The sequence below is a fragment of the Populus euphratica genome, unplaced genomic scaffold, assembly GCF_000495115.2.
Source record: "Populus euphratica unplaced genomic scaffold, PopEup_1.0 scaffold8.1, whole genome shotgun sequence".
Taxonomy (NCBI): Eukaryota; Viridiplantae; Streptophyta; class Magnoliopsida; order Malpighiales; family Salicaceae; genus Populus; species Populus euphratica.
Window position 1 is genome coordinate 2,186,137 of NW_011499855.1, and position 104,057 is coordinate 2,290,193.

Consider the following 104,057-nt stretch of genomic DNA (forward strand, 5'->3'; position numbering starts at 1 on the left):
TAATCATAATATTAAAATAACCTCATAAAAAAAACCTGAATAAAACCATAAAATTTAATTATAAAACAATCTAATAATTTTTTAATTTTTCTTTTTTGACACTGCTGATTTTCAATTTATTTTGTATTCAGCTGATTTTTTTTAATTAAAATGTATACCCGACAAAGCGCATTTCAATTAGCTAGTTCGAAATTCTATAGGATATCCGAAAAAGAACAGCATTTTCAATTACTAAAAACAGGAAATAGAATTCTCGTTATTTACTTTGCTAGACTTCTTAGAGGATCAGGAGGGTTTGAATCGAGTCCACAAAAGAGGGCTTGCACGTGGCCCAATCTTATTTTATGGAATGGGCTCGTTTCAATTAGCCTGAATGAATTTTTAAGTGGTCACTTGTACAATACCTCCCTCTTTTTAAACTAATAAAAAACTGTAGAAAAATTATAAATCGAATGGATTGATTTAATAGTTAAATTGGTACATTAATTTTTAATATATTTTTTCGCATTTTAAGATCAGCATATAATATCTTTTATTAAATTATTCCAAGATGTTATATAGTCCCGACTTTCGATACCTATTTCAAAAGGTTATAAAACATTTGAATTGAATTAAATAAATTGTCAATTTTCAAATTAAAAAGTCTCACAAATTGCTTAAACCAGTTATCCGAAATTTACAATTATCTTTTAGCATGCTTTAAACTAGTTAGATTAATCTATTATAATAGGCTTACCTCATTTATATATTGATTTTGAATTTATTATTACTGGAACAAAAAAAAAACCCAACAACATAAAATTGCTGTAAAAAAACAAAACAATAATATTGCTTAACACTTTTCTGTGTCGACAATTTCACCGGATTTTTTTCCGATCGCCTTTTTCTTTGAACTGCCCAGCAAAAATCATTTACACTTACAAACACACACCTAATTGAGCCGAGATGAAATTCTAGGGTTTGTTTTTGTGGCATAAACGTACTTTAAAAAAATCGAGTTCATCTTTCATTTCTCACTCCTTGCCTCAAATTTCAACCCCCCTGGTGCTTCAATGATTTCCTATTCTTGCAAAATTAATCATCCACTCAATACATTAACTCAATATCAATATTAATATAATTATTTAATACATCAATGACTACATAGAAACATATTAAAACAAATTATTAATAAAAAATCCTAATCAACATGACATAAAAGAATGAGATAGAAATAAAAAAATTATAATAAAAATTATTTTTTACTCAAAAATATATTAAAATAATATTTTTTTAAAATAAATTTATTTTTAACATTAAAAAAAACCAAAAGAACTCGATTTGAAAGCAACTTTTTTAAAAAACAACAAAAGGGATAACTTGTGTATTTGTTTTTTAAATTTTGATTTTAAATTTCATCTCAACAATAAAATGAAATTATTTTATATGAAATTGAACACCATTAATCAAAAAACATTTTTCCCGATATCACATAACCATAAAAAAAAAAATATTCAAACTAAATTATCATCTCTCAAAACCCCGACAAACATGTAATGGAATGACTAAAATTGAAAAGAAAAAAATCAATAGCAAAAGATAGAAAAAATAAAAAAAATCAGTGTTTCCCCGCACCCTTTAAATTTTGCTTAATTAATAATTAATTAATCCTAAAGAGTGATTAGACGTGCATTTATAACTACACTTGAATACTTGTATTAGAAGCGCACACTTCGTCCAATGGTAAACAGAGGCTTCGCCATTTCAAACAACAAGATCTTATGCTATCTCATTGGGTCCCAAGCTTCCAATATGGTGGATGTAGCCATAAATGCTAAAAAAGAGAGCGTTTTGAGCTAAGGGCAGAACCATGAAGATATGCTAGCACATTTTTAGACACTCTAATCGCCATTTCATTGGCCGACCACCAGCAGCTAACCCAGCCGAAAGGAATCGAAAGAAAGCATATAAAACCACATTAAAACAAAAAAGGAGCACCGAATAAAATAAAGCAAGCTTCATGTCTCGTGGATTCCCTGTATCCCAGTTTATTTTTATACGCAATATAGTATAATCGCCATTTCATTGGCTAATCACAGTGCTTAGTTCCTAAGCAAACAAATTAATTCATGCACGTTAAATGAGAAAACATCCAAACAACTTCCTCACCGAGAAAATGACTTGGTGCCGGTAAGTACATATATTTTCCGGCAGCAATATCACTAGTTAATTAATGTTAGCTTACACATTCGGACTCAAAAGACTCCATAATTTCTCGAAAAACCGGTTTCTCGAAAAAGAAAAAGAAATTATAATTTGTTTATAATTATAATAATAACAAAAAGAAAAAATCCAAATTTCTCGAAAAACAAAAAGAAATTATAATAATAATAATAAAAAAAAAAATTTGGAACTTACACATTCGGACTCAAAAGACTCCATAAACGAGAATTTAACAATCCTAACACATCCGGCAACACCTTCCTTGCCAAACCCTTGTGGCGGCTACACACCGCCACCCCATGAGCAGCCGCTTCCACTTCTGTCTCCGCTGCCACCACTTCCTCTGACACTTCATCATAAAGCTTGACAGCCTCCTCCATTTCTTCCCTCTCGGTTATCTTCTCAGGTGACAAGCCATTATCCGGACAACCAACATTAACATCAGCAACATCAGCAACCGAACCAGTAGGGGGAGATTCATGGGCAGAAGTATTACTGGTCTCCAGAACTGTTAGTATCTCGGGTTGACCGGGAACATCAAGAACCGGTTTTTCACCAGCCCGATGACCCGTTTTGTCTCTCCTTTTACCTCTATTACTTTTCCTTGACATTTCACCGCTGGTCAAGTGTTCTTCAAAGGCTTCGATAACTTGATGAATGAGTTCACGGTTAGGAGAAGAATCCCACCTGAACCAGTAGCTTCTATAGCAGTCAAAGCAATCACAATCAAAGATTGGAGCTCTATGGTTACTAGTCTGGCTATTATTATTGTTTTGTGGTTTCTTGGAGGATTTTTTTTTAGAATCTTGATGGAAAGAAGACGGGTTGTTTGTGGTAGTGGTTTTTAAGGACCTCGTAATCATGTAAGCAAGAACTTCACGGTCTTCAAGTGAAAGAACAGAAGCTAAAGCTAGAATAGCAGCAGGTAGAAGCTTTAACACATAGAGAACATCACCATCTCTCTTAGCACCAACAGAAGAAGAAGATGGAGATGGAGATGGAGATGGAGATGGAGATGGATATACTTTACCTTTGTTCTTTATCTTCATTTTCCCTTTCTTGGCCTTTTTTGGAATTTGGTTCGATTTTTTTCTCTCGATGGAGCGACTGATGGGCACAGAAAAGAATTGATGGGGTGGTTTTTTTTGGTTTTTATTGTGATATTTGTTGAGGTGAGAGAGAGGGGAAGGGGGAGAGAAATTAGGGTTTGTGTTGTTTGACCTGAGAACCACCAAAGAGAGAGGTGCTGCCTATGAATTATTAAAGTTGAAGTTTACGGTAATAACAGACGAAGTTCCTATTTACGGATACTGTATGAATTATTAAAGTATGAATCTTGTGATGGGATAGCCTCTATGGAAAGTGGGAGTACAAAACGAGAAAATGGAGGGGAGAGGTTTTCACTTTTTTTTTTGGCTTGCGATTTATGTTTTGTATATGAATGGGGTAATTTATTTTTAATGTTTGTTCCAGTGTAAAATATTTTTTTATTAAAATATATTAAAATTATATTTTTTATTTTTCAACATTAACATGGAGGAATAAATTTAAAACTAGAGAGTAGAAATTTGTCAATAATAAAGATTTTGTTTATAATAATGTATTTACCGAATATAAGAGTTTTAGAAATAATAAATTGATATCAGTTTATTTTTGTATTTTAAAAAAATTAAATTTTTTATTAATTTTTTAATATTTTTAAATAATTTAAATATATTAATTTTAAAAAAATAAATATTAACATGTATTTTAATATAAAAATAATTAAAAATAATTATAATTACACAATAAAACAAGCTTTAATTGTTTTATCTTGAAGTAATAGCCCGGTTAATTGCTATTGTGAAATTACATTAAAGTGTTTGTTAGCTTTTTTTATTATTATTATTTTATTTTTTTGTTAAATTTTTTAGCAAAGTGGATCAGATTTGTATTATTTATTTATTTATTTACATAAACTCTAGAGGATACTAGAGTGAGTGCAGTGGAGTTTTTTTATTTTATTTTTTTAGATTGATCGAGTGAAAACAAATGATCCGTAACCCGGCTTCCTGGCGGGTGGAACCCTGACTGGATTTTAAAAAAGGGCGTCCCTGGCGCGTGGTTTTGGCACCGCCACTACGTAACAGACAAGGGACCACTGTCTTGTGATACGAGTGGGCGAAGCAATTTGCTTGCCCATCTCCTCTCAGCCACGGATCGTACAAACATTTCTAGCACGAAGGCGAAGACACAGAGGCCTGGTACGGTTTCTTTACGTGGCTGGATTTTATTATCTTCTGGGTCGGAATTCGGATAAGGACAACCGTCCACGAGCACAGAGAACGGTGTAAGAAATCCAGTCATGATATTCAATATGTTTATTAGATAGGACTGACTGGTGCGGTGTTGCACATGTAAGACGAGCATTGGTCAAATAATCAAAATATATTTTCACTCTCTCTGCTTTTGACTGGAAACAGACGGCTTTCCATTGAAAACGCAAAAGCAACCCCCTCGGTTACTGTCCATTCTGCAGAAGCTGCGGTCTTAAGTCACAGCTTCGAAAAGTGTACGCTATGGGCTGGACCTTGCAATTGTAATTGCTCAGCTCGTGATGTTTTAAAAAGAATTTCTCACTCCTAATGCAGTTTCTGTAATCGAACTATGCCAGGCAGAGTTCTTCTTTGAAAAATTATAATTTTTTTATATTTATATATGATTTTGGTATATTAATACTAAAAATAAAAATTATTATTTTAATATATTTTTTAATAAAAATAATTTAAAAAATAATCACTATTATAATTTCAAATAAATTTTTAAAAATATTAATTTAAAAAAACTGAAATAAAATTTGAGGATAATTAATTTGAAAGAGAAACCTGATAAAATTTTAGGATAAACTGAACTCCTCGTACAGACATCGCGCAGTTTCGCAATTTGATAGACGGAGTTGGCAAATGGCAAAGGCTCTTCCTTTATGTGACTGGGGAAAACATGCAAGACCACGCAGCTTTGACATTGAAAAACCACAGCACACGTTTCTTCCTGGGAAAATGCAAGACGGAATGGGTCAATTAAGCATGTTGGCTGAGTCAACGGAAATTTATTGAACAATCTACCTCAGATCTGCTTACCTCCCAAATCCTTGTAAACTGATATTTACGTGGTGAGATGACTTTAGAGTAGAGGCCGGCGAGGTGGCTGCCTTGTTCTATCATTTTCTCTGTTTCTCCTGGCGCAATGCTCTTACAGCCTTGCCTATCTCATCATCATAATATGCTTAATTAATAATTAGTATCCGAATAACAATATCATATGAACGAAAACATGGCAAATTTTCTTTAAATTTTTTTTTTTTTTGTGAATTACCTTTGCCACCGGTACTTTCACTTATTGTTTTGTGACTAACACCATGTTTGTTTTTTAAAAAATAATTTTTAAAAAATTATTTTCTAATTTTTTTTGTGTTTGTTTATCATTATAAAAATTAGTCAATAGAAAATATTTTCTGGTCAATAAAAAATATTTTTCAATCAACAAAAAACATTTTCCGGTCAACGAAAAATACTTTCTGGTCAACGAAAATATTTTTTAGTAAAAAAAAAATTGACTTAGTTTTCAGGAGAGTGTTTTTCTTTTTAGTTGTGTTTGTTTTCCGGAAGTGGTTTCCGGAAAAAACATTTTCCAAACTTTCTTGTGTTTGTTTGCTGTTAGAAAAGTTGGTAAACGGAAAACACTTTCCAGTCAAAGAAAAATTTGACTTGATTTTCAGGAAAGTGTTTTTCTGAAAAATTTAGGAGGAAAACATTTTCCGGAAGTTGTGAAAAATTTAGAAATATCATTATTTGCTGATTATATCAAATTTGATCCTCAAACTTTTGATTGTTATATATATTTTGTTTTGAATATTTATTTTTCAATTTTCATAACACTATTAAACATCAGAAAATATTTCAGGAATTCATTTTTTCTAAAATTTACTTTTTTCATAATTCATTTTTCCTGAAATTTATTTTTTAAGAAAAAACAGAATCTAAATTAGTCAATATTTTTAAATTAACCTGGAAACCGTCCCCAAATAATAGTTTTGTTATTTTATTTTGTCATTTACTTTTTGCTGTTAAAATTTTCCATCATTTAACATCTTTACCCATCGGGAACCGTCATCTCCACCGCATCTCTCCCTTTCTTCTTTTTGTCTGCACAGTAACTTTTCTCCTTCACGTCGTAGAAACCCACCCACTTTGTCACCTTCATCCCTAAATACCCAGCAACTAGAAACTCATGGCTCATTTTGAATATTTTCACGTACTGATTTGAGGATGTGAACCTAGTCGAATTGCTAGGAATCTACCTGCTGCCTTGCTGAACTAAAGTTACGATTTTGGAATTGGTCAAATCCGAGGGTGATAGATTTGAAAGCATGCGAGAAATTTGTTGCATTTTTCATAGCCTTGGGTTTTTAATTTTTAAAATTCTGATTTGGGTTCTATCTGGGCATGGGCTTGGTCGTGGGCATGGTTTTGAGGGAATCTTGCATTTTTCATAGCCTTAATGAACTTGATTTGTTTGTCATTGGTTTAGGGTTGAGTAAGATTCGCCAAATATCCGACTTCTGTAAGTAAACCAATGCATAAGAAAAACTATTAACTGTGTGTATTAACGTAAAATCAAGAAAGAGTGCGAAAAAAACCATTACTTGCAAAAGGTGTCGATTGCTTGAAGGAAATGGTTGGGTAAATGATGGGAATTGAAAAGACGAGGGCGACTATGGCAGTCAGTGTGTTTATGCTGTGAAATGATTCAGTTGAAGCCCCTGTTCAGGAGTGTTGTTAAAACATATGTTGGTAAAAATTTAATTTTTTCATTTAAAATTATATTTTTTTATATTTTTAAATCGTTTTGATATATAATAATATAAAAAAATTTAAAAAATATTAAAAAATATATTTTAAATTAATAATACTTTAAAAAATAATTATTACTACACTTTAAACAATTAAAATCTAAATCTTACCATTTCAATAAAAAAAAGAAGAGGCTAGGACTTTAAGTGATTTTTGGTGAAATTACAGGTGGAGACTTGTGACGGCTATGAAGATCGAAGGTTTTGTGGGTGTTAGCTCAGTCTATCATTATGAGAGAGAACGACTGTTGTTATGAGTTATGGATTTAAAGAAGTAGACTATGATTCTTGACGGGGAGTATGACATAATTCTTGACGGGGAGTATGACATAGAAGAGAAAGAATAATTTGTGTGGTAATGTTACATTTCATGTTTTAATTTATATGGATGTATTATTGTTATTTCATTGATTTTCAAAATCTACTTTAATCCAAAGTTGCAAAATATAATATTTAAAAACTTAATTGTAAAGTTAAAAACAATTATAGAATTCTTTGAATAATTTTCCTTAAATGATATAATAATATGTAAAATGCCCTTGGATGGCAACTATTAAAACATGTTTAGTATTGTAGTAATTGTTGTTTTTATTTGGAAATATATTAATTTTTTATATATATAAATACATTAAAATAATTTAAAAGCATAAAAATAATTAATTTTAAATAAAAAGTTTCCAAGCACGAAGACATGGCCTTGCTGCTAGGCTAATTTATCAGTGGGCCCAGAGACATTTTCCTAACAGTTGAATCCATATTGCAGATTCAGCGGCAGGGCAGCCGTGAAAGGTGAAATGTGTTTGAGTGTTCTTAGTGGGATCTATTAAAAAAAGTAAAAAAAATAAATACGTATTTTAGCTTTTAATAAGATATAATTTGTGTTTTAAAGAAATTGTACGTTTAGTAAAAAAATAAATAAAAAACTCAGTCTCACCCCACCGCATCTCATTACAAGACATACACAATTGCATACAATACCAATTTTTGACGTCCCCTCGGTAATTGCATTGCTTTGCTGGAGATAAAACATGTCTAAACATGCCACCGCTTAAGAATGGCCTTTGTTTACCTGGGGAGCGTAAGCAGCCTAGACATTCGCCTCAACAAACTCGACTGATGCTTCCCACTCCTGCCACAAACTCTGCAGTCGTCAAAAATCAACGAAATCCCAATGCCTAGCGTCTCTTGACCTCTCGGCAATCAAAACAATCATGGAATGTTTTTGAGATTTGCATTAGGGAAAACTGGATCGTATATTTGAGCTGTAATGCAGTCGGGTCAAATTTATTTTTATGTCCAAGTATTGTTGTTGTGTTTTTTAATAAAAAATTAATTATAAATTAAAAATATCATCATATTGAATGAATGATATATTGGGTAACATTTTTTAATATAAATATTAAAATGATGGTATATTAAATTAATTCAGATTAATATGTTAAATATATAACTCAGGTTATGAAATCATGATGATTTTATTAAAAAAATTATGAAACTTAATTTCTAATAAATCTAATATTAAAGGATGAAATTAAAGGAAAAAAAACAACTAAAACGAGAATGAAAAAAAAAACAACTCAAGTTAACATGGACTAACTTGATAAACCCTCTACTTGAATCATAAGATAAAAATAACTTTATAAAAAATAAATAAATAAAATTATAAAATTCTATTTCCAACAGATCCAATGTTAAAAATTAAAATTGAGAAAAAATAAATAAATCTAATGAAACTAGGGTAATTTCACATAAAATAAATTGAAAAAAAATTATAAAACTTAATATACAAATAATCTAATATTGAGAGATCAAATTAAAAAATATATATATAAAAAAAAAGATTGAGGTGTTAGAAGGTGGAATTGAAAAAATATATATTCAATTAAAAAATAAAAAAATAAACAAAATTAACCCAAGTTAGCCCGTCAAACCCGCGACTTAGCTCAACTCGATCAAAATAACCTCATGGAATGCAAATAAATTTTTTTTACAAAGCCTAATTGAAAAACATTCAATTAAAAATGATAAAAAAAAAATAGGGTCAACTTATGCTTTGATCATAAGATTTAGATAAGCACAAAGAAAGCAAATCAAACAATTTACAAAACTTAATTCTCAACCAATCCAATATTGAATTATAAAATAAATAAAAAATCAATTAAAAAAATAATTATTCGAGTCCACCAGGGTTAATTTGTTAAATTTCTAATATAAATAATGAGATCAACATTAATTCATAAAAGCAAATAGAAAAATATCGTGAAACCTCATTTCCAACAAATCTAATATTGGAGGTTAAAATCAAGAAAAAAACTAAATCTGTAAAATCAGTATATAACCCAACTAAAAAAATAAAAAAATAAAAAATCACAATTTCTTAAACAATATAATATTAAAGAATAAAATTAAAAAAAAAACTAAATAAAAAAATTGAGCTGTTGAAGGGCTAAATTAAACTAAAAACAAAATACTATTTATGAGTTTGGTAGTGGTTATTTTTTAAAATATTTTTATTTAAAAATATATTAAAATAATATTTTTTATTTATTAAAAAATCTTAATTTGACATATGTATGTAAAAATATTTAGAAAACAAAAATAAATAAATAAATAAATTTATTCAAAAACACAACAGCCCCATTGTGAAACATACTCTTAACTATTCTGTTTAATGTTTTGTTAATTAATAGAAATAATTAATGCCCAGAAACGAAAAGAAAGTTTCATTTCCATCATCACAAGGCTATAGCAATCGGCTCTTCTCAAGTGTTTGGTGAGACCAAACCATCTTAGACTGCCACTATGGTGGTGCAGTTTTTCAGTTGCTGCAAGCCCATCAAAATTTTACATAGGTATTGGTGGTATAAGATAAGATACCGTCTAGAAATTTTATTGAAATCGTTTTTTTCTACTGTAAAGTTTAAGAAGGGCGTAATAAACGATATGAAAAACCAATTTGTACACGCCCATGACTTAATTCGGTTTTCTTCTTCGTTTGAGAAAAAAAAGTGCTGAACTTTTTTAAGTGGTTACAGTTCTTGAAACAGCCGCTGCCACTCAATGTAACAAACGTGAAGTCGTCGGCCACCTCTTATAGCAGAGTGATTAAGAGGAATATACATACCTTTAGAGATGAAGCTGAGAAAGTATTCTCATCCAAAAAGAGGCGATAGGAAGTGGATTGCTAGAGAGAGCTTAAGGACATTTCGTTTGTCAAATTTTAATAATTTTTAGGGTAATCCCAGTGATTTCACCTCATCAGCTTGTTATATTGTTTTCTTCATTGATATCAGAATCTGTAGGGTTGTTTTTATGCTGATTCGGATGAGCTTTGCCATGAATAATCATTCAAGGGTTCATAGAATATTTTTATGGCAGAACTCATCCAAATTAGCATGAAAACTAGCTTCTATGTCAATGAAGAAAGAAAAAGAGTAAAACCCGAAACCTTAATTGGATTTGAATTGGACTGAATTATAAGCCGATGAAATGAAATCACTAAGATTATCCTAAAAATAACCAAATTTCACAAACTGAATGTCCCTTACCTCTCTCCAACAATTCACTTCCTATCTTTTTATGAAAGTGATTTCTCGACAATATCTCTAAATATACAGACCTCTTGATCATTCTGCTATATATATATATATATATATATATAGCAGAATGATCGGGAGCGATCGGACACTTCATGCTCGTCGCATAAAGGGTTGCAGCCATTTCATGCAACAAGCGTTGACACTTCATATGTTGGAAACCAGTTAGTAGGCTATACTCTTCAAGGAACGAGTAAAGTATACCAAATGCTCTCTTTCCAAAGGAATCGCATTGGCCTGGTTTATGATTTAAATTTGGTACATGTAACATGCTTAATCTGGGATTCCTGTTGCTTATTCTAGAGTATACATATCGGTGGTGTAGAAATAGCTTGTACCGCTTCAAGTCTACGAGGCTATATAAAAAGTAAAAGTTCAGAAGTTGCTGATCAGAAACATGTCCTTTTATAACCAAAAAAAAAAATCCTTGCACAAGTAGAAGAACTGCTCCAAATGTGATGATAAATAAACAGAAGTGAACCAAGCAGCTTTCTTATCTGCTGATTTGGTTTTGTTTGCAGCGGCAAAACGCTTGTCCTCTGCCATCTTTGATTCATTTTCATCCATATCCCTGAAATACTTCTCAAAAGCCCGTGGAAGGAATTTCGGGATCAAAAAAAGAAGAAGATTGATTGAGAAATATGCTAGATTGGCAGCTGCTAGACTCCTCCCAAACGAATACCACGCAATGTCCTGAATCAACCACATGAAATATGTTAAGCTAATTAGCTCTCGTTTAAGTTAAATCTAAATCATGGAAAAGAAATTAAGGACCACTTACCTTAACTTGAGCAGTTGCTGGTAGAGTTTTGGTGAGCCACACATCGCTTATCCAATCAATGTTAACAAAGCTCCTCCTGACTGTATAAAGCAAGGGTACTAATGCCCTCACTGGCGGTGAAAACAACGACAGACCACTTATTATGTTCTCAGTAAGGATCTGAAACGAGAGCAAGAACAAATGAGCTGTTACTGACCCGTCTGCTTGATCATGACCCCTTGCAAACCCACCCAACACGTAGGCTAGGGGCAAGAACAGTCCTATGGTTGTTCCCAAAATGACGTAGAATCTAAAAAATCTGCTTCCTTGGAAAATCTCTGATGAGGTTCTGCCATATGAAGGGAAAGCGAAGGGCGAGAGGGCTAGAAGATAAGCAGAGGTGAAGGCTGGGAAGACTAGATCAAGTAGCGGGACAAGGCCACTAACTGAGAAAACCATAATGAAGGCTACTAGTTGAAGTTCTATAACACGCAATGATCCCATTAAACCTCCTACCATCGAATTCTGCTTTTCCTGTCGCTGAAGCGGAGCCTTTGTTGCTGAAACAGTGGTTCTATTAGGTTCATATGGTGGATTCACAGCGAGAGAAACACCCGACATTTCGACACTTCTCCTTTAATTTGGTATAAATTTCTCTGTATTAAAAGTTTGGATGGTTCAGAATAAGAACAGGGCATGCAAAAAATGGTAGCAATTAATATGTCTTGAACAGAATTAGCGTGAAATGTCAAAGAAAAATCAGATAATGAATGAATATCTAAACAGTAAGTCATCAAAACTAAAGACTAAAGAGACTGGCCATTGGGATTTATTTAAAAATGAAAAAGAACAGAAAACGAAAGACGGGACTGTACAACTACTATATGACCAGCATCGGAAAATTACTCAACCTAAGAGGTTAAGATAACTAGAACAGTCTAAAAAAACATTAATATTACTGATATGCAAAGCAATAAAGGTGATCAAAAGCTAATATTCATCTGATAAAGGCTGGCTGAATGTTTCGTACTCCAAAGAAAACAGAAGAGGCAAAATTAAACCACGACAATGATACAATACCACCAGAAGATTAAGAAAGAACCTGAAACAAGGGGATTGGTGGTTCAAGAAGAAGAAGAAGAGAGATCTTACTGATAAATGCAAACGAATGAACCATTCAAAAGAACGATCACCGAATATTAACTAGCGGTGACTGTGCTGCAAATGTAACAGGCACAACGTGCCTGGTGGCTGCTCTTGAATGGGGGATGCTGTCAGCCTTGCGCGTGCCAAACCACGATTTTTAGAATGGATTCGAATTGCTATTGCCAAACCACTCTTTTTTATTTTCTTTTGACTTTCTTTTGACTCTGTTCAAGGCTGAAGAATAACTAAGTTTCACTAGAATAGTTCCATCATCGTTGGCAATATTATAAGAGTATTATAAAATATAAGATGATATATAAACCATGATCCATAATATTTAAATGAACTCACTTAAATTTAAACTCAATGGTAATGTCAAATTTTGGAATTATAAAGTTTTAACAAAAAGATTGTCTCCTTAGGAACAATTCAATTTTATTTAAATTGGCATTAAGCCATGTGATTTACTGTTTAAAATGTATTGAGATAAATATTTAATCATGTGATTAACCTCTCTTCTTCTTCTTTTTATCTCTCTAGTTTTATCCAATTTATCATATTAAATCTAGGCGTGGAGGGGAGACAATCTAGAGATTACAATCACGTCCTGTTTTATTGTTGTAATAATATTTTTAAATGGAAATGAATAATTGAATTTTTAAAACAAGGAAAGAGTTAGTGTACGGCCTAAAATCTCACATCATGAAAAAAAAAAAAAAAAAACCCTCACACGTGGGGTGGCTTTGGACATAAATCAGATCATCTAGCAACCGAGTCAACGGATCCGCGCCAAAACCTTACACAGTATCCAGAATATTCTGAGAAACGAAGACAAAAGCCACAAAACCATTACAGCTTCCATTCGAGCAACGTGGGAACTTCTTGTTTTTGCGCGTGGAGCAAAAGACATAACGTAAACAAAAATGCGTTCAATTTTCTGGCTGGCGTCGAGACTCCGAGATTTTAACATCATATAAAAAAATCAGTTTGTATTGACTGGTTCAATTTAAAAAAAAACACATTAAATTGATTTTTTTTCATGTTTTTTATGATTTTTATTTGTTGATGCAAAATAAAAATATAAAAAAATTATTTAATATATTTTCAAATGAAAAACTATTTTTAAAAAATACTATATAACACTATTTCATATATACATTAAGTAATTTTTTAAAAGACATGAGAAAAATACTATTTCCCATGCTATTGTTCACCAGAAACAAATCACTGCAAATTACCATATTAATTTGTTTTTCTCTAGCCTTTTTTTAATTGCACCCTTGTAGCCACAAATAATGGCCTATTAAAACACATTTATTAAGGAAAGTCAAGATTTAAAGATACAAGATTAAAATGAAAAATATAGCAAATAGAAACGTTCTTGTTACAATTAGATGATGACCAAGAAAAGATACCTGCATCGACTCGTGATGTTGCTTCTTCATATGTTATTCCACAATGTAGAGGCAATGTTTTTTAATAGCAGAATCAATTCTTTTACAAGTACGAACCACATTGAAAGAACGACTTTTCAATATAAGTTTGTTTTGATTTGAGATGATTTATGTTTAATAATTTATGAACAACTAATATTTCATTAATTTTATTAATTTTCAACTTCATAAATATTGAGGCTGCCCGAATAATAACATTGGCCTTTAAATCATCAATGAAAATTCTATTGTTCCAGTAGGAGTCGAGTTTCCAGACATCTTGATTAGAAACCTTATATCGATGCATGATTTGTAAGATTTGAGGTTAGTATTAACTTAAAATTTTAACTATATTTTATGTTATATTGAAATTATTAATTTATTTTTTATAAAAATTTTACACACGGAACAAATTTGAGTGGGATAACGCAATTGATAATGCTACGAAAAGAGTTTAGAAGAATCACGCTTTAACTAGGTAGCATAAAAAAATACTGTATATATATTTTTAAATTATATATTAAAATCTCATTTGTCATTAACTCATATAAAATATATTTGTATCGTGTAGGTTGCGTGATTTTTGGTATGAGGCGTAAAACCAAAACTAAAAAATATGATGATGCTCTACCAGTCTAGAATGACATAACAATTTTGAAGGATTTTAAACCGCCATACATCCTAAAGGATATATGGGTGAATATCAACATGTGATGTCTTAGCAATTCGCATGACGCTCATAGTTAGGTGTCGAGAAAAAACCCAATAAATTCACAGTTCGGCTACCACACACATTGATAGCTCCGTTCATTGCTCATGCAAAGCGCATGATAATATTAATTTTCATGACATCTATCTTTAATTAATTTATTATTATTTATAAATATATTTAACTTACAATATTTTTTTATAGGTTATGACTCTTAGTCGCGAGCCAAGTTTAATGAAGCTTTTGTAAGGATACACGTGTGGAGTGAAGATTACCAAAAACGGGCACAACAGAAAACTATGCTTAACACTTTGTGGTATGTTCATTCAACCATTTTCTTTTTGTAAGTTATTATTATTTTTTAATTGAATTTGATGAGTTTAGTTTTTCTTTCTAGGAGACATATAACAGCCTGTTGAGAAAGAGATATGAGGACATTCCTTCAACCCACCCAGATTTTGATCCGGATTTGTGGATGGAGGCATAATTGTTTGGTGGACTATATAAAAATAGAATATACAAACTCTCCAACATTACGATTGAGAACTTATAGGCGGCCTATAGTGTCGCAATCGTTGGGAGCTCTCAGTCAGTATTGAGCATCTAATTTCAAAAGTTTAAGACCTTACAACAATACACGATTCATCTCACCAGAAAAATACAAGCATCTCTTGACGGATTATAAATAACTCTCAATGTATATCAACGCATTTATTAAGGAAAGTCAAAATTCAAAGATAAGAGACTAAAATGAAATACATGACAAATAGAGATTATTTTGTTAAAATCAAGGCTTAATATATAGTTCAATCCTTAAAATTTCCAGATTAAAAAGAGAAAGTCTAAATTATTTCATCGATAGTGAAGTGTGCGGAAAAATACAAGTTTAAGGTGTGTTTGAGATTGTAGTAACGGTTGTAATTCAAAATATTTTTTCACTTAAAAATATATTGGAATAATATTTTTTTATTTTTTAAAATTATTTTGATATAAATATATAAAATCAATTTAAAAATATAAAAAAATAATTTTTAATAGAGCTTCACAATCATTAACCAATATGATTTTTTATGGTGACTTTCTTCGTACATGGTTTGATATTTCAGACGTAAAAAAACCACACCAATCCATTCTGAGCTTAATGATTAAATTTTACTGCAGTAAAGATACTATAAAGAAGATCCTTCAGAAAAATAGCTCGACATAATATGATAAAAAGCTTAACATCTCTCATTTTGACGTTCACAGGCATGCAAGCTTCCGGCTGCTTGTTCCCGTGCGGTGCACCAAGAAAAACAACCGGGTACGTGTGTAATGACCTTGCTTTCAATAATTTTCCAATTTGGTTTGGATAAAAGAGGCGTTGAGGATTTCAATGCTCACTTTTGACCGTAGCTTTGAATGCAACGCCTTTCACAAGTAACGCCTCCCCGAAGCCGCACAGTCTCGCACACACGTGCTTCCACGGACACAAAACCTCCTTGGCAAACAGGTCCCACTTGTGATGACTTGGCAAGGCCCCATTTGCTCTTCCTAGACACATCAGCATTTACATACCCCCATCCCACCAACTTCGTTTTTAAGTTTTTAATGTTGAAAATTAAACAATTTTATCATGACACAAATATAATTAATTATTTCTTGATGAGTTTTTAAGAACTCTGGAAACTGAAAGGAAGCCAATACTCAATAGTCAATATAATATTTCTGGTTTCAACAAAAAAAATATTTCTGGCTCAGATTTGCCCCTGATGGTCCACCGGCTTACGGTAGCGTCTCTCACTAACCACGAGCCATAAATTCTGAAACCACAATGATTCTTCCACGTGTGATTAAAACTCCCGCGTCTTAATCTATCCGTTAAACCTTAACGTTAACTCTCTCTCCTCTCTCTCTCTCTCTCTCTCTGCAACTCACCTCCCCGTTGAAGAAGGAAAAGAAAAAAGAAAAGAAAAGAATAAGATTCAAGAATTTTATTTTTCCTGTTATTGATTTAAAGAAAAATAAAAAAATGGGAAAGTTGTTGTGCGATTCAACAGCAGCCGTTGCCGAAACGACATTTCAAACGCCACCTTCACCGGCTGTTCATTGGAGGGACGATCCAAAAGCCACTGTAGATCTTTCAGAACAGACTCTGGCCATCGCCGCACAACCTACGTGGGAGGACGTGATTGGGTTGGAAGACCAGCAAAGACGCCACTTACAAAGGCTCCAAACCAAAGGAGTGCTGTGGAAGCATCCCAAGAACGACGATTCGTATCCGGCGGTGGTATTCAGGCTGTCGCACGGGGGAGACGTTTCGGCGGACGGGAACTGCCTGTTCACGGCCTCGCAGAGGGCGATGGCGGCGCGTGAGCTGGACGCGCGGAAGCTGAGGAGTAGGACGGTGAGGAGGTTTGTAGAGGACTTTGGATCTGTTAGCGGGGAAGAGAGGGAAGTGATAAATGGTGCTATAAAGCATATGTATTCGCCGGATCTGAAGAACGGGTGGGGGGTACATGTCGTTCAAGAGGTTAAGCTCTTAGCCAACAAAGAAGATCGCGTTGCGCTAGATTCTGCTATCGAGGAGCTTGTTCTCTTAGGGATGCAAAGGTGATTGTTTCACTGTTTCTTTCTCTTATCTTTTTTTTTTATGTTATTTGTTTTTTGGATCTGTTGTGGTACTTTCTTTAAGTTCAAGAAATAAAGAAGATTTTTTGTTTTTTATTCTTTTTTTTTCCTGTCTTTAATTAAAAAATTATGTATGTAATTTTGAAATGATATGTTATACTGGGATTTTATAGCAGTAGATGGTTTTTGCCGCATTATTTTTTTTTATATTTTTGTGTGTCTAAGAAGGGGATCGAAAGTTATGGTTTTTGGCCGATTTACAACGAAGTGTTGAGGGTTTTGTCACTGCGTTTCCTTGCATCTGTTGGTTCTAAATGGAAAAGTGAATCGTCACTGTGTTTAGGCTCTAGAAATGACAACTGAAAAAAAGATTATTTTTTCTTTCTTTCTGGGTTGATTTTGGAAAAGGGAAGTGTGTTGTTGAAATGAGGGTTTTTATTGCAGATTATTGTTGTTGCTTCTGCTTCTTCTTTTTTATTAGAACTTATTTTTGTGATTTGAAGAGAAATGGCGGCAGAGTCAATATACAAGGAGAGGTGTATAGCGGTGAATGATGGCCCGAGTTGGGCAAAATACATGTTGATCTCTGGTTCACCTGATGATGAGGATGATATCATCACTTTGCAGTATACCGAGGAAGGTTTATTATCTGTAGATGAGAATAGAGAAGGTCGTGCTGCTGCTTTTGGTGATGATATTGCAATTGAGTGTCTTGCAACAGAGTTCAAGCGTGAAATCTATGTGGTATGGACTAGATTTAGCATGCACATTCCCATTATGTTGAATTTTAGGTATTAGAGATACTGTAAAAGCTAGCATTTCTGGTACGGAGATATGGTAAAAGCTAACTGTATTACGAACGCTCAAATTTCCTTGTAAATCTGACTTGTGGGAGTTGCCATTGTTTCACTTCAACATTATGTAGTTTTTAATGCATAAAAAGGAATATTAGGAAAGACAATACTTTATCATTACCGTGCAACTATGTATTGCTGTTGTTTCCTGATTGAGTTTAGTTTATCAAGTCTTTCCAACATGTATAATTGTTAGAGAGTTCCACTTGTAATGATTTGGTTCTCATGTTCTGGTCAAACATTTTACAGGTGCAAGCACATGGATCTGATGCAATGATTGACGAAGAAAATTGTGTCTTCTTTCTCCCACATCGTCCCAGGACTGAAATTTGTGAACCCCCCTTCTTTCTCTTTATGAAAGGAACAGGTAATGAAATTGTCATAATCTATTTGAATGTTCATGGTGAAAATTAAGTTCATTTTTCGTCATGGATTTTCCATGTATATATATATTGTACACAAAGACAACTCACCACACAAGATTAACTATTTGATTGAATTTTAGGTACTTTAGTTGTTGGTTAAAGAATTAATTTTTTATTTGTAATACAGGCTGGTGTGGTGCTGGAGCTGATCACTACGAGCCTTTAATTGCTCAGCCATCTTCACTTGTTTCCCAGGAGAAGGTTGCTTTTGTACTTTGAGGGAATTAGTCCCTGCAGTTTTGTGACCTAGAGAGAGGTTGAATAGAAGTAGCCGCCAAATTTGTTTTTCTCCACAGAGTTTGACTTGCAATGTTCACCTGATATTTTTTTTCCCAAATAATCAGGAGGATATGATTGCATGACACCATTTTTTGTTAAGATCATTTAGCATCGATCATCATTCGACTCGCAGGTTCCTGCACTTGTAGTATTTGTAGTGAGTTTTATCGGCATTTGTTATTGTTGCTGGGTTTTCATAGGGTGCTTGTATGATCTTGAATTTCTCGCCAAAGATGGAACAGCGCTTGTATGTTCAAAGTTTAATTTGACTGATTAATTTCATCTATGCACCACAATTGTGGAACCATGATGACAGCTTATTTTCGGAGAACTCTGGTCATGGAAATTGCGAGGCACTGAATGAAGGCAAGCTGAACTGTGTCTGAATATTAATTACTCAGCTTGGCTAAAATGGTTTATTTCCATAGTTCTATACAAAGAGATGCAAAAAAAAATGAGGCGATCTCTACTTATTTATTTCATTAGAGATCTCTACTGGCCCTTGCGTGGTTCTTCGGTGTTTTTTAGCAGAATGCAATCAAAGCTCAGACAGTTCTCACGATTTTACTAGATTCTGTAATGAATAAATGGTTGAGCATTGTAAGAAAAGCAATATGATTATAATTTCTCCATGGTTTGTAGAAATTCTCTAATAGTCAGCTTCATGAGGAGGTCCCGATTATTTTTCTAATCAATGTAAGGAGCATCTCTTCAAACAGCATTAGTTGCCTTATCATGGGTTAGAATAGTTAGATATGCAATCTCCTTATAAATAGATAAATTAGAATAGTTAGATAAATTAACTAGTACTTGTTTAATTAAATAGATAAATTAGAATAGTTAGATATGCAATCTCCTTGTAAATATAAAGGCTAATGCATTCAGAATTTAAGTATGTTGATAAAAAATGTTGATATAAATATGTTGATAAAAGAAAATATGTGTTAAGAGTTGAATATCACGATCACAGAAGCAGATCATAAGGTTTTTTCAACTCCCAAGTGCAAGTAACAGCTTCAATGTTAGGCAGCAAGCAGTAGACATCACGTTGCAGCAGTAGCAAAAAGTTTTGGCCGTCCAGCAGTTCTGTAGCAGTAGCCTTTCCCAGCAAAAAAAATAATAATAATAATTCCAATAGACAGCAGCTTGCAGCAATTATCAGATCCTACCTCGCACAGCGTTCAGCAGCATGGGCGCGATAACACTTCTTTGCGCCAACAGTAGCAGCAGCAGGCCTAGGTAGAAGCACCTCCTTCACAGTCGGAAAAAAATATAAAAAAATCCAAGAGCAAAATCGAACCAATAGAGTTTTTAGGCCATTCAATTAAAAGGATGGGTTCTAATATAAAATACATGGATAGTTAAGTGCTGACAAAAACACCATTGAACATTGAAAAAATCAAATGCAATCTTTATTTGAGTATGATGCCTGGGACGTTGTCAAGAACAAAGTTCGAAAGAAAAATGAATGTGTAAGACACAAATCCAGCCAAGGAAAAAAAAAAAACATTAAAAAGCCTGATATCACTTCTTGCAAGAGGTGGAATTATTTGTTTTGGAGAAGATCATGCATGTTGAAAGTGCAAGGGAAACTTATTGGATATTTTTGACAAATCTTACAGGGATTTAGACAAGATAAAGAAGGTAAAGTTGTAGACTTTACAGGCATAGTTTGAGCTTCTCTGAATGAAAGACAATGAGAATATTGAAGAACATTTCTCACACAAACAAAAATTGGTTAATCAAAAGAAAGCTAATGGAGAAAAGATGATAGATCATCTAGTTATGGAAAAAATTAAACGAAGCCTAACATCTTGTTTTGAGTATGTGATAGCAGTTATTAAAAAATCAAAAAAATTGAATGAGATATCTATTAATGAATTAGAAGGCTCGTTAGCAGCTCATCAGCATCGATGAATTATAAGGCTCGCTAGTCGCAAGACTTATTATATATCTTTTTTTTGTGTGCATGTGACAGTGCTCTTCCCCTTCTCAATATTGGAGTCATTGCTTACTTATTTTCTCACCCTAAATGAGCTAGCTCTAATATCTGCTCATGGTTACCATAAAAATCTATGCCCTGCTTATTTCCTACCATTTATAAAGAAAGGCAAAAAATGAAGAAACCAAATCTAATCAATAGAGAAACTAGAGGAACCATCTACATAGTATTCTCCAAAGTCTTTCATTATTACAACACAAGCTTTCATAAAAGGCAATAAAAAAAGTATTGTAATTCCTGTGGCTGTTTGTAAAGTTTAATGTTAATAAAATATAAATTAATTCAATTAAAAATTAAAAAATAATTGCATGTACTTAGTAGTATCATTACCTAAACCAATTTAACTATAATTTTATTCAAATACCTTATACATATTTTTTGTTGTTCATAAATTTTAATTACAATTTTTACCAAACAAGTATCTAACTAACTATAACTAACCTCACTTTTTTTAAACTTGTTTTTTTTCCAACTATAACCATAAAAGATATCACAATATCAAACACACTCTAAGTTAATGAACTCACGACACCTTTAAATAAAGGTAATTAGTAATCATCTAGTAGTAGGTGGCTCAGTGATAAGAGTTTGAGACAAAGAGGTTTGCTTCTCCTGTATCTCAAGTTCAAGCCTTATAGTTATTAATATGATGACTACTGAAGGATTATATGGTTATTAACTTTAAAATCTGTGAGATTGACCCAAACACCTATGTTAATTAAAAAAAAGGTAATTAGTAACACTTACAAGTGTTATTTAACTGGTTAAATTTTAAGTTTATTTTTTAAATATTACTAGTTTGAGTCTTATAAATTTTAGGATCATTAAAAATTTATATAATCGTTAATTTCAGAATTCTTAAAATTAGTCAAGGTGCTTATAAGTTTATCTGGATACTCAGATTAATAATAATAATAAAAATAAAAATAACTATCATTTATATCTTTAAGAAGAAAGGTCATATCTAGATAAGGTTCTTATTGGTGGTAACTGAACATAACCACTAAAGATTACATCAATAAAAATCATAACAGTAAAAATATTTTCATTATCAATATTTAATTTATAGTAAAAATAATAGAAGTAATCTCTGATGACAGTAGATGGAAAATACATGGAAAAAATAATAATCATATAGTAATAAAAATAATATATTTTAAAAGTGTTAGCGCCAAGACAGGACTTTCCTTGGTTTTCTTTACAAAAATGACGAATTCTCTATATTAAATGATATTATGAAAAAAGAAAATGAAAATAAAAAAAAAACTTAGAATGAAAAATTATAAAACTAATTAAGCAAGTGGGTTTATATTTATCTTACTTATTAGTTAGGATTTAATTTTAGATAATAACAGAAGCTTAAAAAAAACCACTAATGAGTAACATAAATATAAAATAACGTAATTAATTAATTAATTAATTAATTTTATTTTACTTTTTGTTGACTTTTCATCTTGATAAAGAACCAAAAATACTAAAAAAGTCATAAAATAACTGTTATTTGGATAAATGCCACGTCAATTAATTCATTGATAATATTTAAAAAATTCAACTAGCTTAGAAATAAAGCTCCTGAGTTGGATAATTATTTAATCAATTAATCTTAATAATCGCATTCATTCTCTTTATTCAAAATAGTTGATAGTTTATACTTGGTATTTGATAAGCTAAAATGACTTGTGGTCAGTAACCGTAAAAAATCTTTTTTTATAGAGGTGAAGAATCTTTACTGTTTAAATAATTATTTAAAAAAATAAATAAAAAATATTTAAAAAAAAGATATTTTAAAAATATATATGAAGCAGAGAATGAAGGTTGTAAACTTTTATTTTAAAAATATCATGATGTATTTGTAGATCCTACTCAGGGCATGTTCATTCCTTTACACATAAAAAAGAAAAGAAAAAGGATTATAAGTAAATTTTTTAGAGCCATTAAAAATAAAATATAAACTAATGAAAGTATTGATCAAAATTCATAGTATAAATATTCTAATAGAAATTAAAAAAAAATAGTAAGGACAAGCATTTATTTAGAAATGATCATAACGTACAAGTACTTCATATATCATTTATCTTTGTCAAATTTTGACATGTGAACTCATTTGATAAAGGGATAAATGTGGCATCGGTATATTGTAACAAAAACTGAGATTTTTTATTAATCCAATTTTATGAGTACAAGTATCTAGATAGAAAAAAAAATTAGTTCATATACTCAAATAGGAAAAAAAAAAAGTACAAGTACTTCAAATGATTTTATCTTTGCACCATTTATGAAAAAGAATCATTCTTGTTCTTTGTTTTTTATTTTCCACCTTCTTCATGAAAAAATGAAAATTAAACATATAAAATGAAACTATATACATTCGATCTAGAAAATTTTGTATGGGGGCGAGTCTCTTTCACATGACTTGTACTGTAACAATTCAAATGTTAAGTGGCCATAATAAAGTAGCTTTCCATCTATAAAATCAAGCATGGCCATGTATTTAATTGTTAGTTTAGATACTAAGATTGTGGAGGTGATCATGGCAGGCTGTACATATAGGAATCTTGCTTTGCCTAGCAAAAAAGTTACCAACCTAATTTTCTAAGTATTTTGACAATGACCTTGATACCAGTGTTCATGGGCGCTGCACCTCCTTTACAAGCTCCTTTATTGTCCCCATTCAACAAACGTGCTGCCATCTGCTTCAACTATAGACGAAAAGGCGCAAAACCATGTTCAAAAAGCATAGAAATGAAATGCCCATTTTCACCACAGTTCTCTTCTGTTCAAAAGCTTAAGCAAGAAGAATATTAAACCTGTATTTCTTTCTAGTAACCTTTTTTCTTTCTTTCTTATTTTCCTGCTGAATAACATAGATTGAAACAATGTATTAATGCACATGCATACTTAATCCTGTCCTAGTTCATGTTTATGTTATGCCTACGGGTCTGGTTTTACAGACTGGATTGTTGAATCCAGAAACTAGGGGTCTTCACTGGTTGCTGACGCTAACACATATTTATTAAGTAAAATTCCAGATGGAGAATTCAAAACCATTAACAGAAATAGTGGAAAGCGATGGAGGCTTATAACATATTCTCAACCCGCCTTGCCTTTTTAAATAAGCAATTTCCTCTACACCTAAACAACAATAAAGTAGGATTTCTTGAATCCCCACCAAAATATCCTCCATCATTTCCCTTTTCCCTCCCTTTATAAATCCTTGTCTCCATTCCACCATTGTCTGTCAGATGTGTGTCCTCACTTAGCCTTTTCTAACTAAGTTCTCCTTAGCTTTCCCCATTAAAATCATAATCTCTAAACTCACTAAGAAACCCCACTAAACTTCTTGTTATACCTCTTTCAACAATGGATACTGCAAGCAAGGCTAAAAAGCTCCAAGCTATGCGCAGTTTGAAGACTCAGTTTTATTACAATCTCATGTTTCTTTCTTTCGTTGCCTTGACGTGTAGTTTGCTTTTTTCCTGTCTTCTTTGGTTTCCATACCTATGTTCAACCATGAAGCTATTTCTATCTCTATCCATCCCAAATAAGTTTTCCTCCTTCTTTAGCCCCAAGTGCTTGTTTATACTGGTAAATGTCATTGTTGTCTTTCTTGTTGGAGAATCAAGGTTTGTTGGGTCTCACTCATCTCCAGAGGGCGAAATTTATGATGAATATGTAGAGAGGAGCTGGAGTCTTAGAGGTGTGTCAGCTCATCAAGACAAGGCAGAGGAGAGTAAACTGGAGGTGAACTTGGTTGACCAAGAGACTAATGTTCAAGATAAAGAAGTAGTACTGAAGGAAGAAGTTTCTGAATTAACCAACAAAGGAGATAAAGAAGTAGCGGTGAAGGAAGAAGAGGATGGAGAAGCTAATAAATTAACCAGCAAAGGAAAGAAGGATGCTCATGAAGAGGTTAAAGTAAAAGAAGATAGGCACGAGGAGAAGGAAATAAGTGTAGAAGAAGAAGAGAGTGGATTGCCTCCTGAGGAACTAAACAGAAGAGTCGAAGAGTTCATTGCAAGGGTTTATAAGCAAAGGTGGCTTCAAGCTCAGTTATTAGTCTGTTGTGAGGCATCATTACTAGGATCCAGACACTGTAGTGCCATCAGAAAGTTGGAGTAAATACTGTATTCCTTGCCGCTATGGTCATTATTTTCGGCACAATAAATCTGCGTACTTGGAACTTAGGAGAAGGGCTTTGTAATTAATCTGTACTTATAAATATTTATCTCTATTGACAAACAGTTTATAAATAAAGAGAATTCTTCATTTTTAATTTTTTTTACCTTTTAATTGAAAAGGAACGGCGAGAGGAGGGGAAACAAAAATGCTCTGGTGCTTTAAACAGAAGTGCTGACAATAAATATGGTATTGTAAAGGAAAATTTGGTGTTCTTAATTATTTTAGCCCCTTTGCAACTCCCAGCCTGATCCACGCAATTTTTTTTTTAATTAAGCGAGGCACCTCAATATACATAAATTACATAATTTAATGAATCATTAGAGGACTTCCAGATGACATGATTAAGTAAATTATTCTTATTCCTTGTTTTTAATCTCACAAGTTTAATTTTCATTCTCATTCATATACTCTTCATTTTCATTTTAAAACTTCTTTTGCACCCCAATCATTCCATTTTTTATTACCAAATAACATCATCATGGCTGTGGAATTCCAAGACACTTGAAATCATGATCCATTCCCTTATTAAGTAATTTGCGAAGTCATTGGGCATGAGTTATCCAGAATAAAACAATACACAATATAAAGAGGATAATTTAAAGAGATGGACAAAATTAGCTACCTGTGTAACCTCGCTATAATCAATGACAGGAAAGAAAAATTATTGGTTGTCTACATAAAACACGCGCTAACAAACAAGATTTCTAAGCAAAACCCAGTTATCACAAGCTTGCAGTGTAATGTTGGGTCGTGAGACATGGAAGACATCCAGTTGTTGCTGTTGACTCCTTAGGTGGGGAGCGGTGGGTTTGAAATGCCAAGGGGAATATTGCTTTATTAGGAGGCAAGACAACGCTGTTTCAAATGGAACTCCTTGGAATCTGGGAGTATTTTCTGGGCCAGCCGGCATCCATTGTGACTTTGACCCCTGCTTGGCTCATATTCCTTCCTTAGCACATAAGAGTGCAGTATGTGGGCGGTGGGAGTACCAAAATACAATATGTCAAGGGGAATAATTGATCAATTTTGTTAATTTAAGTAATTTAATTTATTTTTTTAGATAAAATATATGATAATTTGATATAGAAAGCTTTGATAAATAATAATAAATGATTAATAACTATAATAATAATAGGTAATGTCTGATAAATTAAATGACTGATAACTAATATATATATATATATATATATATATATATATATATTGGATTCTTTGATTATAAAATCAGTAATTTTATAATAAGAAAAAATATAATAATATTTTAAAAAGATAAATTTTAAAAATATATAAAATTAAAACATTAAAAATAAAAAAATTATAAGCATTTAACTAAATGATTCATGGTATATTTATAGTATATGAATGTTATTATTTTATAAAAAAATAACTAAAATATAATTTTATTATTATAATATTTTGAATTATATTTAATTTAAAATAATATGCATTCAATCACCCCGCACAAGCACAAACGTGTGCGGTCAACTTCAAGTTATTCCTACATGGAAACTTTGTTTCATAAATACTTTAAGAAAAGTAATGCGTAAAATTTCATATTTTGGATTTACATGCAAGATTACGGTTTAGATACATTGAAGTAAATCATTTTTAAGTTCCAGCACAAAGGCCAGCGGTTGTTTGGTGTCGGTTTCGTTTTATAGTTTCTCCTTCTATTTTCGAAAAAACGAGGAACAGGATATGAAAGCTTATTTATTTTTGGACACGTGTCCATAAATTGTCCTGTAAAAGACGGGTGGGTTTGGTTGTTTTGTTTTTTTTTATATATATAATTATAGTTGTTCCGGTTAGCTTATATGTATTCTTATTAATTTTTTAACATTTTAAAATTAATAATTAAATAAAATTTAATTAATTCTCATATTTATAATACTTTAGCTAGTAATTTTTGAAAAGTAAATCCATAACGAGTTATACCCCATTAAATTGAGAAGATAGTAGATGGCAGCGTCCATCTAATTTTATCTGTTCTTTAGAGAGCGAGCTCGTAAACACTCTTACATTATTGTACCCAATAAGAATGTAGGCCCAAGATCATTGGGGCCTCAAAGTTATACAAGCCTCCTCAGTTGGACTTTTACTATCTTGGAACTCTACTCAGCCCCAGGTCCCAGAGATGAACAATCCTCGACTTGGTCCTGAAGGTGTCGTCGGCCCATCTAAGCAACCAGCGAGCCAGACGACACATATCTAATGGAGACAACTTTACCGGTGGCTCATTCTCGAGCGATAGGTTTTAATGTGAAATTGCATGCAGCTCACGGTATGGCTCTGTAATTTACTCAAGAATAATATTCTTTGCTTTAGCCAATTAAGAGTGGACAGAGTGTTAGTTAAATAATAATAATATTTTCTTAAGGCATGCTGGGACAGGTAAGATTGTTAGGCCCTTGTGCTCTTTCGAATGCGGTGGGGGCATCGGGCCATAATATCACTATTTCACTGCCGTAATTAAATGTGTCATACTATTGGTTTTATATTTTAACTTGTAATATACTTTTATATTTTTTAATTAAATATTTTTTCTAAAAATATTTTCCTTCATGTACCTTGCTGATAAGTTTTTTTTTTAAAAAAATATTATAAACAATAAATAAGAGAAGTTTATATTTTTATAAGAATAAAAAACCAAACGTCCTCTAAAGAAAACATATTTTTTTTAAAAATAACTAATAAAAAACAACCAAGTATTCACACAGCATCGTAAAATCTCTGGATCTTGTCTTGTTCAGCTGTCTTTTCTTTTAGCAGCCCCCAATGATACAGTTTACTCACATGATTTTGACCACCCGAGAACCCAGTTATGACCGCACACCAGACCAGATGGGTTTCTTGGTTTTGACAGTCATGAATAATGCTGGCTTTACTATTATTTTTTTCCTGAGTTTTTAGGTTCTTTTCCATGTAAAATGATATCGTATCGTTAATTAAATTTAAATAAAATTGAACAGTATCATTACAGAGTATTACACCCATATAGCACATTGAAGAATAAAGAAATACAATAAAATATTAAATAAATACATAAAGCTAATTTTATTCAAATTTACTATATATTAAATAAACCACGAATTGTTAAATGATCCAAATTAATTATCTACTTTTCTCTTTAGTTTGAAATCGGTAATATTAAAAATAAATTGTTAAATGTCTCTTGAATCCTGAATTAACCCGCTGAATCAGCCGAGGTTTTACACTGATGGAAAAACCTCCGGTTTAATTAGAGAGGAATCAAATTAAAAAATAATTTCTTGATGCCATCTGTCTTCTATTTGTCTCTCTAAAGGAGTAGAAGAAGTAATTAATTAATTTATTCTCCTTCTCTCTCTTACAAAAGAAAAAAAAAATACAGGTGTTGCTTGCAAAGACAAAAGAGCAGCCTTTCGGAGATCTCAAGGGCCTTGCGGTTGCGCTCACCCCTCGACGTTTCCGAGGTTATTCTGAGGCCTCAGTCACCACCATTGCCAACTCCCTCAAAACCCATCTCTTTGATTCCTCCAAAACACACACACACACACGAGCACGCACACACTCACGCACTCACACTTTTAAAAGAGAAAGCAGAGATTGTTATCAATATACAAAGATAAACAAAAGAAGAATGGCTGCACTTTATTCGACGACATGTCGTTCACATTCATACTCTCTATTACCTTCTTCTTCTTCGTCATCATCATTCCATGGGCAGAATCATCAACGATTAAACTTCTCTTCTTATATTGCGAAAAGGGTTTTACCAGCTAAGGTTTCTTTTCACTCTCGAAGAAATTATCATTTAAATGTGGTTCTCATGCAAGATGGTTAGTCCTTTTAGTTTTATTGTTCTCGTCTTCTTTTTTTTCCTTTTTTTTTCTAAAAACGATTGTTTTTTTAGTCGTATGAATTGTTTAGCAGATTTATTTGTATATTTTTTGACATGTTTGGTTAAATTGCCTACTTGTACCGTTGGGTGTCTTTTTGATTGCCGAATGCTTGATTTGCCTTTTGTTTTATTGCTATAAAATCCAAGGACGCCCTTTAATCTATATATATGGCTTCGGTTGTGATCAGGGTTTATATATATATAGAAACTTAAAAACTGTATACAAGTCAGAGAATTTTTCTGCTTTTGATATTTTCACTCGTCATTTTTTGAGATATTACTTGATCACTCTCTTTGTGAATAATGAATATCTATGCTCTCTTGTTTGTTCTTATTTGAATGGGAACTGATTGCAGGTGCAGTGGCCACTCCAGCGACCTTGGTTGAAAATGAGACTCCTTTTAAGAAATTGAAAGGTGGGTTGTTGTCTTCAGTGCCATTAATTCAGGAATTCAAGGAAGCAGCTAGTTTTGATGTGAATAAAGATGAGCCAACTGTCAGTATCACTGTGGTTGGTGCATCTGGGGACCTTGCGAAGAAAAAGATATTTCCTGCACTTTTTGCTCTTTATTACGAGGGTTGTCTCCCGAAGGTTCAAATTTGATTTTTTCTGTCGTCTGTCTACACTTGAAAGTTTGATTTCAATTTTCGATTGTTTATAAAGTTTTCTTTTTGAGCTAATGATAATATATTAAGTTGTGAAGTTATTTGGTGGCAGCATTTTACAATCTTTGGCTATGCTCGGAGCAAGATGACTGATGCTGAACTTAGAAACATGGTTAGCAAGACACTTACTTGCAGGATTGATAAAAGGTGACTTTGGATCATTTTTTGGCCTTGACGTGAAGTTTACATGTTATAAATATCCATGATTTATTTGGAGGTTGGGACATGATATGTACTGCTGCTTCTGAATTTTCAGGGAGAACTGTGGTGAAAAGATTGACCAGTTTCTTAAGAGATGTTTCTACCATTCTGGTCAATATGATTCACTAGAAAACTTTGCTGAGTTAGACAAGAAGTTGAAAGAACATGAGGTAATGGGGGTCTAGGTCAGCACTCTAACAGAATGGATTATCTCTTTTAGTAGTGAATGACTTAATGGTGATTGGCATGTAAATTGAACAATTAGGAAAATTCTCTTTTCCGTCTGTGGTTATGTGGATTGGAGGGTTTCCTGATAAGTATATCACTTTTGACTAATGGAGTCAATTGGAAACTGCATTATTGTTATCTGTAGACATTCTTAGTAAGGTGCAAAAAATTGGCTGATTGGGTGTTAGGGAAGTTTTAGAGTTCAGTTATTTTCTTGCAATGCCTAGATTTTATGCACCTTAGCTTTTGCACCTCTTTATTGATGCACATCCTTTAATTGTATTGGAAACTTGCAATGTTATATCATATAGAATATTCTTGCACCTCTATATTGGCGGTACCACTTACCATTTCCAAGCTGATTGAAAGAGTTTCGATGTAATTATGGGTATAATTGTTGGGTAAGTGCATTTAGGGATGAAAAGCAGCATTGCAGTAACGTATTTGGTCATATAATTTTCACAACTGGTCATTGTGACCATGGGCATGGCAATTGAGCTTGCAAAGTGGTGGCATTTTATATTGCTGGATGCACCTTTAAAATTTTATCACCATCCTTCATTATCATTTTCATGATTTCGCCTTAAAGCTATAATTCTCATTGTTCTTTATTATTCTGGTTTTATGTCTGGTGAACTATGCTGCAACTGAGATGCAATTAGTATTTTATCTGTTGTTTAGAATATTGTAGAATGTCTTTTTTTTTTTCAAGGTTAAGATGTAATGGGGTTCTTTACAAATTTTCTATAAATAGTTCTACAACATGAGCATTTATATTATCGGATTCTGCTTGATAATGAAAGTTGCATGTGCAGGGTGGGAGAGTTTCTAATCGCCTCTTTTATCTTTCAATTCCTCCAAATATATTTATAGATGCGGTGAAATGTACAAGCTCATCAGCTTCATCTAGTATTGGCTGGACCAGGGTCATTGTTGAGAAACCCTTTGGCCGAGATTCGGATTCCTCAGCTGCTTTGACAAAAGCCCTCAAGCAATACTTAGAAGAAGATCAGATATTCAGGTAGAAGATTTCTAAACTTAATCAGCTTTTATGAAGGGATTTGGAGCACAATCTGATCAGATGGATATTCCTTTGTTCAGGATAGACCACTATCTGGGAAAGGAACTTGTGGAAAACCTGTCTGTTCTTCGCTTCTCTAATCTCATTTTTGAACCCTTATGGTCAAGGCGGTATATCAGAAACGTACAGCTGATATTCTCTGAAGATTTTGGCACCGAAGGACGTGGAGGGTACTTTGCATTATAAAATGAGAGCATACTTTGCAATTCTGCATTCTATTTAAGAGCTTACAGTTAAAACTTTTGAATTGGTTGCAACTAGGTATTTTGACAATTACGGAATAATAAGAGACATAATGCAGAACCATCTGCTTCAAATACTAGCCCTCTTTGCAATGGAAACACCTGTCAGTTTGGATGCAGAAGACATCAGAAACGAAAAGGTTATTGTTACTTGCTTGAAAGTGAGCCATTTTAGCATAATCTTTTTCCCTAGTTTAAATATCATTTCTTGTTGGATTGCAGGTCAAAGTTTTACGATCAATGAGGCCTTTACAACTTGAAGATGTTGTTGTTGGGCAGTACAGCAGCCACACAAAAGGGGGGGTCAATTACCCAGCATACATCGATGACAGCACTGTGCCAAAAGGCAGCTTAACTCCAACATTTGCTGCAGCTGCTCTCTTCATTGATAATGCAAGATGGGATGGAGTGCCTTTTCTAATGAAAGCTGGCAAAGCATTACATAAGAAGAGGTGAGCATTACTACATTGATGGCAAAATGTACCAGGTGTTTGCTTCAAGAAATAACCTTTTCTCTTGCGACCAAGTAACATGTTTATAAGACATGTAATTTTCTTGTTTTTCCCAGGGCCGAGATAAGGGTGCAGTTCCGGCATGTGCCTGGCAACTTGTACAATCAGGATTTTGGGAATGATCTTGATCTGGCTACTAATGAGCTTGTTATTCGAGTGCAGCCAGATGAAGCTATTGATTTGAAGATCAATAACAAGGTCCCTGGATTGGGAATGAGATTGGACCGCAGCAATCTGAATCTTCTCTATGCAGCAAGGTAATGTTTAAGATCACTTGAATGTTATACATGAAAAGCCTTCTTTATATGCAGCAAGGTCCATCCAACAATATCTTGATTGCAAATCAACTTGGTATGCCATTTGTAGATATTCAAAGGAGATTCCAGATGCATATGAGAGGCTTCTGCTGGATGCAATTGAAGGCGAAAGGAGATTGTTTATCAGGAGTGATGAACTGGATGCAGCTTGGGCACTCTTCACTCCCGTTCTCAAGGAGCTTGAAGAGAAAAACGTTATCCCCGAGTATTATCCTTATGGTAGTCGAGGCCCTGTTGGGGCTCACTATCTAGCTGCAAGATACAACGTCAGATGGGGCGACCTTAGTATAGAGCAATAACTCGGGGGGATTTTGACACTTAATAGTGTAGCGGGATAAGACGAGCAGATCGCTTTGTTATTTTTCTGTCATTTGTTAGGGTTACTTAATTTTCTTTATCCTTGTGGGATGCTCTTTTATATGAACTCGTTGGACACTAGGAGCATGCCAGTTACTGGTGCAAGCGAGCAAGATTTATCATTGAAGATAAGGAATATTTTTCCTTTTGTGTTTTAAATAATCCTTTTGTTTTTGGCTTTGCCATTTATTGTTGGTTCTTCGAGGTGAAAATTAGAAGAAATACAAGTTGAGTGTAATTTTTTTTAACACGTTGCATTTTAGTTTTGTCCTTTCCCTTTTATTCTCTGTTTGGAGGTTTACCGAGGCCGTCGTAATTTAATTTTTTATGCTGATTATAAAATATTTATTTTAAATCCCCAAAAAAATATAAATTCAACGTAATTAGTTCAATTCTCAATCATTTTTTATTTTTTCCACTTTTTTTTTATATAATTTTGTTTTAAAATAAAAATATAAAAAATCAAATATTTTTGTGAAAATATGTCCACAAAGCAATTCAGCCAATTCCCAACCATTTCACTATTCTCGACTTTATGATGTGTTTTCATCAAAACTTGATTTTGGCCCTTGCTCATCATGGAATTGCTTCAAATATCCGAAGATATTGCTACTCTAACTATAAATTTTAAATAGATATATTGTTTTTATAAACATGTATCGATGAAGTATAAGAGATGACAAAAGTAATAAAATAATTGATAACGACTCAACAAAATAGATCTTAGTATGCATGAACAAAAAGAAGAGGAAGAAATTCATCTGCTCCTTTAACAATCAAAATATCAATGTATTAATCGGGCAAGCCTAATGATGATAGGTCTCTTGTAACAAAATATTTATTTACCTATGATGATGATTATGATATTAATAGTAAAAATAAAATATTATTATTTATTAAAGAAGATGGTTTGAGTTTAGATAAAGATTATGGTAATGTTAGTGTTAAAAAGAATAGGTTATGATGTTGAAGCTGATGTTAGTATTAAAATGGATGTTTATGTCAAAAATTATAGTGTTGATTTTTAAGTAAGTACTGAAATGAGTGTTAACGTGGGTAGTTTAGATATTGATATGAAAAATGATTGGATTGGATTTAGTAAAATAAGTGATACTAAATATAAAAAAGATTACAAGAATGACAAAACTAATACAGATATTAAGGATTATATTTTTTCAAATGAGAAATTATTTGAATTTTTGAATACAAGCAAAGATGAGTGGATTGATAGCTTATAATAAAAAATTTATTTTGGGATGCATCATAGTTGGAGAATAAATGAAAGTTAAATATTGATTTGGATGACATTGATGTTGAAGATAGTGAGGATGTTGAAGATAGTGAAAACTCTGACAATAATAATGGAGATAATGAGAATAAAAGCAACAATGATGAATAGAAATAGAAAAAAAAAATTATTGATCTTATAATTGGTTTTAGAAGTAATACATTTAAAAGCTTGTTTGACTTTGAGGGGTGATTGTTTTTTTTAAGGTACAACACTTTTTAAGTATAAACCACACCTTTAAAAGTTAAAAAACATATTTTTTACAAAAAAAATAGAAACTAAAGTTGCGTCCCATCTAAACATACACTTAAAATAAGTGTTAATAGATAAATTAAGTTTGCAGAATGTCATATTTTCATTAATGTCACTTACTTTATAGATATTCTAAAAAAATATGAAGTGAAATATATATATTATTTTTAAAAAATACAATAATCAAAAAGAAAAATTTAGAGTTACATGTATGGATAATGGTTGTAAGTGAAAAATATATAGTTATTTAGTTTCTGATAATAAGATATTCATGATGAAATCTTTATTAAATTAATTTTAATGGGGTAACAAAAAAGTTGCTTTTAATAATTTATGTTGACACAAACATTTTTAATAACACCTTTAATAAAATTTTGAATGAAAAATTTGGAATTAAGCCACACCCAATACAACAATAAAAATCTAAAGCTAAGAAAGTTTTTTTTTTTTTATGAAAAGAAGTCATAAAAAATCTTATAAGAGACCCTGAGATATATCCAACTTTTAAAACAATATATCCTAAGTTTTGATGTGTTAATAGGAATTCATCTTAACTGCAACTCTAAATTACTTTCACCAAGAAAATTTCCAAGAATATATACATGTTTGAATACAATGAAGTAATGATTTGTTAAAAGAAGTAGAACCTTAATTAGGATTGATGAATACCATCTCAAGAGGTCTTATGGGAGAAGTATTGTTATCAACAGCTGGTTTGAAAGGTAATAATAAATTTTTCGCTTTGCATATGTTGCTGTGGAGTGTGAAAACAATGACAAATATAGATAATTTTATATGCACTTTATGGATTAGTCAAGCATGGAATAAATGAGAGATCTTTTTGCATCATGTCTGACAGACAAAAGGTGTGTATCCCACTTGCAGCTAATGGTTTTTTATGTGACTTTTGCAACCCATTTGATGTTTTCATCTTATTTGATGCATGTTTTGTTCATAGAGTACCAAAAGCTGTAGCATAGACCTTCCCAAAGACAACACTATTACAGACACTACTTATGGTAATAGAAAAAAGAAAAGATTCCATGGTTTGGAACTAAAGATGTGATTTTAGGTTGCCTCAAAAGCTCTAGAATACAATAACCATACGAAGGATATTGAGGTTGTAAATAATGGACCTTTAAATTGGTTAAAAAAACCCTAAAGGGCATTTTTTTTTAAAGTATAGATCATACTTAACCACATTAAAGAATCATATTAACATGAAAACAACACTCTTGTTTTCAGATTTCCAGAATGAAATTCGAAGCAGCACATCACTCTCCAAACTCATTAAATTGGACTTAGTATTGACAAGATTTATGATTACACAGAGATGAACAGCCTCTCTCTCACGCATCCACAGTGCATAAGCAATCAAGCTGGCTAATGAGGAAGATGAAACCGTCTGCATAGCCCATGTTTCATGATTGGTCCCAAAAGCTAAGGAACTGGAGGGTCCACTGCATTTGCATGATCCAAAAACTTGAACTAAATGTAACTCCTGGATTCAAGGCACTCATTGTCTGCTATGAAAACTCGGCCATGACAGTATCATTGATCCCATGTCCACAGGACATGTAAATTGTTATCTTCACTCCTTTCTTCTTCTCTACTAGAATAGGAAAACTCACTGCTTTCACACATTCACGGTTGCACGCGGCCCATAAGTCTACTAACCGACAATCACGTGCTAGTGCTAACTATTGCGGTCACTCAAAAACCCGAGTCACCCTAATTACAACCTCTAGTTTAATTTCTTTAACTTTTTCATCAGAAATAAGCTCATCTTTTCAGTCTCGTAAGAAAAAAGGCATGTGTACCGAAATTAATGAATTTATGAGCATTAACTTCTCGGAAAAGCTTGAACTCCTAATCCTAGTGGATAAAGAAAGAACACTCTTGAATCTTAACCATCAAGCCATCCTTTTGCAGTTCATTATCCTTACAACCACTAAAAAACAGCAACAAACAGATAATTATTGCCTACCATGTACATTATGTAAGACAAATGGAAGGTAGCATTTAAGTTGATAAGCATAACAACAACCACCACCTTAATCATACAATCGTCAAATCATGTATTAGGTTTAGCTCATGTGTTAACTGCTTAACAAATAATGTTAGTGGTCAGATCACATAAAAGCTTTCATCCTTGAAACATAAATATTCTAGCACGATGAACATTAAACTTTACTGGCTATAATAAAAGATAGGGCCCAGTCAAATGAAAGAGAAAAGCGGTTACCTTAATCATTTTGTAGTAACTTTAAGTTGAAACATTGCGACAAAAAAAAAAGGTTGGAAATTTCAATCTTTGAACATGAAGCCAAATATGTTGACAAATGAGATTGAATGGACAAGAAAGCAGTGCCCTTTTGAGGTCACCTTCTTCAATCAAAGAGGCTCCTATTTTCCCCTGTTCCCATGGAACCTAAGAGCCCAAATCAATATCAACCACAGATGCCCTCTTTCTTGAATCCTTCACAAGAAGCAAGCATGTCAGAGAACAACATCAGCAGCAATAACAAAAAGCCTGCAGAGATCGAAGATTTTCAAAATATGATTGCGGACAAAGATGATAGCAAGAAGAAATTAGCACCAAAGAGAAGCTCCAACAAAGACAGGCACAAGAAAGTGGAAGGTAGAGGAAGGAGGATAAGGATTCCAGCTCTTTGCGCGGCGAGGATTTTTCAATTGACGAGAGAATTGGAGCATAAATCTGATGGAGAAACAATCCAGTGGTTGTTGCAACAAGCAGAACCATCGATTATTGCTGTGACTGGTACTGGGACCATTCCTGCATCAGCTCTTGCAGCTGCAGGGGCCTGTGTTTCAGAGCAGGGGGACTCTGTTTCAACTGGATTGCATGCAAAAATGGAAGGGTTGGGACCAGGAGTTACTGGGTCCAGGGATAGGAATGATTGGAGCATGACGAATACTAAATTAGGAATATCTAATGTGGCAACTGGGGTGTGGCCATCTGGTGGTGGAATTGGGTTAGGATTTGTGCCCAATTCTGGTCAATCAACATCGACTTTTGGAAACGAAAACTCCAGTACTTTACCGAAATATGGGTTCCAAGGGGCTGAGTTTCCAAATATTAACATGGGCTTAATGAGTTTTTACTCCATGTTTAGCGGCACTAACCAGCAACTTCCTGGCTTGGAGCTTGGACTTTCACAGGATGGCCACAGTGCGATGTTAAATCCTCAAGCTTTGAGTCCCTTTTACCATCAGATGGTGCAGGGTCGTGGTGTCTTAAATTCGTTGAATCAAGAAAAGCTGCAAGAGCAACCTCCTGATAAAGATGATTCCCAAGAATCAAGGCAGTAGAAATACGAGATAAGTTTCTAATGGATGGATATCCATTAGAAATCAGTAGAACAGTAAAGCGTACAGTCCCATATTTTCTTGCCTTTGAGGACTAGAAATGAGTGCAAGACTTGATCAGCACTTGCCAATCTCTTGATCAACTGTTTCATCTAAGTTTACTAAAACAGGTGCTTTTCTGCCTTTCTTTAGTTCTATAAGTGAATGAGCACATATTTTCTTCGTTTCTTATTTATAAGTATTAATAAAAAATAAACTTCTTATAATTTGTCATATGCAGGTTGAAATTTGAAGATAACATGGTTTGAAGTTTACATTTGGAGTTTGTTTCATATAAGTTTTTGCGGGAGTGTTGTTTCACAAATATTTTGGTGCAAGATGATCAAAAGAAAAATATTTTTGCCACTATTAGACCTACATGTTTCTGTGTTTTCTTGCCTATATTTTCAAGAATTAATGTTTCTCTGAAAGATAAAATTGAGTAGTTTATAGCCCTGTTTAAACAACATACACTTTTCTTGAATAGTAACCCTGGTGAATCTTGTTAAACCAATTTCTCTGGTTTCTTTCGCTCGATATTTTTTCCTGCATTAACCGCAGCCAAAACGATAACCTTTCTGAATCAAGCAGAGCATATAGCTGGTTGGGTCCTATATTCTCGTACTTGAAACTCCTTTAAGTCATCCGTTTAAGCTATTTTACCTTTGGCAACAAGAAAGAAAGTTTGAGCTTCATTGCAGCTTCACATGGCTACAAGCCTACAAGTTCTACAGAAAAAAGGTCAGTCCCCACCACAGAATGTTTTCCAATCTTTAGCATAGATATTTCATGCTGGTACAGTCCTGAGTGATTTAATATTCAGGCTGAATGCACATTTCCTTGCAACTCACTTTTTTCTCTAGTGAAAATCTGCTTTGCAATATCGGCAGTCAATGCATGAAATTTCGTTTCTTCCTCTCCAAGGAGGAGTTCTCGTAGGTCCTAACACAGATTGAAAAATGCCTGCTTTAGTGATCATTATCCAATTAACTTGAATCCTGAGCAGCTCAGACTCGTGGGTATGAGATTGAACACAGCTCACCCCCTCAGCTTATGCTGAAATTGACTCTAATTTCCACCTAAAAGATTTCTTCTTCTTCTTCTTCTTCTTGGTGCCAGCATCTAAAAATATCTGGAATTTCTTATAGCTCTCAAAAGAAGAAGTTGCCCCTTCATTTCAAACTTTGCTACATTGCTACGCTCTTACAATTCCATGAATCTGGAGAATAATGAACGATGTCCATGAAGTCCAATTATATGATTTTTTCTCCTAGTTTTTCCTGAGATAATGTAATATGAACGTCTTTAATCCAGACACTAGTTGAGCTTTATATTTTATTGTAATATGACAGGCATTTTGGTATATCTTTTAATCCAAGCTATACCTTGTGGATTTGTAGTGTGCAACCAACGGGCGTTATAGCTCAATGTATTCTCATTTTGCTTGAAGGAGGGAAGTGAGGTCGTTTTGGGTTCAAATTCTAGTCTTGTTTTTTTCTCAAGAAATCTTCAAGTTCTACTCTTAGTTATCATCCAAATAATAATAAAAAAAAAAGGACTAACCTAGGCAAGATATCTAAAAAAATGAAGCTCACATGTTCCAACAATATGCAAATGCCTCCCAAGGTGGCTTTATTTTATCAGGATTTGTATATCTTAGATCAGGCAACATGGCCTAAGCCCAACCAGCCATTCGCCAGTGTTTGACAGCAGTGACCCATAAAACTTCTTCAATCCACCTTCACTGGTACACCAATTCATCCCCAACACCAAATAAATTGTCCCAAACCAGTATACTTCTCGTCTTTTTGTCAGGAAATAGAGATGGGAATCCGATATTGCTCGAGGAGAGGAAGGATGTGGATATCAACAAGGACTGAACTACTTGTTAGACGGGGAAGCCTGGTTTCTGGTCTATCTTCTCTTTTGCTTTATTTTATTTTCAAATTCGTCGGTGCCTCTAGTTGTGAAGTTTCAAATCTCTCCCTGGACGAGAGAAACCCAGGTCGAGATATCCCAACAAGTTGAGTTTTTTTAGTATTTGTTATTTGTTATTGGGCTTATATATTGAGTTGGGTTCCTGATTTGAAGGAGCTGAAGAAGAAGATGGTGAAGATCTCCTCAATCCTTGAGATGTTGATGAAGTCAGTGCTGACTAATGAGAGGGTGGTTACAATGGCAAGCCTAGAATTCTCTCTGAATTTGAAGCCCGGGACGAAGACTGTATTTGAGAGGACCTGACCATCTGAAAAGAAGACTACGGTCGTGGAAATTACTTTCTTTTCTTTTCTTTCAAGGACACTTTAGCTCTTTAATTAATTATAACAACAAACACATAATATTTCAAAAAACATTTAACGATAATATATAAATACAAGAGAGATTATTCTAAACAAACTTTAGAATGTTTCAGATAATTTTCGCGTCGCTACTTCCCTCGCTTTCTAGGATTAAAGCCTCAGGACGTTGTAACTTTCAAGTAAATTAATAGCGTTTAAAAAAAAAATTAAAAAAAATTTAAAGATTTTTAATTTAGTTTTTAATATGAAAAATAAATTTAAAAAATAAAAAAATATATATCATTTTAAATTTTTTATAAATAAAAAATATTTTATAAAATAATTACTGAAACTTTTGAAGTGTGCATAGGGAGACTCTCAAGATTGGACATTAAGGAATTCACGTTGATTATTATAAACATGTTTAAAAGCATGATTATAATTATTATTTTAAATGTTTTTTTATTTTAAAATATATTAAAATAATTTTTTTATTTTAAAAAATTATTTTTAATATTAGTCCATCAAAATAATTTAAAAAATAAAAACTATTAATTTAAAATAAAAAATAAAAAAAATATTTTTAAAAAATATTTTTAAAATATAAAAACAAAGTAATATTAATATCCATGTGTGGCTCGAAACTCTAGACTTCACAACATGCTTGATCCGGTACGTGCATGATGACTTCATAAGGCAAACCCTATAGCCAGTAAGCGGACAAAATTTATTACTTATCCGAAAACAACAGAACCAATTGGTACAAGTGGACAGCTCAACGTTGTGAAGTGGCCAGATCGGCTAGTGGTCCAAATCCAATGGGTTCATGGACCACTTACAGTGAATTTGGGTCCAGTCCATTAAGGATGATGGCATACAGCACACATTGACACTTCCCTTGCCGGAACATGTTTTTTGTTTTTACTCTGTAGGATCCAAATTCAATCCAGCGAAGAGTGGAGGTTGGCAGTATTCAAAAAAATTTGAATTACCTGATAAGATTTTTTAAGATCTCTCGAATAATTAAAAATCCGGGTAATTCTCCTAAATAAATATCTAAAATCTTGGATAAGAGGAAAAAACAATTTGAGGGGCCTAATTAACCCAAAATTCTTTATTGTTTTTAATTCATTAATAAATAAGTAACCTGTTCATCCATAATTATTAGCTAATAAAGCTCGAATTGTCTAAAGTGTGTTGAGCTAAACTTGGAAAAAATGATAATTTTTTAATATTTTGAAAGAAAACTTGGTGAAAAAATCAAGAACTTGAAAAAAAATAGTTAATGGTAATTTTTTCTCTCTCGATATCACCCCAAAGCTCAGCCCAATCAAGCAAGAGTATTTAGGAACATGATGTAACTGTTGTTTTTAAAAATTTTAATTTTTTTATTAAAAATATTTTTTATATATTTTAAATTATTTTAATACGTTCATCTCAAAAATAAATTTTTAAAAATAAATTTTTTTTAATATATTTTAAAATAAAAAATATTTTAAAAAATATTCATAATCTCAGTTGCCAGACGCCGAAAGCGGTGCTTTTAAAAGCAAGCTGTACGGAATCACTCTAGAATCCACAATCAGTCGAATGGATGCTGACTATGATGTTCTTTTTATGCTTCGTCTGATAATGGCATTGACTACCGACTGGAGTTAAGGAAGCTGTAGCCCAGAGGCCTATTCTTGCCTGCACTACTCATTGTCTCTAAACAGGTCGAGGGTCCATGTTGTCGAATGCTAGTTTGTCGAAACGGAAGATGTTGATAGGATGGACTCAAGTTTTCTGTAAAACCCCTAGAATTGCACTTGATTCTACATGAATAATTGTTTGGAAAATATGAAATTGAAGTGTGTTTGGTGAACATATATACAAGATTGAATTATTGTTTCATCATGTACATAATTTATGCATTAGATTTAATAAATATTATCTTTTATGTTTAAAAATAGAATTGTGTTTAAATGTGTTTGGTTAATATATTATAACAAAAAAGACATAAAAAATATAAGCATGCTTGATTAAAGAACATTTAAACATAGATATAAAAATAGACATGTTTATAAAATAATTTTGAAGTGAAATATTATTTTTTTAAAGAAAAAATAATAAAACATGTTTATTATATCTTAATTATTATTCTTTTCGAGACAACAACCAAATGCTATTTGAAATATTGATTATTTAGATAAAAAAAAATAAGGGATATGAATAGAATTTAAATGAGTTAGGAAAAACAGAGTGTTTACTCTTGTTAAATAATGTAATGAGAATAGGGATGATCTCTTCCATGTCAATCTATTTGCTTTCAGCTGTAACAGAAAATACGATCACCAAGTTTCCAGAAAATGCTGATAAATCACGCAGATACCTCCTCCTCCTCCTCCTCCTCCCGGGAGGAGGAAGTTAAATTTCGGAAGAAGAAAACAATTGATTCTTTACCTCAAGGTGTCACCTGTGAGTGGTGCAGAGGATTACTCACTGACTATCAACGAAAGGACAAGACATATCACAGCCAAATGAGCAGCGATGATTTTTTAAAGGTTGTTTTATTTAAAGATATATTAAAATATTTTTTTAATTTTATTTATTTATAATATCAACACAGAGCTATTGAGAAAAACATTAATTTATTATTAATTTTTAAAAAATAAAATATATTTTTAAAACACGTGTAGAGCAGGAGCTCAAAGAGGCGGGTGCCTCCCTTGCCACGGCAGGTGGGCCTTGTATGACCTTTACCTCCTGGCTTGGTACGGACATATGTGCCTTCGTCCTTCCCTCTACTTTTGATTTAAATAAACACCGATGAGGTTGGTGCGATGTTGCATACGTATTTGGTACATTCAGCGTTTACCATAAAACAATTAATTTAGTAATATTAACTTTATTTATTCAGCTTTAAAATTATGGTGACTCAATTGTCCAATGGAACTCTTTAAAAAATAAAACAATATAATATCTTACTAAATCATCTCCACGAGTACACTCAAGGGTTATCTTATCCTGTCAAGAGTATATAAAAAAATCAATTTAATAATTTTTTAAAATCACTCGAGGAAAAAAAACACCTCGGCCATTGAAGTAATACATAGCTCACTCATGTCACATGTGATACTGTCCGAGATGACCAGAGTTGCATGTAATACTGTCCGAGATGACTAGGACAACAAAAATTTCAACGACTCTGAATCCCTCTAACCTCCATGTGCACAAGAAACGGGCATGGTGAGTAATTACACCCCTTACTGCTCTTTGTGCTGTTTTTCTATTACTCCCACGTGCTCACTTTTTTATATAGTTTGGATTGATTCCCTGCGTTGTGTTGCCGACTGAAACATTGTTTTTAAAAACGTAAAAAAGATGTGCCCACATTGTTAATGTTTTTTTTTTTTCCTGTTAAAAAAAGATTTTCACTACAAATTAAAAAATTTATACATATATTCCATAATATAAATTAAAAATTTTATAGATCTATAAATAATAATAAACTTGTTGATTTCAACCAAAGATTGAATTTAAAATTGAAATTGAAATATTGTTTCTTATAAGAAAAAAAAACGATACTTTGTTTCTGTTTGGAATTAAATTTTTAAAGTATTGATTAATTTAAATTAATAAAATTAAATCTTATTTTATCAAACTAAGCATTAATTCAATATCAAAAATTATTCTTAACAGTATAAGAATTCCATATAAAAACCTATTAAGAAATATTGTCTTTATTTTTTTTGTCTAATTTTTTTAAAAAATCCAAGTTAAATTGGAAAAGTATTTATAATTCCTTTAAACTTGTAAAATCAATAATAAACTCATGATTTACATTATTTTGATCAAGTTTATTAATTTTACATGAATTGAATCTAATTTTACTATTTTTTAAGTTTTTAAAAATCACATAACTTTACAAGTCTACCTCTTCAAACTTTGTCAAATGGTGTGAAAAAAAGGTATAAAATAAAAATATGCTATCACTATCACATACTGTTTAGTTGTACCACAAATTCCTACAGCAGCACACCACTCCCTCCAAATAAGATACTAAATACACAACCATCTAGGTGGTGGCTAAGTGATAAGAACTTGGGATTAAGGGATTTGTTTCCTTTGTGGTCTCATGTTCGAATTCTTGACTACTCATATGATAGTCACTGGAGGCTTATATAGTCGTTAATTTCAGGGCCCGTGGGATTAGTCATGGTGCGCGTAAGCTGGCCCGAGCACCCATGTTAATCTAAAAAAAAAATATATACTAAATACACACTCCGATTCCAAGGAGCGAGGGGTGAGAAGGATTTCAATAGCCAAATATACTGATGTATAAAATGGGAACAGCAAATTATTGTGATTAAGTTGCTCTAATTGGCACCCACCAAGTATTTCATTAGCCGGCATGCATGGATGGAACAGAGCCCTACAGGTTCCAAGGAAAAAGGCGAAAACGATTCTATATCTCTGGAAGTAGCCGAACCAGTCTAGCCAGGGGAGGGGAGGGGAGGGTAGATACAAGATTTCTTGTTCTTTTTTTTTTAAAAAAATAAAAAATTAAAAGGGATCAGTGTTTTAACTATAATATGCGAGAAGAAACATTGTTTATTCCAGCGTTGTGTCAACTATTCTCGTCATTCAATGCATTGAACAATCGTATGGATTTCAGGAGTGGAGTTGTCTTATCATTTGTCAATTGATAGGAGGTAATATAGTAAATTTATGTTTTTTAAATCCTATGAAATTACTTCATAACCATTGAAAGTGATTGAAAGCTAAATAAAAAAGAGGCCTTTGTCGGGGTTTTTGTATATTTTCAACTTTAGTTGCACGGAAGATGGTATCTTTAAAAACTAAAAAAAATTGACCTTGTAAAAATATTTTTTTTTTTAATTTTTTATAGTAAAATAACATGTATAGTTTTGATTTAAAAAAACCTAAGCCTAACAAGGGTGTATATTTTTGTCTTTTCAACATGTGCAACACATCATAATAGTTGCGCAGTCACCAAACATATTTTGACGGTCAAAATCTACCATCATGTCATTTGATACATCACGTGGCAAAGCAACTCTTAGCATGGCATGTTTAGCCTGATCAGCAGTGGTTCGACAATAATAAAAATTTTATTTTCAATTATCGCTCTTTTTTATCTTTCTAGTATAATATCTATGCATTTCTTTTTAATTATTTTTTATGCATGATTTATTTCTTGTTATTTTTATTTTAAATTTTTTATAATTAAAAATTTTATTTTGTTGTTTTTTCTTGTTTTTTCTCTGTAATCATGACTCAGTCTATCAATTTTGATAATTAATCTGGTTTAAATTTGATTTTTTTAATTTATTTTATTTTCATCATTTAACATTAACTTGTTGGGTCTTGAGTTTCATGAATTGTTTTGATTGTTTTGTGAGGTTATTTCTATTTCATATCATTAGGTTGCGAGTTATTAAAATAAAGTATTTTAAGCATCAAATAGTGTATTTTGTTTTAATTTTTTTAATTTTTTTTCTTTTATCGAATATGGTCCTCACTTATTTGATTTTTATTTTTTTTTTGAATTTTTTTAGTGAACTTGTGGATTTAGAAATTTTTAATTTGGCCCTTTATTTCAATATTTGATGGTATTTTAGGTTTTGACCATCAATATTTTGGTTTAAAATTTTTATTCTTGGTATCTTTATCAAAATTTAATTTATTTTTAATCTCATCATCGAATCCATAATCTTGGTTTTTTTCAATTTCATCACCCGGGTTTGTTGGTATTTTTTTTGTTCATTGATTTTTTTTTCTAATTTTATCTTTTATTATTTGGATTTATGGGGATTGATAACTGGTATTTTTTTTCCATTCTTTTTATATGATTGGAGGTTGTTAACTTTTTTTTTTTAAATACACTTATTTTTTAAAAAAAATCAAGTCGACCCACGATGAAATGTGGGTAAGCTATTTTTTTTTTTTCTAAATGAAGAATCTAAATAAAAAAAACAAAGTGATTTCTCCCACGTTGTATATGTCTAGCGCGTGTTTGGTAACGTAGTGCAATATATTTTTTAAAAAATATTACTTAAAAAAATATTAAAATAAATTTTTTTAGATTTTTTATTTTTAATATAAATATATCAAAATCATTAAAAAAATACCAATAAAAACACCACTGTGATATATCTTCCAGCAAAAAACATTTTTAAAACACTTTCAAACGCCTTTTTCAAATATAAAAATAAATGACACCTTAGCATAGAGTAAAAGGATGAAAAACTTACTTTTATAATTTTTATGTCCTTTTTACTTGCGTTTGGTTGATGTTTACAAGATGAGCAAGTTTCTTGAAGATTAGCATTTGACTCTGAAAGTGTTACCTTTGCGATGAGAGAGGGGTAAGGAAATTTTAAATGGGGAGAATCTTGAAGTCGTGTGTCCTTTCCATTTTTTAATTCAAAATTATTATTTTTTAATTTTTTCCATTCACTTATATTTCAGATCAAATATCCTTTAACACTAATTAAGCCGCTTAAGCACTTTTTATATATTTAATATTTTCATTAAATCTTAATTCTTTAACATTTTTTCTTCTTCAAATCTTAACTTTATACCAAACACAAGCTTAACGAGGAGCGTGCCATAAAATCAAAGGAAGAGGGAGTAGCCCTAAATCCAAACAAAATCCAACCAGATGTGAAGATGATTAATGTTGTCACCCGGATGAAGGGGGACACCCTGAAGCGCAGCAAGATCTTGCTGCATCTTCATGTGAACCTGAGATGGACCAAAAGTAAAAGAATGGGTGCCAATATTTACTTTTTAAAAATTAATTTTGATACAAGTATATTAAAATAATCTTGAAAAAATAATAATTAAAAAAATCAATATTTAATGTAACGCCTTTTGAAAACCAGATAGAAACTCTGAAGTCCGTGGAGTATTAAGACGTGCTATTGATAGAAGGAGTCTATAAAACCAGGGCAAGGAATGTTGAAAACCCACTTGCACTAGCCAAAGAAAAACTTGGAGCCGCCTTGTGAAAGGGTACCAATCAACAATCACAAACCCTCAAACGGAGAAGAAGAGGAGACCAAGTTCTGGGAGGAGGGGGCGTAGGTAGGCCCCATGTTACCTGGCGACAGCAAGCCTGTTTGACAGTGCCTCGTCCCTTGCTTTCTCTGCTCTTCTCTTATGCTGATTATTCTTTCTTTTCTTTTTTTTTTTAAGGGATTAGTGTTGTTAATGTGAAGTTCCTCCAAAACTCTTCGTCCAAACCAAGAGACAACTCAACAAGCACACAACACAACAGAATTCAGAATCCAAAGATACAAAAAACTGATGACACTGATGGAAAGAAAGTACACCAGCAAACCAAAACAAAGCCAACCCATTTCTCTACGTTTTTGACACACACAGACATAATCCTCTGCTTTGGTTTTATAAATCTCTCCTTTTTCTGGTTCTTCTTCCTGTTCTTGTTCTAGTTGTTATAGAGAATATGGACTGCTGGTCTCCTCTCACAATGGATGATGAATTTGAGAAGCTTGTAATTCGAATGAACCCTCCAAGGTGAATCTACTTTTATTTGCTTTTAATTTCATTTAATATGCGAGTTTTTGTTTGAATTGAAAAGGATGGTTGTGTTTTCTTGAAATTTTCATTTCTTGAGCTCAAAGTTCAGATTTTTTTAAGGATTTGGCATTATGAGTGTGTGATATTGTTTCTTGTCTGTGTTTAATTTTCCAGGGTTACAGTTGATAATGCCTCAAACAGGAAAGCCACTTTGATTAAGGTGTTTGATTGAATCATTTGGATGTTATTGGTTCGTTTTATGAGCTTTCGTGAGTTTAAAGTCTGTAACTTGATTTTGTTTTGTTGATAATTTTCAGGTTGATAGTGCTAATAAGCGTGGTAGTTTGTTAGAGGTGGTTCAGGTCTTGACTGATTTGAATCTTTTAATCACACGAGCTTACATTTCTTCAGATGGAGAATGGTTCATGGATGGTTAGTTTTTTTTCCTTTGCCTTTTCATTCAAGTTTGGTGGCTCTGTAAGTCAATTAATTGTTGTTGATTTCTCGTCTTAAAATGGTTCTTTTGCAGTGTTTCACGTTACAGATCAACATGGGAATAAGTTATCCGAGGATGATGTGGCTGAAAGAATTAAACAGGTAGGTCTGCTAAGCTGGCCTCCATTTTAACCAAAACTGGAAAATGAAAATCTTTACATTTATAGTTTCCATGTGAAAGTGGAATTAAAGAGACTTTAAAGCATATAACTTTGGTCCTGAGTCCTGACTTCTTTTCTAAATGTTTTATGCCCTAATGGAGCCTTAGCTCCAGCAAGTGCCTCTGTGTTTTTAGCCATTTCACTCGTCATTAAATTTTGACAAGAATCCGAGAGCAAGGCCTCATTTTTTGTGCACATTTTTAGACTATAGTACTTCTATTCTCTCTGAATTCCCATTTTTCTTTCAAAAAGGAGGTAGAAAAATTCATATAGAAGTTCAAAACTGTTGAAAACCCTTGGTTAGATATATAAATGTCATGGAAGGAACAGACAAGTCAAATTGTATAGAATTCCAGATGCAGTGAGGAAGTCACTGGGCACTTCTTTTTGTGGATCCAAGTCCTTTAAATTAATTATTCTCCTTAGTTTCGCTCAAGGAGATAATGAAAGGAGTAGGCGAGGGAGAAATGGTGGCTGTTGTTTGGTCTCTACTATGAAAGTTTTACAACAACATGTGTGGAGCCATGTAAGTCTCAAGTCATGTTCATGAATTAATTTACATGTCACAGTCACTGGGACCAAGAGGACCAAGCTTCCGATCCTTGAGACGGTCTGTGGATGTGCAAGGAGCTGCGGAGAACACAACTATTGAATTGACTGGAAGAGATCGACCAGGCTTGCTTTCAGAAATTTTTGCTGTTCTTGCTGACCTCAAATGTAATGTGGTGGCCTCAGAAATATGGACCCACAATTCAAGAATGGCGTCTGTTGTTTACATCACTGATGAGGCTACTGGATTGCCAATTGATGATCCTGATAGGCTCACTAAGATCAAACAACTTCTCCTATGTATTCTAATGGGTGATAGAGATAAACGAAGTGCCAATACAGCTGTGTCCGTGGGTTTCACTCACAAGGAGAGGAGGCTGCATCAGATGATGTATGCTGATCGTGATTATGACGTGGATGATGCAGATTGTAGCTCAGCTAGTGAACGCAACCGTTTTGTAACGGTGGAAAACTGTGTAGATAAGGGTTACACTGTTGTGAACTTGAGGTGTCCAGACCGGCCGAAGCTAATATTTGATACAGTGTGCACGTTAACTGACATGCAATATGTAGTAAATCATGCAATTATCATAGCTGAAGGACCGGAGGCTTGCCAGGTTACTCTTTATTCCTTCAAGATGCATTTAATAATTTTCTGTTCTTTTTTTTTTTGACCAAACAAATGCTTTTAAACATTGCTACGGAGGATCTCATTTGTTACTTGTAATACAGGAGTATTTTATTAGGCACGTGGATGGGTCCCCAATTACTTCCGAAGCAGAGAGGCAAAGACTAATTAATTGCTTGGAGGCTGCTATTAGGAGGAGAACTTCTGAGGTACAGATATGCTCAAGTTTGATTTTAATACTAGTTTCAAACTTGTCAACATCTCACTAGTATTTGATTTATTGAACTGTCTGGATGCAGGGCGTAAGATTGGAACTTTGTTCTGAGGATAGGGTCGGCCTTTTGTCTGACGTGACTCGCATTTTTAGGGAAAACGGTCTTTCAGTCACTCGAGCTGAGGTTACTACCAGAGGTTCCCAGGCTGTGAATGTTTTCTTCGTCACTGATTCATCAGGACATCCAGTGAAGAGTGAAACTATTGAAGCAGTTAGAAAAGAGATCGGTTTGACTATACTTAATGTGAATGATGATGCTTACTCGAAGTCTCCGCCCCAGGAACGTGGGTTATTGTCTTTAGGTAATATCTTTCGATCAAAGTCAGAGAAGTTCCTTTATCACTTGGGTCTAATAAAGTCAAATTCTTGAGCTGTTCAATGGCTAAACTAGGTTGGTCAGCCACGTAAATGTTGGATAGTTTGACTTAGTTGCACAGGTTGTTCCTTAGAGCTTCAGTTCACTTCCCTGTTGATCTTGGACGAGGCATCAAAGTTGCAGTCAAATTTGAATTTGCAAAGCTTTTTGTAAATATCTTGTTCGAGCTTCCTTGTCCCATGTGACTTTGTAAATATTGTTATGCTGGCTCCAAAACTTCATCCAAAATGCAGCGCTGAGGGTCATTCTGCGTGATGGTTTAAGCGCTACGATCAACATGATTTGCATTTTGGATCCTGATGCTATGTAAAGGCTCCTTTAGTGCAGGATGCATTGCAGATTTGATTTTATTGGATCATTGAATTTGAGAGTGGTGATTCCATCGCACAGCTGTGCATTAATTTGATTGTTTATTTCCTTTGGTCCCTCTCTTAGCATTTTTCTCATTAGCAGGTAACTCAGGAATATAGAGCAGGCGCTACAGTGTTGAAGATTATATTCCCCTAGCAACATTATGGCCTAGGCATACAAATATCTATTGGTGGGATGTTTTAGTTGTGCTTTCGCCTACCAAGAGTATACAAAATGGTGATGTGTAATGGGACAGGTAAGTTTGATAGTGGTTCAACTTCCCTGTATGTATATAGTAATGAGCCATCAAGATTGACTTTCGCTGCAATTCCGACTAAAGAAAGTGCTTAGTGCTCATGACTCGATAGAAGGTTGGTTGCGGTGGTGACATGCCTTGATTCAGGGCTTTCCTGAAGCGACACCTTCAAGTGCTTACGAGTAGGTAAGGAGCACTCCAAAAACGGTACACCCCAAACTAACCCCTCTTTTCCATGTGGAACAAGTAATGTGGGAACCCATCATCATTTCAAGGCCAATTTGCATTCCTGAATATGGCATGTTTTGATAAATCTGTGAAAAAACTTGTTCATGATTCAATTTGTCCAATGCTTTTGGTTTCTTCTGTACATCCATTTATAATTGGAGAGGGGCTGAACACGAAAGTCAGAGCACGATATAAACTAGTGTGATTAAATGCCAGTATAGATGATTGATACCATCGATTCTATACTTCTAGCTTTTGATAGAGTTTCAAGTTCGGCCCTTGAGTGGTTGGATCGTTCCACAGCGAGGAAAACTTTTAACTAGTAATTGATCAATCCTTAGATCATGCACGTGAAAGACAAATAACATAATTATGACATAGGAAAACTCTAAAATGCAGGCTCGGCGATTGGATAAGAACGGGAATCTAAAGTCTAAGATCATAACGATGCAAATAGGAGACTTTGTTAGTGACTTCGTAATCATTTCGTAATTAAGACTTTCCTATGAAAAAAGACAGCAGAAAAGTCACCGACAGAATCTCAACGGGGGAGGAAAGATGTTGCGTAATTCCACATCCTCCAGCACCTCATTGATGTGTCCCTTTCCCCTTTCTGATTTATAGTTCTTATGATTATGATAGCTGCATCAGCAACGTAAACGTGGCCGGATAAGGATCTCACAAACGTCAGCCGCCAGTACATATGGGGTCCTTCTTCTGGTGTCGTGGGACCCTGTTTCGCCTTTCGAACGGTGGCGGAAGAGGACTGGATCCTTGAACGAATAGAATAAAATGGGAGGTCTCGCAGTCGAGATACTCTTTAAATCTTCCTCGAAGCACGTAACGTAAGTTGAGAAGATGGAGTGGTAGAATTTTTGAGACAAAATCATTATGTATACTGTATCATGCATCCCATTATTATTACATTTACGATGTAAAAGACGAGTGTTGCTGGCTGCTTACTATACAGAGTATGGAGATACGTAGTCAAATTTAACATGACAACATCGAACAGCTGTTGTACCTGGCTACAAGTATGGTATTAAAATTGATTTTATTATCTTCATTGTTTAAAAGGAAGTTTTTTTTTATTTTAAATCTTGTTTAAGTTTCTTGTAAGCATAAGACATCATTTTTTCTCTCTCTATTTAAATGTTGTGTCGCATATATATATATATATATATATATATATATATATATATATATATATATATATATATATATATATATATATATATATATATATATTGACATATATAATATTTAAAGTTTTTTTTTCTCTATTTAAAATTGTTAGGAAATAATAGATCGGGCATATGTCAATATATAATATATTAGTATTATTTTTATCTAATATAAAGATAAGAAAACCGGCTTATATAATATTTCTAGAAAAATATATACAAAGTCATATTATACAATAATCAAATGTAACAAACATGAAATTTTTATTATAAAATAGAATAGCATAAAAATAAATTTATATATTTTCAATGTGTACTTCCATACACCAAAAGGTGTTTTCTATCTATTTTTTATAATATGGTCAAACATAAAAAAAAGATAATTTTCTTAGAATTGGTTTTTATATATATATAAAAGAATCCAAAAGAGTTTTGTCTCCTTAAGTTTATCAATCAACGCTACTTCTAGGCTTTTAACTACCACAAGTTTTGTGTTTTTTTTTAAAAAAAATATATTAATATTAGCAAATACAAGTTGATAGGAAAGTGTCGAGAAATACCCGACTAAATGCTTGGCTATTAATTATTTAACGACAATTATTAAAAGTTAAAACAAAACAGCAACAACAACATGATAATTATAATAATAAGAATGGTCATGAAAGTCACCCCACATGAGAGAGGCGATGCCGTCGTCGGCACAATCATAATTAACAAAATATCAGGAAGCCAATTCTTGACGTGTTAAAGATGAAAACAACGTTTGCAACTTGCGGTCATGTTATTTTACTTGACCTACCAAAACTAAACATTCGATGTCTGAATGATTTATGTGAGTTACAGTGGTGGTTTTCTAGTGGCTTCATGGAGCTTTTGAATCCTAAGGCCCTACTCGGGCATAAGTTCATCGCAAACCCAGCTGTGAACTCTGTTGCTTTTTACCCACTTCCAGTTTATTTTAGTGTTCTTGGTGGTAATTATGCCTCACTTCCAGTTTCCCGTACTGGTGCCTTTCCCCCCACTTCCTCACTTATATTACCGCATGTTTTAATAGTGCTTGGACTCCCCAGAAATCTAATACCTATTAGTAAACATACATTTGATTTTTCTTTTTCTATCACCTTTATTAATGATCGTTTTGTTATATAAAATTGAGTCCCCAAAGGGATTGTGGTGACTTGAAAATGGGCTATATGTTCCTCAGCATGAACTTCAACCTCTAATTTTTACTGTTAGGGCATCCATAATTCAGGCTGTTCTCTCTTTTGCAATTTTCGGTCATTGGCCTCTCTATTGGCTTGAAGTCAAGAAGGCATTTCTCAATGGTTTGTCTCTCACCCCTTCATGAGACCTTCTTGCTTATTTTGATGCTAGTTGGGCTTGATGCCCTAACTCGCGAAGATCAATTTTCGGTCAAGCAATTTATTTTAGTGATAATCTTGTGTTCTAGAGTTCTACAACCAACGGTATCCTGATCAAGCTGTTCATCAAAATATCAGGCTATATGACACTCAACGCTGCTAAAATCAATTGGCTTGGTCATCTTCTTTGAGACCTCAAGGTGTCTTCATCCTTGCCTTCAAGCTTTGTGATAGTCAAAGTTCTATCTTTATTGTTGTTAATCCAGTATCAAACAAGCATTCAAAACACATCGATTTGGATAGTCACTTTGTGAGAGAATTGGTGGCTTCGAAAAAACTTCAGATTCACTATGTTCCAACTAATCTCTCAATTACAGACATGTTTACCAAGAGCCTTTGTCGATCTGCTTTCATTCTTCATTCCAAGCTACGCATTTTGGGCAGGCTTTAAAGGGGAGGGTATTTCAGTTATATAGGGATCCATAGAATCCTCCTCAAATCATGTCTGTGACAACTCCTTCACTGTAGGAGATAATATCTAGTATTTGAATTAGTATTTATTTAAATATATTTTATTATATAACAGAATTACTATACCCCACAGAGAATTGAGCGGTGATTTCATAACCTTTTCACTGCTATTAACTTGGAATCACATCCCAAGTCCACTCTGAACACTCAAAATAAAAACCATCGCCATGCCATCATGATGAGCACATTTCATATACTGAAAATGATATGCTCCAACAACCATGTGATTATTTAATTTTTTTCTATCCGAGAAACAACCCTTATTGCTTAAGCTTTCTAATGAATACAAGTGAAGAAAGAAACTTTATCAGAGGTTAATTCCATACTCGTTTAACGAAAGCCCTCCAAACGGGGTAGACTACTCTCATGGTCGATGTTGAGGAGAAGGGATGGATAGAATTGATAGCATCAAGCTTCATTCATGGGAAGCTCACCACTTTCAAGGATCACCACTCTCTTTGTGGGACGGTCTCCTCTGTCTGTCTCTTGTGACTCGATCAATTTAACAATGTCCATGCCTTCCAAAACTTGACCAAAAACAACATGCCTCTGATCTAGCCATGGAGTCTGTCATTTCCCATGAACAGAAAAACAAAGCAACACGTGTCAAGCCATATAAACGTAACATAAATCTGCAAAAATTTGACCACTTGACAAAGCTTTTAACTAGATGGAATTGATCAACAAAAGCAATAAGCATTTGTAGAACATAACCTGTCTCCATTAGTGACTGCTAAAACCCACGTTAGCAGTTAGCTATAACAAATAGGTGCTACGCCAGCATGAAAATGGAACATTGTTGGTGAAATTTAGATGATATAGACCACCAGCAACCACAAACAAAAAAATGTATTCCAGTCTTCAAGACCTACATATACCATCTAAATGCGGCTATGGTCAACAAGAAGTCGTGTTAAATATAGACCAATTCCTGCTTTCTTTGTAATGGCCACTTTCCATACAGAAAAGTCTGGCAGGCAAAACCACCTGCATACTTTCCAGCAGAAAAAAGGGGGTAACCCGGAAAATACCCTGCTGAACTTTTTATCCTAATCCTCTTTTCTTTTGGGGAGGTGTTAAGTTAAACCCAATTTAACAACAATTAACAGTTATTAAACCCCCCGGCCCAAAAAAAAGAGAGCGAGAGAGAGGAAAGAAAAGAAAGACAGAATGTTAAAGTTGACTTCAGAAACAACCACCTATCCTCGTTTGTTTGGCGAAAAGTGATTTTCTGAAAATCATTTTCTAAACTTTTTAGTGTTTGTTTATCATTAGAAAACATAGTCAACAGAAAACACTTTTTAGTCAAAGAAAAATTTAGTTTAGTTTCCAGGAAAGTATTTTCCTTTTATTTTGAGTGGAAAATACTTTTCAAAAGTTGCGAAAAATTTAAAAATATCATATTAGTTGTTGATTATAATAAATTTGGTTCTCGAACTTTTGATTGCTATATATTTTGTTTTGATATTTTTTTTTCAATTTCACCCCTTAAAATTTGATTTAATTAGATTTTTATATTAAATTTGGTCCTCATTTTTATGATTGTTATTTGTTTTTCTCTTATTTTTTTAATTGAAATTTTTTATTTATCAAATTCGATCCTCATTTTTTTTATTGTTACTTATTTTATTTGAAATAATTTATAAAATTATAATTATTATTATTTTAATTTCATCATCTTTTAATTTTTTTATTTGTTAGATTTTATCTCCATTATTTTAATTATTATTTATTTTATTTGAGATAATTTATGAAATTAAATTATTTTTTTTCAATTTCATTCTCATTCAGCTTTTTATTTTGTAAGATTTCTTCCTTATTATTTTAATAAATTTGAAAAAAATATTAATAAATTATTTTCCAACTCATTTTCCATGACATAATCAAATACTGGAAAACATTTTCCAACTTATTTTTCCATGACACTATCAAATATTGAAAAATAATTCACTTTTTAGAAAATCATTTTCCAACAAACCACTTTCCAACAAACAAACTACTTTCCAACAAACAAACGAGACCTAATTCTCTTGATCACTTCTCCGGTGTACCTCAAATCAAGTAACCATGACAATTTATTTTATACCATAAACACCACCAAACCCAGCTAGTAGCAGGGACATTAGCTTCCGGACATAGCAAAGAGAGAGAGCCTAGGAAAATTTAGAAGATATAGGAATTATTTTCATTCTTTAATCTCTCTATTTGAGATTCTGCTCCGTTTATATTGAAGAAAAAAAAAACATCAAAGATTCAAAACATTCTCAACCAAATTGAAGAGACTGTAACAAGAGGATATCACGTGTTTGTCTGCCCAGCCACAAATGAGCATGCCTCTACACACATGCATGAGGAATATGTGTCTAAATAAAATGACAAATCTACCTTGACAGTGCAGATGAAAAATTGGCTTCCATTGGTGTTGGGCCCTGCATTTGCCATACTAACAATTCCTGGTCCGCTATGTGACACTGCTAAGATATGAGATTTCATAATTAGGCATGCAGTGGCACATAGATAAAATATACAACATCCAACGCCAAAATTTAAAAATGATGACCAGGCAAAATCCAGGAAAAATCAATCACTCATATGGGGAAGTTTCGGTTCAGTGACTGCTCAATCTCAGACACAAAGAGAGTGAGAGATGCAGAAGTGATCATCTGTCTTCGACCAAGGAAACATCCTTGGTGAGATTTACAGTTTACTGAGCATGGGTTTCCAAACTAGTACAATAGATACATGAGAAGTATCAACTTACACTTGAAGTTTTCATCTTTAAATGTACGGCCGTAAATGCTTTTACCTCCAGTGCCCTGCAAGTCTTTCCAAATATCAGAATACAAATCTAATTGAAAACGCTGACAATGCCCCAAGTACAAAGCTAGTTGGTAGTAGCACAGATGCACGTACAAGATATAACATGAGCTTAGAGTATCATTGCCAATGTTTCATTTCTTAACAAACACACACGGAGAAACAAGGGGAACAAAGGTATAGAAATTGAATAAAGAGCAAATTTCAAGGGTCTCATAAACTGAACAACACACCTCCTGCATTATTAAGAGAATTATTCAATAGGAACTTGAAAGATGAAAATGTTTAGGAGGTAAGAAAATAGAGGTGGAAATGAGACATTGAAGTTATCTTAGCATACCAGCTCAAAATTCTTGGTTTTTCATTGGATATTAAGCCAATTACTATTTCTAGCAAGCCAATAAAAGGAGGTGAAGATTGCCTTTAAGAATAACAAAGGGGTTAAATTTGCGTCAAGTTACAAAAACATGTTTGTTACTATTTTTTTAACCGATTCAGTTTATTTATGTTATATATATGTTATTTAGGAGTCAAATAAATGTTTTCATTAATTTTTTCTGATGTTTTATTTCGAATCTTCCTATAGTCCATATTTTGCACAAATTCATTTTGCTACTTGCGAAATCATAATCTTAGTTTTGTTTTGCTTGTTTTCAGTATCTTATTGATTCTTGATTCACTTTAGATATTTTTAGGAGAATTATTCAATAGGAACTTGAAAGATGAAAATGTTCAGGAGGTAAGAAAATAGAGATGGAAATGAGACATTGAAGTTCTCATAGCATACCAGCTCAAAATTCTTGGTTTGTCATTGAATATTAAGCCGATTACTATTTCTAGCAAAGCCAATAAAAGGAGGTGAAGATTGCCTTAAAAAATAACAAAGGCCTCTAGCACGGCAAATTAGTTGCTATCTTTGACTGCATGTATACTTACAATTTACAAAACAGGGATTCAAATCCCAGCTAACTAACAAAAGAATATATCAGAAGCCAAAAAAAAATATACTTGTTGTTGAGATGCACCCAAAAGTGTGAAGAGAGAACTCACATTTCCTTTGTCAAAGTCCCCTCCTTGAATCATGAAATCTTTGATGACACGGTGGAAAGCAGAATTTTTGTAGCCGAAGCCCTTCTCTCCTGATCAAAATACACAATTGAAACCAGATTTAAGAAAATATTCAAAGCTTTGATGTTTAGAAAAGAAATAACCGATGGATAGCATAGATCTTAAGTTCATATGACACAACCTGTGCATAAAGCACGGAAGTTCTCCACCGTTTGTGGCACGTCATCGCCAAATAACCCAATGACGACTCTCCCAACAAGTCTCCCTACCGGATTCCCAATCCCTATATCAAAATACACTTTGTTGGTCACCTTTGACTGTAACTCTGCAACCTGAAACTTTTTTTAAGAAAAAAATTCAAGACACGGGTATGCAAAACCACATACAATTCAAACTTTCTCAATCCAAAAAACTAATTCCACATCAAAAACATCACAAAACAAACTCTAATCCACATTTCACGTAGCATATCAAATTTTCTGATCCCAAATTTGTTCCTTGAACACAATGAACAGTTGCGTATATCTCTAAGTGCTCAACATAGTCGTCAGAACTCAAGAAAGTTTTAAAAAAAATAAGTTCACTAAAATCTAAAAAAATCTCACTGTCCAGGTCTCAAGCAAATAAAAAACTCTCAATCAATTGAACCGATAAAAACCACGTTATAAACTAGAAACATAGAATAATCCCAGAAAGGGGGGGGACCTGCAAAAACCCTAACCTCTGTACTAGCTCGAACGGAGCTGAGAACACGGGATTTCTTCGGAGACGAGGTTGAAAGAGAAGCAAAACGAAGCGGACCCGAGAAGAAGCAGCTCGATGAAGACGAGGAAACATTTGAAGGTAACACATTTCTAGTGGGAAACCTCACCGCATTGCACTGGGTGGATCTTACTGATTTTACCTGCAACATAGTATTTTGTGGAGTTGATAGTGAGCCCACATTTGTCTGCAAAAAAAAAAAAACACATTTTTTGTTGTTGGGTCAGAAAAATGGGGTGTGCTTGGTTACTGAGAAAATAAAAGGAAGAAGGACTACCAGGGTTGTGAAAGAAACCGCCATTGATGGGTATGTGTCTGAGAGAGAGAAGGCGTTAGGCGTGATTTTCCTTGGTTTTAGCTTATAGAAACAGATGAGAAGATGATGCGGCGATGGTTGTGAAATTACAGATATTGTGTCTGGGTTTACAAAAATGACAAGTATGTCATCTCAGAATCTCCTGGGGTAAGTTTCGAATATCCAAGGACCATAACCATACCAACCAGGGAGGCCCCATTTTTATTTTATTTAAAAAAAAAACTAGCATTGGGCAGCTAAAATTAATGGCAGCAAATCACTGGATATGATATGTTCTGTAATGCTCGATGGCTTGGATTTTTTATTTTTTTTACATTGGATGGTATATCAGCTATAAATACCAATTAGATTTTAACTTGAGAGTTTTTAATTTTTTCTCTAGAAATATTTTCAAAAAAATTAGTTTTCTTAAAAATAAATTAATAAAAAAATTCTTAGATTAATCTTTAAATAGTGTAATTTTAAAGAAAAATATTATTTAAATTGTTTTATAATTATCTCATCGTAAACCAATATCATTATTCATCAACTATGAATATTTTATTATCAATATAATTATTACTTTATTATTATTTTAATGTAATTTTATATCATAGTCATCACTTTACCTCTATAACTATTATTATTATTATCATTATTTTATTATTAAAATAACTATCATTTCATCATTATTCATACTAACCATTATTCTAAAACTATTAGACTAATAGTGGTAATATTGTTAGTATTATAAATATCATTAATTTGATTATTATATTCATCATCACTGTTGTTTTTATTATTAACATTGCAATTTTTTCTTATCTTTATCATTATTATTTAAAAATTATAATGAAAAATAATTTATTCTATAATAAAATATTTTTTGATATAGCCAAAAATAACTCATTTTTTATTAAAATATTTTCCATACTATTTTTCAATGTAAAAAAAAAACACTAAAAACAAGTCATAAAATATTTTTCAACCAATCATTGATAAAAAAAATATTTTAACTTCTCAAATAAATAAAAATATTTTTCTTAACACTATCAACTCATAATATTTGTTATTATTGTTAAAATTATTATCATCATCGTAACCATCATTTTATCATAATACCCGCCATCATCACCCCACCATTTTATTATCAATATAATTACTATTAAATTTAATCAAGATCGAGTTTTAAGTTAAATTAAAAATATATTAATATTTTAAAACTTGATTAACTCAGCTGATTTGGTGAGTTGCTAGATTTTTAGTAATTTATCAAATCTAATCAAGTTAGCATCTTGATTTTTTTAATTTTTAATTTTATATATTTTTGATTTTTTATTATTAATAATATTTTATTTATTTATTAATCCTAATATTTCTCAATTTATTTGATTATATATATAGATAGTTTTTTTAACTCACATTTAAATATTTTTTATGTACAAAAACATGAGAAAACACTTATGTATGTAATTTTTTTAATAAAAAATATATATCCATGTGCATGTCGCGAGTCAAATGACTAATTACATTCCTAAAATCCAAACCCTTCATCAATTACGAAAAGGTGAAAGTGAGCATTCTATATATATATATATATATGTTTTTCCAAATATTGCCAAACCCCCTCAAACGCTTCGACTTGCAAAAGCCCAAAGTTCTCCGTATTACCCCAAAACAACAACAGCAACCACGATAACAATTATAACTATAATTTCATCTAACCATGTCAATGACATGTGGCCAATGGTTGTTGAAGCCCTTGATATCAACTGCTAGCGCAAGATCCTCTCACTCCTCCCACTCTTATCTGTCTACAGTTTCAGTGTTCAAGCTCTTCACTAAAGAGACACCAACTCAAGTCTCTGCAGCAAGAATGGCCACCAGCAGCGGAGCTGACAACAAGAAAAACCCCGCCAAAGTCATTGATTCACACTTGCACGTTTGGGCATCTCCTGAAGAGGTAAACCCAAAATCCCAATATTGAAGACACTTATAGCCATTTCTTTCGTGTTCAATCTAAGATAATTGCTTTGCTTCTCGCCTAATGATGAATACCCACAAGCGCTACTTCTTACAAAATTCTCCGTACTGGCCTGGTTTCTAATTCCTCTTATTCTTCTTGTATATTTGGTGCGCTGTGCTTGAAGGCTGCTGGTAAATATCCTTACTTTCCAGGTCAAGAACCCAATTTACGTGGAGATTTAGATTTCTTGTTGCAGGTATATCTGTCTTTACATCAATCTACATGATTGTCTGGGTTTAAGGTTGCCTATATATTATGTTGAGATCTTTGAAATTCAAGAATGTCAGTTCAGAAATTAAGTCACTGTTTATTCTCGTATTAAATCGGTTTCTTGATCTAGTGCACACTCTGGTCATATTAAACTGATCGTGCATCAACATTTCTTCATTCGACTTGGTGAAATATGATGACTTCTTTTAACTTCTTTGATTCCATTGTGCTGCTGTAGACTAAATTCATGACGAGTCATTCCCTATCCCCGTAGTTTGTTTTTTAGTATCTTGATTTTGTTTTCGAGACCAAATCAACTCTGTAAGTAATGTAAATGAGAGAGGTTGCTGCTAACTGAAACCAATCCTTTCATATTTGCTATCTGTATATCTTGTTTGTTAGATGTTCATGTCGATAATCTTGAATTTCAAACTCAAATCAATTCGTGTAATGCATATAAAGAAAAAGTGCTCCCAACCTAAACACTTTTTTTTTTAATAACTTCCATGCACTACATACAAAGAAAAACTGCTCCGAACCTAAACACTTTTTTTTTAATAACTTTCATGTAATAACTGGATAACTCGTGCTGTTCTGATTTGCTCCGCTACAGTCCTTGGAAGAAGCAGGTGTAGATGGTGCACTCATTGTACAGCCCATTAATCATAAGTTTGACCATTCTCTAGTGACAAGGTTTGTTGAAGTTGTATATATTCAGTGTTTATAGTTAGTTAATCAGGATGTCATATATTGCATTTGTACATGAACTGGCATACTGGTAGAAAGCCTCACAAAAATGTATGGATCATCCACTGTAATTAATACAGTGATCAGCATATAAACAATACAGTGTTTCTGAAACCCCTTGATGCTCACATGCGAGATACAGAAAGACAGAGTTCAGTAGCCTGGGGTTTTGCAATGTTTGATACGTTATTCTGCTCATATGATTTTGGTTAAAGAAATGGCATTTTGATATTTATTATACCCTCTCCAAAAAAAAAAATCTGGTGGTTCACATAGCATGGGAGCATGATCCTTAAAGACGAGGACAATAGATGATACTTTACTCTAAAAACAAATTTCATTGGCTGTATGTACTTCTCCAAAAGTGCTATAAGCTATTGTTTAATGACAGAATTTTCCTTGGCCAGTGTCCTGAAGAAGTATCCAAACAAGTTTGTTGGTTGCTGCCTTGCAAATCCTGCAGAAGATGGAAGTGGACTCAAGCATCTCGAAGAACTTATTTTGAAGGTGTATTCCTGTTATTTCATAGCCATAACATTGCCTTTGACAGATCATTCTGACATTTTCTCTGGTGTCTATTCATGCTAGGATGGTTATCGTGCTGTTCGCTTTAACCCATATCTGTGGCCATCAGGAGAGAAGGTAAAATTCTTGCTTGTGGTTACCTGAAACTGTCAAGTTTCTAATACATTTGTAGCTCAATAAGTTAAGGCAGGAGGAGAAGATTTTTCTGTGGCTGCTTTCTCTTGCTTTGGACTGATAGCTACGTTTTGAACTTATTGTTTGTCTTCATTACAGGAAACACAGAAACAAGTGGACTGTTTAACTTCTGTAGTTGTACCCTTCTAAAAATGTTGTACATTTGTGGGATATGAATCTGCTTTTCTGAGCTAATGTGGGTTAAGAAGGAAAATCTTCAATAGCAATTGAATACACTGTTAAGAGATGGGGCTTGAACTTCCATGAGAGTTATCAATAATTTTTTTTATTTCTGGGCATTAGATTAAAATAGAGAAGTGCTGGGGTTGGGTTGATCTAGGTCTTTGAAACTCATAAACTACACGATTAAGATGCAATGTAAACTCCCATTTGAAATTTGTAACAAACATCAAAACTTAATTCCCTGACATTTGCAGTGCACTGAGATAATTACCAAGAAAGTTGTATTCATCGAAGTTGGTAAATTATGCAGATGACAAATGACATTGGAAAGGCGCTGTTTTCCAAAGCAGGAGAACTTGGTGTACCAGTTGGTTTCATGTGCATGAAGGTATAACCATTCTTATCCAATTTTCCACTAAAGCCAAAAGCTCAAAAGAACTAACAGAACCCTATTTCTTGTCATGTAAAATTTACTTCCAAGCGCACTGCAATATTTGCCCGAATGTTTGGGATATAGCATTTACAAGGTAAAATCTTTTCAGGGTCTCAATCTTCATATTTCAGAAATTCAGGAATTATGCACAGAGTTTCCTTCCACAGTTGTATTGCTTGATCATTTGAGTTTTTGCAAGCCACCAACGTAAGCTGTCTCTTAACTTCTCTTGATTTGATGAAGCTTTTCAATCTTTATCCGGGTGGAAGACATATTAGCTGTTTTTGTGCATGTTATCGTGCAGAAATGATGAAGAAAATTTTGCCTTCTCTGAGCTTCTGAAGCTATCAAAATTCCCTGAGGTATGGTTTCGATGCTTGCTTGATTTGCATTTATGACTGATGCTGCCATTTGGTGAATCCATTTATGAATGATGCTGCCATTTGGTCAATCCAAGGCTGCCTAAATTTTAATCAAAACCCGAACAGTGGTAGACAGCCTCCACTTTCTTTCCTTTTGTTTTCGAGTCTTTTTAGGAAACGACAATAATCATAAATGGCATGAAACTAAAACAAGTAGATTTTACTTCCTATTAGATTTCCCTTTTAGATTTCTCAAGCTCTATGTAAGGTGTCTTATAATTTCTCATTAAATATACTTTCCTTTTTGCGGACATCTTTTTTTGTGTCTCCCCTCATGAGGTTAGACATAAAGCTTCCGAGATGATCAAAACATTTCAATCGAATTTGAAGTCAATTTCAATTATTAGTTACACTGTTAAATGCCTTGTTCTGAACCTTTTCATCTATTTAATTACTTTTCCTACATGTAGCATCCAAATCATCCAGTTGATGACACAGATTCTTCATTTGTTCCACTATGAAATTCTATTCCCTCTCCTTATATGGCATTCAGATCATCCAGGTGACTCCACTGATTCTTTATCTGTAAAATGAAATTTTATACGAGCAGGTGTATATTAAATTCAGTGCCCTGTTCAGGGTGTCAAGAATGCCATTCCCATACCACGATCTGGCCCCCCTCCTCTCCCAAGTTGTTTCGAGCTTTGGCGCAAGCCGAGTCATGTGGGGCAGGTAACTGCTTTATCTATCATCTTTCCTATCACCCTAGAGATTAAAAAGAGGCATGCACAGAAACATCAATGGCTATTCTTGACATTTTCTTTTCGCTCCAGCGATTTTCCCTATATTGTTCCTGAATGTGGTTACAAAGGTGGAAAAGAAGCCGTACTATCCGTCGCCAATCAAGTACCTTTGTCATCATCCGAGTTAGAGTGGATAATGGGTAAAACAGTGATGCAACTCTTCCAAGGTCAATGGGTTCCATGAGCTTGTACAAAAAAGATTACCCCCGCCATGCAGATCACAACAGAAGATGGTTAATTGCAAGGGGGAAAAATGGGGGATGTTTCTCGCAGCCTTCCACACGCCCATGCCTGATCACAAGCCTCCATATTTTCAGAGACTTTAAGATGCTATTGGATGGTATGGGCTGAACGTATCAAAACTTACCGATCCATCCCGTCCTTTCAATTTTTATTTTTTTTGTTCCTTTTGCTAGTTTATTTAAATCGTATGAAAGGTAACCAGTTCTCCATGAAAGGATGAGATATGCAATATGAAACTCACTAGGGAAAAAGACTTTCGGTCAATGGAATTATTCAATCAGTTGCGCTAGAGCTGGACTAAAACTTACAGAAAGCGTAGGATCGCAAAACACATTAACAAACATTAAAAAAAAAAAAAAAACCTATGCATGTTCCGATTTACAATTTCTTGGGTGTTGATTCCAAACAATCCAGTAACCCAGCAGCATTCCTCTTCTTCTTCCTTCTCCTCAACTGGTCACATATGTAAGCCCTCTCCAGTTGCTCAACCCTCTGCGATAGCGAGCTCAACAACCTTGTTTGCATCTCATTCCTCTCAAACAACTCAGCCATCAATCCCATCATTCTCTCATTATCCTCCATCATCCTCTCCAGTAACTCTTTGCCCCTTCTCCTCGTACTCTCATCATTGCTTTTCACTTCTCCTTCATCCCCTTTCTTCTCAATTTCCACCGCACCAGAATGTTCTTCTTCATCATCATCTCCCTCCATCAAACTCGCAGAGGAATCCGATTGACTTTCCATCTGACTCGTTCCCATACAATCACCATCTTTATCAACTTGTTTTTCCAAATCTCTATGTTCTCCTTGGCAAGCCGTCTCAACATTCTCCGCCTCTTTCAATTCCACAGTTTCATTAACCACTTCCAGCACCCTCTCTGGTTCACAATAATCACTCATCAAAGTCGGCACATCACCATCACATACCACTTTCCTCTCACCTTCACTAGCCATGTCAACATTCTCCACAGTTCCATTAAACTCTTCCCGGGCCTCTCTTGAGTCAGCAAGCACAGAAACAACAGCCTCAGACTCAGCAGCACCATTCTGCAATTCATCAGCAGCATTCGCAACACTGCCATCTTCTTCCACTCCTCCTCCCGTTTCATCCACACCTTTCTCTCCAGCTGACACAACAGAATCATCAGCATTAGCAGCAGCAGCAGCAGCAGCAGCCATAGAATCAACAGTCTCCTGCAACGCAATTGCCTTTTTAATAACCGCCCCCCTACAATCCCCGACACCAGAATCCACTCCTAGCACCGAATCACAATAATCACTCATCAATGTCGGCACTTCACCATCACATTCCACGTTCCTATCACCTTCACTAGCCATGTCAACATTCTCCAAAGCTCCATTAAACTCTTCCCGGGCCTCTCTTGAGTCAGCAAGAATAGAAACAACAGCCTCAGACTCAGCAGCACCATTCTGCAATTCATCAGCAGCATTCGCAACACTGCCATCTTCTTCCACTCCTCCTCCCGTTTCATCCACACCTTTCTCTCCAGCTGACACAACAGAATCATCAGTATCATCACCATTTGCAGCTGCAGCAGCAGCAGCGATAGAATCAACAGTCTCCTGCAACGCAATCGCCTTTTTAATAACCGCCTTCCTACAATCCCTAACACCAGAATCCACTCCTCGCACCGAATCCAACTTCAACAACAAACTCATTAGCATCTCATTAATCTTCAACTTCTCCTTCTGATCTCTTCTCATTAATTCAACAGTCTCCTTCATCAAAATCCTCTTCTCAATCTCATCCACTTGTCTCTTTGTCGCCAAAATCTTCTTCATGCTTTTCCTCACCAGGAAGCCTCTAAACACCTTCTGGATCTTGATTGCAGATTCGGATCTGCTCCGCTCCGACCCGATGTAGCGGACTGGGATTGAAACCACTTTCTTTGGAAGGACCGGCGTCGTTCTGTGATGAACTGGAATTTGAGGGGAAGAGGAAGGGTAGTTACGGTGAATCCTGTAGAATGGAGTATCCATAACTGAAATCGGATCTTGTTGGGTTGCAAATTGAGGTTTTGTGTCTTCCTTTTCTTCTTGCTTTTAGTATGTGAAGATACTTTGTGAAGGCTACATGGTGTGATATTTATAGAGAAGGATTTTTCATTCGTTCCATTCCGGAGGGGACTGGCAAGTTCCAGAAGGTTGTCCTCCGAGTTCTAGTTCTAGAAAACAGTCGAATGTTCTATTTGCGCGCGCGTCCAGTGAAATAGACTCTGACGTGTCGCGTGACGATTGCTTGCTTATTTCCTTTCTTTCTTGATCCGTCGTCGGTTGCGTGTTTTTGCGAAATTGAGTATGTAACCCTTTTCTATTTTATTTTTTACTCTGATGCACCAATTTCTTTCGATTTTGCCAATCAAGTACTTTCCTCAATTCTAATTTTCCAATATAGTTTTTATAGTAGAAGTGCCTCCAAAATGATATTATATTTAATTAATAAAAATATTTTAAATTAATAAATGAAAACATCAGCATCCCATCACTTAAAATTAAGATTTCACTTAAATGTAAAGCCAACTTTAGCTCATTTCTTTTATTTTCTTTTTTGCTAAAAAAAAGATTGCAAAGATAGAAAGGTAAACATCTAGCGAAACTACCGTCAACCTCATTAAATCAAAGCAAAGCTATGTATTAATGTTTGTTTTTATGGTAAAATTATAAATTTAATTTTTTTTTATTTTTTAAATTTAATTTTTTATGTTTTTATATGATGTGCTAATATTAAAAATAAATATTAAAAACAAAAAATATTAATTTAATATATTTTTAAATAAAAAATAATTTAAAAATCAATTACTACCGTACCAACCAACACTACCTTAATCCCTACAAATTCAATATTTTTTTAAATGGCGATTTGGGGAAAGCTGATTTTCTGTCCAAGACTCGTCTTCCTCGTTACATGTGAATTCCTTTGGCAAGCACAGCTGTGGTGTCATCTGGGTTGCAAATATTAGAGGAAAGTTTTGGATTGTTATCCCTGTGCTGTGCTTTTAAGTTGAACAGCATCCTTTTCAGGAAGAACTGCAAACATGGATCGGAACCTTCAGAGAAAACAATTAGAGGACATCAATTCATTCTGTTGGGTGTGCTAATATCAGCCCTCTTCAGAAGTTTGCCAGGAGCTTCCTCTGCCGCTAACATAACTTCCCTATTTTACAGCAATTTGCAATCAACAATTTCCCTAAGATACTGCAGTAGGAAGTAGCTCATCCACATTCAAATTCCTTCATAATCCATTTGCCGTTGCACATTAAGAAGACAATACTCTCGCACCTCATGTTACAAGGCCTGAAATGCTACAGGTAAAACAAATATCAAACCTCGTGAGCTTTATATATATATAAAGGGGATGGCTGGCTGCCGGTTGGGCCATGCCCAAACAGCAAGCAATGGCATGCAGTCTGGGTCAAGGCCTAATAGCAGGGTATCCTTCAAGGCCCTAAACAACAAATCAGGCCTAGTCCCAGTCATTCTAAGACTGAATCCAATGTGCAAATTCTCATGAAGTTTTGTGAATGACAGTATCTTAACTTATGCTTATTAATGAATTATCGGCGCGGCATTACTTTTCTCACCAGGAACTACATTCCCAACCTTTTTTCTAAGATAGCATCTCTTTCACATTAATCACCTTTGAGATGCCATGCCAGCTGCTTTACCAATAACATAGCCAAGCACAAACAGAAGCAAATAACAAGATTTGTTACAAGTTAAAATTCTAAAAAACCAAGAACACCATGACTATAAAAAAAAAAAACACTTAAAATATTTAATTTTTATTTATCTAAGTCTTATTTTTCAAAAATTTATTATAATCCTTTATAAAAAAATAAAAAACCCTTCGAATAGAAAATTTAGAAAAGTCTAATAATGCCAACATGGAAGAAAAAATAAAAAACAATAAAATTAACTAAAAAAATATTTATTTTTTTTTGAAAAATCCATTATTAAAGAGTTTTTTTCCCTTCATTACTCTACTCTTATAAAGAAAGTTACTGTGAACAAGACATATAAATGTCTTGGATGACCAGTTAAACGAAAGAACAAGTTCATTCAATAACACCACTTGGAACAGAAATCGAGGGGAGGCAACTCAAGGCCATTCCGGGGAACTCGAGGCTCCACCATCATATTATGCAAAATAGACAACACAACCATATATATTTTTCTCTCTCCCAAGCTCTCATTTTTCTTGGGGCTATTCTTTCCTTTTCTCTTATAATTTACTGACTTAAACATGAAAAAATCGAACTTGTTATTGCATGAGAGCGTGGAACAACCCGGTCCGAGCACTTCAGCCAATCTTCACGACTTCATCAAGACTATCGAGCCAAGTATATATATCGAACAAATGCCGCGCTTCATTTGAGAATAGTTCCGAAGGAAAAGAGGAAAAATTAAACAGAAGGAATGTGCTGCAATTGTTGGTGGCAACACAGAATAGTTGACAGTTGTTTATAATTCAGATTTTAGATAAACCTCAAAAACCCTAAATGGGAAGTGATAAAAGCATTTATATATGGTCAATCAAAAGCATGCACTATGTAGAGGTTCGAGCAACTTCTTTAAAATTTAAGGCACTGAGAACATGAGATGAAGAGCTATAGTACTGTTGCAAGAACTTCAAGGCTAATTTGATACCAGTCATGAACTGGAACCATGGACCATGAGATGGGATGGATCACAGTAATGTCAGCTTACCGAATCATGAGAACAAAGATTAATGAGATTCAATTGTCTGCAAAAGCAATAAGAAAACAAATAGTTGTAGTTTTGCAGAAGCTAAATCTCTAATTGTAAGTTAAACAAGAGAGAGCATGGAAGGGAGAGATGATCAGCAAGGTAGATGAGGAGGGAAAAGAGCGACTGATCTAACTTGGATTCCATTTGGGACTGCAGCACAGCCCTAATTAGCTTTAACAGTCCACCCTTTTCTCTACTTCAAGGGATCCTATTTCATTATCCCGCATCACTGCTTTTGCATCATTATGGTTGGCATTCTGTAGGATCACTTGTTTACTTTGCGTGAACTCCCGGTTCTTTTTTTATCAAAGAAGCAAGGTACATCTCATCAACTGCAACCAGAATATTTCCACATAAACTTGCAGCTACTATTATCCCAAGGACCAGGGAGAACTCTGACATTAGTGTAAATATTTGATACAACTTGCTAAAAGAACGAGCTTGGAAATATATAGTTGTTTTATTCAAATTGAAGTATGGTTTAACATCGAAGAGTCTTGTCACACTGCTAACAACTGCTATTTTTTTGGCAAATTCCAGAGTCCATCTACATTTCCAAAACAAAAATGTTTCGAGACTTGAACAAATAGCAAATTAAAATGTAACAATAATATGTATGTTTGTGTATGCGGCTCAAAAGAAAACATGACACTCAAAGGCGTATGAAGCATAATTTTGATCGTAGCCACTAGCAATGACAAGTTCTGACGTTGCTTATTATCCAAGTAGCTGTATAACGCGAACTTCGCTTTGAGTTGAATAGAAAAATATTTAAGAAAAAAAATTATGTATAGTCAGTAGCATTTTAAAAATTATAAAAAAATGAATTATAAAAAAAAAATTATCAACTTATATTATAATCAATCAAACATTAAAGAATAAAGTAAAAAATCTAATCACAAAAAAAAATTAAAAGCAAAAAAAAAAAGTGTGAGCCCATCTATATTAACCCATCAAACACATGGACCAGGTTATGATATCAAAATAACTCTATAAAAAAAAGAAACCATAAAATGTATTTAAAAAAAAAAAAACAATGTTGAGTAATGAGATAAAAAATCAATTAAAAATCAAACGATGTGAACCCATGATCTAAGCCATTTAATTGAAAGTATCAAATTCAAAAAAACTATGAAACCTAGATTTTAACAAATTAAATGTCAAGTGTTGAATTCAGTGTTTTAAAACCCGGCCCGGTCTGGCGGGTTGACCTGGGACCCGGCTGATCCGGGGCAGGAACCGGGCCGGGTTGATGAAAAAATAGGATGAGCCATGACCCGACGTGACCCGGCCGACCCGGTAAAACCCGGTCAAAAACCCTGTTGCAACCCGTTGACTTTTATTTAAATAGGAATTGTCTTTACTAAAACGAAGCCGTTTTGAATTTTTTTAAAATAGGAATTGACCCGGCCGACCTGGCTAACCCAGTAAAAACCTGGTGATCCGGTCAAAACTCGAAACCTGGGCCTTAGACCGGGCCGGGTTTAAAAATTGTGGTTGAATTGATAAAAAAAAATCAATTATGAAAAAAAAACTTAAAATTAAAAAATAATAATTAAAATAACAAAGATCAATTTTAAAGATAAAAACAAGTAACAATATGAATAATTTTGAATTAAAAAATTAAATTAAAAAAATCAATTTTTCAAAAGAATTAAAGAAGAAGCCACCAAAAGAATGATGACTCAGTCCAAAACAATAAAAATTTTCAAATTTTAATTAAAAGATGAAGTTGAAAAAAGTTGAAAATTCATAAGAAAAAATGAAGATAAAAAAATTGAGATAAAATTTGAAAAATCAAAAAATAAAAATTTTAGATTGAAAAATGAATTCTTTAAAAAAAAATTACAAAAGAGTTAAGAATACAAATAAAAAATTTCAAAAAAATAAGTATCGATACTCAAATATTTATTTGCGGAAGAAAAGGACTGTCTTGAAATTTTTAATATCAAGCATGAATTTTGAGAGAGGAAAAAGAAAAATAAAAGGCTTCAATAAAAATCCGTACATTATAGCTTAACATGTGTCGCTTGTGGAGTAAAAGAACGCTGTAGGCGATCGACAGGTCCTGAGCTTAGTTTCTTGGGCTGGTTTCATAAAAGTCATAAACATCGACCCACTACTATAATCCGCCATGTCTATATTTTTTGGTAAATGGTTTATGATTTCGATTGTATATATTAACACAAATACTTGTACTTGAGTGGGAAATCACGGGCACTCGACTTTTAACAAGATCATAAAGTAGGATCAACACCTCACTTCCTATAGCACCTCACTTGCTCCCTCCAGATGAAGAATAAAATTTATAAGAACATTTGAAATTGCAGGGAGCTGAAACCCAATTTTATTTCCACAGTGATTTGAACTCGAACTGCCAAGCAGCTCAGAGATTGATGCCTTGTAATATTCAACATGTCGAAGTTATGAGCTCCCCGGTTTCAACAAAAAGTTTATGATTACAGCTATTCGTAAGGCCCAAGACGTGGGTAAGCCCTCATCAAAATCCACAGTTGAATCAGTTAAGCAGGCCTGCAAGCCCAATTTGTCAACAGCGTGGCCCTGCTTCAGCAAAGCAAGTCACCTATACAAATTAAAATAAATAAAAGAAACTTAATTCCGATTTTTTTAAAATAAAAACCAGACTCCCGGAGTCCATCGTGACGATCATGGCATTTTGGATTATCGTCACCGAGTTGCTGCTACTGCTCTTCGTCTCCCTTTCTCTCGCACTCTGTGCTTGTGCTCCTGCCCCCTGCTTCCCTCTTATAGTTTTGACTTCCGATAATTGCTTCGATTTTTAAGGCTTCGATCGCGCCGCTTTGCAGATGTTTTAGGGTTAAAAGTCAATTTCATCCATCACTACACGAATTCTTGCAATATAAGATGCAGAAAATTATAGATAACCAAACAACAACAACAATAATAAAATTTTAGATTCTCCGGCTGGGAATTTCTTATAGCAAAAAAATGCTGTCAAGAAGCTTCTATATTTATTTTTTTATTTTAAATAAAATTATTGGACCAGCAGAACACATAATCAAATAGCAAGTTTTTACTGATATACAAACTCAATTATGCATCAGCTTGTGCTGGACGATGCACCATAGTAATTTTTTTTAAAAAAAAAAATCTTAATAGCAACACTATAAGCCTTAATTTCGCAAAAATCATACAACTTTAGTGAGTCAGCTTAATAAAAGACTCTTGGTGTCTTTAGTAATACTGTTTCAAAAAAGCTTTAATGTTTTCAGTAATACTTTTTATAGTTTTAGTATCAACTATACCAATAATTGAAAGGAAAAGTAGAGAAAAAGAAAAAAACATGAATAAGTGACATTACAGAAAGGGATTTGTAGACGATTAAGGAACAGAATCAATGTTATAAGCAAAGAGTTGGGGTAACAAGACAATTCGTGCGATATGTCTGAATCTAATTAGATCCGTACATTGATAAAACTATTTTATGTTTCGTCCTTAGTGTGCGGATGGAAACCACCTATTGTGTCTTATCAATCATGGAGTTAGCTTCCCGTGTCTTAAGCCTGAAGCTATGTACATTATTACACAAACAAAAGCACTACCATACAAGACACATTTCATTGATTGTTATAACAGTGGAATGAAACTTTCGCCATTCTCAGGAAAGCTAAACAAGTTTGTAATTAATAATAAATTATATCTTCCAAAGAATTTATCAGGCTTTGCAAAATTGATTGAGAATATTTTTTTAATACAGCGAAATGACTTTGTTTCTTTTAAAAGTAAGAAAAAAAAAACTATACCTTTAGACTAGGGTTTTTCCTTTTCCTTTTAAAATTATTTAAAAGGTAAAATTATGCTAATTCTCTTAAAAGCAAAATAAAAATAAAATACACTTGCACATAAGAGCTTACTCGTCCTTTTCTTTTGCTTGAACAATAAAGTGACAAAAACTAAGGCTTGTTTTAAAGGTGTTTTAATATTATTTTTTTTAGATTTATTTTAAAAAATAAGTATTATTAACATAAAACTTGTTGATGCTTGCAACACATTCGTCAATTTGTATGAGGTTGTCTGGTTATTAAATATTGCTATTTACATAGACATTACGGACTAACTAGTTGTTATTTTCAATGTTATGGTGTGTGTTGAGAAAGAAAGTCTTGTTAGGCTCCGTTGTCCAAATTAAATTAAGGTTTTTTTTAGTTTTTTTATAAAAAAAATGATCTTTTTTTCTTTCAAATTAATTATTTGATTTTTTTTAATTTATATTTTAAGATGTGATTATTAGATCTTGAGTTTCATTATTTATTTTATTTTATTTTTCTTTGTTATCCCGATCTTGTATCTTATATAATGAGTTAGTCAAGTTAACTCAAATTAATTTAAATTTAAATTTTTATTATTTTTGTATTAAATTTTTTTTAACTTCATCCGATTCTACGAGCAAAAAATAAAATGAACTAAATACCCTTATGGTCTATTGATGCGATGTTGAGTTGGGCAATCATCCTCTCGTGCACTAAAAGAAATCCTTATTGACGAAAGGTTTTTAAGCCACATTTATTTTTTACATGTCAAGATAATTCTTCTTAATCCATCATTAGCGATGACCATCATCCATTTTTATTTTTGCCTAAGTGTTCTATTTCCACATAGCATTGTGGTCCAGTTAAAATTGCAGAAGTGGCTCCATCCTATAGGAAGGTGTATCACTTCGTTTTGCACAACACACACACACACACATATATATATTTTCATGCTTGTACATTAAAGACCGGCTCCTCTACCATCACGTTCTGAGGTGAACATATTATCTAAACACTGTAAAAATAAAATAAAATAGATTTTTTTTTATAGTGCTTTACTATTAATCTAAATAGCAAGGCATTTTAATATATTTTTAATTGTTTTATATTAATTTCGTATTGTCACTGGAGTGGTTACAAAACCAAGGCTGGAGTGGTTGCAAAACTAAGGGCATGGGTTTAATTATCATTGGGAGTGTTCATATTTGCTAAATTGTAACGGACAATTTGTCCATGTGACGTTTTTTTTCTTTCAAAAAGATAAAGTGAGGCCAGGTGCGCGACCTGCCTGATACCGGTGAGCTTCGCTCATGCCCTTTTTTTTTTTTCTTTTTTTTTTTACACTCAATTTTTTTTTATTATATCCATTTATTTTTTAGTTTTGACATAATTTTTAAATATTATTAAAAAATTATTATAATTTTAATAATCTTTTTTAAAAACAATAACACTAATAATAAATTATTTAAATTAAAATTATTTTTTTATTATTCAAATTCTTAAATAGATATTAAACATGATTTTATTATTTTTATATTTTTTTAGCTTTCAATCATGTAAAATATTGACATACTACTTTGAGATTGTTTGTTAATTTACTTTAATAATCATAATTTTTTAAATATAAATAATTATTCCAATTAAAAATATTGTGTTGACTAAGATAAATAAGAGATACATTAAAACAAAAAATTATCATAATATTTTTAAAAAAACTACTATATTTTTAGATTTAATAACAATACCAACTAGTTTCTTGAGACATATGTATTTTTTTATATTTTAAAAAACTTGTATCCCCTAGCGGGATCAGACAAACTAATTATATAATCAAAATAATTGCAATGCATAAGACGTGTGTGATGCTTGTGAATTGAGATACTCCATTTACGATTTAAAAGAAATCATTTGTTATACATAGGTATTTTTAAGCAATTTCTTAAATATTATTTAAATATGCTATGTGTGGTTAATATCTCAAGATAAAAGAGATATTTGTATTTGGTTAGAGAAATTAAGATACAAACATAAAATAAATCTATTTCTAAACTAATTTGGGATAAATTCAGGACATAAAATACAGAGATATATCCATTTCGTCTCAATTGTTTTCATCATTTGTAGTTAAAAGGGCGGTGGGGGGGATAAGTTAAGATTTCTTGCAGGCGGCGTCTTCATGCATTACATGATCTGAAGACATGTGGTATTAGAAAGTCAACATGCTTGATGCTGGAGATGGATCTGTGTACTTGTCTTGGTACCGATAATTCTCGAGCGTTCGAGGGAAGAAGATTCGAAGTGACTGGATTTATGAGCGAGTCAATATTGACGTGTAAATGATAGTGGTCATAGAATGATTATCCCTCCACGATGCTAATTAGTAAAAGATGCACCAATTCTCTCCTGCGATGTTTCCAGGAGCAACTCATGAGATGAAAAGGGAATAGAAAATCGCATGCAGGATACTGGAAATAAAGCATTTGCTTATTTCTAGTCAGCGACAATTGCTAGTGGCGTATTAATCAGAAAAAAGGAAAAAAAAGAAAGAGACTTGCTAATGGTGTCGCATCGATCAATTACAGCCACATAAATGCGTCATGACAGGAAATGGTACATTATATATTATATTGTATTGTATGTAAGACTAAAATAGCTCATTGTTTTAACTCACAATGAAACTCCTTTTTTGTTCCTGGGTGGCAATTTTTTTTTTAATTTAAAATTTGGTTCTTGAATTATTTGTTTCACAATTAAACCCTTTTAATCAGGTTTTAAACTTGCCTATAAGAGATGTTTTTGGGGAAAAGACAAAAAACAAATAAGTAGAAGCGTAACTGTAATTATGTTTTTCATTTTCATGATTTTTTTGTCCCAGTATTTTGAATATTGAGAATTTGGAAAATTGGGCAATATTCCAACTTTCTATGGATACTGATTTGTCAAAACGGAGTCACAGGCAAAGGCTCTTTGGTCAAAAACATGAACGCAAGCTAGCGTGTATCCATGTTTGGTGGCTTTAGTGGCTCAAAGATGACTAGGTTTTTGATCGAGTTAAGGCATCTGTACAAGGAAAAAATTAAAATATTGATGAAGTTTTGAGAATTTATATGCAGGTTTTAATGTTTTAGAAAAAAACAAATTGAGAAAAGTTAAAAATACTTATGGATATTTGTTTTCTTGATGTAATTAAAACTAAATGGAAAAAAAATATTATGATCAAATATGAATAGAAAAAAGGAGTCACGAAAATAAAACAATATTGTGTTTTTTTATGTCAACAATAATAAATTATTTTAATTTCTTGAGTTAACAGTCAAACAAAAATTAAAGGTATAAAGTAATGGGTACAATAAAAAAATATTAGTAAATACAATCGATTAAATGATACTATAAGAAAGACTATTAAAAATATTACATTCCACACCATGGCCATATAAAAAATAAAAATAAAAACCACATACAAAAAAAATAATTAAAAGGGAAGGGTTATATCTAACCAAATTGAAGGAGACAAACATCAAACACAGCAATCCACGAGAGTTTCTGACAACCAGGAAACTAAAATAGAATATTTACTGCCGATTTGAATAATTTCATCAAAATAAAAATTAAGGTAAAAACCAAATAAAAGACCAATTGTGCAAGCACGGGCTTACAGTAAAACAATAGCCATTCACAAGCACGGGCTTATGTAAAATCAAAGAAAGTAGAGGGAAGTCATGCTGTTATTATTCTGAATTGGTTAAGAGATGAGAGTTTTAGTTGTTTATATAATATAAAAGTTTTATTTTTTAAAAGATATTTTTTTAATAATAAAACTTACCATGTGGCTAGCTAAACACACATTAATTGAAACAATTATTCTTAGATTGCTTATCATGTATGAATATGAATATATATAATTATTGATATTATATATAAGAATACCAGCCATGTAACGCCACCCTAATCCTTTATTTAAGTGACTATGATAATGCATCATAATCTCACATCGGCTAAAATATAATAATCTTAGTTGTTTATATAGTATTAATTTTTTTTTTGTTTTTCAAAAATATTTTTTTAATAATAAAACTCATCACGACTAAATCCATTTTAGTTAGAATATATATCTAGAAAAACATACTATGTACAAATGTATATGTTAAATAATACTCTAAGAGGTGGGAAAAACATTGTAATTTTCCCATGCCTTTCACTTATCAATATATTATATTATTATTATATTATATTATATTACAGAACTATTTTTTTCTTTTTATTTTTTATGTTTTTTTAATGAATTGTTTTTGTTTTATTTATCTTGTTAATGTTAATTTTTTTTATTTAGTTATCAGATTTTCATGATGCGGATCTTGGGTTTGATGGGTTAACCTGATTTGACGAGTTAACCTGAATTTTTTAATTTAATTTAGTTTGTTGATGTAAAATTTTTTTCTATTTAATTATTAAACTTTCATGATATGTATCCTAGAATTGATGAGTTAATTTCGTTTGATGGGTTAACCCAGTTAATTCTGGGTAAACCTATTAATTTTTTTTTTCTATTTAGTTATTAAATTTTTATAACGTAAATCTCAGGTTTTGTGAGTTAACCCAATTAATTTAATTTTTTTTCTTCATTAATGTTTTTTCCTGTTGTTTTTTTTTTTAATTTATTTATTTAATTATCACACTTTTATGATATGACTATAACCTTATAGCCAGACCCACATTTAATATTTTTGGGTTCAGTATTGTAGTCAAGTTCGCTTAAACTTTGATCATGCAAGTTTAATGTTATTATTAATATTATAAATATTACTCTTAAATTAGATGTTGCAGTCAAATCCAAGACTCTGGGGTATAGCTTTGTAAAAAAACTTAATACTTTTAAATCTTGATTTTTTATATATTTTTTACGCAAAAAAATAACTCGTGGCATCGCGCGGGTTATGTAACTAGTACATTATTAGAAGGTGTCTTGTGGTTAAGTGCCTATTTAAATGTGTAATTGTAGTTGTTTTTTAAATAATTTTTATACCAAAATATATTAAAATAATATTTATTTTATTTTTTAAAAAATATTTTTAAAATTAATGCATCAAAACAATTTAAAATATATAAAAAAATTAATATTTTACAAAAAAAATTAAATTTTTTAAAAACGTTCTCTAAGTTACATAACATTATATTATTTTACAAGATTAGGTGGAATAGTTTTTCTATTTATCCATGTATAGAGAGTGGTCGACCCGTTCAAATACGAAAATTTTCCAGGTTTTCCACTTGGAGTTTATTTCTTCAACAAATATTGTGGCGGCACCAAACCTTTTATTGAGGTAGTAAAATATGAAAAATTATCCTGTCGTTTAGGATACACTCTGTATCCTACGAAAAGTACATCTTGATGGTGAAATAAAGAGGGTACATTTTGTTCACGTACAATTATAGCGACGCCCCCCTCCTTTCCCAGGGCCAAAAATATTTGCCAACGACATTGATGATGTAATACTAAACAAATTCTAAATATATTATTATTATTATTGAATAAAGAAAATGATAGAATTGCAACTTGACATTTGAAAGAATTCTTGTTAACATCAATCGATTATCTCTCAGATAATAATTGATCTTTTCAATGATACAAACAACAAATAAAATTCTTTAAAATCTTTAATTTGAATTATTCGCCAAGGAACTTGTTACACTTCACAAGTAGACAAAGACATGGATCCAAATATTAAATCAAGACTTATAGATGCAATTAAAGGAAAACTAGATCAAGACTTAAGATCAAGAGTTGAAAACTAGAAAAACCTCAGGGGAAAAAAATAATAATCCCTGCCAACGGTAGCTAAGATTAGCTAGGATTGGAAGGTGTGATGGCTAAAGTATTTTTAAAACAATCACTGCATACAATAATAGCAAATGAATAAATAATTAAAGTTGGATGCATAGTCAACTTGGATGGTGGGGTGGGGTGGGGTGACATTTGAAATGCCCTTGGCTGGTAGCCTGATGCAAGGAATGGTCTATTGCTGACCATAATTGCTCTTTTTTTTTACTTAATAATAAGATTTTGGCCTTGAAAACATATTATAATCTGTCTTTAATACAACAATGACGATAAATAAATAAATAAAAAATCGAATTAGTTCCGAAATTCGGAAGGGAAGCTAGGGTTGCCAATGCTGTAGGGGGAGTGCATGACCGTTTATATTAATAACATCACGAGGGGCCACGTATTAAATGTTTTTGAAAACCGACCAAAGCATAGTTAATAGAATACAAACAAGACATGGCTTATTGATTTCTCCAACACAACTAATTATTCTCATAATACATTTTGGACATAGCAGAGCTTAGGATAGGAATCAAGTAATCACCACCTCCAAGTGGCTGGCTAAAATCAACTCGTTTATTTCATGATTTGAACTGTGCTGAGGACGTAAACAGTGGGTATAATCAACTCGTTTATTACTATATTATCTATGATTGCGGTTCAACGCTAGTTTTGATTTTAATTTTTTTTTCCTGAGGTTTTAATTGATTATTTTGATGTTTTAAGTGATAAAAATTTAAAAAATAATTTTTATCAGAATTGTAAGCAATCCCTACATGTTATAGCTGGATTAATCATCTAATAAATTGTAATGTGCATCTCTTTCTTGACTATGATTGATACCTCTATTTCCCCCCCTTCATTATCGATTTAATAGACGAAAAATATTTTATTTTAGTTTGTTGTCAGATGGGCGGTCTCATAAGATTTGGATTAGATAATCAGGTTAATTGCCTTCCAGCCGTGAATCCTCCAAGATCTGAAGCTGAGATTCTAAAACTTTATTAATATTAGTCTGATATTTGTCCTTTAAGCAAACCCACAGAGGGAACTGGACAAGCACATACCATTAGCAACTAGCCCGCCTTGGCATAGGACGTACATTTCCAACTAAATTGCTCTTATTTTGGGAAGGATTATATAGATTCTCATGTTTTGCCTTTTCATAGCTGAATCGTAAGCGGAGAGGAGGATTCATTAACATGAAGCATAGTTATAAGATTACGCTTAGCTCCAAGTATGGATTAACTTGATGATTCGTCAATTTAAACTAGACAAGTGAATAACTTAGATTCTTTTTTTTTTTAATAATATTATTTTAGAGTTTTTTTTATTTTTTTTTAGAAAAACCTGACCCGAATTGTTATCCTGAATTTAAGCTGGGTTGAATCTTATATATACGATTCGATGAAATATAATGATTTCCTGCCGGGGTTTATATTTCACACATCAAAATAAAAACAAAAGTAGGCCCATGACAAGACAGCAATATTAGACAGCTTAATTAAACAGAAACTCACGTAACAGAAGTAAATCCTACATAGATAGCCTGGATATACTTTTCCAGTCCTCTGCTTATCCTGTACAGTAAGTAGTACATGATTAAACATAGGATAAGACACAACTTACACAGCCTTAAAGGCTTAAACCCACAGCTCACCTTACCACACACACACCTGACAAGCTCTAATTATCGAAATAACAACACAATTCTACAGACTTAATTTAATACTGATTCAAAATAATCATCCTCGATGGGCTAAGAAGGTGATAAGATCCATAATTCTTGGCAAAGCGACATCCGCGATGAATCTTGTTATCAATACCAGTGTCCTCCATAGCCATCAACACTTTGTAGAAGATATCAACGTTGCAGGGTAGTGTTAGAGGGCCTTCAGGGTTGTAACCATACTCAGACTCTGCTTCTTCAAGCAGAATCTTGAATAGTGGGTGGTTTGCATACTCTGTCTTGATCACAAACCTTTGTTTCTGGGGTCCAACGTAGACTGAGAAGCAACCTTCAGGAGCTACACGTGATTTCCTGGAATGCTTTTGATCATGGTCGTCTTCTAGTGAAACTTTAATATGCGGGCATGATTTGCTCTCTGGTGTCAAAGAACGTTCCAGTCTTGACGTTCTCTTGCTTCCCCTGCCAAACGATATGCATCTCTCCCATGTCTTGATGATCAGATTACCTTTGAACTTTCCTTTCCCCTTCCTCACATCCATTCAAAAATATATGTTTATGATGACACGAAATACACTAAATTTGTACAGCAAGAACTAATTAAATATAGCTAAAGAAAAGTGTTGATATATATTGTTGGACTTAGCAACACATACCACCTCCTCAATCCTTGTAATTGAAAACAAGGTAAAAGAATTGGTGATACGGGTATGGAGTTTCTACTTAATTGAGAACAAAATGAGAGAGAATGCTTTGATCATATGTTAATCAGATGTATAGTGGATTCAGGTTAACCTCTATCATAAACCAAATAAACCATGACCTTCATCCTTGGCATCATTGAGTTACTCATATCTACTGAACAAAGAGAAGTTGTGGTCGTGCAAATTAAAGGAAAACAAACAGCAAGAAATTGTTTTGACAACAAAGTGAAACAGAAAGATGATTCAAGATAAAATACTAGACATAACTGGAGTATATCTCAAGAATTGGGGAAGGGATGAAGAGGGTGATGGAAGAGGGCAAATCAACGAACCAGAACAGAGAGAGTCTCACAAGATGTTCTCTCACTTGCGTCTTCAAGGGGTCAATCTCGGCATGGAACGATTATAACTAGCTCTGTCCTAGTTCATATATAAAGCCCACAAATGGACATAAAATATTTTTGAAGATGCCCTCTTGTCAACGCAAGAAAGGTCTATTTCTGTTACCTCTCTATCTTTGGTCATTTATGGGTTTCTCTTTCCTTTGTTTTCTTTGTGAGAGATTTGGCTTTCGGGATCCCTAAAATGACAAGAAGTGGCTAGTTTCTGTGAATTGAGAAATTTACAGACAAGCGGACAACCAGGTTTTACTTTTTGTTATCATGGCTGTAAAATATTATTTTTATAGATTTCTTCTTAGATCACCTGCTGGCACTGTTTTTGGATCGACGTTGCTAGTGGTATATATGATATATGATATATGATATATATAATTTTTGTTTTAATTTTTTCAACGAGGAATTAATATCTAGCGTATAATTTTTGTTTTAATTTTTTCAACGAGGAATTAATCCCTAGCTAGCTAAACACTGCTGACAACTTCGTGGACCCAGTATTGGTGAAGTGATAAAAACCTGCATTCATGTACATTTCAATATATATGTATTGTTCGAAATTGCATATTAAAAAATAATAAATAACTCATTAATTCCCACAGGATCATTTTATATCAAAATAGCTAACAAGTTTATTTCTAAGAAATTCATCAAATCAAGAGTTTTTTTTTTTTTAATCTTTGGAGGGAGACGGGCGGCCATCACCCAAAGATGGAGTGCGGAATTTTGGTTTGAAATCACCAAATCAAAGAAATTTTTTTACAAAAACTAAAATTTAAAATTCTTTATCTTTAAAATTAAAAATCTAATTTATGGAAGAAGAGGTGCAAGAAAAAAAAAAGGATTCTTGCCCCTGCCCCTGCTCCTGCCGCCACCAGTCCCCTAACTCCGCCTCTACTGAAAAGTCAAACCTCTGTCTCCCTAAAATACAAACCTCAATCGTATAATAATAATTTGAGTTTTGCTTGCACGTGGCTTAGGAGGAGATAAGGAAGCAGGGAAAAAGAATTTCCATTTCATAATCTGACCAGAACAGTTCATGGTATAATAGGCCGCCATAACTGCTCAGAAAAACATGGGCCAGCAACAAAATCATAGACGCTTCATTTTTCCCCTCGAACAGTTATATTATTTGAGTACATTAAAAATAGCATGCATGTTTTTTTTTTTTAAAAAAAACAATTATGCATGTAATTGTAAATTTATTTCAAAAACAGACTATCCTTGTACTTGTAAGTACCTTAAAAACGTAAAGAGACACGTATTTGCGTTGTCTTTGATAAGGAACTCAATTTGATCCATCAATTAAACCATATATACATATATAATTCTTCCCAGATTTTATTACAGCAGCTCTGATAATTCAAAAGAAATTCAATGCAGCGACACGAGAAACTCATTGAGAAAAGTGTCCGATAGCTTAATAAGCTTTTTTATTCAAGGATGCATAATTTATGAGGTGAGTTAGATAAAGATTGGCATCGTAAACCTGATCGATGAAGAATATATAGCTCATCGAGCTAAGTTAAACTATATATATAAACAAGATGAGTATAAATATCAGTATTATCTTTTTAATTTTGTGTTTTTTTTTATCGTTATATATACTTATTCATCAGCTAAAAAGATGTACAAACCCTTACAGAATAGTATCCAAGACTAGGGTTGGTGATAAGAAATATGTTGCAAGCCACTTTTCTGATTTCTAAATGGAGGATGGCACAAGCTCAAGATTTTATCAAGATTATTGGGAGACCTTAATTAAAAATGGAAGATAATCTTATTCTTTGTGAGATTTTTGACAAGCTATTAGCCTATCACATACTTGAAAGGTGTTTCAAAAGACTGTAAGCCATAAATAAAAAGAAACGTTCTTGGAGACACTCATTACTCACAATATTTGAGTGGAGAAAGAGTCTAGAGGACAAGATCTAATCATGAAACAATACAGCTATGGACAATAAATCTATTTTTTGAAAATAAAAACTTAGCTAAAAAAGACAATAGCCTAAAAATACCATTTGGAAGCACAGGAAGAAAAATTGGTAGACGCCCATAATATAACAATGAAAATAGGAGAATCAAGTATAAAATAACCATGATTTTAATGGATATTTTATTTGTGACAAGAGTGGATATATTGCTGGAGTTTTTAATTTTGTTTTTGTGAACCTAAATTAAGCTTAGGCCAACATAACAAATAGACAATTTGTGATGATGATAACAAATTGAAAAAATTACTCTTAGTATTTTATAATTTGGTTAAAACTACCTAATTTATTAAGTTTTAGAAAATTATACTTTGCATCATTATTTAACATAAAATTTTAAATTAAACAAAACAGTCAAATTATCATTATATATAATATATCACAAAGTCAAACAAAAAAACAAAATTCTCTCTCTTCCAAACATAATTTCTCTCTCTTCAAGTCCCCAAATTAAATCTCAAGAATAAATCTAATTTTTTGAATCATTTTTTTTATTCTCTATCCCTTAATTTATTTTTTTAATTAAATTTTGTTTGTCGATTGATTTTTTAATATTGAATTAATTAATAATTTAGTATAGTAATTTTTTTATTTATTTTCTATAAAGTTATAAAAATTTTATAATCTAAATAACAAATTTAAAATATCAACTCAAGTTGATTCGAGTCGATCTAGTAAATTATTATTTTAATATTATTAAAAAAATATTATTTTAAATTTTTTAATCTGAGTTTTTTTTATATTTATCAGGTGTATTAAATTACATTACATTAATTTTTATATATTTTAATTTGTTTGGTTAAAGTAACGTATTAACAACACCACGATGATACTTTTTTTTTTTAAATCTCTAACAGACAATAATCTAGTTTCCTCTGTAAAAATTTATTATGCTAGCACGAATGGAGGTCTAACGGGTCTTGGCCATATAAAGAGGAGTAGCAGCCTTTGTTTTAGAATCTCATTTCACCCAAAAGTTTGAACCAAGGGTGATACCTCAAGCTTTAATTGACAGGGCAGTTTTATGCATCACAGTTTTCTAACAAGTGTTCACTATAAAACGACATATCCCGGAGTTACCTCAAAGGAAACGGGTGCTATGAAGGAATATTCCGTCACCACCATAAATGGGCCAGCAAGGGCGAAGAACAAAACATATAAATAAATAAAGAGAAAAAACCAACTCAAAACTTACATTTTCATTATTATCTTGAAAATGATAAGGCATATCTCCTGTATTTTTTAGTTTAAAAATATAAAAAATTACTTTAAAACCTTCTCATGATATATTTATTTTATATCTTGTTTTTTAATTAAATATATTTTTACTTTCACTATATTTATATTTTTTTTTATATTGATATGGTAACCAAATGCTAGCTAAAACTTAAAATAAATATCAATTTCCTAGGAAGAAAAGTCTCTCATAATTCAACTCTATTCCCATATTCACCAGAAGTTCTCTACAAGAATTTGTTTCTGTATACATGTTCACTTAAAACCTTCCGGTCTTTTGAGAGCTAAGAACACCATGAGGTTCCCTCGGCAATCGGCGTATTAGGGTGTTTTTTTTTTTTTTTTTTTTTTTTTTTTTTTTTTTTTGTGAAGATCGGGGCACAAATGAGTTACTCAGCACACCTATATGCAAGCTTTTATTTCCTACGCTTTGATATTTCAACTACGTATGCGACCACTCACCCCTTCTGCAATCATCATTTTAGTTTACTTTAAGGAATGAAATTTAATGCAAATCACAAAGATGACATCAGGTAATTATATTCAATTAGTACATTGAACGTTTCAAAATAAGTGTTTGTTCTTAAAAAAAAATTATAAAGGTCGTGCAATATCATACTTGGTAGCTCTGACCAAAAATTTTATACTGATACTATCAATATTTATTTTAATTTGAATAATAATAAGTTTTGTTTGTTTTTGCGTGTAGAATTATAATTAGATATCTTTTTAAATTTATTTAATTTAAATATTTTTTAGTTTTTTTAATGATTTTAATATACTGATATAGATAAAAATAATAATTTTAATATATTTTTAAATAAAAAATATTTTTAAAAAACATGCTACAAAATAATTCCAAACACATATAGTGGATAAGCACTTCTCCTCTAAGCACAATAATTTCAAAATTTTAGTGGTCAATTCATTAATTGCGGATTATGTATGCAATGACGGACGGTCCATGATTGAAAGAAAAATGGCCATCAGACGTCATCTGGGCGGTGGAGTTTGGGTAGTCTCTAGCTAGTTGAATATAGACTACTAGTATTCTATTTTTATTTTTTGTCTGTACGTAAGGCTATTTTTAAAAGCCTTTTTTTTATATAGCTATTAAAACAAAGACCTTAAAAAGAGTTTTAAGGGTTTAAATTATTCAGTCAAAATTTTTTTCTTCTTATTTATGTTTTTTTTATTTGACATATCTATATTTTTTTTTATCAACAGCATGGTTTTTTTAATAGAAATTTAAAGCAATTAAAATAAAAATTTATAAGTATTCAAATAACTTAAATTTAAGAGAAGAAATATGTATTTATTTAGACGAAACTCCCTTTTTGTTATTCATTTTTTTTTACAGAAATGTTTTTTTTATTGGAAGCTAGGTTTTTTAAATAGGAATTTATCATGCTCTTCAACCAAAAAAACTAATGTCCCCAATATTACCATGTGATTGTATGAAATAAATAAATAATTCAAGTTCCTTATATAATTATTCATAAAATAATTATTTATTTTACCAAAATAATTTCTAATCTTAATATTTCATAATCATTTTTTTAACTTTTATTTTTTTAAAATATATTATTAAATAAAAGAACAAAATGTGAAAAATCATTCGAAAAGGATACACATAGGTCTATCCTTCAAGATCCATGCATGCTTGGCCCAAAACAAGCCCAAGTGTGGGAGAATTGAAAGGCTGCTTGATTTTGTTGATAAGTATACACGGTGTGTTATTTCAATAGTTTTTTGATCGTTGAAAAAATAGGTTTTACGTTTCTGAATATTTTAAAATTATTTTTCCACTTGTTTCCATTTAAAAACATTCTAAAAATATAATAACAACCTTAATAACCCCAAACCCCAAATCCAACACCTAAACACCCTCTAATTGCTCTAGAAAATAAAAATTAAACCAAATAAAAAATATTTTAGGCTCTCAGTCTACTTTTACATCATAGTAAAAGGATAAAATCACCTAAATTAAACTCCTTTCTCTAAAACAAATTTATTTCACATCAAAATTAATCTCTAGTGACGGGTTAGAATGTGACGGACCAAAATTTCTCTCTTTTCTATTTTTTTTCAATGATTTCTCTCCCTTCACAGACACAAGGATTGAAATATGATGACAATAAAGTACAGGGGCTAAAACATAAAACCATAAGATTACAGGGTCTAAATATATAAAAATAAAAAACTTCAAGGAGAAATGCATTGGACCTCTGCAACACTGTCCACGATAACTTTGAGTGTAGGAAAAATAATAACATGTATGTTAAAAGACATAGATAAATTATTTTATTTTATAATATGATATGTTTTTATGGAGTGCAATTTGGCAATGGCCAGGTCCCCAGAGTAAAGCTTTCTCATGGCTCATGAACAATGATGAGCCTTTAACTAATGATCAAAGAAGCAGAAGAAAGCTGTCAATGGAGGCCAATTGTACTTTGTGTTTGTCTGAGTTCGAGTCAACCATTCACGTGCTCCGAGATAAATTCTTATGGAAAAAGAATTCTGGGATAAATTCTTCAATGTAGAATCCTAGGAATGGTTTGAGAAAAATTTAAATGGAAAACCTTGTTCTTGTGATGCTTGCTGGTTTTTATGGAGATGGTGCACTGATAAGGTGTTTGATCCCCGCGCAGTTCCATATTAATCAGAATCATATGGTTCGTCTTATCTGCAACTACAACGCAGAAATCAAAATCAGCATGGAAGGGGGACTTCAATTCCCTTTTTTGTAGAAGTGTTTCCGAGGCTTATGAGGAGATTCAGTGGGGAGATTCGTAACTGGGTTTGCTGCTGGAATTGGTATCTGTAATGCTCTTAAGGTTGAGCTTTGGGCTGTCAGGTATGGTTTGGACCTGACTGGGAGTGTGGGGGCAAGATTTCTAAACTAAGGGTAATAGTCAAGCGCTTCAGCTTATTCTATTCAAGGATCAAGTGGATCTGGGGCCGAATCTGTGCTCGGCCCTTGGGCTCTTTTGCCAAAAAAAAAGGGTGTTGAAGTACCCATTACCGTTGCAGAATTCCCACGCTGCCTTCTCAGAGTTACTGTTCCTGGTAATCCAACACAGTCAAATTTAGCACCAATCTGAATCCCTAGTAATCCAACGCAGCAACCGTGCAGATTTACTGTTCCTGCAAATAATCTGTTGTCAGTTCTGATAGCCAGGAATAGGAAAAAGAAAAGACAGGAACTGGCCATGTAAAAAAAAGGTGATGTGTAGCTGGATATCCAAAACGATGGATTGAGGTGTAAAGCGAACACCCTACCCTGCGAAAAAAGATTTAAGTCGAAATGGATTCCAAAGTTGAGTAACAAAAAGAGAATGGCATTTGGGTTGAAGGTGATGATAAGCAACCCAACAAATCTTTTATTTGGTTGATCGCAGAATCATCTCTGGTGTTTCCTTTGAACTGGACATCATAAACGTGTGAAATAAAGTTTCACGCAAAATAAGTTTTGTTGTTATTCATTTGTTTACTATAGAGAAAGAAGAAGAAAACAAAGAACATGTCATATTTTAAATTGGCTTTAATCACAGCAAATGGCATCGCATCCAAAACAATCCTATCAACTAGTAAAAGAGAATCTTATCGTCTAATTATGGCCATTACCGAACCAGTTACCTCTGCAGGGGAAGACAACGAGAATCTCTCCATCCTGGACTGATCCTGGCGAATCCTGCTCCTGATTGTGATTGTCTTCAGTAAGAACATTGGCCGGAGCAGCAACATCAGCTCTTGCTGAGCCGAAAAGAAACAAAATTTCTGCTTGCAGTGGAACATCAAATAAATGACTGATGTGGTCCTGTGGATGACTTGGAGATATCCCATTAATACATGCTACTGCGTTTTAAAAAGACAAGAAAAGAGACAGTGGAAGGTTTCTATATAAAAAAAGATTTGTTTTGTTAAATGGTATTTTTGAGGGAAATTACTCTGCACATCAGAACGTATTTCCTTGTTTTTAATTAGTTTTTAGCAATTAAATTCTATTTGTAATTCAAATCAGTTAAATTATCTGCGGAGCGGCAGAATCCCAACACAAAACAAAACAAAAGTATATTGTATAACTTTCGACTCATATTGAAAGCTATTAAGTTAAAAGAAACAGTCGTTAATCACACGGGATTAGACTAAAACCCAGGAAACACAAATCTGTAACAGTTAACAAAAACCCAGATCCCCGGCCATTCAAGAAAAAGTGAAAATTAAAAGAAACTATTCAGAAAAAAATAGAAAGACAAAAACAAAAGCAAGGCTAGAAATAATCTGATGGGCTTTTCAATCTTTGGATCCAAAACCCTTTCCTGTAATGGAGTAATGAAAACTTGTTTCAAGAGAAAATGAGAATTTTAATGTGGTAACAAACAAAGAAATATCATTGTTTTTTGTGTATATATAAACACGACGACACAATCCAAATTCAAGACGTATAAAACAAGTCAGAGTCAAAGTTTATTGTTATCCTGCAAAAGAAAAGAAATAATATTGAATATAATGAATAAGAGCTGAGAGGTTAAAGGCAGGGGTTTTGAACCGTCTTGTTGGTTCATCTGGATTTTTTATCATGTTGTAAATTGACTTTGATTTTTAGACGGGTGAGGTTAGATTAATTTTTATTTTATTTTTTTAAGCTTATATTAGTTTAAGTTTCAGGTCATTTTGGTTTCATCCAATGCCTATCAAGTATATAATAAGATAAATTATTTAATTTAATTTAAAATACACCGATCACTTTTTGTTTAATCCAGTCCAATTCATTTAATATTATCTTATTATATTAATTATTGTTATTGTTATTATTTTCATTTTAAAACTAGTTAACTAAAATTTATAATAACATAGATTCATATTTATTAAAAAAAAAAAACTACTAGATATTACCATGATGGACTCTTCGACTAATGAATGATAATGTCAAAATAATAAAATGTTTAATTTAAAAGGAAAGGAAAGGGTATGCTTGGCGGTTATTTTGTCCTTTCAGCCTCAGGCATCAACCGTTTCTTTACCGAAAGGGTGAGAAACGGAGAGTCGCGCCACTCTTGCGTCTCACAACTCACAAACAGAAGTTTCTCTCCCTCCCGAACTCGCTCTCCTGCAATTCCTCTCGGATTCGTCTTGACAAAACCCTAAAAACCAACAAAAAGTACTCTCATAGTCATATAATTTCGTTTCAGGAATCAAGCAAGAAATTCTTGAACTTTGTTTGACCAAACAGTGCTGCTCCTCCATCAAGACAAGACTGCATTAACAACCCCAATATTGTTACATCAAGTTATTTGAGTTTTCTAGTGGTGGGAGTACTTCAAGCCTTCATTCTGATAGTCTTGACAATATGGACGTCGACAATTCCTTTCTTGAACAACAAGTTAGGAGTACCGCTGCTAAACGTAGCAGTGACTCCTTGAATGATTGTGACGATAATGGTCATAACTTTTTGAAGAAGAAACCGAAACAAGAGAGAGATTTAGGTTTCGCTGTGCCTGATCGCGGGTGTCTTGCTCCTGTTCCTCTTAGAACGGCACCCCCACCATTAACATACAATGATCATCAAGAAGGGCATGTCGGTGCTGGTAACAACAACAATAACAAGGATAATCAAGTGGCTGCTGTTCCGGTTGTACGTGGTTGTAAGCAGTTTTGGAAAGCAGGGGATTATGAGGGAGGCAGCGTTGCTGAATCATCTGCTGATCATTCTGGTGGTTCTATATTCCATGCTACTCTAATTAATTTGTCGCTTAGTTTTGCTTGTTTTGTTTGCAATATTTGTGAGCATGTCATTCTAGTTGTGTTAATGTTTGTAATAGCTACTTAATTCCTGTTTACAAGAACAGTGGGCATGCAATGCCCTTTTTAGTTTGTTTTTTGAGTTCTTTCATGATTCTTCGGCGTTGGAAAGTCACTTTCTTTACGTCCATTTTATAGAGGCCACAGGATTAAGAAATATGCATTTTGTACTGCTATATTTTCTAATCAATATATTGACATCCGTATAGTTGGCATGGATCATGTCAGGGTGCACCCCAAGTTCTTGCATTCAAACGCAACCAGCCATAAATGGGCACTGGGAGGTAATTAGTGGTCGTTGAATTGTACTAATATCTATGTGTATATATGTTTGCTTAACTCGAATAGGTGAGTTTTATTCATCTGGGTTCTTATTTGCAGCTTTTGCTGAACTCCTAGACAATGCTGTAGATGAGGTATTTGTTGCTCTAGCATAGTTTCAACGAAAATTTTCTTTTCGTTTCTTTTTCTTGACTGCTGACGATTTTGTTTAGGTTGGTCATGGAGCTTCTTGTGTAAGCATAGATGTTCTGAATAACAGCAAAGATTTCTCTAAGATGTTGCTAGTTGAAGGTATGTATCTCTATAATTGTTCTGTGTTGATATCTCGCAGTTCTGTATTTCACGGGCTCGGTGCATAACAAGTGGTAATGAATTCGGATGCAAACCCCCCTACGAATTTCAGAAATAAAAGAGTTATTCTCAACTACTCAAGACCCTTCAAGTGAAAAAGAAAAAAATTGAAGTTCAATTGAGTATTTTGTACAGATTCCAGAGCACACAAGAAAGGGCTTCTCGTTGTGCGATGAATTAATGAGGGAATATTACACATGCCTATTTATTGTGTGACTGGTTTCCAATCTTTGCTTATGTTGATTACAGATAACGGTGGTGGGATGACTCCTGACAGGATGCGGGCATGCATGTCTCTTGGATACTCTGCCAAAAGCAAAATGGCTAATACTATTGGTCAATGTAAGCCATTTAATCAAATAATAAGCTCTTACTGAAACTCTGGAATATGCCATTTAATCAAACTTTTGTTTTATATTATTCAGATGGAAATGGCTTCAAAACTAGTACCATGAGGCTTGGGGCAGACGTGATTGTGTTTTCTCGCTGTCGGGGGAAGGATGGAAAAAGGTTTTTTCATGACTCTCATTTGGCCAAAGTGTTCATTTCGATCATTGACATGCTTGTTTGATGTGCCGATATAACAATTCTGGCTTGTTAGTGTCAATTTTCACCTCGAACAGAAACAAAATTTTTCACTCTGTATATTGGTCATGGGCCATTCAGCGACCGATAACGCAATTTTCTTTCTTTGTAGTGTAACACAAAGTATCGGACTGCTGTCCTACACATTTTTAACAGCCACTGGAAAGGAAGATATAGTGGTTCCAATGGTAAGACTTTGATGCTTGAACCAGATATGAGATGATTATACAATTGGAGAAGTTTGTTATTTGAGGAATTAAGTAAATTGTTGGTCAACAGACAACACTCTTGGAATTCTCTTTTGATCAATTAAAAAGAATTAAAGTAGGTAAGGATCCGTGTGGTGAAGAAATGATTGAATGTTATTCAGATAGGAGATATAAGAGATTGAGAAAAAGTAATGGGCAGCCAATGTTATCCTTTAGTGTCTAACCATAATTAAAATTTCCACTGGACATTTTGTTTTGGATATAGTTTTTGTCATGCGTGTTTGACGATTAATTTGTCATACTATTCTCCTGAAAAAAATTAACATTTTCCTGTTGAAATTTCAAGATTGACTTTGAGAAAGGAGGACGTGGCTGGAACAAGAAAATACGCTCTTCTCCAAATGATTGGGATATGAATTTAAAAACCATATTGCAGTGGTCGCCATTTGCAAGTGAGGAAGAACTTCTGCAGCAGGCAAGTTTCATGTTATATCCTTCTCTTGTTTGTACCCGTCTAAGGCTTGATGGAGACTGTCATATTTCTCCATTCCGCGCTACTTTTCATTCACTTGCCTTTTTCATTCTCACGAACATGAATTTATTTCGAAAGGAAGAAGATTAAAGGGAAAAAAGGATCAATCATTATATGTATTCAAAATAGAGACAGATTGTGGACTTTTTTTCATGCACGTTAACGTATTATATTGCATTTGAGATATTCCATCCAGAATTCGTCAGACAGGACAAAATAGCTTTAACTATTTTCCAAAAGCTGGAGTGTATGACCCCCAAGAATTTCTCAGGTTAGGACCTGAGAAGATCTTTCAAATACCATGCCAATGCTTGGGAAAATAGAGGTTAAAGATATATATTGGTCTTAAAATACTATCTTATAGTCCTTGCTTGCGGATTTCCCCTGTATGGTTTCCTTGAACTGCATTTCATTTCATTCGCAACTAATTCAGCGTCCTTCGATGATCTACACAGATCATTTTGCTGCCATAGTCATTGTCGTCCTGGTATAAATGATAATTTAGAGCTCCTCACTGTCAAGGCATCATTGCACAACCAGATGCAAGTGCAAACATGCTATAAGTTATATTCCTATTTCATTTTATCCCATTCTATAATCGCATACTATGTTATATTGTAGTTTAACTTCCTGAAAGATCAAGGAACACGTATCATCATCTACAATCTTTGGGAGGAAGAAGATGGGCATCTGGAATTGGATTTCTACACTGATGCACATGTATGCCTTCAGCATTGTTACTTTCTGGTCAGCATTTTCCCCATCTGGAATTAATCCAGATCTGAAAGTGGTTTCTAATTTGATATTTTTTGGTGGCAATTGGAAATCACAGGACATTCAAATTAGAGGAGACCATCGAGATGTTAATAATGTAGTAAAGGCAGCAAAATATCCGAACTCCAGACATTTTTTAACTTATCAACATTCATTAAGAGTACGTACAATATCTTTACTTAAATTTGAGATATTTGGATCTCCTTGTTCATAGACATTTTTCTTTGTTTATTTATTTACTTCAATTTTCTTGCTTGATTGTGTTATTCAGATATTAGAACTATATCTTTAAAATAAAGCCTTCTTGCCACTGTTTAATTGGTTTCCACCAAACATTCTTTGTGATTTCCGTTGAAGAAATAGTTTGAAGTATGATTTTCCATGACCAATTTGTTCAAGAACGGATCCACCCAAGAAAACCTGGGTTCAAGTGCAAGATAATTAGGGTTAGAAGCAACTTAAGCTACAATATGTGATACGTGAACATGATTTTTTCATGATTCGTCATCTGCCTGCCTGCAATATCCAAGTGGATTATATATGGGTGGGAGGGGATCTGTATATCTTTCTTGGATCAAATTAGTAGGTTATGCTGTTTGTGGACTTGGATTGAGGTGACTGGGGTACATACCGATTTTTCAGTCATATCTTTTCGCTTGGAAATTCATGCTATGGCTAGTTATCTCTTTTTGTCGAGTTTTTATCGTTCAAACACAAAGAAAACATAACTTCTCTATGCTTTGAAAAAATCTTCATGATTTCTATAATTGTTGCTAACTATGCTCTTTCGTTTCTTTCCATTTCTAGAGTTATGCATCAATTCTCTACCTAGAACTTCCACCAGGCTTCAGAATTATCTTGCGCGGGAAAGAAGTGGAACACCATGACCTAGTGAAGGATATGATGCTAGAGCAGGATATTTCATACAAGCCTGTGAATGTTGCAGAGAGAGTTCAAGAGAATAAGAATGTAACGTTAACAAACTCCTCGATTTCTTCGGTTTTTGAAGGTTTCCCTCCAGTGACCCGGTTTTTGTTTTGGCAGATGGCTGCAACCGGGAAAATTGGGTTTGTGAAGGATGCTGGCAATCATATTGACATTCAGGGATTTAATGTTTATCACAAGAATCGACTTATCAAGGTTATATTTCTGCGCATTACATATCATTTTCCACTTAATTGAATCTGGCAATCAAGTTGGAAAGACCAAAGTCTTAATGCAACATTGCAATAACACTATGCTTTTATATGCTGCGGATGAAAAAGAATCCATTCCTGCTACTGTTTGTAGAGAAAAGAATTGCGTTGCTGAGCGACTATGCTAGCTTGAAGCATTAAGATAATCGCACTTGTTTTCTTACACAATATCTTGAACTAAACTTCCACAAGATTTAGCTACGATTTGCATGGAATAAAATCCAGGAATAGTATTTTTTATGCTAATCTTGCGATTATGAGCTCCTTTCTGTTTGGTTGTCCTTTTCCTTGCATCCTCACAGTATTGCCAGCACAAGCATACAGAACAAAATTATTCATTTCAAGTGCTTGTATCATAATTGTTTCTAGGAATCTATAATCATTCTAACTGTCATATTTTATCAAAACTCGTGTTCTTCAGCCTTTTTGGAGGGTGTGGAATGCCGCTGGAAGTGGTGGTCGTGGGGTAATAGGTATTTTCGTAGTCTTGCGAAGAGTATTCTGCATTCCATCAACGAGTATATAGCTAAATCCCTGTCTCTCCGGGTGTGCTCTTTTGTTGGAACAGGTGTATTGGAAGCAAATTTTGTTGAGCCTGCTCATGATAAACAAGGTTTTGAGCGCACAAGTGTGCTTTCAAGATTAGAGGCAAAATTGATTAATCTGCAAAAGACTTATTGGTTTGTACTTCTCACTCGCTTTGCTTTCAGATATTTCCAAGTGATTGACATTTGAATTTTAAAAAACTTTTTTTGTTGGCATTTAGGAGGACAAATTGCCATAAGATTGGCTATGCTGTGAGGAGGCAGTCTAAGAACCTTTCTTCAGACACAATACAATCAGCATGCAATAAAGACATACACTCTGCAAGAACGAGTCAGAACGGACGGTACTTCACTGATGGAAATAAAAGATCCTCGCATGATAATGCAATTTATCAGAATGGACATGGCTCTGAAAGTCGACAGTCCAGAATGAAAAACGGATTGAATTCCTGCAAAATATCAGATGTCGATGATGCAAGCGAAGGTGTTGGACATAATGCACCCTTTGCTTCCAGGAAATCTCTGCACGACCCCTTCAAACATAAAAGCACTCACTTGTTAACCTCTCCTTCATATCCAAAGGTAAATTCTCCACATGCTTATTTTTATTTTTACCCAAGCCTTTTTGCACAAATATTCATGTAATAACGTTTTTTTTTTTTTTTGATGTCTTTGTCAACTTGCAGCCTGTTGTCATCAGCGAGAATGGCCAAATTACCACCAATGGCAACGTGAAGACTTTATCCAGCTCAAAAGGAGAGGATCGTGAATCAAGGTTCCTCTGGAAACAGAGCCTCCATTTTGTTCAGATTTTGGTTGTGCCATCCATATACACGGCTTCTAATACTCTGTTTCTTGTTATTTGCATGTTGAATAGAATCTGTGGGACTGAGAATCATCTTCTGCAACATGAAAGGGACAAGTGCCGGGAACTTGAAAGCCAGGTATATGCTCCTAACTTAACTAATAAATTCAAATTATGCTGCGCTTGTTAATTTGTCAGGGTATATTGTTTTGAAACAGTGAAATCAAAATTTTACTTTGTGTCATGCTTTCTTCAATTTCATGCTTAAACAAGGTTTACAAATTCAAATAGGGGTTAAAAGACGAACATGGTCATTGAAATCCACTTCTTGTTTCACATTTTTCCAATGAAAGCTTAGACAGGAACACAGTTGAAAGAAGTAAGAGCGAATTGTATATTCTAGGAATGAAAGCAATTCAAAAGTGTAGACTAGTATTCAATTATTCACATCTGTTTTAAAACGATTACTCTCTTTAATTTTCCTCACTTTTTTGCTTAATTATCAGTCAAAACATCTTGGTTTTCTTTTAGCATCCCCAATTTCTCATTCAAGCACTCTCAACGTGCATGGGAATTTTCATAGCAACAATACTTTGAAAGTATCCATTTTCAGAACTTTGACTTCGTGGAGTTTCAGATGTTGATCAGAATTTTATGCCACTACCACTTTAATTTAAAAGATGTTGAATATTGATTGAGATGAGTAAAAAAATATCGTATTCTTAGTTGCTCATTATTGAAACTTGGAAGATTATATGAAATTAAAAGAGAACGTGCATTGAAAAAGAACAGAAGAAAAATTGAAGACAAAAATAATTAGTTTGATTTGATTTCCACACCATGGATCTATTCGATGTTCCCCTTTTCAATTTATGTATCTATTTCGTTCAGCTTCAAGAGAGAACAAATGAGCTTGAGGCAGAAAGAAAGAAAACAGAACTGTTGGAGAAAGAGTTTGAGTGTCTTGTAGTTATGATACAGGAAGAAAGGACCAGGCAGACCGAACGAGAGGATGAATTAATGAAGAAGATTAAGGTTTGGATGAGGAGTTTAATTCATTCTAGTAGCTTGATTACCATAACACTTTTTCATGATTCTCACAAGACCCTTTTCTCTTTACGGTTTGCTGCAGGATCGATCCCAAGCTATCGAGGATCTAAGAGAGAGGGTGAGACAGCTAGAAGCCAAGGAGCTCCTATGCTGCAAAATTGAGAAGAACTGCTACTAATTAAGCAATCTTCTTGGACTTCGTTTAGTTAATTAATTTAGTTTTAAGTAGTATAGGTTGTAAATTAGTGGTACATATATGATATGATAATTATAAAAATAGTTGTGGTATGTGCATCAAGGCATGTATGCCAGTAGGGAAAACTGTTGGTGCTCGAGAAATGATTGAAGCAATAATATGCGTAGTTTACACACAGATATTTTTACACTCGGATTATGTTTTTTTTAAGGAAAAAAAATCAAGTGCTAATGTATTTTTTTTTAAATAAACATTAACTCAATTAATATTAAGATAATGATATATTAGAAAATCAAATAAAAAAATATTATGAAGCTTCATCTGAAATTAACTCAATATTAAAAAATAAAATTAAAAAAATAATTTAATAAAAAAATAAAAAAAATAATTTAATAAAAAAATAAAAAAAATAATTTAATTAAAAAATAAAAAAACTACAACAAAAAAAAATATGGACAAAATTTAAGAATTGATGATGCATTTTGCTTACCACGCACATAAGTTCAGGAGAGAAAAAAGGGAGGAAGGAGAATAAAGAAAAGAAGAATAAAACGTTGGAGCCAGAACAAACATTTATTGCCATCACGCACCTCCTTATTAGAAAATCTTGTTTAGACGATTCTAATGACACAAAGAGATGACACCATTGGATTCAAAAGAAAGTTGTCCGTGCCACCACATCACGGCGACATCCTTAACATGCTAGTGCGTGCCAACCAATTCTCCATTTAAAATTTGGTTGTTAAAGATCAAATTATTTCAAACCAATAAAATTGTTTTTTAGTTAAACCAAGTATCAACTAAATCCTAAATATTTGTCGCAGTACAATAATAACCCAAAACTAAGTCAAACAAAATATATTATCAAGTTCAATTTTACATTAATAAAAGCTGAACATTTAATCTTTAATTTGAAAAAAAAAAAAAGAGCTTGAACATTTGCTTAATTTCAAATTTGATTCTTAAAGTTTTAATTATTTTACATAATTAAAATGAAAATTTTATTTTGTTGATTGGAGCATTAACCAAGTTCCGGAATTTTTTTTCTGAAATCATAAGAACTCAATAACAAGTAGGTTAAAATAAATTATTAAATTTAATTTTATATGTAAATTGATAAAATTATAAGAAAAAAGTTAAGTGAAAAAAAAAAAACATTTTGAGGCCAATTACAATCTGGAGTGTTTTGAATTTTGAGTTCCAGTAAAGCCTGAAGATGTTTTAGTTTCTTTTTAATTTAAAATTAATTTAATTTCTGCTCTTTTATTTTTGGGTTTATTGTAATTGTCTGTATAAAGACCCAAGCCCCTCACTTTGTTACGGATAAATTTATCTGCCTCGTATTTGTTTCTTCTCTAACACAAAGTGATGTATGCTTACTGTCTTCAGTCAGTATGGATTTGCATTCTGACTAAGTTGTTGTGATTTTACATCTAATACTGTTACAGTGTTGCGTTTTGTTTGGTTCTGCCATTGTTCTCTGTAGGCTTTAACACAAGTGCTTTCATTTCTAATTATTCAAGAGGGGGTGGGGTTCCCTGATTTGCATATTATTTCGATTTGATGGCATTAGCGATCCACAGCTACATGGCCATTGCTTTCTTTTGTTCCACTTTATTGAAATGATTTAGTGTTTCATGGATCTTTTACACTTTATTAACCAGTAGACTACTCAAAATCTTGATGGTTTTTTTGTTCGCAAAACTAGATTTCTTACTTGCATATTAACATAACAGTATTGATTTATTTTTAATTAATTAAATATAAAATAATAAAATTAAATAAATAATAAACATATTATGAGATTAATTTACATTGATCTGAATTAATTTAATATATCAATTTTAATATTTATTAAAAATTTTATTTTAAATATTTATTTTGAATTAAATTAAATTTTTATTAATTATTTAGATTTTTTTAACACACTAAAACAAATATCTCACATCAAATTAATTTTCAAATGGTTTTAATTTTTTTTACTTTAATGTTTATCTTTTTTACATTTAAAACAAATACCTGATCCGGAAAAAAAAAAATCTAGTACAATATACACAGCCATGACTCCGTGATTTACTGGGCTCTTTGTTCTTAAATAATTTAAAATCATAGCTGGCAAGTGAATTGACTTCCTTGCTCCTGTCTGTTGTCCATAACTCACTGGCAAGGGATCTCTTCAACAGCCATATTTTCTTCCCTTTAGATTTGCAAACACTCACCACACATTTTTTAAGCCTTTTACTTCTTTATTTTTACTAGCTTCTTAAGGATCGAAGGATCTTCAACTTAGCTAAAGAACTTTCTTTGTTTTGCAGTGCCACCGCAGCCTAGCAACCCACACTCACTTAAGAACTCGGTCCATCTCAACCTTGTTAGAAGCCACATCTTCAGTAAGGGCTTTATTATAAACCTCATCACCCAGGAATTTGATAATTCCAAAGTGCAGCATTGGTTGAAATTTGAAATTACATCTATCTCTTGGGAATCTTATTTTTCCTTGTAACACTGTCTTAATTATGCTTGCATTTTGTTCATTACTTCACTTGGAGCAGGGGAATGGCAGCTGACTGAATTTTTGCTTTTTGCATGCATGCGTGTCCGTACATTTAAGCATAAACTTGTCAGTGCTCGGGTGTGTGTGCGCGCTCTTGCTTTGCATGCAGGTGGATGGATGGGTAGTAGCGTTTATTTATGTGATGATTTATTTACAGAAAGTCAATGGTAGCTGTAATTATCTCATTAAGGGATTAATGGATTACATTGTATTCCTATACTAATCTGTTTTTCATCATACATAGAAGCTTCATATAATTATGAAATATAAAATATGAAACATGAATTTGGTGATAACTGGAGCAAAATATCATGGATTTTGGTTCTGAGGGTTATGAGGTGGGGATGGAGGGAAGTATGGTATCCAAGTTCTGGGATCTCTTAGATTAAATGCAGGTGGTGGTGGAGGTGCTAATGGAGGGGTATTCGGTATCCATGCCCTTGGATTTCCTAGATTAAATGCTGGTGGAGGTGTTGGATGGAAAAGAGATGGGGTTGGTGAGAGGGGCGGAAATGGAAAGGGCAAAGAAGATGGGCGAGGAGATGGCAAGGGAGGAAAAGGCTGAAATGGCATAGGTAATGGAGGGAAGGATGGAGATGGAAATGGTGGCAATGGAGGGACGGGTGATGGTGACATGTTAGGCAAGGTATGCCATGGGAACCCATAGGGTGGGGAGTAAGGGAGAAAAAACTTCGAAGAGTTGAAAGAACTCTGTAACTCTTCTTTGTGTTTCCCACACAAGGTAGCATTTTTTTTGGAAGGTCTGTAACTCAAAGCACTCATGCTGTAAATACAGAGATTATTCTGCTTTGACTTGACTGATATCTCGTCTGTTGACATCTTTAAACCAGGAACGTTGCAGGCTGGAGATGAGCTCCGTATTAAACTTGCCAGGCATATTAATTCAATTGTCGATCCCTTCACACAATCAACACCATCAACCTCTGGCACTGTCACTTTATATATTCCATATCTATCTGTTGTTCTGTTTGCAGAGAACTCAATCTTCTCTGCAGTTTTTGGTGAGATTGCTTGGAATGTACATTGAATGTGAACATCCGCACCTAATCAGTCCAATATGATTGGCAATGAAAAGATTTCAGAAATTTTCTCAGCGTGAAATTGAAGGGTTTGTTATATTAAGAGTTAGTAAATTACCTGGCAAGAAGCAGCTGTATCTGGAGAAAGTGTTGGTTGAGCAGGTATCACAGTAGACAACACCAACAATAATGATTCGGGAGGTTGGATTGTTTGCTGCTTGAGCAATGAGAGAAAGTGGGAGAGCAAACAAAGTTGCTAGAAGAGCATGAATAATGATTGGAGCCATGGGAGCAGACATGGGAGAAGCGGGAAGAAGGTTCCACTAAAAGCATCTCTAATCAGTACTCCTCCATGAAGATCTTCATATAATGTAGAATTATTCTATAGATCTAGAAAAATATACTATGTCTGCATATAATGACCCCGTGAGTAGATTGGTGTTAGGACCAACTGTAATAGGATAGCTAAAATGCTTTATCTATTCACTACAAACAAAGACATGTGAAGAGCTCTTTTGGCAGATTATGTAGAAAAAAGATTTACTCCATGTTCACAACTCTGTAGCAGATTGGCAGGTTGTGGACACTGATATGGAGGCTCTATTATTTCTCAGATCGGAACAGATCGCTATCAGGTAGTCCAAGGCATAGAAAGGCAGCGCCGAAGGGAGTCCTAAATTTTTTATGTTTTACATGAAGTATGTGGCTTTGCTCTCTGACCAATTATTGTTTTTTCTTTCACTTTGCCTTTGTGTCTGCGTTTTCAGCAAATTTTTTACTAATAGATGACACTCACCATGCAATTTCTTCGTTTGTCATGCACTATTCAATGACCAAACTGTTTGTTTTTACATGCAATAGTCAAAACCCAGCTTGAGTTGCTCTCTTCAATTGGCAAATGTTTTGCATGAATGCGTCTGATAACAAATGAGAAAGTGTGCGAGAAGAACCCAAGAAGAGTTTAGACCAGGATGAAAATTCTTATATCCAGATCGATTGGCTGTTAGTGCTTTGTCTGGGACCCCAAGATTCTTTGAAATCTTCAAGGTTGCGGCCAAGGTTTCCCATGGTGAAAGTTCTTTGTATTTATTATCATTACTCATGGGAAGTATTAAATGCACCTAGTTTTTTCCCATCTATGAAATGAATTGTTAAATTATATTTTCTCATTTATTTTTCTCATATGTTGCATTATATTGTAAACCAAACCTAATTGCATTGTAATCGGAGCCGGTTTAAGCTAGGAGTTGTTTTTTCAATGAAACAAGGCCTTCATTTAACGAAAAAAACTCTAATAATAAATAAGGTATTTTTATTAATTATATTTTGTGAAATGAAAATTACCTCTACTTAAAAAAAAAAAACTCTATAAAATGAAAATTGTCCAAGGGTTCACTTGTTAGGTATATATAAAAAAATAAAAAATAAAATATTTTTTAAAATCTCATTTATAATTTTTCAGAAGATTTATATTAATTATAAATCATTTACATAAGATTTTGTTTGTCTAGAATTATACTGCAATATATCATTATTTTAATTTCTTAATTTTTTTTATCTTTTCTTTGTTTGTGAATATTAAGCTTTTCTCCTTTAATTTATTTTCTATTCGAAAGGAGTAGAAATTTCATATCATACTTTCTAAGAGTTTAAATTCATATATGCAAGTGGAAATTCCAAATGTTAACTACTAGGTTGTTTCTTGAGGATTGCTCAGCTTTTTAGTTGTTTGCTTAATTTAAGTAAAGAGATGTTTAATTTAGCTTAGTTTTAATAAATTTTATATATATATATGGCTAAAGAATAATAAATTATTTATTTTCTCATAAATAAAATGTTTAATTCTTATAGGAAACTATTGTCAAAACATACTTCAGAGTTGAGGCTGCTCTCAATTTAATTTATTTGTTTAAATAACCTTAATTTGTCTCTCTACGAAATGTCATCCTAAAATTACTTTAAAACTTTTATAGTTTCGTCATTATTTTACTTTTTCTTTATTATTTTAAAAATTACAGTTTATATTTTGAGTCAAAACAATTTTTAAATCTGTTGAACACATTATATCCATGCAAAGAAAAAGGTGGACAAAAAAGTTTAGATTATTTACATATTTATCATTATATTCTAATTAATAACTGAAAAACTCTTATATTAAATATTATAATTTTGCTATTAAATTTTTATATATATATATATAAAAAAAAACTAATCACCGCACCTGCATCCTTTTCTCGTCGTCAAAATCTGGTCACCAAATTCAACAAATCAAAATAGCAGCACATTAGACCTACACCAACGAATGAAGATGATTTTTGGTGTGGTCCCAGTAGATGAGATCCCGAGAGGAGTCTTGGATGGAGATGATATTAGTGCTCTGCTTGGTGGTGTTGATGGACATGATTAATGACTGGCGGACATTATTTCGTTTAGGTTTATCATCAAATACTTTATCTGCAATATGGGAATTCATAGGAACCCGTCACTGAAAGATAATTCCTTTCACATATCAACAGTAGATACCTAGGCTATGATTGTTAATAACTCTACTAAATCTTCTTTAGAATTTTGTTCGCAGGTTATTTTTAAAGTAGTTTTTATTTAAAAATATATTAAAATAATATTATTTATTTTTTAGAATTTATTTATTATATTAAAATAATTTAAAAATAAAAAAAGATAATTTTAAATAAAAAATAAAATTTCATTAAACATTGTTTGCAACTCCTTTTCGAGCAGCATTTAAAAGCTCATTTATTTTTATATTTCAAATCAATTTTTTATATATTTTTAAATTATTGTAATGGATTGATATTAAAAATAATTTTAAATAATAAAAATTTATTATTTTAATATATTTTTAAATAAAAAAATATTTTAGAAAACAATCAAAACTTTTAATCTGTCTTATCTGCTTCTTCTTTTTTTTCACCAAAGCCACATAAATACATAAATACCCCTTTATGCCACTGGACACATCTAGTTCTCCATTGAAGTATATGCCATTGGACACATCAAGCTCTCCATTGAAGTAAAGTTCATTGAAAGACTAAAACTGACCTCCAAGTCAATCAGAAACCTTCATGTCATAATCCATGACTCAGAAAGAAAAAATAATTTTAATCCATGGCACAGGTTTCAACTTTGTTTCTTTATGTCCTAATCAGAAAGAAAAAATTAAATTCAATCCACTAGACATGTTTCAACTTTGTTTCTGTCTTTATGAGTGTGCTTTTCTCAATGTATTAAAATAATTTTTAATATATTATTTTTATTTTTAATATTAATACATTAAAACTATTAAAAACCAAAGAAAACCAAACAGTCACGGGCGGACGCTTTAAAAAAGCAAGAAAACAATTGCCTTCAGAAGTCGAATGCTTA

General features: G+C 32.9%; 13 protein-coding genes across 16 annotated transcripts; 7 read left to right on the forward strand and 6 right to left on the reverse strand.

Moving 5' to 3' along the window:
- Positions 1–2,385: 2,385 nt before the first annotated feature.
- LOC105123042 (uncharacterized) lies at positions 2,386–3,597 on the reverse strand. Its single transcript, XM_011022500.1, has one exon. The coding sequence runs from the start codon at positions 3,249–3,251 to the stop codon at positions 2,394–2,396; it is 858 nt and encodes a 285-aa protein (XP_011020802.1). The 5' UTR covers positions 3,252–3,597; the 3' UTR covers positions 2,386–2,393.
- A 7,473-nt stretch (positions 3,598–11,070) lies between these two features.
- LOC105123043 (uncharacterized) lies at positions 11,071–12,622 on the reverse strand. The gene is made up of 3 exons (XM_011022501.1): positions 12,552–12,622; positions 11,471–12,105; positions 11,071–11,382 (listed from the first exon to the last, which is right to left on the reverse strand). Exons 2-3 carry the CDS (start codon positions 12,068–12,070, stop codon positions 11,095–11,097), a joined length of 888 nt encoding a protein of 295 aa, XP_011020803.1. The 5' UTR covers positions 12,071–12,105; positions 12,552–12,622; the 3' UTR covers positions 11,071–11,094.
- A 3,834-nt stretch (positions 12,623–16,456) lies between these two features.
- LOC105123044 (uncharacterized) lies at positions 16,457–19,359 on the forward strand. The gene is made up of 4 exons (XM_011022502.1): positions 16,457–17,329; positions 17,851–18,091; positions 18,451–18,568; positions 18,754–19,359. The coding sequence occupies exons 1-4, from the start codon at positions 16,749–16,751 to the stop codon at positions 18,843–18,845; spliced, it is 1,032 nt and encodes a 343-aa protein (XP_011020804.1). The 5' UTR covers positions 16,457–16,748; the 3' UTR covers positions 18,846–19,359.
- Positions 19,360–23,654: 4,295 nt separating this feature from the next.
- Positions 23,655–25,180, forward strand: LOC105123045 (uncharacterized). The gene has a single exon (XM_011022503.1). It carries the CDS (start codon positions 24,268–24,270, stop codon positions 25,024–25,026), a length of 759 nt encoding a protein of 252 aa, XP_011020805.1. The 5' UTR covers positions 23,655–24,267; the 3' UTR covers positions 25,027–25,180.
- A 3,226-nt stretch (positions 25,181–28,406) lies between these two features.
- On the forward strand, positions 28,407–32,732 carry LOC105123046 (glucose-6-phosphate 1-dehydrogenase, chloroplastic-like). Of its 3 annotated transcripts, none has more exons than XM_011022505.1 (11): positions 28,407–28,620; positions 28,651–28,904; positions 29,323–29,558; positions 29,685–29,779; positions 29,889–30,003; positions 30,877–31,082; positions 31,163–31,312; positions 31,404–31,524; positions 31,607–31,836; positions 31,953–32,153; positions 32,263–32,732. In XM_011022505.1, the coding sequence occupies exons 2-11, from the start codon at positions 28,706–28,708 to the stop codon at positions 32,510–32,512; spliced, it is 1,803 nt and encodes a 600-aa protein (XP_011020807.1). In that variant the 5' UTR covers positions 28,407–28,620; positions 28,651–28,705; the 3' UTR covers positions 32,513–32,732. The 3 variants fall into 3 exon arrangements, with proteins under 3 accessions (XP_011020807.1, XP_011020808.1, XP_011020806.1); XM_011022506.1 differs by having other exon boundaries at positions 28,407–28,615; positions 28,646–28,904; XM_011022504.1 differs by having other exon boundaries at positions 28,407–28,904.
- Positions 32,733–36,411: 3,679 nt separating this feature from the next.
- Positions 36,412–37,989, forward strand: LOC105123047 (transcription factor TCP20-like). Its single transcript, XM_011022508.1, has 2 exons — positions 36,412–37,610; positions 37,721–37,989. The coding sequence occupies exon 1, from the start codon at positions 36,535–36,537 to the stop codon at positions 37,441–37,443; it is 909 nt and encodes a 302-aa protein (XP_011020810.1). The 5' UTR covers positions 36,412–36,534; the 3' UTR covers positions 37,444–37,610; positions 37,721–37,989.
- Positions 37,990–46,636: 8,647 nt separating this feature from the next.
- Positions 46,637–50,210, forward strand: LOC105123048 (uncharacterized). 2 transcript variants are annotated; one of them, XM_011022510.1, is made up of 8 exons: positions 46,637–46,850; positions 46,962–47,303; positions 47,481–47,526; positions 47,624–47,738; positions 47,836–47,903; positions 48,532–49,128; positions 49,244–49,348; positions 49,439–50,210. In XM_011022510.1, exons 2-8 carry the CDS (start codon positions 47,233–47,235, stop codon positions 49,781–49,783), a joined length of 1,347 nt encoding a protein of 448 aa, XP_011020812.1. In that variant the 5' UTR covers positions 46,637–46,850; positions 46,962–47,232; the 3' UTR covers positions 49,784–50,210. The 2 variants fall into 2 exon arrangements, with proteins under 2 accessions (XP_011020812.1, XP_011020811.1); XM_011022509.1 differs by having other exon boundaries at positions 46,637–47,303.
- Positions 50,211–53,894: 3,684 nt separating this feature from the next.
- Positions 53,895–58,734, reverse strand: LOC105123049 (peptidyl-prolyl cis-trans isomerase CYP20-2, chloroplastic-like). Its single transcript, XM_011022511.1, has 7 exons — positions 58,625–58,734; positions 58,307–58,534; positions 57,767–57,917; positions 57,568–57,656; positions 56,462–56,516; positions 56,086–56,171; positions 53,895–54,267 (listed from the first exon to the last, which is right to left on the reverse strand). Exons 1-7 carry the CDS (start codon positions 58,646–58,648, stop codon positions 54,109–54,111), a joined length of 792 nt encoding a protein of 263 aa, XP_011020813.1. The 5' UTR covers positions 58,649–58,734; the 3' UTR covers positions 53,895–54,108.
- Positions 58,735–60,257: 1,523 nt separating this feature from the next.
- Positions 60,258–64,520, forward strand: LOC105123050 (catalytic/ hydrolase). Its single transcript, XM_011022512.1, has 10 exons — positions 60,258–60,605; positions 60,793–60,864; positions 61,492–61,571; positions 62,033–62,132; positions 62,214–62,267; positions 62,818–62,895; positions 63,050–63,147; positions 63,245–63,302; positions 63,913–64,034; positions 64,136–64,520. The coding sequence occupies exons 1-10, from the start codon at positions 60,369–60,371 to the stop codon at positions 64,287–64,289; spliced, it is 1,053 nt and encodes a 350-aa protein (XP_011020814.1). The 5' UTR covers positions 60,258–60,368; the 3' UTR covers positions 64,290–64,520.
- A 206-nt stretch (positions 64,521–64,726) lies between these two features.
- On the reverse strand, positions 64,727–66,349 carry LOC105123173 (uncharacterized). The gene has a single exon (XM_011022683.1). The coding sequence runs from the start codon at positions 66,347–66,349 to the stop codon at positions 64,727–64,729; it is 1,623 nt and encodes a 540-aa protein (XP_011020985.1).
- A 13,875-nt stretch (positions 66,350–80,224) lies between these two features.
- LOC105123051 (uncharacterized) lies at positions 80,225–81,644 on the reverse strand. Its single transcript, XM_011022513.1, has one exon. The coding sequence runs from the start codon at positions 80,960–80,962 to the stop codon at positions 80,459–80,461; it is 504 nt and encodes a 167-aa protein (XP_011020815.1). The 5' UTR covers positions 80,963–81,644; the 3' UTR covers positions 80,225–80,458.
- Positions 81,645–90,755: 9,111 nt separating this feature from the next.
- LOC105123052 (MORC family CW-type zinc finger protein 3-like) lies at positions 90,756–97,178 on the forward strand. Its single transcript, XM_011022514.1, has 18 exons — positions 90,756–90,838; positions 90,936–90,970; positions 91,049–91,127; positions 91,437–91,529; positions 91,613–91,697; positions 91,885–91,960; positions 92,328–92,456; positions 93,135–93,233; positions 93,346–93,447; positions 94,095–94,256; positions 94,332–94,427; positions 94,905–94,956; positions 95,052–95,163; positions 95,250–95,610; positions 95,715–95,803; positions 95,906–95,972; positions 96,725–96,868; positions 96,966–97,178. Exons 1-18 carry the CDS (start codon positions 90,769–90,771, stop codon positions 97,059–97,061), a joined length of 1,947 nt encoding a protein of 648 aa, XP_011020816.1. The 5' UTR covers positions 90,756–90,768; the 3' UTR covers positions 97,062–97,178.
- A 2,572-nt stretch (positions 97,179–99,750) lies between these two features.
- Positions 99,751–101,104, reverse strand: LOC105123053 (sulfated surface glycoprotein 185-like). Its single transcript, XM_011022516.1, has 2 exons — positions 100,792–101,104; positions 99,751–100,697 (listed from the first exon to the last, which is right to left on the reverse strand). Exons 1-2 carry the CDS (start codon positions 100,970–100,972, stop codon positions 99,943–99,945), a joined length of 936 nt encoding a protein of 311 aa, XP_011020818.1. The 5' UTR covers positions 100,973–101,104; the 3' UTR covers positions 99,751–99,942.
- Positions 101,105–104,057: the final 2,953 nt, after the last annotated feature.

Coding starts and splice junctions, on each gene's coding strand:
- LOC105123042 (XM_011022500.1), bottom strand. CDS start 3,251: ATGAAGATAAAGAACAAAGGTAAAGTATATCCATCTCCATCTCCATCT.
- LOC105123043 (XM_011022501.1), bottom strand. CDS start 12,070: ATGTCGGGTGTTTCTCTCGCTGTGAATCCACCATATGAACCTAATAGA. Junction 11,383..11,470: donor CAGCAACTGCTCAAGTTAAG/GTAAGTGGTCCT, acceptor TGGTTGATTCAG/GACATTGCGTGGTATTCGTT.
- LOC105123044 (XM_011022502.1), top strand. CDS start 16,749: ATGGGAAAGTTGTTGTGCGATTCAACAGCAGCCGTTGCCGAAACGACA. Junction 17,330..17,850: donor GTTCTCTTAGGGATGCAAAG/GTGATTGTTTCA, acceptor TGTGATTTGAAG/AGAAATGGCGGCAGAGTCAA. Junction 18,569..18,753: donor TCTCTTTATGAAAGGAACAG/GTAATGAAATTG, acceptor TTTGTAATACAG/GCTGGTGTGGTGCTGGAGCT.
- LOC105123045 (XM_011022503.1), top strand. CDS start 24,268: ATGGATACTGCAAGCAAGGCTAAAAAGCTCCAAGCTATGCGCAGTTTG.
- LOC105123046 (XM_011022504.1), top strand. CDS start 28,706: ATGGCTGCACTTTATTCGACGACATGTCGTTCACATTCATACTCTCTA. Junction 31,083..31,162: donor GAAGAAGATCAGATATTCAG/GTAGAAGATTTC, acceptor TCCTTTGTTCAG/GATAGACCACTATCTGGGAA. Junction 31,837..31,952: donor AAAGCATTACATAAGAAGAG/GTGAGCATTACT, acceptor TGTTTTTCCCAG/GGCCGAGATAAGGGTGCAGT.
- LOC105123047 (XM_011022508.1), top strand. CDS start 36,535: ATGGAACCTAAGAGCCCAAATCAATATCAACCACAGATGCCCTCTTTC.
- LOC105123048 (XM_011022509.1), top strand. CDS start 47,233: ATGGACTGCTGGTCTCCTCTCACAATGGATGATGAATTTGAGAAGCTT. Junction 47,527..47,623: donor GGAAAGCCACTTTGATTAAG/GTGTTTGATTGA, acceptor GATAATTTTCAG/GTTGATAGTGCTAATAAGCG. Junction 47,739..47,835: donor TGGAGAATGGTTCATGGATG/GTTAGTTTTTTT, acceptor GTTCTTTTGCAG/TGTTTCACGTTACAGATCAA.
- LOC105123049 (XM_011022511.1), bottom strand. CDS start 58,648: ATGGCGGTTTCTTTCACAACCCTG. Junction 58,535..58,624: donor CGGTTTCTTTCACAACCCTG/GTAGTCCTTCTT, acceptor TTTTTTTTGCAG/ACAAATGTGGGCTCACTATC. Junction 56,172..56,461: donor TAAAGATGAAAACTTCAAGT/GTAAGTTGATAC, acceptor ATATCTTAGCAG/TGTCACATAGCGGACCAGGA.
- LOC105123050 (XM_011022512.1), top strand. CDS start 60,369: ATGTCAATGACATGTGGCCAATGGTTGTTGAAGCCCTTGATATCAACT. Junction 60,865..61,491: donor ATTTAGATTTCTTGTTGCAG/GTATATCTGTCT, acceptor GCTCCGCTACAG/TCCTTGGAAGAAGCAGGTGT. Junction 64,035..64,135: donor AGCCGAGTCATGTGGGGCAG/GTAACTGCTTTA, acceptor TTTTCGCTCCAG/CGATTTTCCCTATATTGTTC.
- LOC105123173 (XM_011022683.1), bottom strand. CDS start 66,349: ATGGATACTCCATTCTACAGGATTCACCGTAACTACCCTTCCTCTTCC.
- LOC105123051 (XM_011022513.1), bottom strand. CDS start 80,962: ATGGATGTGAGGAAGGGGAAAGGAAAGTTCAAAGGTAATCTGATCATC.
- LOC105123052 (XM_011022514.1), top strand. CDS start 90,769: ATGGATCATGTCAGGGTGCACCCCAAGTTCTTGCATTCAAACGCAACC. Junction 94,428..94,904: donor ACAAGAATCGACTTATCAAG/GTTATATTTCTG, acceptor CGTGTTCTTCAG/CCTTTTTGGAGGGTGTGGAA. Junction 95,804..95,905: donor GGAGAGGATCGTGAATCAAG/GTTCCTCTGGAA, acceptor CATGTTGAATAG/AATCTGTGGGACTGAGAATC.
- LOC105123053 (XM_011022516.1), bottom strand. CDS start 100,972: ATGTCTGCTCCCATGGCTCCAATCATTATTCATGCTCTTCTAGCAACT. Junction 100,698..100,791: donor ATACAGCTGCTTCTTGCCAG/GTAATTTACTAA, acceptor TGGACTGATTAG/GTGCGGATGTTCACATTCAA.